The 131,418-nt window shown below is 48.4% G+C and overlaps 3 protein-coding genes across 14 annotated transcripts; 1 reads left to right on the forward strand and 2 right to left on the reverse strand.

Moving 5' to 3' along the window:
• Nucleotides 1–12,923: 12,923 nt before the first annotated feature.
• THAP12 (THAP domain containing 12) lies at nt 12,924–36,794 on the reverse strand. 2 transcript variants are annotated; one of them, XM_084842433.1, is made up of 5 exons: nt 36,549–36,794; nt 25,411–25,531; nt 23,360–23,467; nt 19,117–19,153; nt 12,924–16,622 (listed from the first exon to the last, which is right to left on the reverse strand). In XM_084842433.1, the coding sequence occupies exons 1-5, from the start codon at nt 36,635–36,637 to the stop codon at nt 14,677–14,679; spliced, it is 2,301 nt and encodes a 766-aa protein (XP_084698559.1). In that variant the 5' UTR covers nt 36,638–36,794; the 3' UTR covers nt 12,924–14,676. The 2 variants fall into 2 exon arrangements, with proteins under 2 accessions (XP_084698559.1, XP_084698560.1); XM_084842434.1 differs by having other exon boundaries at nt 25,334–25,531.
• Nucleotides 21,117–22,535, reverse strand: LOC146349315 (uncharacterized). The gene is made up of 2 exons (XM_084841903.1): nt 22,494–22,535; nt 21,117–22,415 (listed from the first exon to the last, which is right to left on the reverse strand). Exons 1-2 carry the CDS (start codon nt 22,533–22,535, stop codon nt 21,207–21,209), a joined length of 1,251 nt encoding a protein of 416 aa, XP_084698029.1. The 3' UTR covers nt 21,117–21,206.
• A 21,697-nt stretch (nt 36,795–58,491) lies between the features above and the next one.
• EMSY (EMSY transcriptional repressor, BRCA2 interacting) lies at nt 58,492–110,791 on the forward strand. 11 transcript variants are annotated; one of them, XM_084842438.1, is made up of 23 exons: nt 58,492–58,583; nt 60,019–60,059; nt 68,213–68,321; nt 70,500–70,599; nt 71,486–71,560; nt 71,995–72,176; nt 73,008–73,160; nt 74,188–74,447; nt 75,665–75,947; nt 76,662–76,946; nt 78,157–78,306; nt 78,805–78,978; nt 81,353–81,388; nt 81,995–82,131; nt 83,748–83,921; nt 86,019–86,217; nt 88,337–88,501; nt 90,206–90,361; nt 94,432–94,491; nt 96,102–96,256; nt 99,313–99,873; nt 104,808–105,323; nt 109,151–110,791. In XM_084842438.1, the coding sequence occupies exons 3-23, from the start codon at nt 68,252–68,254 to the stop codon at nt 109,340–109,342; spliced, it is 4,083 nt and encodes a 1,360-aa protein (XP_084698564.1). In that variant the 5' UTR covers nt 58,492–58,583; nt 60,019–60,059; nt 68,213–68,251; the 3' UTR covers nt 109,343–110,791. The 11 variants fall into 11 exon arrangements, 8 of the variants coding, with proteins under 8 accessions (XP_084698564.1, XP_084698561.1, XP_084698563.1 ...); XR_014788935.1 differs by lacking the exon at nt 60,019–60,059 and adding an exon at nt 104,191–104,286 and having other exon boundaries at nt 58,494–58,583; nt 83,724–83,921; XR_014788937.1 differs by lacking the exon at nt 60,019–60,059 and adding an exon at nt 104,191–104,286 and having other exon boundaries at nt 58,494–58,583.
• Nucleotides 110,792–131,418: the final 20,627 nt, after the last annotated feature.

Consider the following 131,418-nt stretch of genomic DNA (forward strand, 5'->3'; position numbering starts at 1 on the left):
CTCCGTCTTGGAGACCGAGTTTATAACACCAAGAGGTGTCTCTCTGGAGATGCTTGGCTGAGTGCAGCCCGGCGGGAGAGCTTGCAAACCCATCCAGCTCCGCATGGCAAGCCAGGGCGGCTCCCAACAGAGAAGCAGCTCATGGCAGAGGCAAACATAAAAATGAGTGGGGGATGATGAGAGGCAGAAAGCAGATCCTCGAATGCCCAAAAAGCTCGCAAGATCCCTAGAGATGGAAAAGAAACGGTTATTGTTGGGACTGACGACACCTTGTGGCCCCGGGCAGGGAACCTGCAGCTCTCCAGACATCGCTGGACTCTGGCTGTCATCAGCTGCAGCCAGCATTGGTCAGTGGCTTAGGGAGCAATCCTATGGCCACTAGACAGTGGCTAGATGGCCAAAGGATATGCCATTTCCTGGGAACTGACCTCCCCCCACTTCCGTGCTGCCTTGGAGGCAGCGTGGAACAGCCCCATCCTCTGTGCTCGCAAGAGGAGCGTAGAGGGGCCAAAAAGGGGCGTGGCTGGGGGCGTTCTGGGGTGGGGGGACATAGCTGCATGAACGACACATCCAATGTGTCATACAGCAGCCTCCTTCCCCCCTCCATGCTCCTGTGTCTAGACAGCCACAATTGGCTGTCTAGGCGAAAAAGCAGGGCAGGGGAAGCACAGAGGGCATGATCCCCTCCGTGCTTCTCCTGCCCCGCTTACGATAGGCAGTCGCCTCCGAGTTCAGAGGCGGCCACCTATCTCAATAGGATTGCACCCTTAGTGGCCAATTTGGAAGTGCAGGGGCTCATCATGACAGTCCCCACAGACACGCCCCCAAGGAGAGTCCCCAAATTCAGGCAGCTCCACATCAACAAACCAGTTCCAGCACTTCTCATCTCCACTACGAGCAGGCCTTTTGTAAAATGGCTGAGGCTTACTTGCCCATTCAAACCAAGCCACCCCAAAAATCGTCCATCACAACAGGGAATAATACATTGTTGCTGGGAAAATCCATTTCCTCCCAGCTACTGCAAGAATTGCAGCTAATCTCAGGGAGAACGGGGAAGTCTGAGGGGGGTGGGGTGGCGGATGACGTCAGCATCCCTGCAGTCTGGGCACTGCGTGCCTGTGAGCCCAGGCTCCACTACGCCATTGGGGTTCGTGGAAGTTGGAGCCCAGTGACGTCTGGAAGTCCACATTTCCTTCCCCTTAGAACATTTTCGCCCTTCACCACCCCGCCACCCCTATTCCCTCGAAGAAGTCAGGGAGGTACACATAATCCCCACTTTCAGGGGGCAATCCTATCCAGATGCCCATCGGCCTCATAACTCGGAGGCTGATGGGCATCCTATGCAGAGCAGGAGGAGTGTGGAGGACATAGACATAGAATCACAGAGTTGGAAGGGGCGTACAAGACCATCGAGTCCAACCCCCTGCTCAGTGCATCTTCACCTCCTGCTCCTCCCACTCTGCATTTTTGCTAGGCGGGCTTTTTCACCTGTCTAGCTGGGGATCTGTGGAGTGGGAGGGAAGGAGGCTGGGGAGGCCAGCAGATACTTTGTAAGCCAGCCCCCCCAGTCCCCACCCCACCCACAGAACCACCCCCTTTCCCTCATCGCCAAGGTTGCCTTGTGACCATGGAGAGATAGCTGACAGGATTCTTTCCACACCAGCTGTCAGGGGGAGGAAGAGGGGGCAGGGAAGTCAGAATCCTGGTTCCAACATTGGAGTGCCATCCCCGACCTCAGATCCAGGAATCTGAACTATCTTACTGCCCCCCAGACACTGTCTAAGGGCCATAGGATTGCTCTCTTATCCTCACTGTGGAGTTCTCCAATAAAAATGCATATATTCGGGGAAATCACTTTCAAAAATGCATAACACTAGGAAAATAGCTTGCAAAAAATGTACACATTAGGCAAAAATGCATTGTTGTTGTTGTTGTTTATTCGGTCAGTCGCTTCCGACTCTTCGTGACTTCATGGACCAGCCCACACCAGAGCTTCCTGTTGGCTGTCACCACCCCCAGCTCCCCCAAGGTCGAGTCCGTCACCTCCAGAATATCATCCATCCACCTTGCCCTTGGTCGGCCCCTCTTCCTTTTGCCTTCCACTTTCCCTAGCATCAGCATCTTCTCCAGGGTATCCTGTCTTCTCATGATGTGGCCAAAGTACTTCAGTTTTGCCTTTAATATCATTCCCTCAAGTCAGCAGTCTGGCTTTATTTCCTGGAGTATAGACTGGTTTGATCTTCTTGCAGTCCAAGGCACTCTCAGAATTTTCCTCCAGCACCACAGTTCAAAAGCATCTATCTTCCTTCGCTCAGCCTTCCTTATGGTCCAGCTCTCGCAGCCATAGGTTACTACGGGGAATACCATGCTTGAACTATGCGGACCTTTGTTGTCAGTGTGATGTCTCTGCTCTTAACTATTTTATCAAGATTTGTCATTGCTGTCCTCCCAAGAAGTAAACGTCTTCTGATTTCCTGGCTGCAGTCAGCGTCTGCAGTAATCTTTGCACCTAGAAAGACAAAATCTGTCACTGCCTCCACGTTTTCTCCCTCTATTTGCCAGTTATCAATCAAGCTGGTTGCCATAATCTTGGTTTTTTTGAGATTTAACTGCAACCCAGCTTTTGCACTTTCTTCTTTCACCTTCGTCATGAGGTTCCTCAGCTCCTCCTCGCTTTCAGCCATCAAAGTGGTGTCATCTGCATATCTGAGATTGTTAATGTTTCTTCCAGTGATTTTAACTCCAGCCTTGGCTTCATCAAGCCCAGCACATCGCATGATGTGTTCTGCGTACAGGTTGAATAGGTAGGGTGAGAGTATACAACCCTGCCGTACTCCTTTCCCAATCTTAAACCAGTCCGTTGTACCGTGGTCTGTTCTTACCATTGCTACTTGGTCGTTATACAGATTCCTCAGGATGCAGACAAGATGACTTGGTATCCCCATACCACCAAGAACTTGCCACAGTTTGTTGTGATCCACACAGTCAAAGGCTTTAGAACAGTCAATAAAACAGAAATAGATGTTTTTCTGAAACTCCCTGGCTTTCTCCATTATCCTGCGGATATTGGCAATTTGGTCTCTAGTTCCTCTGCCTTTTCGAAACCCAGCTTGTACATCTGGCAATTCTCGTTGCATGAATTGCTGGAGTCTACCTTGCAAGATCTTGAGCATTACCTTACTGGCATGTGAAATAAGTGCCACTGTTCGATAGTTTGAACATTCTTTGGTGCTTCCCTTTTTTGGTATGGGGATATAAGTTGATTTTTTCCAATCTGTTGGCCATTCTTGTGTTTTCCAAATTTGCTGGCATATGGCATGCATCACCTTGACAGCATCATCTTGCAAGAGTTTAAACAGTTCAGCTGGGATACCGTCGTCTCCTGCTGCCTTGTTATTAGCAACGCTTCTTAAGGCCCATTCAACTTCGCTCTTCAGGATGTCTGGCTCTAGCTCACTGACCACACCATCAAATCTATCCCCGATATTATCCTTCCTATACAGATCTTCCGTATATTCTCGCCACCTTTTCTTGATCTCTTCTGCTTCTGTTAGGTCTTGCCATCTTTGTTTTTGATCATACCCATTTTTGCCTGGAATTTACCTCCGATGTTCCTAATTTTCTGGAAGAGGTCTCTTGTCCTTCCTATTCTATTATCTTCTTCCACTTCCGCGCATTGCTTGTTTAAAAATAATTCCTTATCTCTTCTGGCTAACCTCTGGGTTTTTGCACTTAATTGGGCATATCTCCCCCTATCACTGTTGCCTTGTGCTTTCCTTCTTTCTTGGGCTGCTTCCAGTGTTTCAGCAGACAGCCACCTTGCCTTCTTGGCTTTCTTTTTCTTTGGGACATTTTTTGTTGCTGCCTCCTGAACAATGTTGCAAACTTCTGTCCGTAGTTCTTCCAGGACCCTATCTACTAAATCTAGTCCCTTAAATCTATTCTTCACCTCCACTGCATATTCATGAGGAATATTAGTGAGCTCATATCTGACTGATCTGTGGATCTTCCCTATTCTCTTGAGTCTGATTCTAAATTGTGCAATAAGAAGTTCGTGATCTGAACTACAGTCAGCTCCAGGTCTTGTTTTTACCGACTGCATAGATGTCCGCCACCTTTGGCTACAAAGGATGTAGTCAATCTGATTTCGTTGTCGACCGTCTGGTGAAGTCCATGTATAAAGTCGTCTCTTAGGTTGTTGGAAGAAAGTGTTTGTTATGCACAGTGAGTTGTCTTGGCAAAATTCTATCAGCCTATGTCCTGCTTCATTTTGTTCTCCCAGACCATGCTTGCCTGTAATTCCAGGTGTCGTTTGACTACCCACCTTAGCATTCCAGTCTCCCGTAATGAAAATAACATCTTTTTTTGGCGTACTATCCAGTAGGTGCTGCAGATCCTCATAGAACTGATCTACTTCTGCTTCTTCAGCATCTGTGGTTGGGGCGTATATTTGGATCACTGTGATGTTAAATGGCTTACCCTGAATTTGAATTGAGATCATTCTGTCATTTTTGGATTGTATCCAAGCACTGCTTTAGCCACTTTATTATTAATTATGAAGGCTACTCCATTTCTTCTGTGGTCCTCTTGTCCACAGTAGTAGATCTGGTGGCCATTTGCTGTGAAGTGGCCCATTCCAGTCCATTTCAGTTCACTGACACCCAAAATGTCTATATTTAATCTTGACATCTCCCCAATAACCACATCCAATTTGCCCTGGCTCATACAGCTTACATTCCAGGTTCCTATGGTGTGTTGATCTTTAGAACATCGGATTCGTCGTTCACCACCAGCACCATCGGCTGCTAGCCATCCTTTCGGCTTTGAGCTAGCTGCGTCATCACATCTGGAGCTAGTTGAACTTATCCTCTGTTCCTCCCCAGTAGCATTTTGACCATCTTCCGACCTGGGAGTCCCACCTTCCGATGGTATACCGACATATCTCTGGTTGTACTGATCCATTTAGTTTTCATGGCAAGAATACTGGGGTGGGTTACCGTTATGCTTCTGAATGTTCATGCATACAGGCTGCTTTTTTTTTTTGTAATTATCAACATTTGGGATGAGATGGACTTAAGACTGGAGAAATTCTGAAAGCTCGAGACACACCAAACTTCATTTCATTTAATATATTTCCATACCGCCCCAAAGCTGAAGCTCTCTGGGCGATTCACAAAAATTAACATGACTGGAAAAATGAGAAACGGGGAGAAGCTGGAACTGACAGCTCAGTCCTGGGCCCAGTGCTCTTCAACTTTTTTATTAATGACTTGGAGGAGGAGGAGGTGCAGGGAATGATCAGATTTGCAGATGACACCAAATTGGGTGGGATAGCTAATAGTTTGGAAGACAGAAACAACATTCAAAGTGACCTTGATAGACTGGAGCGTTGGGCAGAAAACAACAGAATGACATTTAATAGGGATAAATGCCAAGTTCTGCACCTAGGAAAAAGAAACCAAATGCACACTTACAAGATGGGGGATACGTGGCTCAACAACACTACAAGCGAGAAGGATCTTGGAGTTGTTGTAGATCACAAGCTGAATGTGTGCCAACAATGTGATGTGGCTGCAAAAGGCCAATGCCCTTTTGGGCTGTATTAATAGAAGCATAGCTCCCAAAACCCAGGAAGTACTAGTTCCCCTCTACTTGGCACTGGTTAGGCCTCATCTGGAGTACTGTGTCCAGTTCTGGGCACAACATTTTAAGAAGGATGCAGACAAACTGGAGAGGGTTCAGAGGTGGGCAACAAAGATGATCAGGGGACTGGAAACGAAGCCGTATGAAGAGAGACTGAAAGAACTGGGCATGTTTAGCCTGGAGAAAAGAAGACTGAGGGGAGATAGGATAGCACTCTTCAAGTACTTGAAAGGTTGTCCCAGAGAGGAAGGCCAGGATCTCTTCTTGATCATCCCAGAGTGCAGGACACGGAATCATGGGCTCAAGTGACAGGAAGCCAGATTCTGGCTGGACACCAGGAGAAACCGTATTAGAGCAGTACGACAATGGAACCCATGACCTAGGGAGGTGGTGGGCTCTCCCACACTGGAGGCACTCAAGATGAGACTGGACAGCCATCTGCCAGGGATGCTCCGACTTGGATTCCTGCATTGAGCAGGGGGTTGGACTCGATGGCCTTGTAGGCCCCTTCCAACCCTACTATTCTATGATTCAATGATCCATCCCTCACCATAGTCCAACACATCTGGAGCCGGGCTGGGAAAGGGTGACTTACAGGGTGCAGGGCAGGACTGCATAGGTGGCTGCCCTTCTGCTGGCTTGCTCATCAGTCAGGGGCCTTTCCCAAAGACACCATGATGCTCTGGGAGAAGACTCCAGGGCTGGCGTCAATGACAGGCATGGACAGGCGCCAGCGGAGGGCCCACACCCCAGCAGGGGCCCCCTGACAAGAGCACCCTGGAGTTGCTCCTCCTCTTCCCCGTTGCACCCCGCTTGCTCCCTGGCCTCTCGCACCAGCTCAGACAACAGAGAAGGCGAGGAGGGGGACTTGCTCACAGGCTCTCAGCCTCTCAAGCAAGCAAGTGGTGGCAATGAGGAGAAGCAGCTGGTGGCAACGGTGGGGAGAAGGCAGACTCACTGAGGGAGGGGGCCCATGGAAGGCATCTTGCTCAAGGGGCTGCAAAAACGTGGAGCCAATGCTGGAAGGTGACTAGCTCAGGTCAGCAACAAGCACATGGGGTACCAGCTCGGGAGGATGAGATCATCAGGGAGGGGCTCAGGTTGACCGGGGGGGGGGCTGCTGCCGCTACTCTCTACTGCTCAGCATCCGCTGCCAGCGGCCATTGCCTCTCTCTGCCTAATGATAGGGCTGGCCATCTAGGCCTGTTTCTGCTTATATTTTGGCCGTGTGTCATGATTTCTCATTGCCAAGGCTGCTGTGTTGATGGATGGGATATTGCTCTTCTGCTCCAAAGAGGATTTTTCTCCTTCCTCACTGTCCTGCACCAATATGGTTTTCATTAGGAGCTCTTCAGATTTGGCTTTGATGGTGCTGAGCACTGTCTGCCAGTTTTCCTTTACCTGTTGGGCCAGCCATCTGAAAGCAGCAGGTCCACTTTGCTTTTAAGCGTGCGCCTTGCTGGATGTAAACCAACTGAGGGTGGGGTCTTTTGGTTTCTTTCAGAGACTGGTTTTGTAGCGGGGAGGGGGGAAAGCAAGTCGCTTAAGAACATAACAAAATGACGACACTTAACCTCTTGTGGAGCTGAATCTGCTGCTGCTAACACAACCCCAGCATGATGCTTTTCAAGCCAATGGAGTTCTGCTGAAGCCAAAACAACTTGTCAAGCGGGGAGATGAGAAGACGTTCCACAAATGCTATAGGCAGATTAGAATAATTCTCTATTTACAGCCTCTTTATTTTCTCCATTGATATTAACAAGAGCCAAGAAGTTACAGTCAGGGCCAGAAATATTGGAATAAGGATAACTGTTTTGGCAGTTGGCCTCTGTACACCACCACACTGAAGTTGAAAGGAAACACACCCAGATGGGAGCGAAGTCAGGACTTTCAGCTGTAATTCAAGGGGTTTGACAAAAGTGGGGCACTAACAATTCAAGAAGTACAGCCAGTGGCATACACACACACCCATCATTGGTGGCTCATAAGTAATGGAACAAACCAACATCATTCCAAACTTAAGGATCGCCTTTAATACCTGGATGAAAATCCTTTGCAATCAATGACTGCCTGAACTCTGGAACCCATGGACATGACAGAATGCCGAGTTTCCTCCCTCGAGATGCTTTGCCAGGCCTTTACTGCAGCTGCCTTCAGCTGCTGCTGGTTTGTGGGTCTTTCTGCCTTCATTCTTGTCTTCAGTAAGTGAAAAGCATGCTCTACTGGGTGGAGATCAGGTGACTGACTTGGCCATTGAAGAACACCCCACTTCTTTGCCTGGAGAAACTCTTGGGTAGCTTTTGCTGTATGTTTTGGGTCATTATCCATCTGCAATATGAAGCGTCAGCCTATCATTTTGGCAGCATTCGGTTGAATCTGAGCAGAAAGTATAGCCCTACACACTTCAGAATTCATCCTCCTGCGTTTATCAGCAGTCAGGTCATCAATAAACACCAGTGACCCGGTTCCATTGGCAGCCATACATGCCCATGCCATAACACTGCCTCCACCATGTTTGACAGATGATGTGGTATGCTTTGGATCATGAGCTGTTCCTTTCCTTCTCCATACTTCTGTCTTCCCATCATTCTGATACAAGTTCATCTTGGTTTCATCAGTCCAAAGAATCTTATTCCAGAGCTGGGCAGGCTTTTTTAAGTGTTTGCTGGCAAAGGCTAATCTGGCCTTTCTGTTCTTGAGCGTTACCTTTCTGTTCTTGAGCGTTACCTTTCTGTTCTTGAGCGTTGTTGTGAAGCCTCTGTATTTACATTCATAAAGCCATCTCTTGACTGTAGATGTTGACAATGACATGCCTACCTCCACAAGAGCGTTCTTGACCTGGCTAGATGTGAAAGGGTTCCTCTTCAACATGAGCAGAATTCTGCAGTCATCCACTGTAGTTGTCTTCCGTGATCTGCCAGGCCTTTTGCTGTTGCTGAGCTTGCCAGTTAATTCCTTCTTTTCCAGGATGTTCCAAACTGTTGTGCTGGCCACTCCCACTGTTTCTGCTATCTCTCTGATGGGTTTATTTTGTTTCCTCAGCCTAATGATGGCCTCCTTCACTCGCATGGACACCTCTTTGGACCTCATGTTGGGAGTTGCAGTGAACAGCTACCAAATGCAAATGTAACACTCCAAACCACCTCCAGGCCTTTTATCTGCTTGATTGGTCATGGGGCACCCAGGAAACAGGCCACACCTGGCCATGCAGCTGCTTGTCAGCCATTCCTTCCATTACTTATGAGCCAGTAGCGATGTGTGTGTGTGTATGCCACTGGCTGTCCTTCCTGAATGGTTAGTGCCCCACTTTTGTCAAGCCCCTTGAATTACAGCTGAAAGTCCTGACTTCGCTCCCATCTGGGTGTGTTTCCTTTCAACTTCAATGTGGTGGTGTACAGAGGCCAACTACCAAAACAAGTTATCCTTGTTCCAATATTTCTGGCCCTGACTGTATATGGGAAAACCTGAAGACAGACTGATGAGAGTTGGAGTCATGGGAGCTACTAGTTATGATGGTTATATATTGCCTCCAGGATCAGGGGCAGATACAGGCATATGTATATCAGGTGCTGGGGAATATGGATGGTAGGGTGCTGTTGCACTCATGTCCTGCTTCTGGGCTTCCCATAGTCACCTGGTTGGCCACTGTGGGAACAGAATGCTGGACTAGACAGACCTTTGGGCTGTTATGAATCCAACATCTGGAGCACCAGAGGTTTTATAGAATCATAGGGTTGGAAGGATCCTACAAGACCATCCAGTCCAACCCCCTGCTCAGTGCAGGAAGCCTGATTCCCAGGCGGTCTCCCATCCAAGTACTAACCAGGGCTGACCCTGCTTAGCTTCCAAGATCAGACAAGAGTAAAGTATTTGCTACATCTATGGATCAAACCAAGGCTCAGACCCAAGCCTTTATTTTCTAAACTAGGGATGCATGAGGATCACACCTCAACCTTCTATATACAATTTATATGGTCTGGCCTGTATATTTCTGAAAATCTGTGTCCAAGCTGGGTAGAAATACCTGTGGCAGTATTTCTGAACTTGAAGAGATGGGAAAGGGACAACTTCCCAGTCTTCTCCTGCTTGAAAATGAACCAGATGTGAAGCTTCGCATCATCAAACTGCAGCAGCAGTGACATCCCTCTTTTGGTGCTGGCTCAGACCAAAGGTCCATCTAGTCCAGCAGCTGAATTCCCAGTGTAGTCAACTACCAGATGCCTTCAGGAAGCCCCAAAGCAGGACATGTAGACAGGGGCACCACCAGCTTTGTGGGACTCCAAGGCAAGTTGTTTTCCGGGGGAGGTGGAAATGCGCCCTGCCACCACCCTGCCTGCCAGCCATAGAAGTTGCTACCACAAGATGTAGCATTGGGCACCAATTTGGATGGCTTTAAAATGGGACTGGACAAATCCATGGAGGAGAAGGCTATCACTGGCTACTACTCCTGGTGGCTGTGTATTATTTCCAGTATCGGAGGCAGTATGGCTATGTACATCTGTAGCTGGGGAACATGGGCACTCATGTCCTACTTGTGGCCTTCCCACAGGCAGCTGGGTAGCCACTCTGTGAACAGCATGTTGGACTAGATGGACCCTTGGTCTGATCCAGCTTGACTCTCCTTATGTTAACCTTGTGAGAGGTACTAACTGCAGCATCTGGCAAATCTGTTACAAGACTCACTTAAGCTCAGGAACAGCAGGAAATTAGCACACAAAGAACATTAGAAACTAATCCTTAGATTTACAATAAGCGCTTGCAAAACAAAACTGCACCTGCACTACTGGTATCAACTCTTCCAAATTCTTTGGGGGGACGTGAAGGGATATCATTGCCCTTATTAAAAGTTTGATGATGCAAAACTTCACATCTGGCTCGTTTTCAAGAGAGAAAAGATCTGGAAAGTTAGAACTTTTCCCCATCTCAACTTAGAAATATTACAGCAAGTATTCGTGCCCATCCAATGTAGACCACACACTTTCAAAAACATTGGGCTGGACCCAACGTTAAGTTCCATTCATTTCAATGGGGCTACGCTAAGTAGGACTAACACTGGATACAACCCATTGGTTGCAGGAAGAAGGCCCGTGATAACCCCCAAACATGCCCAGTTGTTTTTTAAATGGATGCGCGGCAGCAGAGCTGGGGAGCTCCTATACAATAGGGCTGAGAGAGCCTCCACCAGTCACAGAGGACGTATTGGGCTAGAGGTGAACCGACAGCCTGACTCGATAGAAGGCAGCTTTGTAAGTTCATGTTACTAAAACTGGTTAGGGCAGCTTTGGCAGCTACAAGGCAGCAGCAAGAGTCATGTCCTCTTTGAACTTTAGATTATCTCAAGAACTGAGGAAGAGTCCGGCGCTCTTCACCCCAAGACTTGCACTGCAGCTGTTCTACCTAGCTGCATCAGAGGGAAGAAAGAGAAGCCTCTTCCATCAGCCTGGCATATTGCCTCTGGTAAGGGACCGCGGTGGCTTAGGGACCGGGGTGGCTTAGTGGTTAAGATGCTGAACTGCAGACTGGAAGGTCGGCAGGTCGAGACCCGAGTGCCGCATGACGGAGTGAGCTCCCGTCTTCAGTCCCAACTCCTGCCAACCTAGCAGTTTGAAAGCAAGAAATTGCAAGTAGATAAATAGGTACCGCCTCGGCAGGAAAGGTAACAGCGTTCCGTGCACCTGGGTGTTCAGTCATGCCGGCCACATGACCACGGAAGCGTCTTCGGACAGCGCTGGCTCTTCAGCTTAGAAACGGGGATGAGCACCGCACCCTAGAGTCGGACACGACTGGTTGGGGACACCTTTACCTTTTTAGCAGCCTTCTACCTGGCTGCCATCAGAGAGGCAAGACAAGAGACCCCTTCCATTGGCTTGGCTGGGACCAAGTGCCATTTGGCCCTTCCCTGCCCAGAACTGTCTCATGCAGTGGCCACTCCACTTGTCCATGATGGAATTTCACGCTGTGACACTGGAAGAAGTGGTCACTGAACTTGGCTTATTCTTTCTTCCCCATTCTTTTGCATCTACTGTAACCCATTATAAAATATAAGGCACATTTAAAAAACAAGGTTTTTTTTAGTGCGTGACAGGCGGGAGGGATGCTTGGCACAAGCAAAAATGTATTGTCACTCTAAAGTATTTTGAGCTCCAGAAAGCTTTCAGTGAGGAAAAGCCACTGCATCAAACAGCAACATGTCTTATACAGAAGCTCCAAACCAGGAACATGGGAAATGTCTGCGCATATACCTCTGATTGTCAGGATGCAACATACCTCTCACATTTTAATTCCATACTTGATGTAGATGGAGAGATGAAAAGACAGGGAGCTTCACAACTCAATGTCACTTGCCACAGATCACCAATACAAATTTACCAAGTGCCAACTGTGCGGGATGCCTTAGCATTTCATGAAGACCCCAAAACTTTAGCAACCGTCAGAACAGGCGTCAGGAAAAAAAAATCACACACAGCCGTTTAGGGAAAGGCCAGAGCTTAGTGAAAGCATATGCACTTTGCCTACAAAAGGCCACAGGTTCAATCCCCAGCATCTCCAGGTCAGGCTGGGAAAGTCTGTTAACTCTAGAAAGCCACTGCTGACAATACCAGTGTGGTGTAGTGGTTAGAGTGTTGGACTGGGAGCCGGGAGATCCAGGTTCTAGTCCCCACTCGGCCATGGGAGGATGGCTTTGGGCCAATCACAAACTCTCAGCCCAACCTACCTCACAGGGTTGTTGCTGAGGATAAAATGGAGAGGAGGAGGATAATGAATGCCACCTTGGGTTCGTTAAAAGAGGAAAAAAGGCGGGATATAAATGAAATAAATAAATAAATACTCAACTAATCCTATATAAGGCACTTCCTTATCCTTACATGAATACACACAACTGTAGAATCCCTTCCCTAATGGTAAGTTGGTCTGCATTCCTTCACCCAATTTCTTGTGGCTGCACATTACATGGCAACATTACAGGCAGTGATCAAATTAACTTTCAGGAAAGCATGACTACCATTGTTAATCTTCTAATTGGGAGGGGGACCTGCGGTAAAGATTTACGTAGACTACAGCGACCAAATAAGGAACGCGAATGGTGGCTCCCTATGGGGGCCGCCATTTGCGTACGCGCTTTTTTTAAAAAAAAAATTTAAGTCATCCGTGATAGGCTACGTGACGATTAACGTAGCCTATCACGGCTGACTTTGCAGATCTAGCCGTGATAGGCTACATAAATCGTCACATAGCCTATCACGGGGGCGTTTTTTTTTTTTAACTTTTTATTTCGCGGCCGGGCGAGGCGAGGCGCCTCCTCCCCGGCCTGAATTTCGGCCGGGCGAGGCGGGAAGCCTCCCCCCCGGCCTGAATTTCGGCCGGGCGAGGAGGGAAGCCTCCCCCCCCCGGCCTGAACTTCGGGGGGAGCAGCAAAGCGCCTCCCCCCCACCGCGAAGCAAGCTGCGAGACCAGGTAAGTGGCTTTCGTGCACCCCTAGCTCGAACACGATAATAGTGAAGACCAAGAGGCCTTGCTAGTACCCCAAATAAACTCAATGTACACTCTCAAACACTTCCCAATACGTCCTTTGTGCAAGAGGTCTGTAACAGACATGCACGGGTCCCTTGGCAGACAAACCAATGAGAGAAGATTTCCTGGAGGGCAGGAAGTTTGGAAACCACTGTTTTAGCAGTATGATTTCTTTTCTGGCTCCCATAGAACCGGCTATATATACACAGACCAATCATTTACACACACAGGGAAGGTTCCATGGCCACAGCTAACTGATAATACTAAAATAGCAAATTCACTTTTTATTCTGCATGGAAATAAACTATACAAAAATGTTTTTTTTTTGCCAAAAAAATACCAGCAGAAAAATCTCCATATGACATCTACATAAAAAAACAAAACAAAAAAACACCCTCTTATTTGCTCATTTTTAAGTTTACAATTCATATCCTGGAGGAAAAGCTAGTTAAAAAAACAACAACTTACATACAAGTCTGGCTGAACATCATGTTAGATGCCCATGGAATATAGTTTTTACAAAATGGATTCATTCCTGAAAGCAGCTCTCTTCCATTCATAAAAGCACGAGACGTTTAAGTGGGCCACCATGCAGGGAATCCAACAGAAGGTGAACAGGGGCAACCAGCTCAAGCGAGCTGAAATTATTAAAACTCACCTCTGTACTCACAAACACATTCCTTGGGCAGAGCAACACAAGCATCACTGAAATGAGAAGGGGGGTGTTGTGCTTACTGGGTCGCCCCCCTTGTCTAGAATCCTCCATGCAGCGGCTTGGGAAAGTCCTAGAGGTCTCCGTGGAATTTAATTCCAGACACAGAAAGGATTCCAAACTTTGACAATAGCACCGCCCAGTGCATGCACTAGGCCAGCCTTCCCCAACCTGGCACCCTCCAGCTGTGTTGGGAATACAACTCCCAGCATCCCCCAGCCAGTTGTGGTCCAACACATCTGGAGGGCACCAGGTTGGAAAAGGCTGTATTAGGCCAAACTTTAAAAAATCCTAATAGTTCATTTCAATTCATACCATTTACAGTGCTGTTGGGGGGGGGGGGTAACCAAGAAGCCAAAATAGCAATGGATACATTTTGTCCGTGCTCTTTTAAAATGGGTCCCTCTCAGTTATCTGAACACAAGTACGGCAGAGCCTGAGAGGACCCACAGTCATCATTAATTGGGATGACTCAAAGTGACAAAACACAACTGTATTGCAATATAACGGCAGGAGGGAGAGAGAGCGGACACATGGTCATGCCAATAAGGTGGTGACGTCTCTGCAACCCCGGACATTCCGTATTCTTTTTAATGTTTACAAAGTAATTAATCAGAACATATCAACAAGTGAAACAAAAACTGCGCAGGGTTAATTGCTCAGGGCTTGTTTGAAGAGACACACCTAAAACAGAAGGATGCTCACAGCAATTAATTACTCCACTCTGTTTCTGAAACCCCCTCCCACTTTAAAAAGGAAAAAAACAAAATAAAAGCAGACAAGTGTTCATTTCCCCCTCCCCTGTTCTGTTAAGTCTCTTCTGTTGCTTCCGAACTGTTAGATGGAAGGAATTCCTCTTGGAATTCCACTTTGTCTGGATACAATTTGATGTAGGTGTCGACCATTAAATCCAAGTCATGTTTAATATCAAAGTTTATGTTAAGCAAGGCAAGGTTACTTGACCTCTGCTCAGTCAACGTGTTCTTTAGGTAGGCCTTCAAGCGTCTCCTGCCAATTTCAAATTTCTCATTCTCCACCTTCATTACTGGGAGGATGCACAGAACCTTAAGCAGGGCATACACATTCGGGAAAAACTTGATGTCAGGCAAATGAAGTGTTTCATAAATGGTTGTGGGGAGTTCTATATCCTTCCCTCTGTGTTTCCATTTGATTCGCCAGCAGTGGAGTTCTGCAGACAGTGTATCTGGATTGGTGAGATCGTTTTTGTACATATCGGCATGATGTTCCTCAGATGTATTAAATTTGAGCTGCCCCATGACCGAGGGCACTAAAGACAAACACTTCAGCGCTCTCAGGTGCTGCTCCGAGAAGATGTCTTTCAGTTCCTGAATTATGTGCTCCACAGTCGGAATGCTAAGTGCTTCTTTGTAGTAGTTTTCCGGGGTTATTTCAGAGTCCAGGTTGCCTTGCTGGGCTCGGCAAAATTTCCCAGGGAGCTTAATGGGCAGGTCCAGCTTGGCGGCCAAGTTTGTGGCTTCCTCAAACCAGAATTCGTGGTAAACCTCTATGTTCTCCATCACCTCATTCAGGGAATGCAACACAGCCGTTAAGCTGCTGGCTGCAAAAAAGACATCAGACGTTTGACCCTGGAGATTCTTGCCAAAGGCCCGTGTGAAGGAGAGGATGTTCTTGATAATCACAACTGTGACAACAAAGTCAAAATCTGCGAGGGCAGTGGAAAGTATATAAGCTTGTCCAGCAACTGAGCTGCTCCACCTGACAGAAGCATCATTGATGCCATCCAAGCACAGTACCAGAGCCTGCATGAGGTCTACAACTATCTCAAAGGTATCGTGCCGGCCTGTCCAATGGGAACGGACAATGTCCTTCAGCTCGTTCCCCCTTTCTTCGCTGTTCTGAAAGAGGAGAGAGATCACATTGTCCAAACCAGCTAGTAACTGGGGCGACTGGTGGAAGAACAGGCAAACTTCCTCTATTGTTCCAAGCGCGATGGAAATGCCCAAAACGGGAACTGATTTGGCTAACCATATGTTCAAGGCACAGGAGGACGAGAGTGTGTATACAGCTTGTGGGTATTTTTCTAAGATCCTTGTAGCCACGGTCTTCATTTTTGAAGCAAAGCCACTGGAGACAATATAGGCCTGGCCCCGACAATATTCCATGTTTAAGCCCCATTTCTCAGTAATAGTCGTATGGAACTTGACAGCTAAGATTTCAGGGTCGGCCTCGTATGGCAAGAACCCAATGAATTCTTCCCTCAGGTTGTGGGAATCGTCGACAAATCGCACCAGTACTGGCAAGTGCTCTTCACTGGCTAGGTCCACGACTTCGTCCGTGACGATGGAGAAGAAGTGAGAGTCCCTGACTTCCCTGAGCGTCTCTTCCCGCACACAGCTTTCACAGATCTCCAGCATTTGCTTCTGCTGGGCTTTAGAGCAATAAGCCAAGTTCACGGCCGTCGTCTCAAACCGCTTCCTCAAAACCTCATCTCCAGAATTTATCCGAAATTCCAAGAGGGCTTGGAAATTGTCCGGAGTGAAGATGCCTTCAGGGAGTTCATCAGCATTGTGACCGTCCAACGGGATGTTTTGTCTCCCCATCAGGATTAAAATCTCAAATAAAGATTTAAGGTAATCTTTGTTTTCCCTCTCCTCTTGTGTTAAAGGGATATCATCTTCTACAGGCTCATCGGCTCCTTCGTCAGAGGCCGGGTTCTGGATGTCATTGTCAACAGACTCTTGATTCGTCTTTTCCTGTTCAAAAGCTTCATCAACTAGGAGAGGAAATATATAAATCCATGTTTAATGCAGAAATGCCAGCAATATCAACTCACCATCTTTAAATTTCCAAAGCTACCAAACACTTCAACAATCGACACATTCACATGTAACTAGGGATAGGTAAGAATTTTGTTTCTTTTTCTTTTTTTAATCAGAATTTACCAAAATTCACAAACTTCATTGTAAATGCAACAAAAAGAACATGACACTGAAAACATTCAAATGTGGGAGAAAGTGAAACTGAGTTTTGTCTATCCCTATGTGTAACAATACTAAAGCATAATTTGCAAGCATAATTGCCAATTAAGAGCACACAGATGCAGTGGCTTAAGCAAATGAACACACAAAGTACTGTCTTGGATGGGTCACAGAAATAAAACTGCATGCTCTGAATCGGGGCAAAATTGTTTGATGCATTTGGACTCTGCGCTATAGGAGCTTATGATAACATAAGTGACAATAAAGGCTTACGCCATAAGATTCCTCATTAAAAGTAACATAACTTTTTAAAAGAAGATTCCCCTGCCCCCATAATTCTATTTATCTCATAAATAGAGATTTGCTACCAGCTTCATATTGCAGATGGATAATGACCCAAAACATACAGCAAAAGCTACCCAAGAGTTTCTCCAGGCAAAGAAGTGGGATGTTCTTCAATGGCCAAGTCAGTCACCTGATCTCGTTGGTAGCATATAAAGCCCTAAACAACTTTGGACCTGGTTACCTGGGAAACCACCTTCTTCCCTATAGACCTATGCAATGATTAAGGCCATCTGGTGAGGCCCTTCTGGTGGTGTCACACACTGCCGGGGTCCACTCTGCAGTTGCTTGGAGCACGGCATTTAGCACAGTGGTGCCCACCATGTGACATTATCTCCCCCCCCCCCCCCCCATATTAGACATGCAGCGACAATTCTTAACTCTAGATATATTTCTGCAAGCCTTCTCAGTGTACTTTAACCTGTTGGGTATTTTTTTCTTATGGATACGTAGAGACAGTTTACTGATTCTATGTACTATTTTATATTGTTATGATTTGTGAACACCACTTATCATCATCATCACCACCACCACCACCACCACATTTCTATACCACCCAATAGCCAGAGCTCTCTGGGCGGTTTACAAAGATTACAAAAATGTATCATGTAGTTCAATAGTTGCCAGCACTCCAAATCAGAACAAGCCAAGTAACATATATGGGAATTCCCCCTTCAAACACACTAGAACCAGCCTCTGATTGGGTAAGGATTTCCAATTAGCCAAGAAAATATCTATAATTATAGAGTGAACACTGCATTTAATAATATTTGTATATTTAGCATTTAAAATTCACAAACCATGGCATAAGGTTCTCTCTCTTAAAAACAAGTGCACTTTTTCAATTAGAAGCTAAAGTAAAATTCAGGTACAATTAAGAAAAGTGATCAATATTGGAATTAAAAACAACTATCCCATCATAAGTAATGCACAGTTTGTTATAGAAGTATTTCTTGCCAATGCAAGCAGCTTGGCTGACATTTAATCAATATAGGAGGTACTTAAAATTTTGCCAAAACCACCCAGGTAATATTTAACTCTTTGCAGAAGACTAGATGATGCTACAGCCAAGTAACTTAGGCAGCTGTGTAGGGCAATTAAATACATCTTGCACTCCCCTCCAACCTCAGTTGGGTTGCAGAAGGCAAAAAGCATGCGAACTCATAAATAGCATCAAATGGAATACTTTTATCTAGTTAAAAAACAACACCCTTTAGATCAATTTGATCACTGAATACAAAATGTTCTAAATATACTTAGAAAATTGTAATGGCTTATAAATACTCGGAAATAAATAGATGAAGCTGACTGGATGACCCTGAGCCAGTCACTCAGCCTAGCACCTGCCTGAGTGCCATCTTTGGGTAGAAAACAGGGATATTAATCGAATAAATAAATAAATAAATAAATAAATATAAGCAGTATACCTCACAGGGTTGTTGAGAGGAGAAAGAACATGTAAATCACCCCGAGCTTTGTAGGAAGTGTAAGACATCAATGTAAAAATAAATTCGGTTTAAATCTGAAAGAACTATTAATTCAAGGCCATTTCACACCTTAAAACAGGGAAACTGGGGTTTCCCCCAAGTGTATATAGCCAGCCTTGGCTCCCTGATTAGCGTTCTCCTATGTTATATGGGTTTGCAAATACATGGTTTTCAAAGCAACGTCTTTGGTATAGACTTAAAAACATAGCATAGGAAAGTTTTTGGCTTCTTCTCACAACAAACAACTCTCCCACTGAAACCAACAGGCTGTGTCCGGCATATGTGGTTCAGGCTCCAGGAGTAATTAAAGCCTTTAATACCATTCTACAAAGGTATTTATTTGGTATGTTTGCCTTTCCTCCAGGAAGGAAGTGGCTTCAGGAAGGAGACGTGACACATGCTCCTCATGATAAGATAGCCATCTTTAAGGTACTAGAGCTTCAACAGGCAGATCACTTACTCTTTTGCTGCTTTAGTGTTCTTATTTCTTCTTCACTCTGGGGATAAAAAAAACAAGATGTTTTACAACCCATCCAAGAATTTTGCCCTCCAAAAGCCAGCCAACAGCAATAGAAATGTACTAATTTTTATAAACACAAGTCTTTCAAATCTAGACATATATTCAACCAAGCAGGGTTAAACATTCAAAGCAATGACACTGTCTTTGGCCATGCAGCCTTGCTGAAAATAGGCCATGATGGGCGGGTTGTTCACTTGCTAACCCACATTACTCCCGACAGATGACCAGGCACTCCGCAGCTTGCCAGGGCTTCTTACCCGCTCAGTCCTCTAACCCCACCCGGCATGTATCCCTGTGGCCTTTGCAGCACAACTCTGTCCCGAGAGTCTTTGCGGGGATGACAGGTGACAATGCAGCAAAGGCCTTTCTGCCACTGGTCCACTGAGTGTGTCTGGCATGTTTGGTTTTGCAAGCCTTTGCCAGCTGTAGATGGACGTTTGTCGGCATCAGTGTAAACAGTTTTCCTTTGATGCTTCTGTCCCTACTTCCAGCTGTTCCTTTCTCTCTGCTCGCTGCCCCTGCGCAGTCGAAAAGTGGCGACCCTTCCGCCTCCCTATGCAACCTCTGAACCGCCTCCAGTTGCTGCCCGCCATTCCATCACTGGTGATCCTTCACAATCCTTCCCTGCTTGCCCTAGAGGGGGAATTTTATTGCCAAGTATCAAACCCCATCCCCCTTGGCTTGCATGGACGCTGCTCACCTTACTAAGTGAATTTTACTCCCCTGTAACTCTTCAACCACTGCCCCATCCCGTGAAGCCTCCCCCCGCACCCCGCCCCAGCTTGCAAAGACACTACTTGCAGGTGAATTTCACTTCCAAGCACCCCACCCCTCAGCTTTCATGTACTTTTACTCCTGTTACTCTTCAACCACTGACTCAATTAGATGCAGTACATTACAGCAACCCAAACACATATGCAGGAACATTTCCAATAAAAAAAACTTTGTCTTTGTTACTTCCAAAAGCGCACTACTAAGGGGCAAGGTGGCAGTTTGCTGATTGCTGCTACCGGGAGTGGGCATGCTACACTGTCCTATGGGTACTGGGGGTTGGAGGGGATTAGCAATGATTACCATTACAGCAGGGTTGGTGTGGTTCGTAAAAACTGGTTGGGGTGGAATGCTTATGCTAAGAAGCTACTTTGCAGGGGAGGCATGGTACATGGTACAAGAGAGGCTCCGATGCAGGAGCAAGCGTGGGAAAGCCATAGGGAAGTGCGGGGGGGACTAATCTGAGACTGGCCCTCTGCCCTGGTTCATTCCCTCTTCCTGGGAACGCCGGGCTGTGGCTTGGGTGCGCAATCTGCTTGGCATCTGAGCTTCACGGTATGCCCTTGGATCGACAGGATCCATGACTGGAATGACAGGCTGAGGAGGAAATAGGTGCTGCAGAGCCCCCACTGGTGAGTGGTGCATCAGAGGCACATGGGCGTGATGCTGGGCATGCACAGGGGTGGCAGGACCAGCTGGGGTGCTGCAGACTGGGACAGATGGAGTGCGGGTTGGGGCGGAGGACCTGGCAGAACCCCTCGAAGAGCTACCGCTAACATAGGGAGAACTTCGGTCTGCCGGTCCAGGACGGCGTTCCGTTCCCCCACGACCCGCTCAGAAGTGCCATCAGAAGCTTCCATCCCATCAGGGATCAAGTGTTCCAAACTGCGGATGCTGTCAGCAATGCTCCGTGTTGACCAAACTGTCAGGAGTCGTTCACTGGCTCTCCTCCGCTTCTCCTCCGCATCGAAGTCCTTGAAAAGTCGGAAGACCCTTTCGCCTGATGCTTCAGCGGCTCACACCAAGTCCTGCGCAAGCTGCACACAGTCCGTTTTCCGCTGGTTGCGAAGTCGGGCCACCCTCTGGGCATTCGTGAGCAGACCCTCGGGCTCCTCCAGCCTTTCCTCGGCGGACTCCACTGCTCCTGGAGCCGGCTCCTCCGCCGGCTGCTGGGGCTGCTCTTCCACAGGTGCATCTTCCAGCTCAGCCAATGCCGGCCCCCTCAGGTGGGAAGCTGGCGAAGGCTGGGCCGTGCGATTCTACAAACTGGTGGCAGAGCTCACATTCAAGGGGAATTGATCTGTCAGGATGGATCTCTGTTGGGGAGGGGGAGCCCCAGTACAAGCGGGAGACTGCACCGCCATCTCGTCTAGATCCACTGAGGTATGCTGCGTGCGCCGCTCTTCCTCTGCCTGGGAAAGGGGCGGCGGAGGTAGAGGTAGGAGAAGCACATCCTCTTCACTGCCAGCATCCATCTCTTCTTTGGGGTGACAGAGCTCAGGAGGAATTTCCCTTGGTAATGTACTCTGCGCCGCCTGCTGCATGGCAGCGCCTATGTCCTCTGCAGCCATGGGAGCATCTGTGACATTGCCTTGCGTCATGGAGGGTGGTTGTGAAGTCAAGGAGACGTTTCTCAGTCTGACGGGAAAACCTGTGGGGCCTGAGTAGTAGGTAGCCAGGGAACACGTCCCAGATGTGGGACGGGCAGCTTGCAGTGGCAAGAGAGAAGGATGCTCAGGGTATACTGTGGTGCAGATCAGCTCCATACAGAGCACCTTTTGGGTTGGTGCAGCTTTGGTGGGACGGGAGACATCAGCAGATTGGGCCCTGTGCTGCTCTGGAGTACCTGAAACCGGTGGGTGCGCCAGGTGGGGTTCAACTGCGTTGACACCCTCTCTCCCAGCAGACAGCTGTTTTGATGTCCCTGGGGTCGGACTTCCACTTTCCAGAGGCTTCATGGGACAATGCCTAGCTCCCAGGGGGTGCTGCAAAGGAATCCCGCCTCCACATGTGTAACCAGGAGTAACGTTTCTCCTCTCAAGCAGGATAGACACCAGCTTGTCATAAAATGCCATTGTGCGCAACTGTGCCCCAGAGCACGTGTTGTGCGTCGTGATTTCCTTAAACTTCTTCAAGCCGTGCAGCTTTTCCTTGCACTGCGCGGGTGTGCGAGCAAAGCCCCTGCATGTCATCTGCTCAGAAAACCATGGGAACAAGGTCTCATGTCTGCAGGTTTCAAAGTGTTCCCGTGCCTCTGGACTGCCCCACAGATCGATAAACATGCCAACTTCCTCATCCAACCAGAACTTAGCACATATTCTCTGACTCGGGGTTTGCCTTCCTTGGGCAGCAGGTGCCTCAGAGAGTGTCACGAGTGGTGGTGCTTCCGTCTCCTGTGATGCCTGCGTGAGGGGAGCAGGAGCAGGAGAGAATAGTGAAGCAGAGTAACCCTTCTCCAGTCCGGCGATCTAATTGGGTCAGTGGTAACAGGGGAGTAAAAGTACGTGAAAGCCAAGGGGGGCAGGATGCTTGGAAGCAAAATTCACCTGCTCAGGCAAGCAACGTCCGTGCAAGCCAAGGGTGGACATGCATGAGGGTCTTGTCTGATGTTAAGCTAAGCTTTGGGAAAGTCTGAAGTTGCAAGAGAGACTTGCTTGCAGTTTGCTGGAAATCACAATAATGACTGGATACTAAGTAAAGCCATGTGGACCCCTGCTTCGGGTCCTTTATGAGTACCAGCCCTCAAGGTAGTGAAGGATTTGAATACTATCCGTAATGAGCTTCATATAATCCAAGGAGAGAAATATTTGACACCCATTTTAGAAGATATTCTTTAAAAACTGGTGATGGATCGGTGCCTGGCTGCAACAATGAACAGGATGAGGGCTAGTTAACTGACACTCAATCCAGGCAAGACTGAAATGCTGTTAGTGGGCAGTTCTACTGACCAGATGGAGGGTGTTCGGCCTGTTCTGGATGGGGCTGCGCTCCCCCTGAAGGAGCAGGTTCATAGCTTTGGTGTTCTCCTGGAGGCATCATTGTCGCTTGAGGCTCAGGTGGCCTCAGTGGCACAGAGTGCTTTCTACCAGCTTTGGCTGGTGGCCCAGCTACACCCCTACCTGGACAAGAATAATTTGGCTTCAGTAGCGGGCAATTCAACAGTTGTCATCAGCACCAGGTTTCACATAAGAATGAGCACAGGTTAAAATGAGCTGAGGAACCAATATAAAACATTCATATATTGCAGCTGGAACTTGGGAAAATGCTGTGGAAGGCCTCTGGGATGCCATATAGGAGATCGTGTGTTGATATTCCACTGAACTGAACCTTTGGGGTAATTATAATATTAGTCTGCTCTTTGGACCTCACAGCCCACATTATCAATCTGTACCTCAATCCAAGACAGACCTACCAGCTCCTTAATCCTTTTTCTGTGCCTGCTGTGTGGATTGTTCAAATGGCTTGTGAGGTCGAATATCGTTGGCACAGCGTTGTCTCGTAAAACGGTCCTGTAGGGGCTCTGCAAAAGAAAAGGAAAGCCTTCCTTTAACTGACACCTTCAGCACTGTACAGCAAGTTTCTTTAAATGGGGTGGGGAGCTACAAGAGAAGGCAGATTGGTGCAGAAGGATTTCTCACACTGTCTAACTAACCTGCACTCAGAAGCAGGATGGAGCCCTCAAACCAACGGCAAACCATCAACAGTGTTCACATCACATTTCTGGCAATCCCCATGACATCAATGTGGAGACGGCTGGGGAAGAAGGTGCCACAAATATTGGCTTGGCCTACTAGCCAGCCTCTAGCTGTGATTGTCACCAACACCTCCCGCCATTTCCAAACTTCTGGTAGGCCCAGGGGGCTTGGGCATAAAGGAAGAGGTCTCTCTCATTTGTGCAAGGGGATGGAGAAGGCAAGAAATAATGGAAGAGCTTCCCTTAAGTGGGAGGGACTGTAGCTCAGTGGTGCAGCACATGCCTTGCATGCAGAAGGTCCCAGGTTTGATTCCCGCCATCTCCAGGTAGGGCTGGGAAAACTCCTGCCTGAAACCCTGGAGAGCCGCTGCCAGTCAGTGTCAACAATAGTGGGCTAGATGGACCCAGGGTCTGACTCAGTATAAGGCAGCTTTCCTATGTTCCACTGTTTCTTATCTTTTCCAAGCTTCAGCACCCAGTAGATAAGATCCTGTCAGTCCACTGAGCCTTTTAACACAGAGAGAGGTAAGGCAGGGATTTCTGTCCCTCGCCCCAAGGGATTCCTACTGTTTCTTACCTTCTCCAAACCACAATGCAAATGAGAGCTTGAAGGAGGGGACATGTGCTGCTGTGAGGCACTTTCTTCTAGCAATTTTATTTCTTAATTTAAAGTATTTTTTATTTATTTAAAGTATTTTTTTTAATCCTGCTCCTCAGCCAAAAAAAAAAAAGGGCTCCAGAGTGGCTTACAAGATTGTAAACTTGAGGGCAGTGACTATCTAAAAAACACACAACACACAAGGAAAAAGGGATGGGGAGGGAAGAGGGAAATAATGAATTAGACTTTCCACAGGGCTGGCAGAACAGTCCTGCTTACCCTCTCATCTCCTGGGGGAGCAGGGACAGTCCCACTGGAGCAGGCCCTGATCTTCCCTTTTTCTGCTCCAGTCTCCCTTACTCCATCTTCTTTCCCACAGGGCCGTTGATGTCAGTTGGCCCTGTGGAGGGTGGGGCAGTTCAACTGGAGCTGCAAACAGTCAAGGCTTCTGGCCATCGGAGCTCTTAGAAGAGCGATGCTGGTGCCTGGCAAATTTTGTGCAATATTTGTACTCTGTGTGTATGATTCTTGTACAAGCCATTTCTCAAAGGGCTGTATGGAGGCACCCAATGCTTTAAAATATCATCAAATTCTAGACAAATGTAGCAAAATGAAAGCCATCTGCCTCTATATTCCTTACGCAAGTTAATTCCCTTGGCCATTTAAAACATTAAAAAAAAAAAAAACATTTTAGGGCCATAAAATGCAATTCAATTTTAAACATGGAATGTCCCCCAGGAGTTTCAGACGAGACTCTTGATTGAAATCTAATATTTCCAATGGGAAGGCTCCACCATCACTTTCGTCCAGCACGTGGTGCAGCGATTCCCAGAATGCCAATTTACCCCTGCATGTTTTTGCATTTAAGTAACCCAGTGAGGCTTAAAAGCACTGAAACAAAGAGGCTAGGCACGCACAGGAGACGGCAGAACATAACCCACACATTCCAGTTTGCTGCAGAAATCCAAGCTTAAACGTCTTGCTGTCACAGGCAGAGCCAGTCAATTAGCTACAGGCAATAAATCAAGTCATGAAAAAGCATTCTGTTTGATGAGACGCTCCCGTTAAGAATTTATCTCCTACTTTTGACATACCATGAAGCGGAAAAAGAGAATCCAGTTGCACGTTATATAGTAAACAGAGGTGATTACTGCTACTTCCTTTCACTTACGCTTCGACATATCATTGACGTCTCAAAGTGTTTTGCGCACAGTCTGTAATGCTTGTTCAGTTGGTCTGGCGTCTTATCTTCCAGATCAGCCCTTCGGCAGTTCTCCACCCACCGCTGACATCTGCGAGAAAGACAGATTTTTAGCTACTTGAATGCTTTGCAAAACAGTTCTCAAACTGTGTGCTGGGAAAGGAAACTGAAGATTAAAAGGAGTCCATGAGCTTAACGTTTTTACCCACAGAGGAGAGTGCCCACTGCATCTCTGCATGACTGCTCTGGAAAGAGAAAAGCCCAACCCAGCTCCATGGGAAGTGCATAATTCTGCCACATCTCTGCACTGGACACATTCAGACCGCTCAACAGACATGCAGTGGAATTAGTCTGGGCCCAGTCAGGAGGTAAGGCCAGGTCAGTGACCCATCCAGAAACCTAGAGGGAGAACTCCTCATGGGGTGGGCAGTTCTTATTATCACGCACCCTAAAAGTCAACCTTTGAAGAATGAAGTGGAATTCCAATTTTATGCAGAAAAAAATGCCTCGGCTATCAGAAAAAAAATTAAAACTCAGCAATAAAGTGTTGGGATAAATGAATTCGCTGAAGTCAATGCCTGATATTAGCTCCAATGTTCATATTCAGCTTTAATCATTGGCATTAAAGAGAAAGAATGAAGAACAAACAGAACTTTAGTTAAAAACTTTATTCCAGCTTTCCCCAACCTGGTGTCCTCCAGATGCTTTGGACCGCAACGCCCATAATTTCCAGCCAGCATGGCAATTGGCTGGGAATGATGGGAGTTGCAGTCCAACACATTGAGAGGGCACTAGGCTGGGGAAGGCTGCCTGACCCTACTAGGGAAAAAATGCTTTAGTTTCATTATTCATTGCCTCATGTAATAGTTCAGCCTCCTGTGAGAAAAACAAAGAAAAAGAAATACACCTCAAGAGAGCTTCCTTCTGACTTGCAATGAATGATGGCCTGAAGACAGGAAGTTATCCCAGCAAACTATGACACTGACATTGTTGCAGAAATCATTTTCTATTATTTCCTTGTTGCCATATGGCCCCCTAAGGGCAAATTCATACATCCTAATTAGAAGATCACATAACAAGAATCATCAATATGTGTTTTTTCTAGAAATAAATCATAAGAGATCCAGCTGTATCCATGTGTACTAAGTCTTCAAAATCCTGTTTGCACATAATGAAGTCACATTTATTGTGGGTCTACTTCCAGGTTGGCAGATTCTGATATTCTTCAACAAGAACACTTAAAAACCATGCATAAGATGTTTTAGGGTGCAATCCTATGCATGTTTAGACAGAAAAACGTCCCACAACATGCTGGCTGGGGAATGCTGGGAGTTTTAGGACTTTTTTCCTATCTAAAGTTGCAAAGGATTAAGAACATAAGAGCCATGCTGGATCAGACCAAGGGTCCATCTAGACCAACATTCTGTTCACACAGTAGCTGTCAACCAGGAACCTACAAGTGCAACAGCACCCTCACACCCATGTTCCCCAGCAACTGGTGTACATAGGCATCCTGGCTCTGATAATGGAGGTAGCACATAGCCATCAGGACTGATTGCCATTGATAGCCTTCTCCTCCAGAAATTTGTTTTACCCCCCTTTAAAGCCATCAAAATTGGTGGCCATCACTACATCCTGTGGTAGTGCATTCCATTGTTTAACTCTGTGCTGTGTGAAGAAGTCCTTCCTTTTATCTGTCCTGAATCTCCAACCAATCAGCTTCATGGGATGACCCCACTGGGTTCCACTGGGTATTGCAAGAGAGAGAGAAAAAATCTCCACACCATGCATAATTTTGTAACACCTCTATCATGTCTCCCCTCACTCGCCTTTTTCCAAGTTAAACAATCCCAGCTGTTGTAGCCTTCTCTCACAGGGGAGATGTTCCAGCCCCTTGATCATTTTAGTTGCCCCTTTCTGCACCTTTTCCAGCTCTACAATATCTTTTTTTAGTTGTGGTGACCAGAACTGGACACAATATTCCAAGTGTGGCCGCACCATAGATTTGTATGAAGGCAGTATGATATTGGCAATTTTATTCCCAATCCCTTTTCTAATTATGCCTAACATGGAGTTTGCCTTTTTTACAGCGGCCACACACTGGATTGACATTTTCATCGAGCTCTCTGCCACAACCCCCAGATCTTTTTCTTGGTTGGTCACCACTAGCTCAGGTCCCATCAGGTTATACTTGAAGTTGGGCTTCTTTGCCCGAATGTGCGTCACTTTATACTTGCTTACATTGAATTGCATTTGCCATTTGGATGCCCATTCCCCCAGTTTGGAGAGATCCTTTTGGAGTTCCTCACAATCCCTTTTTGTTTTAACCACTCTAAATAATTTGGTGTCATCAGCAAACCTGGTCACTTCACTGCTCACTCCTCATTCCACACCATTTATGAATAAGTTGGAAAGCACTGGTCCCAATACAGATCCCTGTGGGACCCCACTATTTACTTCCCTTCATTAGGAGAATTTACCATTTATTCCTACTCTCTGCTTTCTGTTCTTTAACCAGTTACTGATCCATACGAGGACCTCTCCTCTTATTCCATGACTGCAAAGGATGCTCAGGAGTCCTTGATGAGAGACTGTCAAAAGCCCTTTGGAAGTCCAAGTAAACAATGTCTACTAGGTCACCCCTGTCTACATGTTTACTGACAGTCTCAAAGAACTCTAAAAGGTTAGTGAGACAGGACTAACCTTTGCGAAAGCCATGTTGATTCTTTTTCAGCAGGGCCTGTCCTTCTATACGCTTACTAATTTTATCTTTAATAATGCCTTCAACCAATTTAGCCAGAACAGTCATTAAGCTAACCAGCCTGTAATTTCCTGGATCCCATTTTAAAAAGGATTGCGCCGTTAAGGAGCAAATCAATATGAATGCTTCAGAAGACCAGCTAAGTCTTCCAAAGGATCAACTGAAACCAGTCTGTAAAAAACATTTAGCAGCAGCATGTAAGCCTGATGTTTTCTGTACTAAGCCATGCCCGCTATTTTGTATAGCTGTGCAAATGGGGAAAAAAAGGATGATGAATCAAGTACTGGCAGCTTTTGATACTGTAATTAACTTATAAATTACCTGACCTATAATTAATGACTCTGAAGTGTCCCCTGAAAAATGTGTACATGGTTTCAGAATATTATTATCAGGAAAGAGGACAGAAATTATTGCTTTTTGTTAGAAAACACATAGTATGCATTACAGAGACAGTTGCCAGCCGGTTACTTAGCACCTGGGTGACAGCCATCAGCAATCCTTAAGTATTTTACTACAGCCTTGCTCTCACCCAAGCAACATAAACAAACCTGAGCAGGGCACTCCCCCTGCTGCTGACAGTGAGCAGAGTTATGTCAAGAGAGATGGTTCAGGCAATTTAAGGACATGCTGCATGATGGGATGTCACCATTCATTACAGTTGGGTGTGTATCCCCCACCTCCAGCTGCCATTGTGTGAGAAGAACAGGGAAATTTTGGGACCTTGGTGCCTTCAACACTAGCCAGTTGACTTTTGGGGAAGGCTGATTACCACAGCCATTTAAGCCTAGTTCTCAGATGCAGTAAACTCATGCACGGGCTGAAACCCTTCATACTGGTGATAGAGGTTCACATAACATTTCCCTGAACTCAGAGGTCCAGCCTAGTCTTCTCCCTGAAATGATAGCTTTCTATATGTAGGAATATATATTTTCATCAGAGTGCATTCCATCACTGAGAGCCAGTGTGGTGTAGTGGTTAGAGTGTTGGACCAGGACTGCAGAGAACTGGGTTCTAGTCCCCACTTAGCCATGAAGCTCACTGGGTGACTTTGGCCAGTCACTGACTCAGCATAACCTATCTCACAGGGTTGTTGTGAAGATAAAAGGGAGAGGTAAGCCACCTTGGATTCCTTGCAAGAGGGGAAAAGGCTCTTGTACGGTATATTTACTGTATAGTAAATGTAACAGCAAATAAATAAATAAAATCATGTGAGCCCCCCACCTGCAGAGTGAAGTGGTACAGTTCAGACAAAGGCTTATTGCCTCAGAGATAACTAGACATTCATATCACAAACTAAGGCCACACTTACACCCCTGTCTCTCACAGATGCTCCTTCATATTCTTCACCTCTTTCCTTCAAGCGTCTCCCATAAATCTCAGGTGCACAACAGCATGCAGCCCACATCTCTCATTCACACCTACTGTGCCCTCGCCCCTCAGCACACACCCTTCCACAAAACACCTGATACTCTCAGACCCAGGTTTCATGTAGACTCATCACCTACATTAGTAAAACTAGACTTGTATTTGCTTCTCACACATGCATGTGCAAACACAGCAGGTCTCCTAAATCCCTTTATGACTGCGGGCATCAAAGAAAGAAATGGAAGTATAAAGCTTGCAGATATATGTGCAAATGAAAGATATGTGCAACAGGCACACAAAGGGACCGCCAGGGCCCAGCTCCAGCACTGCAGTGGGCCTTGTAGGTTACAGGTAAGATTTGATTAGAAGTAGCCTGGGAGGGCTTGGGCCTATTCAGTCTCTGGAATGTCAAGAGTCTGTGTGAGCTTCTCTCTGTCAGAGTTATCAGAGCAGAGCCAGGGGGAGTCACCTAACTCCTTGTCTACCTGCTGGTCTGGCCTTGGCAGGCAGGGAGGCTGGAAGCTGCCCGTGAGAACTTCACAGAGGTGGGGTGGAGTTTGCAGAAGGGTCACCCAGGTTGAAGCGTCAATGCTGGAGGGCTGAGCAGTGATGCCCTGTTTAGACAGGGGCCTTTCTGAAAGGCTAAAGGCCCTTGTCTGTCCTACAGTCACGCCTTCCCTTTTAAGCTGATGCAAAGGCAAAGAGCCTTTGCTAGAACATCTTATCCTCATTGCCCGAAGCCTTCTCTGTTTGGATCCATCATCATCTGGGCCTTTGGAGGCACCCTGCACATGGACTCTCCCCTTAACTGGAACTTTGGATTGCTAAAGACTTGCCATGAAAAGTACTGTGAGGCTTTTCACAGACTTGAAGTCTCGTTGCTGTAGATTGTGTGTGTCTTTGTCGTCAGCTCAGCGTACTGGCAGGCTGGGTTTGATCTACGACTTTTGAACTTTCCTCGGTTTAGATGCATGCAGTGTGGAGTTACCAATGCAAAAGCAGTGGCACGGAACACCTTGCATGTCTGGGTTTACCCTTCTCTTGATCTTGATAGCCCTCAACCATGTGGCCTAGAGTTATCAACAAAAGATTCAGACCTGGACTATCTATGGGTGTGGTTTTGTTTAGACCTTTCGAGAATTTATCCCTTATTGCCTGAGGGGTCATTCCAAAAACCATTCCCATTCCTTGTCTGGGGTTTGGAACCCCTTGTAAAGATCGCCTGGGTTAGGTACGCCAGGAATCCAGAGTCCCTTCCCTTGTGTTCAGAACCATGGAGATGGCAACGGTGAAACCACGTTGAGGAGGATCTCGGTCATGGTAGTAGTGTTTAGCTTTGAATTTTTGTGAAATTACATAGAGCCTATAGCTACTGACCATCAGCTATGTGATTTCTGAAGAGTGTAACCATTATGCGTTTGCTGTGGAATTTCCTCAAACAAAGCAATCTCAGTGATTTGGGTGTCTGGTATGCACTGGGAGGATTGGGAAACCTGACAGGGACACAGAATACATGTATATTTGGGAGCATCATGGCCATGTGTGTATATGCAACAGAGCTACAAGGATGCATATGTAAGGAAAGGGAAGAGAGGAAGATGTACGTATACAGACACCTCCCCTCTTTTTGCTCTTGGACTCACACAGCTTCCCCAACTTACATTTGCTAGTATCTCCATACCTCCCATCCAAATATACTCCCGCAGAGCCTTCTCACCAACACATACAGATCAAACACACCTCTCCCTTGCAGACTACCCCTCACACACCCACATCAACCTACTTCCTGTCTTCATCTCTCTACGCATGGTTCTCTTCCTTTCACTGCAACACACCTCCTTCCCTTCGTGTCACATACCATATGTGTCATCCCCGCACTTCTCTCAGACAGAGCCTTATATGACTATATTCATACATGTGCATACATATGCACACACGCACACACACACACCCCTCTCACTCTGTGTGCATAAATATCCGCCTCGCCAACCTTGCTTACAGACTCTGGTGGACCTATTCATTTTGACACCCACAACCAACTTTGTGCTATCTTTACTTGACACACCCACCCCTTGTACAAAAGCTCACTATATAGAACTTCTCTGATTATCAGATGCTGGGGTCAAAACAGGGGTCATTGCCAGCATGCCATATGCATGAGCTAACCCGTGAGGGATACTGGGTGTGGGACTCGACGGAGCTCATTCAGCAAGCCCATTCTTGTAGATTTCTATCAGACTCAAGGTGCAGAACAGCCTCTGTATGCCTGCAAATAATACAGATACTTTGGGAAAGGCATATATAGGTGAGGCTGGGTGAGGGGATCAAGGCGGTGGTGAACGCCTCCCTTGAGGAGGGAGTGATGCCATCACCCCTCAAGGAGGCAGTGATAAGTAAAAAAGCTCTCCTTGGATCCCCAAGTTCTGAACAACTTTCGCCCAGTCTCGAATCTGCCTTTTTGGGGCAAAGTAATTGAGCAGGTTGTGGCGATGCAGTTGAAGGCACACTTGGAAGAAGCCGATTACCTAGATCCATTTCAGTCGGGCTTCAGGCCTGGGCATGGGACAGAAACGGCCTTGGTCGCTTTGGTGGATGATATGAGGAGGGCTCTGGATAGGGGTGAATGCTCCTTCCTTTTTCTCCTCAATCTCCCAGCAGCTTTTGATACCGTTGACCACAGTATCCTCCTGGACCGCCTGGAGGGGTTGGGCATTGGGGACACCGTATTGCGGTGGTTCCGGTCCTTCCTCTCCGGCAGGTACCAGAGGGTAGCACTGGGAGAGGAGGTTTCGGACCTGTGGCCGCTCACTTGTGGGGTGCCATAGGGTTCCATCCTCTCCCCGATGCTATTTAACATCTATGTGAAGCCGCTGGGGGCTATCATCAGGAGGTTTGGGTTGCGGTGTCATCAATATGCGGATGACACGCAGCTCTACCTCTCGTTCAAATCTTCACCAAGGTTGGCCATAGAATCCCTGTCCAAATGTCTGGAGACAGTGAGTGGCTGGATGGGGAGGAATAAGCTGAAGCTGAACCCTGACAAGACCGAGGTACTTTTGGTGGGAGACAAGAGGAGGCTGGGGGATGTTGACCTGGTGTTGAATGGGGTACGGTTACCCTTGAAAGACCAGGTCCACAGCCTGGGGGTCATTTTGGACTCCCAGCTGTCCATGGAGGCTCAGGTGTCAGCTGTGAGCAGGACAGCGCTGTACCAACTCCCTCTGATACGGTGGCTGCGCCCCTACCTTCCTGACCATCTGCTCCCATCGGTAGTACATGCCCTGGTCTCCTCTCGTTTAGACTACTGTAATGCGCTCTATATGGGGTTACCCTTGAAACCGGTTCAGAAGCTGCAGCTGGTACAGAACACGGCGGCTCACCTGATTAAAGGCAGCTGCCGGCGAGATCACATCACTCCAGTACTGAAGGAGCTGCACTGGCTACCAGTTGTTTTCCGGGCCAAATTCAAGGTGTTGATTTTGACCTTTAAAACCCTATACGGCTCCAGCCCAACCTATCTCAAGGAGCGCCTCCAGCAACACCAGATAGGCCGCTCAACAAGATCAGCCTCGGATGGCCTTCTCTCTGTCCCATCAGCCAGGACAGCTAGGCTGGTGAGGACGAGGGAGAGGGCCTTCTCTTTGGTGGCCCCCACTCTGTGGAACTCCCTCCCTAGGGAACTCTGCCATGCCCCCTCTTTAATGAGCTTCTGCCATGCATTAAAAACATGGTTGTTCAGGCAGGCATTTGGGGTGGGCTAGGGTAATTTTAGAAATGTGATGTTTTTAATGTTGAATTTTATTGTGTAAACTGTTTTTATTGTTGTACATCGTCCAGAGTGGCTGGGTGACCAGCCAGATGGGCGATTAATAAATTTAAATAGATAGACAGACAGACAGACAGGAGAGCTTCGGCTATTGGGCGGTATAGAAATGAAATAAATAAAATAAAAATAAATAAAACACAGGTACATATGAATGCCTATATTTATAACACTACCTCTTACCAGTTCTCCTGATCACCACCATCACATTTCAAGCTTCTCACATCCAAGCCACTGATTTTTTTAATTAAGCGTACACATATTGTTCCAACATACTTAGACACACGGAGACAGACTCATAAAGAGCCACTCAACCTGGTGGACTGGGGTAAAAGCCACCTCCAAGGATCCAGACAGAACATGTTTCTGTAAACTGAAGGAGAAATCATTCTCTTTGCCTTTCTAAAACCACACAGTGACTAGATGTACGTACGTGTGGGCAGGTAAGAACTTTTGTGGACTTCTTTGCAAGGCTGTATACTTGCCTTCTCCATTATTATTACCCATCTAATACACACACACACATACACACCATGCATGCTGCAAAATGGAGATAATACTAACCTACCTTACAGGACTGTTGTTACCATTACTAGGCTATTTGTGGCAGACTTTGAGCACTCTAAAGCAGCGTAAGTATTATCACCAGCATAAAATGTCTTCGCATCATCCCATGGGCCCAGGGAGAGGGCACAGAACCATGGGCACTCAGAGATGCTGGGGACTGAACCCAGGCCTCATGTGTAAAAGCCTGCACTCTACTATTGAACTAACCTTCTAAGGGCCTCCTTCACCCATTGTGATTTTTAACTTCTAGAAGGGTAGACATGTTAGTCTGTTGCAGCAAAACAACAAAGAGTCTTGTGGCACCTTAAACGCCGCAATTAACCTCACCAGTTGTCTTCCACAAGACTTTGTTGGATGATACCACAGAAATCATTGCAATACCAACCTGAAATTGTTGAGATACGATTCATTAAGAGATCCAACTCTATTTCCTGTGATTTGAATAAGGAGAAAGACGATAAAAAAAAAATCAGGCTACCATTGCAATGATGTGAATAGCAAACTGTTATACACATGCTAGGTGGGTGGGTAAGATGTAAACTGTGTTGTCAGAGAGAATTCAAATGCAAAAAAGTACAGACAGCGATGAAAACCTAAACAGTTTAGGTTGGGGTTAGGCCAGTCCTCAACCTTGCTAGCTGTTTCTGCTCTGGAGCAAGAAAGGGAACACTCAGGAAAGACCACACAGGAGCAAGGAAAGTGCAACAGAGCTCACTCTGCCTTTCCATTAGGAAAGATGGCCCCGGAGGGTGCCTTGGGCTCCGCTGTCTAAAAAGTCCATTTCTTCCCAAGTGAAAACCTGGGGGGGCTTAATGGAGAGGCTGGCCAGGCAGAAACTGTGGGTCCCTGGAAAATATTCACAACAAGCCAGGCAACATCAGCACATGCAAACAGCTGTCTCAAACTGAACCATAGTAGAATCCTGGAGCCTGAGGGGGCCTTGCAGGACATCCACAACTTGCAATTCCCTGCTTCATGCAGAACATCCACAACTAGAGCATACTCAGCAAGTGGCTAACCAGCCTCTGCTTGACACAAAGGAAAGCCCACCACCCCTCCAGGTCCCTGGGCCCATTGCTGAACCGATTTTAACATTCATTCATTCATTCATTGCATTTATACCCCGCCTTTTTTCCTCTTGCAAGATGTCAAGATGTTTCTTCTAACATTTACCCCAAATCTACCCTCCTGTAACTTAAACCATTCCAGGGTTCCCCCCTTCTATGAGACAGCCTTTCAGGTATTTGGAAAGTGCCATCATGTCCCCCTTGGTCTTCTCTTCTCCAGGCTAAATATATGCAGTTCCTTCAGCCAATGCTCACAGGATTCATCTTCCATACCCATGGCAATCTTTGTTGCCCTCCTCGGAACAGGTTTGCCTATGTCCTTCTTTATAGCAGAGCGGGAGATTATAGTGGGAGATTCAGGACTGATAAAAGGAAGTTGCTCTTCACATAGCGCAGAGTTAAACTGTGACATTTGCTACCACAAGATAAAGCGATGGCCATCAATTTGGATGACTTTAAAAGGGGGTTAGACAAATTCATGGGGAATAAGGCTATCCATGGCTACTAGTCCTGATAATTCCAACATCAGAGGCAGCATGCCTTTGTTCACCAGTTGCTGGGGAGCATGGGCGAGAGGTGCTGTTGCACTCTTGTCCTGCTTGTGGGTTTCCCATGGGCAGCTGGTTGGCCACTGTGTGAACAGAATGCTCTATGAGATGGACTTTTGGTCTGTTCCAGCATGGCTCGTATGTTCTTATGCAATGTCTGAAGATGTTCTTTCTCTGCTCTGTTCTGAATCTACTGCCGATCATTTGCTCCTGGAGCAACTCCCTTCTGAAGAAAGGTTAAAATGTCTGGGACCGTTTAGCTTAGAGAAAAAGCAAGTAAGGGGAGACATGATAAAGGTATACAAACTTATGCACGGTGTGGAGAGAGGGGATAGGGAGAGATTTCTCTCTCTCTCTTGTAATGCTGGAACCCAGAGGGGTCATCCCACGAGGCTGACGGGTGGGAGATCCAGGACAGATAAAAGGAAGGACTTCGTGCAAAAGCGCATAGTTAAACTATGGGACTCACTACCACAGGATGCAGTGATGGCCACTCATTTGGATGGCTGCAAAAGGGGGTTGGACACATTCCCGGAGGAAAAGGCTATCAGTGGCTACTAGTCCTGATGGCTCTGTGCTCCCTCCAGTACCAGAGGCAGTGAGCCTGTGTGCCCTAGTTGCTGGGGGTCATGGGCGGGAGGCGCTGTCCCGCTCGCGGGTTTCCCACGGGCCCCCGGCCGGCCCCTGCGTGCGCAGAGCGCTGGACTAGGAGGAACCTCGCCCTGACCCAGCAGGGCTCTCCGCAGCTCGCAGCACCCAAGACGCGGCACAGGGCCCCCGATGGGGCCGACCAGCGCGCTCACGCGGGAGCCGGGGCTCGCCGCGCCTCCCCCCCCGCCCCGCGCGCCTCACGCGTCACGTGCGGGCCCGCCACCTCGTTCGCCCCTCCGGCCACCCGCGCGCGCGGGCCCCGCCCGCCCGCCCGCCCGCCGCCGCCGCCGCCGCCGCCGCCGCCGCCTCCTCCCCGCCCCACTGACCGGGCGGGGTCCCGCGGGAAGCGGAAGAAGGCCAAGTCGCTCTGGGTGCTCTTGCGGGTGCAGTTCGGGGCGGCGCAGAAGTTCGGCATCCTCGAGGGCGGCCGCGGCCGCGGCTCCTTCAAACGCCCCGCGCGCCGCTGAGGGGAAGCGGCGAGGCTCGGCGGGAGGGGAGGGGAGGGGAGGGGAGGGGGAGGGCTCGCCGCCGCCGCCTTCCCACCATGCACCGCGCCGCGCCCCGCCCTCTCCGCCAACCACCGTCGGGGCGGCTGCGCAAGCGCGGAGACGCGCCTGCGCCCAAGCGAGAGCTCGCCCCTCCCTCCCGCGGCCTTCCCCTCTCCAGAGAGGACGCGGGGCAGCTTCGCGGATGAGGCTTCCGGTGTCCGCTGGGCCGCCGCCGCGCTGCGGAGCCGGCCGGGCGCGAGGCGAGCTGCCGCCGTCCGCGGCGCGCCGGCGCCTCCCCCTCCCTCCCTCCCTTCCTTCCTTCCTTCTGCAAAGTTTAAGGAGTTGTTGTTTAAAGGTAGCAATGCAATAAGGAGGGCAGATTTTAAAACAATATCCTGTTCCTCCTACTAATCAGCCGGTCTTTCGCTCATCTTAACCTGATATTATGATTATTATGATTATTATTTTTAAGGAGTTGTTGTTTAAAGGTGGCAATGCAATAAGGAGGGCAATTTTTTTAAAAAAAATCCTATTTCTACTACTAATCAGCCGACCGCCTTTCGCTCATCTTAACCTGATATGATTATTATTGTTATTATTATTATTGTTGTTATTGTTAAGGAGTTGTTGTTTAAAGGTAGCAATGCAATAAAGAGGGCAGATTTTAAAACAATATCCTATTCCTCCTACTAATCAGCCGGTCTTTTGCTCATCTTAACCTGATATTATGATTATTATGATTATTATTTTTAAGGAGTTGTTGTTTAAAGGTGGCAATGCAATAAGGAGGGCAATTTTTTTAAAAAAAATCCTATTTCTACTACTAATCAGCCGACCGCCTTTCGCTCATCTTAACCTGATATGATTATTATTGTTATTATTATTGTTGTTGTTATTTTTAAGGAGTTGTTGTTTAAAGGTAGCAATGCAATAAAGACGGCAGATTTTTAAAACAATATCCTATTCCTCCTACTAAAAGACGAATCAGCCGGTCTTTTGCTCATCTTAACCTGATATTATGATTATGATTATTGTTATTGTTAAGGAGTTGTTGTTTAAAGGTAGCAATGCAATAAGGAGGGCAATTTTTTTAAAAAAAATCCTATTTCTACTACTAATCAGCCGACCGCCTTTTGCTCATCTTAACCTGATATGATTATTATGATTATTGTTATTTTTAAGGAGTTGTTGTTTAAAGGTAGCAATGCAATAAAGAGAGCAAATTTTTAAAACAATATCCTATTCCTCCTACTAATCAGCCGGTCTTTTGCTCATCTTAACCAGATATTATGATTATTAAGATTATGATTATTATTATTTTTAAGGAGTTGTTGTTTAAAGGTAGCAATGCAATAAGGAGGGCAGATTTTTAAAAATATATATACTGTTCCTCCTGCTAATCAGCCAGCCGTCTTTTGTTCATCATAACCTGATATGATGATGATGATTTTTTAACGAGTTGTTGTTTAAAGATAGCAATGCAATAAAGAGGGCAAATTTTTAAAACAATATCCTATTCCTCCTACTAATCAGCCGATCTTTTGCTCATCTTAACCTGATATTATGATTATGATTATTTTTAAGGAGTTGTTGTTTAAAGGTAGCAATGCAATAAGGAGGACAAAATTTTAAAAATATATATACTGTTCCTCCTGCTGATCAGCCAGCTGTCTTTTGTTCATCATAACCTGGTATTATTATTATTTTTTTAAAGGAAAGGAAAGCAAGGAGGTGGGGAAGTGAAGGTGAAGGTTGCACGCGCTGCCTTGCACCCCAGCACGGTCAGTTAACAACTGGAAGTGTCTCTATGGTTCTCGGCATAGTCTCCAGGACTCCTTCACACAGAGTTTTTCGCTCTGCTTGTTCAGGTCTGGCGAGGGATACCCGGATGCAGCTCAAGTACGCCTGCACACTTCCTACTAGGCGGCGCATATGAAAAAGAACAGGAGGTGCTTCTCTTCTGTTCCACTCCCCATTGGGAGGTTCTAAAGCGCCTGCGCCTCGGAGGCTGGCAGCTGAAGCGGGAAGGGTGTATGCACATGAGGGCAAGGAGGAAGAGATGCAGAAAGAGCAAAGCTCTCGTTTTCTATGCCAGTGGCCTCCAAAGTGGGGTGCACGCAAGACCATTGGGGTGTGCGAGCCGCCTGATAATTGAGCAGCCTCCCGCTGCCCCAACTAGCTACCGCCATGTGCAGTGATGGTGTGAGAAGTGGGATGGGAGCTGAGAGGGAAGCTCCATGGCACTTCTCTCTCGGCTCCAGTCCTATCCTGCCTTTGCCGTGGCTGAGAGCAACCGCTCCAGTCTCTGCATGGCACAGCAGAGGAAGGCTCAGTTGCTTGCTTGGCCTGGCACGGGAGCAGCTGCCATCCTGCTGCAGGCGAGCAAATTTGTTCCAAATTTGCTGACCTTTTCTGTGATGACAAGTGGCTGTTAGCAGTATGCTACCTAGCAGGTATTTTTGTAAAAAACAAACAAACCCCACAATCTGTCCCTTCATGGTAAAGGTGGCACTTTAACAATGAGTGAGAAAGTAACTGCTTTTTGAAAGAAACCCATGGTATGGAGAGAGCATTTTGAAAACGGATGTTTGGAAATGTTTCCATTGGTATGTGATTTTGTTGCTGAAACGATATAAGTGTGTCACCTATAAAAACTCTCATATCTGCACACTTTAAAAACTTGGAAAAGGAATTTTCTAACCTGTTTAAAAGTCTTCCAAACAAAGAGTTTCAGTGGGTTTTGAACCCATTTGTTAAAAATATAAAACGGCAATATCTTCCGATTAGTTTGCAAGAACAACTGATTGACATCAGGGAAGATGGAAGTTTGCTAGCTGAATTTCGACAAAAGCCATTGCATAATTGGTGGATGGATGGGATTGAAAAATGGGTAACATGATTTATTAAGCACAGCCAAAAATGCACTTCTTCCACTTGGATCTACGTATCTTTATAAGGTGTCTTTTTCAGCTATGTCAGCCATTAAAAGCAAGTATTGAAATAAACTGACCATAGAACCAAACCTTCGAATCGCTGTATCACAAAGTGTTAAACCAAGATTTTAAAAAATAATGAAGCATCTTCAATCACATTGCTCTCACTAAAAAATATCAATAATATTTTTAATGAGCGAAAGGGGTTTTATACCATTAATAAATAAAATAAATTATATGAAAAATATTGTTTGTTTCATCTTTATCTCATCCTCTTAATTTTTATTTTTTGTATGTTTTATAATGTACATAATATATTAGTACAGTAGAACATCCAAATCATTTATAAATAAAGATACATATATTTGGGGGGTGCTCAAAAAATTCTTAGTGATGGGGTGTGCGATCAAAAAAGTTTGGATACCACTGTTCTATGCAAGCAAAATAAATGGATAATTTGCGGGGCAAGAACAATAGCAGCACGCTACATTACTGCACAAAGTGAAATGTGTAAAAACTGCAACAGGCTCTCGCCGAATAAGTTGAGTAGTGCAGAGCTAACCCTGGACACTTTGGGGATTTGGCACACAAATTCCTATGTTGAAAAGCATATTTGTGAGTTGTTGTTTTAGGGTGGGATGCAGGAAAGTCCAAGGGAAACTTGCAGCAGGTTAGGGTGCAATCCTATGAGGACAGGCGGCCGCCTATCCAATGCAGGGCAGGAGAAGCACGGAGGGGATCATTCCCTCCGTGCTTCTCCTGACCCTCATTTTCTGTCTAGCCGTGAGAGGGCAGACTGCGAGAGGGGGCTGCTGTACAACACATTGGATGTGTCATACCAGCGTTTCCGCCCCGTTTTGGCTGCTCCGCACTCGTCTTGCGAACAAGGAGCGCGGGGCTTTTCCGCGCTGCCTGCGAGGCAGCACGGAAGGGGGGAAGGTCAGTTCCCGGAAAACAGGATATCCTATGGCCATCTAGCTACTGACTAGCGGCCATAGGATTGCTCCCTTAGCAACTATTTGCAAGTTTGTTGTGTTCCTTGCCAGTGCCCTACATTTCTCTTGGGAGCAATCGGAGTTTGAGAGTCCAGGGGACCCATTTGTCAGTTTGCGGCACGTAATTTGGGGTTCGTATGTTTTATAAAAGAAAGACACTGTGCTAGGTCGTCTCTGGCCTGTGCCTGTCAAGAACACGCTGGTTTCCCATGGGTGAGCCTGATTTTCCTGTTCAACATAAGTCTTCACAGCTAGGAAGGCGGTGACCGTACCAGGAACTGCTGAGAAAGCTCAGTTGAAATGAACCGAAACTGGATGAGCAAAAATCAACACAAAGCATGGGGACGCTGCAGTGACACTGCGTGCGTGCGTGTGCGCGCATAAGGGTGGACACACCCACTTTGGCTTGGATGCCACCCATTTTTTGCAGGTGCCACATGCATTGTGGTGGGGGCCGTCTACCTCCAACATGTGGCCTCCAGAAGGCAATGTGGCTGTCAGACCAAAAAAGGTTTCCCCACCTGTTTACTAGGATCAGAGCAATACAGCTGCAGAAATCTTGGGAAGCAGTTCAGGCCTCTACCAGGAACAATTCCTCCCTCCCTTTTGGATGGTGCCCATCCTCCCCAGCGAGCTGTTATTCGATTCTAAAATCAGAACTGGTCAGGGACAACTACAGAAAAACTAGTTTGGCAGGAGCAAAAGGGTGCAAAGCCTAGACTACTATTAGGGGAGCAAGGATATAAACCATGCTTTATGGCAGAAGTGGGGAATATGTGGCCCTGTCCAGATGCTGCTGGACTCCAACTCCCATCAGCCCCTGCCAGCATGGCCAATGGCCATGGATGACTGGAATGGTAGTCCAGCAACATGTAGATGGATGCGCATTTGCCACTGCTGCTCTATGTAGCGGTGTACGAAACCCCACTTACCTGGCTCTGCTGGGGTCCGTGGGGGTGGGGGAGGCGATCCGGTCCTCCCCCCCCCCGGAATCCTCGACGGGGGGAGGCGATCCGGTCCTCCCCCACAGAATCCTGCCTGGCTGGCTCCGCAGCCAGTCTGCGGAGCCGCTGGCCGGGCCAATCCGCAGCGGGGCCTCCATCCACAGCTGGGCTGCTGTGGACACAAACGGCGTCCTGCGTAGGGGACGCCATTTGCATCCCTACGTTACACCGTGATAGGCTACGTAAATATATACGTAGCCTATCACGGCTAAATATTTACATAGCCTATCACAGCTAAAGCAGGGATGCAAATGGCGGCTGCTATGACGGCCGCCATTTGCGGCCGCAGCAGCCTGGAAGACGACCTGGAGCCGCCGCTGCCACCTGGTAGGTCTGTTCCAGGGATTTTGGGGGGTGGCAGGGGGGTAGTCTGTTCCACCACAGACTCCGGGGGGCTGGATTCTAAAGAATCCAGCCTCACTGGAGTCCATGGCGGAATTCTCCTACATCCCTAGCTCTACGGGATCAGAAGTCTGCAATCCTATACCCACTTACCTGGGACAAAGCCCATTGGACCCTATGCAATTTACTTTTGAGGAGACATGGATTGTGCTGTAATACACCATAATGCAGGTTTCCCAGATGGCCCTGCCCCCCTTTCTCCCAAATGCAGATCGCTGGGTGGCTCCCTGGCTTTTGTACATCCCCCTTGCCCCCATTCTGAAACACTGAAATGCCTCTCCTAAGGCGGCTCAGTTACTGGCCACAGGAGCTTGAAGCTAGAATACGCTGGTATTTTGGCCACGCTCCTTTGGCCCCGCCTGCCACTGGAACGCTCCACCCCCAGAGCTTCTCCAAAAATTTAATTTGTCGTGGAAGGCTGAGAGATCACATGTGTAGCGGGAAATATTTCGGGGAAGCGCCTGCCACCACTGGCTATCCCTTGGACTCATCCCTGGAACAACTGGAAGAGCGGCATTTGTAGCACTTTTCTTCAGGGTCTCTGAAGGGACTCACAGCAAAGGCCTTGCACAGGGACAATTAACATATATCATTTTAATTTCTTAATTAAAAACAATAATGATGCCCATGTAATAATTTTGCATGCATAACAATTCACTTATTACCAAAAACAATAAAACAGAGCACAGCCCTCCCAAAGTTCTGTCTTTAGCTTCAGTCCACAACAAAAATATAAGTAAAACTTCTCTCTCTTGATTTTTCTGCTGGCCGAAGAAAGAAAACAGTCTCTTCTGAGTTCACTCCAGCTTCGTAACAGTCTTCTCAAAATGGACCAGGATCCAGCAACACAGGAACAACTTTGTAAACAGCCCTTTATATAACATAAAACATAAACAAACAAGGAACTCATAGTGGTTTTTGTGAGAAAAAATCATGACTCTTAAACAAAATAAAAATAAATAAGGACCCCTCCCTACTAACCTGTCTCAACAGTTGAGGGTCTTACAGAGAGGAGAAAGCAAGCTTCTACCACACTGCATTTGGGTGACTGCCTAAAACAGTGGCCACTCCCTGTCTCTCTCCTTTACTGAGCATGAGCAGGAGTATTCCCACTCAGAATTCTTACAGGAAAATATACCAGTGAGGTACACACTCATTCATCAGCACCCTTTCGCTTTGTGTTTCTTCCTCGTGGCTTATTTTTCCAGAAGCTTTCAATACACCTTGTTTTCTAAGCAGTGCAAGTACCTGCTTAGAGCATAGTCATCTCCATTACAGATTTAAACTGGCTTAAAGCACGATCCTATGCATGTTGAGAGTTGAGACAGAAAAAAGTCCTACAACTCCCAGGATTCCGCAGCCAGCATAGCTTGCTGGGAGTTGCAGGACATTTTTCTGCCTAAACATGCATAGGATTGTGCCATTATTAGCCGGTCCCTCTCCCCCAGGGACTCCTGGGAAATGTAGTTAATGGATGGGGAGGAGGTAGCATTCTCTCTCAGCACCTTTCCCAAACTATAATTCCCAGGACTCCATGGGGGAAGTCATGCCAGGTAACCTGATGGAAAGCTGGTACGGTTTCTTAGGGCAGTAAGCTCCGGGGAGTTCAGTGAGGCCTACACAGCACTCACTGGGTTAGGATGCCATCCATGTGCTCCATCCTTCAAATACATCCCAGCGGGTGTAACTGCTTAGAGGACTGCAAGTTTTAAAATCCTGATTCTATTATTGAGAGTGAGGTGAGGTTCCTCCTTAAGAAGTCTGCTCTGGAGTTTATTATGCTCTTATTTATTTCTATTTGAATTTCTAAAAGAATTGGTACCATTTCAGCTTCCATCCATTGTTTTAGCAAAGAGACCAAAGCAAAACTGTACTTTCTTTCTTTTTCTTTTAAACATATTCCTTTGTGTTAAAGCTTCCAGATCTAAGTGTCCTGGAAATGGCTCATGTATAATAGGATATCCAGAGCCAATCCATTAAAAAGATTTTTCCTGTTTGGTAATGGGTTTTTAAGTATCTATGCGCTTTATATTATCTGAGAGAAACCCCCTTTACATTTTATAAAATCCCTCTACGTAGTATTGTTATTACTCCTCTTTCTATGTGAAGCAGTCGGCATTCAAATATGCATTTTCTGTATGTTTTCTTGAAGATCTTTCCAGATGTGTGCACACATTACTTTTATGTTTTTAGTGTGTTGGAAGGTTGAGAGACACATTGTAGCACACTACGAGGAACAGTTATTGGTTTTCTCTTTTCTCTGGGGTGGGTGGGGAGGGGAGGAATTCTGTTAGAGTGGTTTGTGTAGATTAATTGTAGAATTTTTATGCCATACATAGCCTGCAGACGGAGCTATATAAAAGTGATATACCAGCAGCCATGGTTCAGCTGGTGCCAGAGCCCTCACAGATGGGAGATCTCAAAGGCTGCATCCTGTTTTCAGCGGAGACTTTTTTGTTTGTTTTTTAAATCAAGTTTACATGATTTGAGGGGAAAGGGATAAATGGGCATAAAAGCTTGGGGGCGGCGGGGGGAGAGCGAGATTCATTTGTTCCTGATTTAATGTTTCTATTCCATTTTGACTCCAAAAAGCTCAAGGCAGAGTACTTGGTTCTTCCCGTTGTTGTTTTTTCTCAAAACAACCCTGTGAGGTAGGTAAAGCTGTGTGTATCTGAGGGGGGGGGGAGAGAGAGAGAGTGGGTGTGTGACTGGACCAAGGTCACCCAGTGAGTAGCTGAGTGGGGATTTTACAAGTCTGTGAGGCAGGTAAGGCTGTGTGAGTGAGTGTGTGTGTGTGTGTGAGTGAGAGAGAGAGAGAGAGAGAGAATGTGTGTGTGTGACTGGGCCAAGGTCCCCCAGTGAGTTACATAGCTGAGTGGGGATTTGACCTTGCATCTCCCCAGACCTTCAGCTCAACACATAACCATTACACCCCACTGCCAATCCTCTCTCTGCCACCGTAGCAAGTGCCTCCGAAGATGATCTAAAGCTAGCTTCACAGGCTGGGTTTGGACGTTTCTGGAGCTGAAGTCTTGACCACAGACTACTACGGCCATACCACTTTGAACATGCCTGATTTCTGAAGCTAAGCAGGGTTGGACCTGGTTAATGTATGGATGGGAAACCACTTAGGAATGTACCAGGTGCTGTAGACCAGGAGTGGATAGAAGGAAGGCCTCCAGATGTTTGGGACTTCAACTCCCAGAAACTCCTGCCAGTGTGGCCAATGGTCAGGAATGCTGAGAGTTGAAGTCCAAAACATCTGGAGAGCTACTTTCTGCTCACCACTGTTGTAGATGACTCAGCAGACTCAAAAATGCTACTTCTGTAAATCGGAGATGTGGCAGTCTACTCCACCTGCTCATTGCTCTTCCCATAGCATGTGGCACATACAACTTCTGTAGAAGTACAGTAGTTACATAGCAGATGGGCAAGCATGGTTGGGCTTAGGTACCCAGGGCAGCCTGGCAATTGACGCTTCTCACCCAGAGGTCTGGAGGGGGAGCCCAGCTAATTTTATTTCCATCTCTCATGATCAGATTAGACAGCACAGAGGGACTAACAGCTTTTAGCAGGCTTGTATCGCTTAAACCATCAACAACCTGGGAAGCCAGGTATGATCTTTGGCGCATCATCCGCATGGCCGCTGCTGCGATGTTCTCTCGGTCAAAGTGTATATTTGTTTTGTTCTTTGAGTCCAGGCAAGGTACATCCATTTCACTGCCTAGGAAGCAGCATGGAGCCTTGATAAATTATGCCTATTCTAGGCCAAACTGTTCCCCCTGGATGAAGCAGTTGGAGTCAACAGCCAGAACCGAAGATTAAGAATGTCATTTTACCTGACCAGTGGGACCGCTGTGTTAGCTGGCAAAAGCACGGCGCAAATTATGTAGCGAGAATGGCTGTGTCTGACTTCTGTTTTTGCGCAACAGATGTTTTCGAGAATGCTAGGAAAAGGGACAGTGAGGTGAATGGTGGTTTGTAATAGAGGACAAGATTCATTGGAAACCACCCACCCACAAGCGTGACACCATACTGGACATTGCCCCAACTCCACCGAGGAGCATGACATCATATAATTCAGAACTCGGTTCGGGGCTAATCAGTGGTGCACCTAGCTAATTTTAGACCATGGACTTAATGATCTTCTGGGGATCCCCTTTAGACAGCCATGTATATTATTACTTCAGTTGTGAAACACTCCCATTTCTCTTCTCTCTCCAACCACCATTCCATGCTTCACACCTGGTTCTACGTTCCTGACATGTTAGAGCTTCTGATGCTAAACATGTTGGGAAGAAGTACCATTCTGTTGTAGAAAAGGATAATGGGTTGGATCCAGATTTTAGCTGCATCAACTGCACTGGTGGAAGCAGACTTCCCCATCCCCTCCTTCCCATGGCAGCCCCTCCACCACCACCCCTGAAAATACTACACAGAGAGTTGGGAGACCAAACTGAATGGGGTGAGCTGTGGTGTGTGAGGGAGATCCCCAAAATTCAGGTGGCAGGACCTTCTGTGAGTGGAGCCCTTCCTCTCTGGAAAGATCCCTTCCTCTTGATGAAGGCAGATCCCGGATCGAAACATAGACAGATTAGATAGATAGATAGATAGATAGATAGATAGATAGGCCAACAACAGAGGAATTTCAAAACATATTTAGAGCTAAAAATTTCGGCTTCTGCCCTCGCCAGTAGCTGTGATGTGAAATGGATACCAAGAATGGCATTTTGGAACACTGGAAGGTGAAGGGTAGTATTCAATGTTAGCCCTTTGTCAGTCAGAACTAACTCAGGTATCATTCGTTTCAATGGGTCTACCTTATGTAGGACCAACATTAGATACTACCTGAAAATTCCTAAGGGGGAAAAAAACAGAGGTGTGAGTGGTATAAAGCTTGTCAATTGTGCTCCAGGTGAAGTCCATATGGACAAAATCTGTAGATCCAGATGCTTTCCTTTCTGTGAAGCATATCAGTGTCCTTTGTTTGCTCAACTGAATAAATATATTTTGAAATTACTCTGTTGTCACTCTATCTTCCTTATATGTTTTAACTTAAGGCCGACTGCATCCATAGTGGATCCAGAGACTCCTTGTTGCTTTGCTGTTGGGGGGCTTTACAGCTACCAAAAAAAAAAATGCACTGAGCATCTGTAACCCTGCATGCAACTGGCCAGCTGCCCCCCAACTATGAAATGCTTGCTGTGGCAAATAATCGGCTCCAGCTCGCCTTTGTTGACACAAGGGATGTTTGCCAATGCCCTCCCCCATAATATGCTGCTCTCTGGATGGTTATTTGGGGGACCCCTAGGCTGCAGGGGCCCAGTGTTTGGGCCCGAAAATCCAGCCCTAGCTGGATTTTTATTTTACCTTCCTGATTCATGGCTTTCCATTGGAAATAGCAAAGAGAATGATTTCAACCTGCTGTTGGAACTGGGAGGGAAGGGTCCCCCCCCACACACACACACAGATTTTGGGTGGGATGACGAAAACCTTGCCCCAAATTCAGGAGAGGTGTACAAACATTTGGGGAGGCAAATGGGTTTTTTTGGGAGGGTACTACATACAATTATGAGGTAACAAGGGCTTCTTTTGTGCCTCCCCCTCCCTTTTTAGGCTTTAAAAATAAGTCATGCCTCAGCCTGCCTACCAAGTGCTTTGAATTGGGGCCAAGAAGGCATGCCAGAGGGGGAGATGGCTGGACCCATAGGGCGGCTGGGCTTTTATAAAGTCCCACCCCCCAAGGAAATAAAACTTTGCTGCCTTGTAATTGTAAATTGCACCCCTCAAAGTTATACAACTTTGGTCCAATCCCCACCGAAGTCCCTGAAATTCTCCACCCCCCTTACCTGAGGGTAGCGGTCAGCCCACTGGGGAGATGGGGAAAATGGATTCTCCACTGTCTTTCCAGAAAACAAAAGTGGACTTGGCTGACCTGTCTGAACCGAACGCTCCCACTCTGGCAAGGACAAGAAACGGGGCGCCAGGGGACTCCCAAATTCTGACAGATGCTTCCTTCTTTTATTGCTTCTTCCTCCAGGCCCCATTAGTCCCGAGCTCCCTGCAGCGTTTGCAGGGGATTCCCAAGTCAGTCATTTCCATAGAAAAATTGGCCTGAGTCAAACTCAGGACCAAGGGGCTGTCAGCAAGAATCCTTCCCCCACTCCTGCTTTCAATGAGCAACTTGCATGGCTCTCTAATCTTAGGCCTTCCATGGCTAATGTCTAGTCAGCCATGGCTGATGTCAGCACTTTGGACTCTGGGAGAGCGAGAAAGAAGCACATCTGGAATACAATGATGCGGGAAATCTTGGTGTTTTTTCATGGGGTACCTCCCAGACTGTCTACTGTAGAGGAATGGCTGCACCAATCGTGTACAGGATGGGCAAAGCTCTGCAGTGTTGGGGCTCCTTCACACTGAGCTTTTATCCTGCGATTGAGATGGCTCCTTCGTGGATGTTTGCGGGCTCTTTACATGATACCATGAACCTCCAGGGTGTCTCCTGCACTAAATGCCCTTTGTTCCATTTTAAAATAGATCGCAGATAAAGAGCTATCAAATTACCCCGTTGTGTTCGGCTTGAGTTCCCTCCGTGAAAAGCGGAAAAGCAGCAAGGAGAGGAGCGAGGACAGTGAAAGATAATGGAAGACTCGGATACGGGGAGGAGGAGGGGGAAAGGGCCAGGGGGAAAGGAAGCAGGTGAAAAAGGGAGTCATGATCCTGCATTTAAAACGGAAGCAAAAAGCCCCATTTTAAATGCAGGATTTGGGGCTGGTGTAGAGATGCCCCTGTTGGTCTCTTGCAGCCCAAAGAGCCACAGATCCACTTTGTGGCAGAACCTTTATAGCCTGGAAGCAGGGGAGGCTGGTGGCTCCGATGTCAGTGGGGCAGCAAATCCCCTCCAGGCTCCAACCAGTACTCTAAAGGAGCTCTCCAAGGTGCTGAACCCAATCCCCCAAATGGGTTCAGCACCCTGGATAGCTCCTTTAGGGTTCTGACTCATTCTGACCGAAACCCGGAGGGGATTCCCCGCGCCTGTGACCTCGGAGCCACCTGCCTCCGCTGCCTGGAAGCTCCAGGCATCCGGTGCTCAAAGAGCTGCCTGTGCGAGTTCTGCCTGCTCAGCCCTGGGGCAAATCCCATTGAGCAAAGTCGACAGGCAAGCAAAAGGCCAAAGTGCGATATTACGGGGGGGGGGGGCAGTCCAAAAGCAGTGTCTTCTCAGGAGTCAGCAGTATGAGAGAGCAGTCCAAGGAGAAGCAAGGAACTAGGAGCTGAAATAACGTGTTGTTGCAGTAGTCCTCTCTTCTTCTTTGGGGATTTCATGGCTGATCAATTATTATTATTATTATTATTATTATTATTATTATTTATTGCATTTATACCCCGCCTTTTTTCCCTTGCAAGGAACCCAAGGCGGCTTACATTATCCTCCTCCCCTCCATTTTATCCTCACAACAACAACCCTGTGAGGTGGGTTGGGCTGAGAGTCTGTGACTGGCCCAAAGTCACCCAGGGAGCTTCCATGGCCGAGTGGGGACTAGAACCCGGATCTCCCAGCTCCCAGTCCAACACTCTAGCCACTACGCCACACTGGCTCTAGACACCAAGGCCACAAAAATCCCCATGACTGCCACAGCGGTTGTCCCTGCCTAGGAGTAAGGCTTGTAAGTTGGAACTTCCACCCAGGACTCAGCTGCAGCATTTCAGAGGCTTCTGGAAGAACTCCTAGAGAGGAGAGTCCAACTCACAAGGACTCCTCTACTCACGAGGAGACTTCCTTTGCAAACAGGCACTCCTTCTCCTAGGGGTTGTCCTGGTCCTTCTCTTGAGACGCCGATGCTCCTGGGGACTAGGCGGCCGCCCAGCCGCCGTCTCAGGGTCAGAGTACCCCTCTTCTTGCAGGGAGTGTCCCACATCCATCTCCTCTAAGGGCCAAGGTTCCTCCTGGTCTTCTGCCATGCTCTTTGATGCTGTTCATCTCTGGAAGCTCTAGCTCCTCCTGGAAAGAGGATGCCTCCAGCTGGGGCATGACAGTGGAAGGAACATATAGATCTCTTAGCATAAGGAGCGGAGCCTTTCTCGGTGGTGACACCATACCTTTGGAAATCTATGTCTAAGAGGATCTACCGAGGGTCAACTCTTTATCGTAGGGCTGGGCAGAAGGTGGATCTGGTTCTACTGATAGACATCAGGGATTTGCCCTAGATTGGCAAGAGTTTCCCACTCCCAGTTGTCTAACGATAGCAGCAAGTGAAAGTCTTTCTCTCCCCTAAATTAGGCTGTTTCAAAAAGAAATGCTTGGGGGAAACCAGGAGTAGAGCACCTGTTCTTTCATTCTTACCATATGCCCTCCCACCTGAGCCACAATTGTACATCTGGCACCAACCGGTGCATTTCAGGGGCCTAGTAAAAACCCAAGTAGATCCTGGAAGCTGAAAGCCTGCCCACCACATCTTGTGGGACACTCTACAGTAGGGATAGGGAACTGGGGAGCTGGGCCCCTGATCCAGCCCCGCACACCTTCCACTTGGCCAATCACGATTCCAAAGGAGCTCCTTCTCCTGTTTTCTGCACCTTTGCCATGATATTTAACTTGTTCTTTCCCTGTGTGAACAGCAATGGAGGGTTTGAGAAGAGCGGATCCACTCTTCCACGTGTGTAGGAAGAGACGGGCAAGTCGGGGGTGGCAATTGAGGGGAATAATAAGAGAATACTGCTGAGGCATCTATTGTCCTTCATCCTGGGAAAGGATGAGTGGTTTAAGAGCCCTTTGCCAGTGCAGGGCTAGGGTCAGTGGGTGGCGGTTAAATCAACATACCTGTTTCTTTAAAGCAGCCTTCTCCAGCCAGGCCCCTCCAGATGTGCTGGACTACAACTCCCATCAACCACAGCCTGGTGGGAGTTGTGAGCCAACACATCTGGAGAAGGCTGCACCACACCAACGCTAACTCCCTTCAGCAGGAGTGACGGTGGGAGTGCAGCAGCACTGATCTTTGGCACATTGAAAGGACGCAAATGGCTCCATCCTATGCTGGTTTACTTGGAAGCAAGTCCCAGAAGGTAGAATCCAAGTAAAGTCCCACTTAGAGTAGACCCATTGAAATGAGTGGGACAAGTTAGTCAAGATTAACTTAACTCCGGGTCATTTTAATGGGTCCAAGTAGGACTTTAGTTGGATTCTGCCCTTAGTGTTCACTGGGGCTTACTGACAGGTCAGCATAATTAATAAATTTATTATTTATTTATTAAATTCCTTAATCTCCCATCTGGCCAGTCACCCAGCCACTCTGGGCGATGAACAGCAGTAAAAACAATCTAAAACAGTACAATTAAGCATTAAACATCATGTTCTAAAAATACCCTAGCCCACCCAAAACACCTGCCTGAACAGCCACGTTTTCAACGCGTGACAGAAGCTCATTAAAGACGGGGCATGGCGGAGTTCCCTAGGGAGGGAGTTCCACAAAGTGGGGGCCACCACAGAGAAGGCCCTCTCCCTCATCCTCACCAGCCTAGCTGTCCTGGCTGATGGGGCAGAGGGGAGGCCATCAGAGGCTGATCTTGTTAAGCAGCCTGTCTGGTGCTCCTGGAGGCGCTCCTTGAGATAGGCTGGGCCGGAACCATATAGAGTTTTAAAGGTCAAAACCAACACCTTGAATTTGGCCTGGGAAACAATGGGTAGCCAGTGCAACTCCTTCAGCACCAGAGTGATGTGATCACACCAGCGGCCGCCTTTAATCTGGCGGGCTGCTGTGTCCTGCACGGTGAGTGGGATCACAGTCAAACGGGCCCACTTCTTTTCCTTCAGGAAACACTGGAGGGTTTGCAAACAAAAACGGTACAGAAATGATTGCGAAAATGATCAGGATACCCTCATTATTACATTTAGGGTGCATCCCTGTGCATGTTCAGACAGAAAAAATCCCTACAACTCCCAGCATTCCCAAAGACCTTTTTCTGTCTAAACAGGCATAGGATTGCACCCTTAGTCATACTTCTGCAACCCCATGACGTGGCTCCACCGCTTTGCCAAAGTCTTAGGAAGTTGCTAAAATGACTGAACCAGCACATGACTACACATGACAGTGTTGACTTTGCAGCTCCGGGCAAAACATTTTTTATTTGCCTGGGCATGCCAGTGTGTCTTGTAGCAGATTTTAACTTAATGGTGTTTTTTTTTATTAGACTTTGCCTGGATTTCAGTGGTTTTTGCCGCAGCTTCAGTGCATCATTTTTCATCTTCATTCTTTACTCTTCTTTTCCCTATTGGGAACAATATCATCAGTGATACATTATTCCTCCACCTCCTGAAATATTGGCTGACTGTATAAATAAGAGAAATATATATTTTCATGCCTGTGTTCTTGACAGTTGTTGTGTTTAATGAACAGTTTAATTCTTAAAGGCTCATGATAAAAAAAGAAGAAACAAATCTCAGGATTTTGTGTCCTCTGATGTAAAGTGACTTTGTTTTTTTGATGATTTTATTGTATGCCTTTTTAAATTCTGTGCCATCCTGCAAGCTCTGTTACTGAAGGGCGGCTTATTCAGTTATCCTGTGCACACTTTTCTGGGACAAACCCCCACTGAACATAATGGGACTTACTTCTGTGTAAACATGATTGCATTACTAGAGCCAACCGTGAAGATATGTTAAATGTGTGATTGCATTTCAATATATATAGTTCCCCCCCCCCTTCTTTTAAAGAACAGCAGCAGTGGTGGAGAGATGCTCCGGATCAAGTTTGTGCTAGAGAGGAGGGATGTTAACCCTTTCTTCCAGACAAAAATTGCCTCTCCAAAGTTCCTACTTGCTCTGACATGGAAGCTTTTCATTGGCACCAATGGAAGCTTCCCTCCTTGGGGCAAAAAGCAGTTTCAGGAGTGTGGATTTTAGTTGGAACCATGGCAAAAGGAGAAAAGGTTAGTTCCTCTCCAGTCCGGTCCTAATCCTGATTGGGGGACTGGGGGCATTCCTGATACTTAAAAGCAGCTAGAACCCTTGAACTCAACATTCCATTTATATTACTCCTACTCTGTATCATTTACATGGATTCATCTTGAGGCCCAGTTCCAGGTGCTGGTTTGGCCTTTAAAGCCCTACATGGGTTGGGACTGCTTTATCTAAAGGACCACCTATGCATGCATGAGTATGCCCAAGCATTAAGATCAGCATCAGAGACCCTACTCTCTGAGCCGCCAGCAGGAGACTTTAGGCTGGCAGGTTCTAGGGACAGGGGTTTCTCAGTGGTGGCCCCACACTTTTGAAACTCCCTTGGCAGGGAGATACTCATCACTGGGCTCATCACTGCTAGCTTCAAAACAAAAAACCCGAAGATGCATCCCAATCTGCATTTAATGCTTATAAATCATTAGCGGCTCCTCCTGTTTGTGTTTAATTCCAATTTGTATGTTTATGTTTTTGTAATATTGCAAGCCACTTGTGAGGGTAGTGCACCCTGAACGGCAGGCTAAAAAAAATTCTTTTAAATAAATAAATAAAATGGGGTGGTGCGGTGAGGGGAGAGGAACCCTAGAATCTTAAATGCAATCACACAATTAACATAGTATCTGTTCAACTCATCTTCATTCTATTTCTTTCTTTCTCTGTTAGGAAGAATATTGTTGGTGGAATTTTTTTCCTGCACTCCCTGAAACACTGGCTTACTGTATAAATAAGAGAAATCCAATATATCTTTTCATGCCTGCGTTGCTTTCATAGAATCATAGAATAGTAGGGCTGGAAGGGGCCTACAAGGCCATCCAGTCCAACCCCCTGCTCAATGCAGGAATCCAAGTCAGAGCATCCCTGACAGATGGCTGTCCAGCCTCGTCTTGAATGCCTCCGGTGTGGGAGAGCCCACCTCCTCCCTAGGGAATTGGTTCCATTGTCACATTGCTCTAACAGTCAGGAAGGTTTTCCTGATGTTCAGCCGGAATCTGGCTTCCTGGAACTTGAGCCCATTATTCCGTGTCCTGCACTCTGAGATGATCAAGAAGAGATCCTGGCCTTCCTCTCTGTGACAACCTTTCAGGTACTTGAAGAGTGCTATCATACTTCCCCTCAGTCTTCTCTTCTCAAGGCTAAACATGCCCAGTTCTTTCCGTCTCTCCTCATAGGGCTTTGTTTCCAGTCCCCTGATCGTCTTTGTTGCCCTCCTCTGAACCCTCTCCAGTTTGTCTGCATCCTTCTTAAAACGTGGTGCCCAGAACTGGACACAGTACTCCAGATGAAGCCTAAACAGGGCTGAGTAGAGGGGAACTAGTACTTCCCGGGATTTGGAAGCTATGCTTCTATTAATGCAGTCCAAAATAGCATTGGCCTTTTTTGCAGCCACATCATGTTGTTGGCTCATATTCAGCTTGTGGTCTACAACAATTCCAAAACCCTTCTCGCTTGTAGTGTTGTTTTGACAGTTGTCATTCCCTATTCTGTTGAATGAACGGTTTAAATGTTAAAATGCAATTTAAAAAAAAGAGAGATTTTGTGTTTTGCTGAGAAAGGGGGGAAAGCCGGGGTTGGTTTCCAAATACTGCTCTTAAAACAAACCAACAAACAACCCCCCCTCCAAATCAGCCTTCCCCGTGTTCCCCAACCTGGTGCCTTCCAGATGTGTAGGACTACAACTCCCAGCGTGCCCCTACCAGCCATGCTGGGGGGCGCTGGGAGTTGTAGTCCAACACATTTGGAGGGCACAAGTTGGGGAAGGCGGCTCTAAAAAGTCAAGGCCATTTATAGAATAAAAGCAACGCAGTCCGTCTGGGAAGTCAACCCCACTGAGCTCTGAGCTCCGCCTGCTTTCCCCGTTGTCTAAAAGAACCTGGGCATTACTTAGGCTCACCCAGAATACGAAGTGCCCCCAAGACCCTAGTGTCCCACTTCGCAATCCGTATCCTGCTTCCTCAAAAGGGGATACAGTCTTAGTAGTTCTCCATGAAGATTTCCAGTTTCCAATTTCAGCCGGCAGAGCCCTCTACCTTGCCGGGCAAGAACCGCGGAAGCGCATATAAGAAAATGAAAATGCAAGGAGAAGAGGCAGAGTTGGACGCCGCCTTTCGCTGCAGCTGCTTGGGAACAGCCACGTCCTCCACCCCCCCAAAGCCGCAAAGAGGCGACATCGTCCATCCTTCATATGGTTTGACCACTCAAACCACTTGCAGAAGAAAAGAAGCCTGCCTCGTTCAAGCGAGCGATGCGCTGAACACCGCAGACATCTAGCACATTATGCTCAGGGGAATATGCCCCAAATTGGAGAGATTGCCGGGAGAATTATCAACAACCTCATGTACGCAGACGATACCACCCTAATGGCAGGAAGCGAAGAGGATCTAAAGAGCCTCTTGTTGAGGGTGAAAGAGGAGAGTGCAAAAGCTGGTTTGAAACTCAACATTAAAAAAACTAAGATCGTGGCATCTGGCCCCATCACTTCCTGGCATATAGAAGGGGAAGAAATGGAAGCAGTGTCAGATTTTACTTTCTTGGGCTCCAAGATCACCGCAGACGGTGACTGTAGCCATGAAATTAAAAGACGCTTGCTCCTTGGGAGGAAAGCTATGGCCAACCTAGACAGCCTAGTCAGAAGCAGAGACATCACCTTGCCGACAAAGGTCCGTCTAATCAAAGCTATGGTTTTCCCAGTAGTAACGTATGGTTGTGAGAGCTGCTGAGCGCGAAGAATTGATGCTTTCAAGCTGTGGTGCTGGAGAAGACTCTCACGAGTCCCCTGGACTGCAAGGAGGTCCAATCAGTCCATCCTAAAGGAAATCAACCCTGAGTGCTCATTGGAAGGACAGATACTGAAGCTGAAGCTCCAATATTTTGGCCACCTAATGCGAAGAGAAAAGTCACTGGAAAAGACCCTGATGCTGGGAAAGACTGAGGGCAAAAGGAGAAGGGGACGGCAGAGGATGAGATGGCTGGATAGCATCACCGATGCAATGAATATGGACTTGGGCACGCTCCGGGAGAGAGCGCAGGACAGGAAGGCCTGGCATGCTATGGTCCATGGGGTCACGAAGAGTCGGACACGACTGAACGACTGAACAACAACAACAACAAGGATGGCTGCCACACTCACGCCGCAGCGTCGAGCCTTCAGCCTGTGGCCTGAATTCAACTTCGGAGAAGTTAGAGAAGGAGGGCGCTTTCCAGTGCTGGGTGTGGCCAAAGGCAAAGCGGGCGGAGCCAAAAATACTAGCACATTTTTGCGTAAAGCTCTCACTGCCACTAATTACGCCGTAGGGGAGAGATGGCAACTTTTAGAATGGGGAAAGGTAGAAAAGCTGTGAAACCACCAAAAGATCAGTGGTCCGGTGTGGGTGGCTAGGTGGGTGGCCAGAGGGCGGGGGGAGGTGTGTGGCTAGAGGGAAGGGGCATGGCCATTTGGCAAACCCCCGGAAAATCGGATTTAGCACCTGAGAGCCTCAAGTTCAACACCCCCTCGCTCTAGTGCGATCTGTTTTCTATAGCTACATGGACCACTCTTCCAGTTTGTTCAGACGCTTGCACCTAAATGCGTTTAGCTGTGGAGGGGCTCATGCCACGACCTCTGTTGTTACAGGGCATAGTCGTTTTCAGAAGTCACGCATCCTTAATCTTCAACACTGGAACCATCTGCATGCCCCATCCAGCACTGTATTTGATAGCACCCCTGTAGACTGTGGTCGTGGTACTTGGCAGCTGCTGTGGCTGGAGAAAGCGTGTGAATTTGTACAAATGTACTCCCAGAAACATCCCCCCCCACAAAAAAAATAGCAAAGAGCATTGTGTTACATTTATTATGGCATGCACTTTTGTGGACTGGAGTCCACTTCATCAGATGCAGAAGCTAGAAATGGTGATAATTACCTTATTAACAGTGGCCTTTCACGAAACAATCATTGGATGGTAAGGCAGGCATCCCTCCAACAGTGAGCTGATTAACACACGTAGTGTGATTAAACAAACAGAACACCTTTGTCCATACTGGAGCCATAAGGAGATAAAGTTGACTCTTTTAATGAATTCCATTTCAGCTGTTTCCTGTTGCAATCTGCCTTTCAAGTTCTTCAGTTCAGGAATGGCCACTTTAAGGGCAGTGACAGAGACCCTGTTTGCATGTAACGGTGGCAATTCCTGGGTTGTTTAATCCGGGAATTGCCAGGGGCGAGCAGAGGGCACAAGCGATTTCCACTTTTAAACAGCAACCCAGTAGTCTTGGGTTGCGATCCTGGAAACGCTGGGTTGTTCATTGGTTAAACAACCCAGAGTTAACCCAACCACAAACCATGGGTAATTGTTGGATTTAGTCTGGGTTGTTTAACCCATAGTTTCCGAGTTTGCATGTCATGAAGGGTGTTACGGGGTTGTTGATTACAACTGGAAAAGGCTTGCACACTCCGCTCATTGCTGGAAATTCTTGGGGTAAACAACCCAGGAATTTCTGCTGTTCCATGTGAACCAGCTTGGAGTGTCCTGGGGGGCTGAAGTTTCCCCCCAGTGTTTTTTGCACATTGCCATTTCTGATGTCAGATTTGTGCCCATTTCCTCTTTGGTATAGAGACTGGCCGGTCTGTCCCATGTAGAATGCAGAAGGGCCTTGCTGGCAAATGATGGCATGGATCACATTGGAAAGTGAGGAGGTGTATGAACCCCGGATGTTGTGGATATCATGATTAGATCCTGCAATAAAGTTGCCAGGCTAGACATGGGGAAAGAGCTAGATCCGGGTGGCATCTGGCTTTACCACAGGGTCTGGCTCCTGTGTCTGTACCCACACAGGGCAAGCAGGCTTGTGCCATAATAAATTTGGTAGTCTTTAAAGGTGCCACAAAGACCCTTTGCGGTTTCTGCCTCAGTGGGGTTCTTCGTCCTCTATACCTCTGTAATCCGTAATCCCACTCCATAGACTCCACTAAGGGAGGGGAGAAGAAGGGTTGAAGGCAATGGAGGCTGGTGGTTCTGAATTCAGTGGGGCTGTAAATCCATTCTGGGTTTCGGTCCGAACCACCCAGACCTCTATAGGAGCTATCCAAGGTGCTGAAACTATTTAGGGGAGGGTTTAAGGCTCAGCACCTTGGATAGCTCCGTTAGCGTTCTGTCTGGTTCGGACTGAAACCCAGAATGGATTTGTCGCCCCACCGAAATCGGAGCCACCAGCCTCCACTGCCTTCAACCCTTCTTCTCCCCTCCCTTAGAGGAGTCTACAGATTGCGATTGCAAGCCGGAAGTGCGTTGCGCGCGCCTGTTTCCGTACCTCTTTGGCCTCAACCCCCCCCCCCCCCGCTAACCACAATGCCGCGGGCGGGAGCGGAGGTGGCGCGTGCGAGCGAGAGCGGGAGGCAGCGGGAGGGAGGGGGGAACTACATCCCCCAGAGTGCCGCGGGCGCCCCCCGCGCATGCGTGCGGCGCGCTTTTCCCCTCTCCTGGCTGCCATCTTGGCTCCCTTCAGCTGGCGCCACCGCCGCCAAACAAACCCGAAGGTGCCCGCCGCGCTCGGCCTGTGCGTCGGCGACGGCGCCGGGGCATCGATGGTGACTCCGGGGGCGGATTGGCAGGTGGGTCCCGGGTCGGTCGGGGGGCCCAGAGCCACCGGGGAGGGGGAGGGGGAGGGGGAGGGGGAGGGGGAAGAAGACCATCCTCCTCATCTTCCTCATCCTCCCTTGATGGGGCGGGGGGGATCCCCCACCCCACCCCACTCAGTGAGAAGGTCGGGGGGGCCTCTGTGGGGGGGGAGAAATAATTACCTCCCCCCTGTTATCCTTGCTTGCTGCTGCTTCCCCTGCCTGCTCTTTCTTTCTTTCTTTCTCCCCCTCCCCATCTTTTAACCCGACTCGACTTTACTTGGGGAGGGGGAAGCAGAGGAGAGAAATCATTGCCCTGGGCCTCCCTCTCCCCCCAAAACATGGCTGATGGGCTGCTCCTTCGCCCGCCCGCCTTCCCCTTTCCTTCCCCTTTGATTTAGTTATTTCCCTCCCCCCCCGGGGGGGGGGAGAGAGAGAGAAATAACTGCGCTTTTCTTTCTCTTCCTGCCCCCCCCCCCCATGGGGTTTATGACCGGTGGCTGCTGTGCTTCACGAGCCAGCCTGCCTCTTTATCATCTTATGCATTTGGGGTGTGTGTGTGTGTGGGGGGGTTGAGAAATAATTGGTACTGTCTCAGCCCCCCCACACACACACATCCACACAGAGATTGGCCGCTGTTGCTTCTTTATATGCCTGTCTTTAACCTCTTGTCTTTTTCTTTCCCCTTCCTCTTATTTGGGGTGGGGGAGAGAAGAGACACAGAGAAGAGAGGGCTTCCCTTTTCTTCACCCCCCCCCCCATGATTGGTAGCCTGCTGCTACATTGCATGCTTGCCATTAACTCCCCCCCCCCCGGATTTGTGGCTATTGCTTCTTTACCTGCCTCTTTTCCTCCCCCCCCCATTTCGAGATGGGGTGGGGGATGGAGAGAGGAATAACTGTAGCTTTCTCTTCATTCTACCTCCCCAATGATTAGTTGGTTGCTGCTACTTTATATGCTTGTCTTTCCCAATCTCTTCATGTTTCTGATTTTCTTCCCCCCCCCCCCAAAATGGAAGTGTTAGGAAAACAAAACTACTGTTCTTCTCATTCTGCGGCCCCTCCTCAATCATTGACTGATGTGCTGCTTTTTCTCTTCATGCCCCCCCCCCGCATCCCCTCATTCGCCATGTACATGCATTGCCAGGTGGGAGCCATTTCTATCCTCCTTTCCTTCCGACCAGAGATTCCTGCATGCCCCCCCTCCTCCCCCGACCCCTTTTCCGGCCTTCCTTGCTGCTCTGCTTTTGTTGGCCTTAGAATTGCATCTCTTCTTGGACATCCTCTTCCTGGTCACATCAATCCCTTCTGCCGTCACCATCCTGAATAAAGCGGGGTGGGAAGACGGTCCTCTATTTTTGTCTCTTCTTGAGCCATTGTGAGATATTTCAGTCTTGTAAGACAGCCCACTTTGAATCTTCTTGTCCCAGGTACAGTCTGTGGCTGCAGTCCTGCGCTTGTTTACTCAAGAGTAAGTCCTGTTGAACTTGGTGTGAAGCATACATAGGATCAGGCTGCCCAAGGATCAGGAGCAACCCCCTTCTCTTCTCCCCACCCACCTGCACAGATCAGTGTTGCTGGACCAGGATGGAGGTGCCACCTGTAATCTAGGTTTGGATGGACATAAAAACTCAGATTATAATCTTGTCCCTGCAACCAGTCCTTCTGTAGCATGATGGACCCACCAGGTTATACTTCCACCAAAGGCACTGAGCACACCATTTCCACATGCGTCTCTTCATGGGTGGGAGTTGCAAGGAAGCAGATCTTGGTTAAACTTCCTAACTATGAGGGCTGTTTAACCGTGGAACAGCCAGCCTCTGGAGGTGGTGGCTTCCCCTTCACTGGGGGTATTTAAGCAGAGGGCCATCTGTCTGCGGTGCTGTAGCTGCATCCTACATCACAGAGCTTTCATTAAGCAGGGAGTTGGACTGAAATGATCTCTAAGGACCTTTCCAACTCTATGGTGCATTCTCTTCTTATCAAGTTCATTCGTGTTCCTTGGATCCATTCAGAATGGATTTGTGAATTTGTGGTGAACCCTCAATCCAGCAGAAGATTTAGTCTCAAATCCTATGCTCCTATGTAGGAGTATGGCCTGTTAACATATACAGTGGACTAATGTTAGCTGAATAGGGGTGCAATCCTCTGCATGTTTAGGCAGAAAAAAGTTCATAGCTGGCTGCAGAATGCTGGGAGCTGTCGGACTTTTTTCTCTTTAAATATGCAGAGGATTGTGCCTCAGTTGGTGCATGGAGAGGGCAGACTCAAATCTGTGAGGCTCAGAATTAAGGGCACGTGCTTGTTTAATTTTTGGCACTCTTTTTGACTCTGGCTTGTTAATGTAATAGGACGCTGAAAAAGCAAATAGTAAAGATGAACTTTCCTTTTGTGCGTGAATAGTCTTTTGTCTCTCCCTTCCGCATGTCAAAAGGAAGGTTTTGGCGATGGGCAAATATGTTTGTTTAAATGCTTAGTTGGTTAAAATGCAGCCGATCATTTAAAACAACAAAACGAAGTCTGTAATTGGTTGACAAGCTAGTTTGGTGCCTAACATTTCCTGGACCTTTGGTTTTCTGCAATTACTGTTTTGCAGAGCCAAATCCGAGATGCTTATTCATGCCCTCTGGGCCTTGTGCTTGCAATTCCAGACTGAGCAGCGTTGCAAGAGTGTGCCCTCGCCCAGAGTCATCTTTTGACTGATACTGTATGGGATGTGTGTTTGTGTGTGTTTGTATGTGTGTGTATGCTGGCAATGGGAAAAACGAAAATGTCAGTGGTGCTATACATCTTAATTCTGATAAGGCTGGGCAAGTTGGCCCTTTACACTACAGAGCATGTGGAACTTCATGATTTTACTGTTAGCTTACAAAAGGAGACCTGTTTGTGTGGGGGTGTGGTTTCGCTGTTTTCGTTACTCTCGGGCAGCTGCTGGATGGAGGGTTGTCCTAACCACTGAGCTGATGACTCTGTGGATGAGGGCACTAGCCAGATTTGCTATGGGGTTATGAGGACTGCATATTATATATTCGGGGGGGGGGGAGCAAACTGCATAAATTATGCAGATAAATTACATTTGCATATATTTGCATGCCTGTTATGGGGTGGGTCAAAGAGGTGCTCAGAACACTGAAGCCATGCCCTCTGGATATCATATTTAAAGACACACGCACAAGTCTTCAAGATGAGGCTGGACAGCCATCTGTCAGGGATGCTCTGGCCTGGATTCCTTCATTGAGCAGGGGGTTGGACTCGATGGCCTTGTAGGCCCCTTCCAGTCCTACTATTCTATGATTCTGCAGTCTGCTACTGTGATTCAAACTTGCTTTGCCCCCACACTTTCAAGTCTTAATTGGCATCAAAGGGGCTAGAAACTTCTTTTTAACTGAGGTTCTCAAGATGCTGAATTCTGCACACAGTATCAGTTTCTGCAATTATGTGAATACACCCAGCCCTGAATGTTTCCTAGTGTGAAAAGGTAATGCAGGGCTGGGTTTCTTTCAAATTCCCTGCAGCTCACTTCGAGTGTATCTCTGGATTTGTTTTCTATCAATCAGGGCATGAGCTGCCCCATGTGGAGTGCGGGGGTTGAAGAAAAGGGATTCTGACTGGCGTCAGGAGCAAAGCAGTCTCAGCAAAACAGACACGGCCAGAGAGGTTGAAAAGGGAAGAGGGGAGGTGACGAAAGTTTGTCTGTGCCCTGTTACTGCATGGCATACCAGCAACTGCGCTGACTGGTGGTGCGACCTTTCTATGAGGTCTAGCCCTGCTGGGTTGCTTGGCAGAGCAGCCCCAAAGTGGTTACATCTGAAAACAAATCAAATGCCACTCAGCAATTTTAGGTTTGGAGTCTTCTATTTCAAACACTCACCCCTGTCAAGGGACTTGGGAGTGTCTGCGCAGCTCTAATTTAAAGGGTCAGTTGTGTTGCCACGTGCTTCCAGTCTCCATGATGCAGAAGAAAGGCGTAGGCAGGGGTGAGGATGATCACTTCAGCCTGGCTTGAACCCTAGGCACAAACTCAGTTCATGCAGATACCAAGGAGGTCTGTTGGGCCTCCCTGTTCCCCTCGGTGCCACCAAGAAAAAGGCAGTTTGCTCTGTCAGTGAGGATTCATTCAAGCCTTTGGCATATAAACTGCTCAGTCACTCAGTTTAGGTGCTGTTTATTTCTTTTGTTTTTAATTTATTAGTTTTTATGTCATGCCTTAAGATTTTGTTTTTAATCTGCAGTTTATTGTTCCACATAGGCCTGCCTGCCAAGGAACCCCTGAGGAAGGCCGAGCTAAGAGTTCTGTGCTGGCTTGAAACTGGGGAGGAATTGTCCCCAAACTGCCCTCCCATTCACTTTTTTCCCTTATAGCCATTTCCGTGGTGACATGCTTCTGAGCAGCTTTTATTTTCCACAAATCTCATAGAAATGATACTCCCATTCTATCATAGTGTCATTCCCAGGAGACCTCTGGTAAGTAAATGGTGGTCACACAGAGGAGTGCTGCCGCCTGTAAAGCCTGCATTTTCTGCCTTTTTGTCACCTTTTGGAAAATACTGAATCCCCCCCCCCCCGCATTTTTCTCTGCTCGCAAATAGGGGAGGGACTATCTAGCTCAGTGGTGTTGAACCTATTTCAGCCCAAGGGCCAAATTCCATTTCGGAGAAGCTCTCGGGGGCTGCATTCCAGTGGCAGCGGGGCCAAAGGAAAAAGGGGGCAGGGCCAAACTACCAGCATATTGTAGCTTCAGGCTCTTGTTGCCAGGAGCTATGCCTTAGGAGGAGGGATGTCAGAGAAATCCTCAATAGAACCAAATGAGTTCAGATTTTCATGAATCCGCCCCACAGATTCCTCAGTGGACCGACTTTCCCCCGTTGGGTGGATTATGCAGATGTGTGAACCAATTTTCTAGCTTTCCTGAATTTGTGCCAATTTTAGCATAGGAAAATATGTAAAATGTTTTTAAAAAACTGGCCAAAAATGCACATTTCCCCCATAGGCTAAAGTATGAAAATGCGCATTTCAGGGGGGATTTGCGAATTTTCACATGTGCAAAATATCCCAGTTATGCCATTTTGCACATGGAAATGTGCGCAAATGTGAATTTTCACAAATTTGGAAACAAAAAAATCTGATTCTGTCACTGGGCTGATGAGAGAACGGAAGGTGCCTGACAATCTGCGAAACGGACGGAAAGGATTTTATGCCATCCGTACATCCCTTAGGAGAGGCATTTCAACGTTTAGGAAGGGGGAAGAACTGCACAAAAGCTGAGAAACTACCCAGTGATTGGTGGTCAGAGGAAAGGCGGTGGGGTATAGCCTTCTGGGGAATTCTGTAGGGCAGGATGTTTGGAAGCACAACACAAATGTTAAGTATTATTTGATCAAATTCTAGCTGGCATCTGCATCCAGATTGGCAAACTATGGCTTTTACCTGCCCTCCAAAGCAGAATTGTTGGACTAGGATGGGGTTGGAGAAAGTGTGGCCCTTCAGAGGTTGTTCAACTGCAGCTTCCATCAGCCCTAGCCAGTATAGCCAAGGGTGAGGGATGATGGGTGTTGTAGTCCAACAAGACCTGGAAGGCTTGACATTCCCCATTGCTGAATTAGGGTGAGGGAGACCCGGGCTCAACCACGTGCTTAGCTGTTAAGCTCACTGGTGGCCTTGGACCAGTTGCTATCTCAGCTTAACCCACCTCACAGGCTTGTTGTGAGGGTAGAATGGGAGGTGGGGAACCAGCCGTGCTGTCCTGAGCTTGAAGGAAAAGTGGGATAATACGTCTAATAGTAATTCTTGTTTTGGAGAGCTGGTGCAAGCCACGGTTTACAAATGTGGACATTACAGCAAGTTTATGGTTTGGTCAAACCAGGAAGCAGGTACACTTGAGGGGAGGAGGGACACTGCAAACCCCAGGCTCCCTTATGTAGACTAACCCTGGGCTGGTGTTACATGTGAACCAAGTCTGCATCAATCCATGTTCCCCATAATCTCAACTACGGCTTAGGTTTGGGATACTGATGTGAATGAATTGATTCACGGAATAATGGGCTCAAGTTACAGGAAGCCAGATTCCAGCTGAACATCAGGAAAAACGTCCTGACTGTAAGAGCAATACGACAATGGAACCAATTACCTGGGGAGGTGGTGGGCTCTCCCACACTGGAGGCCTTCAAGATGAGGCTGGACAGCCATTTGTCAGGGATGCTCTGACTTGGATTCCTGCATTGAGCAGGGGGTTGGACTCGATGGCCTTGTAGGCCCCTTCCAACCCTACTATTCTATGATTTGTACTTATTTGGCCAGCTTGTGGTTTGTTGTTTTTGCACAAAGCTTAGCAATAGTGCCTGTGTTAATGCTAAGCTCCTCTGACTTATCCAGATGTCACTTCGGTGTTGGCGTACTAATTCTGAAATGTGGCAACAGCAGATGTCCACTGTTCCAAATGTGCATCAACTATTATGGAACAGTGGCTAAGTGTGCAATCCTACACACGTTTAGACAGAAAAAAAGGCCTACAAATGCTGGGGATTGTAGGACATTTTGTCTGTCTAAACATGCATAGGATTGAACCTTAAGAGGCTGAGCTACGAAACAGGACCTCTGCAGTTTATATGTCATCTCTGACATGAATAAACTAGGTGGCCTTAGGCAAAATTCTCTCATACTGTTGTCCTCATGTCCTGCACATGGTTGGCCTCTGTGGGAAGCAGGTTACTGTCTGACATAGTCTGATCCAGCGTGTGATGTGGGGCGGAAATTTTTCTGTTTCTTGAGCTCATTTGTAACAATGGATGGTCACCCAAGGCAAATACAATATTAGGCAAACTTGACAGTTTCAAAGTTGTAATTAATGTTTTTCAGGTGATTATCCGTAGCATACGTATATGTCATTGAAATATAGATATTTATCAGCGTGAAATGAAAATAAGTAGCAAAATCGAAGGTGTCCCAACAACATTAGTGGAAGAGAATTGAACTCTGTTGAAATAGATGTGTGGTTGTCAGCATTTCATACTCAGTCCTTTGGGTTGCTAAAATTAATTGGTGCACCTTTCCCCAACCTTGTGCTCTCCAGATGTGTTGGACTACAACTCCCAACATCCCCAGCCAACTATGCTGACTGCTGGGTGCTGTAGTCCAAGACATCCGGAGGGCACCAGGTTGGCAAAGACTGAATTAGTGCATCAACAGTTTTTCAGTATCTTTGTTTTTTCTTACATTAAACAATGTAAGGGAAGTACATGCTATTGTCTTTACATTTTTACAAGTATTCCAATAAAACATTCTGTATAATATAATGTTTAAATCACATTAAGTGTGCCTTAATTTCTCCCCTCAAATATTTCAGGTCAAATACTTGTATGGGGACAAAAAATTAACATGGGGTACTTCTTCACGTTTGTTACTAAATACAAGTAAAATACTCATGCTACATTAGAGCACAGTCTAGCAGAGGGGTGGGCAGCTTGTGGCTATCCTGATGTTTTGGCCTACAGCTCCCATCATCCCTCACCATAGACTTTGCTGGCTACAGCTGATGGGAGTTGTAGGCAGAACATCTGGAGGGCCACGAGTTGCCCACCCCTGCTCTAGGGGGCTCAGAAAATTTTCCAGTACAAACTGAAGGTTATTTTTTAAATGCAAATTAGCCTATTTTTGCATTGAAAAATTTTCCAGAAAAATTGCTGGAAAAATTCCCAATTTTCTGTAAAACCCACACCACTGGATCCAGCATAGCAGATATGCCTTTCCTGTGGAAGGTAGATCTTATGTATTTATTACTTATTACTTTACAATATTTGTATACCGCTCCACATCCAAAGATTTCGGAGCAGTGAACAGACAGGATAAAAGAATAAAGAACCCACGCGAAAATAATTACTATTTTTTAAAAGAAACAGAGTTCTGATAAAACCGAGTTCTGATAAAACTGTGGCGGGTCACTTAAGAAAGGCTTCCTGAAATAGCAATGATTTCAAGAGGCACCAGAAGCAACACAGTGTTGGCACCTGCTTGACCTCCAAAGGCAGGGAATTCCACAGGAAGGGGGCCACCACACTGACGGCTCTTTCCCTGGTGGACTCCAGTCAGGCCATGGGTCCATGTGAAACCACCAGGAGCACGCCCTCTGATGACCTCAGTGACTGGGCAGGTCGGTAAGGGAGAAGGTATCCTGGTCCCAAGTTGTTTAGGGCTTTGTACACTAGTGCTAGAACCTTAAACCTGGCCCAGTAGCAAATAGGCAGGCAGTGCAGTTCCCTCAGCAAAAGAGTTGCATGCTGATCAGTCAAGCCACCACGATGTGCTCTGTGTGTTTTGGAAACTTCAGTTGGTGAAAAATGCAGCAGCTGGACTACTGATGGGAGCCTGACCGGTTTGGTCACCTCACACCAGTGTGACACCGGCTTCTCTGGAACCTGGTTTGTTCCAGGCTCACTTCAAAGTGTTGGTTTTAACTTTATCAGAGCCCTAAGCCAGGGGTGTTGAACGTCTTTCAGTGCAAGGGCCGAATTCCATTTTGGAGAAGCGGGCGGGAGGGGGGTGCGTTCCAGTGGTGGGAGGGGCCAATGGCAAAAGGGGCAGGGCCAAAAATACCAGTGTATTTTAGCTTAAAGCTCCAACTGCCGGTAACTAAGCCTCAGGAGAGACGTTTTCATAATGGCAGAAAAGCCAGGAAACCACCAAACAGTGGCGGGAAAGGGTGTGTGACCATTTTGGGATTCCAGGCAAGCTGGATTGAGACCCCAGGTGAGCTGGGTTTAGCTTCCTGTACTGAGATTCTGCCCCCCTGCCCTAAGCAGTTTGGGACCTGGGTCGGTAAAGGACCACCTCTGCGCCGCCCCCCCCCCCCCCCGCACTCTCACACTCCAATCTTCAGAGGGCCTCCTCTGTTCTCTGCTGCTTTGTGAGCTATAGTTGATGGGCGCACGGGCCAGCCCTGCTGTCCCTGGGGAATTCTCTGCCCTTTGTTTAGATGTCCCTTTTAGGAGGGACATCTAAACAGGGACATATTGCAGGGATATATTGTAATGTTTGCTGTGCTGTTGCTGCTTTTTTGTTTGTATTGTTTTATTGATTTTTTTTTATGGTTAGCCACCGTTAAGGGCTCTCATTTGGCATGGTTAGGTGGAATAGAAACAAAATAAAAATACTGTCCTTTCTTACAGTTTTGTTTGTAAGTATAACATATCTACAATGCTTAAAACATGCAATGGCTATGATTACTCAAACATATTGACAGGTGAGAGACATCAGGCATGAAGCCTCTTTCCCTCCTTCGGTTACCATCATGACGCCACCTCCAATTCCTTAACTCCAGGTCTTGTCTAGATAGATAGCTTCTCCACAGGTGATCCCACAGAGTGTACAGAGATCAGATGTCTGCAGCCCACTTCCTTCTGCTCCCAGCATGTTGGTGGCGGAAGCAAGGTGGGTAGAAGGATCTCCTTTCTCCGCATACACCAGGGCCTTCGTCAACTGCTGCTTTTAATCCTTTGAGCTCCCTGGAGCTCTGACTTGGCCGCAGAAGCGGTGGAGGTGCTGGCGTTGCTTTGCGGGCTCAGCATCCGGATGCATCTGCCATGGGAGGTGTCTTTCTTGATGCTTTCAGTGCTTGTGTTGTGGTTGCAGGGAGGCTGAGCTCTGTGGAAGCAGACCAATTGAGAAACGATGCCTGTGGTGTGGCCGACCCTCCTGGACCTCAGCAGGGATGAATGCAAAAGGATTCTTCGCAAACTGGGTATGCTGCTCTTTTGCTCAGAGTCTGGTTGTCTTTGCATGAACTGTCTCTGGCATGTATATGTACAAGATCTGGGGTCCTCAAGATGGATGACAGGTGTTAAGTAACCTGTCAGAGTAATGCTAGAGGGCCAGAAAAGCATGTCACATTAACAGATGTGATCCAAAGGCTTGATACTTACCAGTCACCTGGGGATTTTTTCCACGGCTGGTTGAGGTTCTGTTGATCAGCGATTCCCCCCCCCCCCCTTCAGTTATTATGTTGTGTTAAAGACGGTTGGTTGTATCTAGCGGTGTCCTTCTGCTGGCAGAACAGTTGCTTCTGGCAGATTGAATTCCCTTCCCCCCATGCGCCCCCAAATCTCCTCTGGAGAGTTGGGGGACCCTCCGGAGCATATTTAAGGAGTTGCAGAGGGGAGGAGGGGAAGGGGAAGCTCCCTTTGCATGAGCAGATGTCATTTTGGCAGTAGAATGCCAAAGCGTGCACTGCTGCGTAGCGCTTAATTGTGCATCACTCAATTTCTGATGTTCAGAGGTGAGTGCTGTTGGTTCTATAGCCGAAATGCCGCCACCCACACACAGGAGGGAGGTATTGACAAGCCACGGGGAACCCTGAGGACTGCAGAACTACAATAATGTTTTAGGGGACCCCCCCCCCCATTGGTCCAGTGGGGGCTCAGTGGCCATGGAATACTGACTGACTTAGTGTGTGGGGAGTGAGGATTGCGGGGAGAGAATGGAAAACCAGCTGGGAGGGGGAATGGAATGTAGTCTCCTGAAAGAGACTACATTCCGGCTGGCTGGAACACTAAACTGCAGCTTTCCACACTACAACATTTTGTTGCAGTTCCCACTTGTGTGCAATACAGTGTTGATTTCATGTGAGGTCTGACTCTGGGTTTAGAACTCCATTCAGTCAGGAGATTGCTTTGGGGGCCAATTATTATGTCATAGCTTCTGTTCCTTATCTGAAAATGTTTTTAAAAAAAAAAAGTGGATTCTGGTGCAAAGGAGTGGTCTTGGACGAATCCGTCTATATACGGTCCGTGTTAGTTTCACATGCATTCAGTCCTCTATCTGTTCTATTGAATTGCCACATTAGTCTGCAATAAAAAGAAAATGCATGAAAATTTCCATTTATTTTTGTGTGCTGCATCTTTCCCTAATATACACATTTTTGTCCACAATTCTTGAGCCGAGAACTGCACCACAAAATTTGGGGTAGTGTGCAATCCAAAGGAGAACTGTGTCCTGATCCGCATATTAGTCTGGGCAGTGCATTTTGCTTAAATGTAGTTTGGGCAGTTTGCTTAAAAATGTGGACCGAACAAAGTTCTCCATCGACATCTGAGGCATCCGTTCTTCATGAAAAATGAAGATCTGCCTCATTCTTATTCCCGAAAAGATGTAGGGCAGGAGTGGGGCGCCTCTGGATGTTGTTGGGCTCCCAACTCCCATCACCCCCAAACAGCATGGCCAGTGTTCAGGGATGCTGGGAGCTGTAGTCAAACAGTCTCTGGAGAGCCATGGAATCCCCATCCCTGGGATGAACTACCCTTTGAGGAGCTGGCCCCTAATTGGAAGGCGGCAAGCTTAGAGAAGCAACTCATGCGGATATGCCACGGGTAGCCTCCCATGAGGGCAGGTAGTTCTGCTACATCAGGAGTGACCAATACAGTCATGCCAAGTGCCATGTCACAGCTGCATTATCCGCTCCCTGCCAAGGCTGATTGGAAGGAGGACAGGCCAGACCTGTGAATCATAAAGAGGAACACTGGGCTGCCTCCTCTTTGGATAGGTATGTTGGGCTCGCAGGAGCCTTTAACCGTCGTTTATCACTAGGGGACTGCTGTAGCTCTGTGATAGACCACATGGTGTCTTGCAAGGCGAAGGTCCTGGGTTCAAACCCCAGCATCTCTAGTTAAAAGGATCCGGTGATGGGAAAAGGCCCCTCGCTGCCTGAGACTCTAGAGAGTGCCGGGCTCGGTGGACCTATGGTCTGACAGTTGGGGTATTATACAGGAGTAAGTCCTATTGCTCTGGGGATGATGGGAGTTGCAGTCCAACACATCTGGAGAGTGCCAGGTTGAGAAAGGTTTTTTTCTAGTCTCTCTTTTTTTTCCCCTCTGAGATGTATTCTTGATTTCAATCTGTTTCTCTCCCCCATCCCCCTTTACAGAACTGGAGGCATACGCTGGCGTTATCAGTGCTTTGCGAGCACAGGGGGATCTCACGAAGGAGAAGAAAGACCTCCTGGGAGAACTCTCCAAAGTGCTTAGGTGAATCAAACTTAATTGTATTGCTCAGACTGATGCCCTGTCAACTCCACCACAAAAAGGCAGTTTGCAATAAAATGAAATCATACAAAATCATAAGTGCTTAAAACCTAGTGACAGGTAAAGTAATCATTTAAGTAACACTTAAAGCAATTTACACAATGATACATGCTGCAACAACCAGCAGCAAAAACAAGCAAATACCCAATAGCAAAAGGCTTGGCAGATTTTTTTTCATTAATTTATGGAGCTAATGGAAGGTGGCTGATGGGAATTTGACTGAATCGGTACCACCACCAAAAAGGCCCTGTACTTCTTTACTTTCCCCGCCTCCTGTTTATTGGAACAGTGCCTAAATTTGCTATGTGCAATGTCAACATTTTTTAATTAGATTAATTTATATCCCATCCTTCAAGTAAAACATATTTAGGAGAGCTTATCCTACATTCAGTTAAAACAACGTCATAAAAATATTTTTAAAAATCCAGTCCTGCAATAAAAAAAAATGAAACCGCAGACAATGCCGCACAAAACCAATGCAAATTCAGGGACCAGGAAAATCAAAAAGATGACAAAATAGGTGCCAGGCAAGGTTCCCTAGGGAAGGCATTTAAAAGATGGGGAGTGAGCACTGCTAAGGTCTCCCAGTTGCCACCCACTCGACCTCATATAGCAGGAGCGCCAAGAGAAGAGCCTCTGAAGATGACCGTAGTGTACAAGGAGGTTGTGAATGTCTTTAAGGGCAAGCACAGCTGTTTAAGTACCGGCGAGAGATGTCTGCCAGCATTGCTTCTGGTAGACATCCATTTCACTTTGAGTGAATTCAAAGCTGAGCCATGCTTCTAGACACCCTGCCTTCTCTGTCTAATGCTCTGGCATCTTCCAACAGCATTTCCACCGAAAGACATCGGGCTGAAGTTCGGAGGGCAGTCAACGATGAGCGACTGACAACTATCGCGCATAAGTAAGATGGGGGCCCTGTTAAAATCTTTGAGCCATGCCTCTCACATAGGCACGTCACTGGCTGGGGATGATGGGGCCTGTAGTCCAACACCTTTGCAGGGCACCAGGTTGGGAGAGGCTGGTCTGCTTTGAGAAGCAGTGGCTGTCTGAGATTTGTCGGAAACATCGTTCCTAAAGATCCTTCTCAACGGGAGATGCTGGGAATTGAACCTGGGCCATGAACATGAAGCGCAAGCTCTACCCAGTGAGCTGTGGCTCACCTCCCCAATAGTTACACGTATTCATTGGTTTGAAATTTTAGTCCACTCTACCTGGCTGCTTCAGGCAGGTAAAAGCCATTGCCTGGAAATGCTTTGTGAGTTGTGAAGACAGATTTAGCTTGGGGCGTGACTGAACAGAACGCTTCCCCTTACAGGACTGTGTGTTTCTCTTTAGCATGTCTGGGCCCAACAGCTCTTCTGAATGGTCTATCGAAGGCCGCCGGCTGGTCCCTCTCATGCCGCGGCTGGTTCCCCAAACGGCTTTTACCGTCACAGCCAACGCTGTTGCCAATGCAGCCCTTCAGCATAACGCCTCCCTCCCTTCCCCAGCTGAAACGGGAAGCAAAGAAGGTGAGGGTATGTTGCCTTTTTCTCTTTGGGATACAGGGAGTGGACAAAAGATGGTTGTAATGTCTGAAAGGGTTAGGGTCCCCAAAAAGGCCAGTTCTGAGCTTCATATTTGGCAACATCAGTCAAAAATGCTGAGGTGAAAGGGGCTCCTTTTCATTCAAGCAGTCCCCCCCTCCCACCCAGAACTGGCCAAGGGCCAGTTTCAAGAGACCCCCTCTGTTTTGGCCAGCAGCACTGGACCCAGCTGCCACCACCATTTTAATTTCCCACAATGCCCCCAGCATAGCGTCATTCCAAGGCATTGTGGGGAAACACAATGGCAGCACCCAGACACTTCCTTAAAGGGGGGCCCAGGGCAGGCGTGAGCTGTGGGCTGTGCCAAGGAACCTCACCGGCTGCCACGGGCTGAAGCCCTTCGCAGACGGCTCTTTCTGGCCAGCATTTCATGCCACACCTCCTTCCCCTCAGCCAGCGTAGAACTCCCGGGTTTGCCTCAGAGGAAGGCGACAATTTTGGCTGCTCATGGTCTGGAGAAAGAGCATGAACACCAGCTGGGAAAGCGTATGTGGAATTCGTAGCAGAGCTCACTAAGATTTCCACAGGAGCATCCCACGTTGCGCTTCTAATTCCATGGAAGTATGTTTGACGCCCTGGTTTTGAATGAACAGAAGGGACCATTCATTCTGATGGGTCTCGATGTGTTCAGAGCAATGTGTGCTTTAGGCTTGGGCGGGTAAAGAGTAAACCTGTGACTCGTAAGCAGTCCCAGCAGTCTTGAGGCTATAAGATGCCATCCTTCAGTTTACCCAGTGAGGGTGGCCTTCTCTTCCTCTCCAGTGGTGGTTTGCTATTCCTTCACAAGTACGACCTCGACCCCAACGTCCACCCCGGTACCGAGTGGCAGTGTTGCCACCGTGAAATCCCCCAGACCCGCCAGTCCGGCTTCCAACGTTGTCGTCCTGCCGAGCGGAAGTGCTGTTTATGTCAAAAGTAAGTGATGTTTCCGGGAAAGGGGGAAGTCCTGAGGCTTTGCTCCAAAGAGCTGCTTCAAAGGCTTTGGGCACAGCCGGCGGGGCTTTTGGTATTGAACAGCAGACTCCTCCTCCACCGCCACCACCTGCCACTGTATAGCAAGCTGGTTTTGAAAGTCCCCTTACAGTCCCCGCCAGTTGGGCTATACAAAAATAAATGAATTAAGGGCACAATCCTATGCATGTGTAGACAGAAAAAAAAATCCTACAACTCCCAGCATTCCCCAGCCAGCATGGCTAGCTGGAGAATGCTGGGAGTTGTAGGACTTTTTCTCTGTATATGCATAGGATTGCACCTTAAAGGGAATGATTTATTCAATATGGATGGGAGAATTTGGGCAGAAAGTAAAGCAATCCACTAGAAAGTGGGTAGAGCTGAGATCACCAACATGGTGCCCGTGGACACCAGCATGCCCACGGATTCCTCTCTTGGTGCCTGCCAGGCTCTCTGCCGCTCCTGATTTTTTATTTTATTCCTTAACAAGCATTTTTGGAAACTGGGAAGCTGGCATGCTGCAAAGAGAAGTGCTGCCCTTCCCCACCATCTTTATTTGTGTTCAAAAGAGTGATTTTATGTTTTGGAGTTCCAAGCCCACCTCTGCATTGTATTTGGGTTCACAGGCAAGTTACTTTGGGTTCACAGGCAAGTTACTTTTCTGTGGTAGAAGAAGGTCAGCACCTGCTGACCTTCTTCTACCACAGCAACCATTTTGTGAGAGTGCCTACAACACTCAAAACTTCAAATGTGCCCACCAACCCAAAACGTTTGTGGACCCCTCCCCCCCCCCCCCGAGGTAGAGCAATTTCTTTCTCTTGGGTATTTCAAGTGAAACAGGGTAAACTTGAGCCACTATCCTCATTCATCCTGCTAGTGGTGGGAGGTGATGTAGTAGTGCGTTTGAGTAGCACTGCTACATTCTCCTCAGGTGTAATAGGGTGTTGGCAGGGCAGAGCTACAGAATGGAGTCCTGTGTGTCTCGTTGCAGGTGTGAGCTGCTCAGATGACGATGAGAAGCCCCGCAAAAGGCGCCGTACCAACTCCTCAAGCTCCTCCCCTGTCCTCCTGAAGGAAGTCCCAAAGGCAGCGACACCGGTCACCAAGACCATCACGGTGCCTGTCAGCGGCAGCCCCAAGATGAGCACCATCATGCAGAGTATCGCCAACTCCTTGCCACCCCACATGTCCCCTGTGAAGATCACCTTTACCAAGCCGTCAACGCAGACAACCAACACGACAACCCAGAAGGTAGGGGTGTGTGTGTATGTGTGTGTGTGTGTGTGTAGGTTAGCTTTTCTTCGACCACAGTAGAACTGGGCCAGATTCCTGCCTCTTTTTGCAGGTGTGAAGGGGAGGGAGGGGGGAGTTAGGTGACTGCTGGGGGTAACTTTCCTGAGCTACCTGCAGCTCCAATTGGCTGGCAGCTTCCATTTTGATTTTCCAAGCTGCGAGGCGCTCTGGTCAATTTGCCTCCCCCCCATGTTGTGCACTCACACTCTGGAAATACGAAAGAGGGGTGACTTTGCCCCTGGATGGCCCAAACATTTGACCCAGCCACTTTTGACCTCAACCTACAATACAGATTTTGTTAAACTGTTTTCCATTTCCTGCTTTTTTCATCCGAATATGAATAGAATATGTATAGAAATGAAATAAAGAAATAAAATAAGTGAACATGTCTTTCTGCTTCTGTCATCTCTCCTCCTCAACAACAAAAGCCTTTTAAAAAAAGATGATTATGGTGTTTATGGTATGACCCATCTCTTGAGTCGTGACCCAAAATGTGAAGACCAATGCTTGCCCAGCCTCAGGAATACACACTGTCATGCAGCCAAATTTCCCAGCAGCCTGTGCCCTCCTCCTTCAGGTAGTCTCATTCACTAGCAGGCCGAGGAGCACACTGCCTTGGGACCCTTTGTTTCATATTTGCAAACAAGGAAGCAACACAGACATCTCTCTTCCTGCTTAGTTGCCCTAGACTGAGGGTGCAGTGGTGCTAGAGTGCGGGACGTGGGCTGCAGAGAGCTGGGAGCTCACTGCATGTCATCATTGGGTCAATCATATACTCCAGCCTTTCCCAACCCAATAGCTTCCAGATTTTTGGACTAAAACTCCCGTCATTCTCTGCCTGCACAGCCATTTTGGAGGTCATCTTCTAGGGAATGGGCCACCCCAGCCAATCATGTATTGGCAGAGAATGTGATGACATCATGATGCTGCTTAGCCACTCAGATTGGGCTGAATGTTGATGTCACAAGCCAGTTCAGAATGAGGGCGATGGTTCCTACATCAGCATTGTCCTCCTTTTGGATGAGTGACCATGTTTAGTCTGTTTTGGAGCAGTCCTCTGGAAACCATGGCAATGGGTGTGAGCATTTTTGGCAACTGGCAAGAGCTGTTACAAAAATCAACCTATGGTGTTGAGACCAAAGGCTGAAACCTTTCTTGTTGTGGTTTCTTTTCAGGTGATCATAGTAACCACATCTCCCAGCTCCACCTTTGTCCCCAACATCCTCTCAAAGTCTCACAACTACGCAGCCGTCACCAAACTTGTCCCAACGTCCGTCATCGCCTCGACCACCCAGAAGCAGCCAGTGGTTATAACTGCTTCCCAGTCCTCTCTGCTTAGCAGCAGCACCAGCACTGCCACCGTGGGCTGTTCCACTCCATCCTCGGCTCCCAGCACAGTTGCTGTGACCACCGTGGTATCCTCAACGCCGTCTGTGGTGATGTCAACAGTAGCCCAGGGTGAGACGTTGGCTGCCCTTAGAGTTAGGGGAGGACTGTAGCTCAGTGTAGAGCGCAAGGGTTGCATGCAGAAGGCCAAACGTTCATTCTCTGGCATCTCCATTTAAAAGGATAATGTAAGAACATAAGCAGAGCCCTGCTGGATCAGGCCAAGGGTCTGTCTAGTCTAGTCCAGCATTCTGTTCACACAGTGGCCAACCAGCTGCTCAGGGGAAGCCCACAAGCAGGACATGAGTGCAACAGCACCTTCCTGCCCATGTTCCCCAGCAACTGGTATGCACAGGCATACCGCCTCTGATACTGGAGGTATCGTAGAATCATAGGGTTGGAAGGGGCCTACAAGACCATCGAGTCCAACCGCCTGCTCAATGCAGGAAGCCTGATTGCCAGGCGGTCTCCCATCCAAGTACTAACCAGGGCTGACCCTGCTTAGCTTCCGAGATCAGGCACATATAGTCATCAGGACTAGTAGCCATTGATAGCCTCCTCCTCCAGGAATTTGTCAACCCCCCTTTGAAAGCCATCCAGATTGGTGGCCGTCACCACATCCTGTGGTAGCGAGTTCCATAGTTTGACTCTGCTGCGTGAAGAAGTCCCTCCTTTGATCTGTCCTGAATCTCCCACTCCTGCGCAACTGGACGTCTCCGATTAGAGCGAGGCGATACTTTCATCCCGCTTCATACGCTAAGCCTCTGCCTGCCTTCTCTCTCCCAGGTGTCTGTACGTCGGCCATCAAGGTTGCGTCAGCCAGGCTGCCTTCGCCCAAGAGCCTGGTGGGGACGCCAGCCCAGATCTTGGCGCAGTTCCCCAAGCAGCAAGCCCAGCAGCAGCCGTCCCCCAAGCTGCAACTGCAGCAAGCCCAGCAGCAGGTGCCGCAGCAGCTTGCCCAGGCTTCGCCCGCCGCCCCGCCGCTGCCCCAGCCGCCACCCCCGGCCCCCTCGCAGCCTTCTCCCCTGCCACCGGGCATCAAGCCCACCATCCAGATCAAACAGGAATCAGGTATGACGACGACGATGATGTATTACATTTCTGTACAGCCCAATAGCCAGAGCTCTCTGGGCGGCTTACAAAGATAGAACATTAAAAATGCAATATACAGAGATTAAAAACCATTTACATAAAAAGCACATGAACAGACAATATACACAAAAGAAACATGTATCTAAAACAACGACAGACAATCTCAGAAACAAACAACCATAGCTGTAAGACATTCCAGGATCAATTAAACACTGATCATATACTGTTGAATGCCTGGGAGAAGAGAAAGGTCTGAACCGGGTGCTGAAAAGATAACAATGTTGGCGCCAGGCGGCCCTCGTCGGGGAGATAATTCCATAATTTGGGGGCCACCGGTAGCGCGAAACAGATTGCGCCCGCCATTCGCTACATGCTGCACTCGGCCATGGGGGGTGGGAGCAGTAGCGTGTCACTCAGTGCCAAGGACAGCTGGCAGATTTAGGACAGACTGAAGACAGAGGTTCTTCCACCTCCGATGTGTCGCTTACGCGCTTCGCTGCCATGGGCTGCAGTGCTGGCCAGCAGCTTTGATGGCTTTCAAAGGGGGTTAGCCCTCCACCCTGTCCTTCCTTGATGGCTGTTAGCCATGACAGCAAAAGGGGACCTCCATGTTCCAAGGCAATGGCCTCCCGAATACCAGTTGCTGGGAGACAGACACAGAGGAATGCCTGTTTTTCTTCATTCCCAGCAGGGCTGAGTTTATGATTTCAGGATGGCGCCCAGAGGGTGGATCTTTTTAGAACCATATACGCACACAGGTGCCCAATTTGGGATGTGCATGTTGGGGCGTACCTCCTGGTGGTGGCAGATGTCTGCAGGGCGTTTGTTTCATGGCCGAAGCTCTGCGGGGCTTGGTTTAGGGACACAAGAAGCTGCCTTATACTGGGTCAGACCATTGGTCCATCTAGTCCAGTTTTCCTGACACTGACGGGCAGCGCTTCCCCAGGATTTCAGGCGGGATTCTTTCCTGACCCTATCTGGAAATGCTGGAGGATCAGCTTATCTCGCAATGAAACTTTAGTTTTATTGTACTGAGCTACTCCCAGGCCCTTCCCAAGAGCCACACCTGTCCCCTGACCTGTGCTTTAGGATGTTGTTTTGCATGTGTGTGTGTCTATCCCACAGCCCTTTCCTTTCCGTCCTTGCTTCGCATGTCCATCTCCCAGCCATGGTTCTGCCTCTTTCCTAGGTGTCAAAATAATCACTCAGCAAGTTCAGCCCAGCAAAATCCTGCCTAAGCCGGTCACGGCCACGTTGCCCAGCAGCAGCAATTCCCCCATCATGGTGGTGAGCAGTAACGGGACCATCATGACAACCAAGCTGGTCACGGCCCCCGCTGGTAAGTAAGGTTTCTTTTTCTTCCAAGCCTGGGTGGGAGGGGCATGTTACTTGCCTAGGAAACAAGCCTTCATGGCACGTAGTGAAGGTCATGGAATGCAGACTAGGTAGCCCTCGATCCTCTGGAACCATTCTCTAACCAACCGAAAACACAAGAGTATGTGGGAAAGGGTGGATTTTCTCAGTACCCTGCAAAATTAGCATGTTGGAGAGAAGGGTTCGCACTTAACCTTTTCCCTGACATGCTAATTTTCTACGGGCAGGGATTTGGGGTGTGCACGTGGGACCATTCAGCTGTGTGGATTCTTGCCTGCAGTCTGATGTGGTGCAGCCCAGATGCTAGGCTTACCACCTCTCAGCATTTGCAGGTACTAGCTTCGGAATGTAAGGCTGCCCAAACTGCTCATTATGTGCCTCTCCCATTGGTGTGTAATGCTTTGTTCCACCGACGTTTGACTTCTCTCTCTTCCGCTCTCTGTTGCCCTCTCCCCCAAATCAGGGACTCAGGCGACGTACACGCGTCCAGCGGTAAGCCCGTCCATAGGGACACGCATGACTGGCACTCCCGGCGCTGCCACCTACGTGAAAACCACCAGTGGCAGCATCATCACCGTTGTCCCCAAATCGCTCGCCACGCTTGGGGGCAAGATCATCAGCAGCAACATTGTGTCCGGTACGTAGGTGTGACTTGCCGCCTTCATTCTCAAAGAACATGGTTGCTAAGAGGGGCAGTAGGGTTCCTGGGGCCTCAACTTGGGCTGTTTCTCCTGTTGCCTTCACTGTACGGATGAGGTCTTCCCTTGGCTCCAGCAGTAAGTTGGAAAAGGAATGCATGTGCATCCAAGGAGTACAGCAACAGCTCAAAAACATGTTGGGAAAATTATGCTGGTGTATTACAGTGGCTAAGGGTGCAATCCTGTGCATGTTTAGACAGAAAAAGTGCTGGCTGGGGAATGCTGGGACTTGTAGGATGTTTTTCTGTCTAAACGTGCATAGGATTGTGCCCTAAGAGAAACCCCTGGTTCACATCTTAAATAAACCTCTTAGTGCCAACTCCCCATCTGCAGTGTGGTAGATGATCATGCTGGCCTGCCTCACAGGGTTGTTCTAAAGACTGCAACCTGAAAGTATTATTAATTCCTGGCCCAGTAATAGGAAGCAAGATGTTGCTTCCGAAGACTCAGGGTATGTTCACGTAGCACAAATGTGTCCTTTTACATGTTCCTGGAATCCCTTTCTGCAACCTCTGAGCATGAAAACCTGGGGACATTTGTGCATTGCTGAACAGAAGATGAGAGGAAACCCCTGGAATAGGGCTTCTCAGAATTACTTGCACCTTACCTACATGTCCACCCTGCCCTATAGCTTAAGTTTGGGGTGAGTTACAATTCAGAAATAAAGTCGAACAATAGAAATAAGGCAGACAATTCTAAAATCCCAAATTCTTTACAGGGATGGGCAAGTTGTGGCTTTCCAGTGTTTTGGTCTACAATTCTCATCAGCCCTAGCCAGCATAGCCAATGTTGAAGGATCATGGGAGCTGTAGGACAGAACATCTGAAGGGCCACAAGTTGCTCATCCCTGCTTTAAAAGCTCCAGTCTTGGCTGTTGGAAATCTGTTCAAATCAGAAAGTGCTGTGGTGCTTCTAGAAGTAATTTCTCCTTGAGGACAGTTGACAGGCTCCAAATTGCCTTTGCGCTATGGCTGCATTCAGACTTAATGGCAAAAGCAGCTGGGAGCCTCAGATTTTTGCTCTTCCTGCCCACAAGGGGAGGGCAGTAGGAGTTCTCCTTAGGAGCAAACCAGGAGCAAACTGTGCTTAGGGATCCTGGTTTGCAGGCAAACGATGGCTTGTGCAAGCCATTGTTTGCCACTAACCAGAAGTGGAAGCTTCTGATCTCCTCCTCTTGTGTATGGAGAAAGGAGGGTTTGCAGCTGCTTGTGAATGTCACAGCAAATCATGCTGTGCCGTTGCACCCAGATGCACCTGTGATGGGCAAAGCCTTCCTTTAGTCGTCACATTGCCTGCAAGGAGGAGAAAACATGTGCCCCAGTTTGTCTGCTGATACAGCCTCTGCACTCTTTTCCACCACTGGGACAGCCCTCCAGGCGGCTGCAATGGATTGCCTGCCGCCTTGCCTAGTTGTGCTGTGAAGCTGGGATCTAGAAAGCCAGAGGCGAGGTGCCATGAGTATACACCTTCTCCCCAGCCCTGGTTCCATGGCAGCCTCTCTTGTGCTCAGGAAAGCCACCCTGGAAGGTCAGGGATTGTTTGGAGGGGCATCCATCGTAGCCAGAAAGGAAAACAGACATAGACGCCATTTCAGGCGCATTACGCATACACAGGACTTCCTGGCTCGCAAGCCACATGTTCACGGGAGACTTTTTAACTGTTGCCAGCTTTTAAGAAGGGGAAGTTTCATTTAAGGGTACATATAATAGAATTTGCCTCTCCGAGGCAATTTGTTTTTTGACATAGCTGGCCGGAGGATTATGGGAGTTCTGCTCCCAACACACCTGGAAGGCCAAAGGCTGAGGAAGGCTGTTTCACAAGATGCCACCCTGTGAGCCTCTGGTAACCCCTAGGTGGTGCGCAGTGGCTTCACGGATCGCCCTCTCACTCTTTGCTACGGCTCCCAGCCATGACTGGCTCCCCAAATGCCTGGTCAGCAACAGCCAGCAAGCGGCAGCTGCTTAGCCTTTGGTTACAGTAGCAAAGCGGTGCCAGGTTGGAAGTACAGCTCAAAGTAGGGAACATGGTGGTTGGTGGTCCTGGGATGGCAAGCGAGGACACTAAGCAGTGGAGAACAGTGGACCTGAAGGGGAAGTAAGCCTCATGCTAAAGTGTCTTCGCTGTGATGGAATATTAACATATGCACCAAAGGCGCATTAGAGCCATTCTTCTTTACGGTCAAAAAAGGAGATGAACCCTGATCTGTGATGTGCCGCATCTCTGTGCTTGGTAAAACCGTCCCCTCCTGGCAATTTAATGAGCCAGTACCACTATTCGTAGACCAAGCTATTTTATTTTCTTTCTTTTTTTAAGGTAACTCTTTGATGAAGACCTATTTCCAACAAAAAGGTATCCAAAACTTGCACTGCTCTCACAACTTTTGTGTGAATGCTCCCATGAGTGTCACAGTGCCCCACCCCCCACCCCCGGCTGCAATTTTGCCAGTGTTTCTCTGATGCCTTGTCCCAAGCCACCTAGGGCTTTGGCTTTTAACTTGGATCTTGCCCGACAGGAGAGAAAGGGATCAGCTTTGGCTGAAAGTTATTTCATTTAGTCAGTTTTCTCTGGTTAAAGTTAACCCTGACTGTCTCAGTAATTTGAGACTGCACCCAGAATCTAGCAGAATTCCCCAACACCAAGATGTTGATGCACTGTGATGCATGCACTGTGGCCTCCTTGTGCAAAGGACTTCTCATGCAGCTTGGCTCCCTCCATTGCAGTGAATAGGGACATGGCTCTAGGCTCCCAGTTGAACACTGTCACTCCCACGCCAGGAAAAGAGAGCGCCAGCGGGGGGGGGGGGGGGGGCTCAGTGTTCTCTTAGACATGGTGCCCCCTAGATTGTGCCAGTAAATAACCAGTGGAAAGTGGAAACGCCACGGGGGAGCCATAGCTGCAGCTGTGCATTGTCACTCGTTCTAAGTAAAGTTCCTTTCCATTTCCCCCTCCCCCTAGGAACTACGACCAAAATCACTACAATCCCCGTGACGTCCAAGCCCAATGTGATAGTCGTGCAAAAGACGACAGGGAAAGGCACCACCATTCAAGGACTTCCGGGCAAAAACGTGGTCACGACGTTGCTGAATGCAGGGGTAAGTGAGTGTACGCGATGGTAGTTCTGTGAACCTTAAAAGTGAGAGTCATACATCTTTGAGTAGGGGTGTAGAACCTCAGCCCCGGGGGCCAAATCCAGCCCACTTGGGGGCCAAATCCAGCCCTCGGGTGTTCCCCATTTGGCGTTCCCCCCTGTGGTAACCCAGCTTCTGTGCATTCCTTCCCCATTCAAAAAGGTTGAAATGCCTCTCCTAAGGCTTAGTTACTGGCAGGAAGGGCCTGATTGTGTTTTTGTCCCACCGACCAGTGGAATGCGGCCCCCGAGAGCTTGTCCAAAATGGAATTTGGCCCTTGGGCTGAAGGTTCAACACCCCTGATCTAGAGCAAACAGCTGGTTCCGATGTTGACGCAGAGGGACAGGCAGCAGAACTGTGGGGGGAAGGTGTGATGGCTGCCACATGAGGGCCGACCACCTGTTTGGCGTGCAGAAAGTCCCAGGTTCCATCTGGGGCGTCGCCATTGAAATGGGTCTGGTAGCAAGTGGCGGCAACGGCCCCTCTCTGCCAGAGACCCTGGGAGGGGCCACAGACCGTCAGCCTGGACAACGGTGGGCTAGCTGGGTAATAGTCCTGGTGTAACTCAGGCAGCTTGGTATGTTATAAAAGCCGCCACTTTAAATCCACTCGGTGGTCTGTGCACAGCTGGCTTCCCACACCAGGCATGTGATCTTAGGGTTCTTGGGTGGGTTGTGTGGAGAAGGCTGCCTGATGACTGCGAGCCAAACACGTCGCTGCGGAGTCACAGTCCCTCCACGGGGCCATCCCGAGTTGTCTTCACGTGGTCGTCATACGCGCACCAGCTTATCTGGCGATGCTATAGGAAGGGGCCTTCGGCCGGGCCTGACTATTTTGACCTTCTAGTCCAGGACTGTCGGCTTGGGCAGCAGCTTTCCAGGGTCCTTCTCCTCCTCCTCCTCCTCCTCATTATTATTATTATTATTATTACATTTATTAATCGCCCATCTGGCTGGTCACCCGGCCACTCTGGGCGATGTACAACATACAATAAAACAGTTTAAAACAATAAAATTCTACAGTAAAAACATTTTCTAAAATACCCTAACCCACCCCAAATGCCTGCCTGAACAACCACGTTTTTAATGCACGGCGGAAGCTCATTAAAGCAAGTTGTTTCCTCGGACACCCTTATGGTGGCGGTTGGGGTGGGTGGGCATGTGTGTTATCCCAGGACTGGGGAAGACCGAGTCAAAAGCAAAGGGCCATGCAGGCCAACTACAAGAATGAACTCGCAAATTAGTAGCCCAAGAACATCTCTACAAGTCCACCTTTCCACTCGTTCCTGTTACTCATTTGGGGCTAAGCTAGACAATTGCTTTTAATAATTAACTTTAAAAATGTGGACAGTATTTTACTCTCCTCTTTTGAAGTAATCTGAGTGGTATAATCCTCATTGCTTAGTGGAAGGTAGTTCATACTTCTGCTGGTGAACATCAGATATCTGCAGAGGAGATAGTTTCAGATAACTCAAGCAAGTGAGCCACCCCACATGATGCATAAATTTTGTGTGTTTTACTGATTTTGGATTTGAGACTGAGGCTTGTCATTAAAAGGTACTCTACAAACCTTGTCCTCAGGGAGAGAAAACTATCCAAGCAGTGCCAGCTGGAGCAAAACCGGCCATCATCACTGCCACCAGGCCCATTACCAAAATGATCGTCACACAGCCAAAAGGGATTGGATCTGCCGTCCAGCCAGCCACCAAAATCATCCCGACCAAAATTGTGTATGGGCAGCAAGGAAAAACACAGGTATCTTTACAATATATATTCCTGCATTGAGCAGGGGGTTGGACTCGATGGCCTTGTAGGCCCCTTCCAACCCTACTATTCTGTGATTCTACACACACACACACACACACACACACACTCCTTCCCTCCTTCCTTCCTTCCTTCCTTCCTTCCTTCCTTCCTTCCTTCTCTTTCTTTCTTTCTTTCTTTCTCAAAAGGATTACACATACAGAAGTTGCAATAAAATCACAAGTATAAATACAATGCATTTCTGTATTTCTATAAATGCACCGGTCACTTCATCTCTACTTTATGAACAAAAAAGGGAACCACAGTTTTTTTTCTCAAAATTTTGAAATTTACTCCTTTAACTTCTTTTTGAACTACAATTCGAGGTGTGTGTGGGGCGGGGGGTTATATGCCCCCCTCAAACATTCCCAGGTATAATACAGTTTGACTTTGAAACCCCTAAGTGGTCTTAATCCTGGTTATTTCGGGCTCTGGGACTCCCTGCTGAGGGAAGCTAGGTTGGCTCCCTGTCTCCTGTCCCTCTGTCTGCAGGCAAAGACCTTTTCATTCAGGCAGGCCTTTGGTATATAAGCTTGTCAGTTGCTGAAGGGTTTTTTTTTAATTGGCTGGGTGCTGTTTATTTCATTGTATTTTTAGTTTATTTGTTTTTATTTTATGTTTGAATTCAGTCTGTATTTCTTCATTAGCTGCCTTGAGCACAATTATTTGGTAGAAAGGGTGGATAGAAATAAATAATAAATAAATGTTTGAAGGAATGCCTCCCAATCATTGCGATGGGCTTGAGGGGTGCTTTTGCTGGTGCCAGTGGTGGGTGTCACCTCCCCCTCACCCCACCGCCTTCTCTCTCTGGAACTCCCTACGCTTTCTGAATTTTGTCTTTTAAGACATCTTTTTTTACACCCTCTACCCCTAACCCTGCCCCGGGTCATATTATACATTGGTGATTGTAGAGCTGTACAGTTCTATCCTGCCGCAAGGTTTCTCTGAAGTGGTTTTTATTGCATCAGTTTTATGAATTTGTGCTGCTGGGGAGGGAAGGGTGTGTTCGGCTGGGAAGTAGGCATAAAAATGCTTCTGCTTTCTGAAGCGTGAAGCCCTGTGCAGGTTTACTGAGAAGTAAGTCCCCTTGTGTTTGGTGGGGCTTACGCCAATGTAAGTATGTTCAGGATTGCAGCCTCAGTTTGCTAGGTGCTGTACAAAAGCTAAGTCTGCGCTCTAAAGCAGTCTTGCTCTACCTTGTGGCCTCCAGAAGTTTTGAACTCTAGTTCCCAGCACTCTGGACCTTTGGCCATGCTGCCTGGGGCTGATGGGGGTTGGAGGCCAACAACATCTGGAGGGAACCAGGCTGGGGAAGGCTGCTCTCAAGGAAGACGGGAGCACTATAGCGAGAAAAGGGGAGGAGAATCCAGCTGGGGAGCCAGAGTGAATCACTGCCCAAACAGGGTATCTTTCCCCCTCTAGTCCAAGGGTAGGCAACTTGGTGCCATACAAAACATCTGGAGGGCAGCTCCCTTCAGCCCCATCCAGCATGGCCAGTGGTCAGGGATTATGGGAGTTGTAGTCCCAAACATCTGAAGGGTGTCAGGTTCCCTACCTCTGCTCCAGTCTATCCCACAGTGGTTGATTGTAGGTGTGGAGAGGCCGGGTGGCAGTTGGGCCAGGCAGGCTGATGGAAAGGACTTTGCACCCTGCCCCCCATGCCATAGAGCGGCTGGCTGCTGTCACACAGTCTTCAGTGCCGGAAGATCTTCTGATGGCCAGTAGCTCAGGTGGCTTTAAAAGGGGGCTAAACAACTTCACAAGGCTATCAGCTGTGATGGCTGCAGGTTCAGAGGCAGTATGCCTCCCAGTGTACCAGCTGTCAGAGAGCAAGAGCAGGCTGTTATGGCTTCCAAGAGGCATCTGGTTGGCCACTGCAGGGGCAGGATGCTGGACCGAATGAGCTCTTCTGACAGAGTCTGTGAAGGGAGGAGTCAGGATAACAGTGTTTCTAAATGTGAAACTTTTGCAGCAGGAATAATCCATATGTGTAAACTCTCAAGCTGAACTTCTAACGTGAGATTCCTTTCTCCTTTTCCTTTTTCTTAGGTCCTTATCAAGCCAAAGCCGGTGACCTTCCAGGCAACAGTTGTGAGCGAGCAGACAAGGCAGCTGGTGACAGAGACGTTGCAGCAGGCATCCCGAGTGGTGGAGACCGGGAACGCTTTGCTGCCGGAGGTGAAAGAGGAGCCCCAGGCGTACACAGAGAGCAGCTCCTCTTCGACGGAATCCTCCCAGGGCTCCCAAGGTGAAACCCGCCTAGATTTCCCTCAAGGGAGGTGCCGTGGGTTGGCGCTTCCCAGAGAGGCATGGTGGCTGGCAGGACTTCGGGGGCTGATACGAAGCTGGGCTCTGGCTCCCTCTGGGAGGATGTTGAGCTGGGCCACACATGTCTTGCTCTGGGCTCCTGTGCTTGTCTGCCTGATGGCGCCATTAGGCCGCATTTGCCCAGGGGGTGGTTGCGTTGTCTTCTGTGTTTACTGGCAATGCAAGGAAAGAAATTAACACTGGGTGGCTGCAGTTTGTTTCCATTATTGCAGTTAAGCAAAAGTATCAAGCGGTGCGTCTTTTTGTCTGTTTGCTTTTAAACACTTTACTTCCTCTATCCAGGTGTGGGCAACCTGTGGTCCTCCAGAAGTTGGATGCCAGCCCCATTGGGCCCAGCCAACAGGGCCATTGGTTTGGAGGCGATAGGCATTGTAGTCCAGGACTACCCGGGCGGGTCACAGGTTCCTCACACCTGCCAGCACTTTCCTCCTGGCACACTCCAGTAGGAGCTTCCACATCAATTCCATGCAGCTCGTCCATTCAGCCACGCTGTGTCAGGCAGCTCTCGGCTGGGGGACAATGAATAGAATTCAGTGCCTTGGGATTAAAGGGTCTATGCAAGTGATCAACACCGTCAAGGTGAAGTAGTGGCACTGGCAGTTGACACCCAGTGCATGTGCAGTCAGTCTCTAATGGCTCAGCCTGGGGATGTATGAGAATTCCATTCCGGTTGGCAAATCATGCAGACTTCTCCTATTCTCAACCCCGATCGTGGACAGGAATGCAGTTCTTGGGAAACTTTCGCAGGTTCCCAAACTTGCTTTTGTGTTCAAAACTGTGCAGATGCACATTTGTGCAAATCCCCCCAAATTTAGCATTTTCGCTTTTAGCCTATTGCAGGGGTGGGTGGGGGTGGAATGCACATTTTTTCCCGGGGAAAAATGCACATCTTTTTACAATTGGAAAAAATGGGCACTTTTAAAAATGCATTTTTTTCTGATTAAAAAAAAAGATGCTCATGTTCAGGAATGCAAATGAGGCAAAACGAGTTTCAAAGAAGACTTCGGAGAACCTTAGCAAACTCGAACATTGCATGGTCGCCTAACTCAAGTTTCCTCTCTGAAGCCAGAGCCTGTCATGCCCACCAGTAGTTGTTCCCAGCAATCACCAGCCCATGAGTGCCAGTTATTTCCTTCATGATATTCTGCAGTGGTTTTTAAAAGTACATTCAACATTGTGCACACATGACATCAGGCATGGGGCACACGTTTGCTTATGGTACTCATGCAAAACCTCCACCCCATGGGTCGAATACATCCAGTGGGAGTTTCCCCTCCAGCCCATCAAGCTTCTTCCTGAGGCCCCGGCTCTTTCTTTTTCCTGCTCCAGCACTGAGAGAGGGGAAAAGGGCTCATCTCTGAACTGCTGCAGATTGGAGATATGCCCTTTCCCCTGCCCCAGCACTGAGAAAGGGAGCCTGTCTCAGTGCAGGGAAGGAAAAACACCCCTCTTCAGCTGACCCATATGGATCAGCTTGAGGAGATGGGGTTGGGAAGGGTGTGTGCTTATCTATGTTTGTGTGTGTATGAAGATGGGGTGTTCATTTGAAAATATGGGGATGGAGGGGGTGCATGCCAGCAGTGACTCCACCCACTGCTGGGAAGGGGCCCCCAAAGCCCTGGCCCAGGGGCAATTTGGCTGAAAATGGTTCTCCATCATTGGCTTATGTGAGAGGCCTGGCTTCCTTCTGCCCCCAGTCATGGTCACGGTCATGGTCATAAGAAAATGTGGGGAGCAGGGAGAGGCAGAGGCTTTGACATCATGTGTCACATGGGGTCCTTATTGGAGAGCAGGGATCTAACGTGCATGATGTTGTATGCCAGTGATTTTTATATTATGTTATAATACTGTATTTTAAAGGTTTTTTATCTGTGTAAACCGCTCAGAGAACTTTTGAGGTTGGGTGGTGTAGGAATGCAATAAATGCAATGAAATGAAACATGAATAGTTTCCAAGTTGCACGATGAGCCTGTGGTTTGGGAGAGAGAGAGTCACCGACATAGATTGACTGGAGATCTCATCATCTCCTGTGTCTTCAGATTCCCAGCCAGTGGTTCACGTCATTGCCTCCCGCAGCCAGGACTGGTCAGAACATGAGATTGCCGTGGACTCCAGCCCGACCATAATCTACCAGGATGTCTCCAGTGAATCCCAGTCGGCGACTTCGACAATCAAAGCATTATTAGAGCTCCAGCAGACGACAGGTGGGCAGTTTCGATCCTCAGGCTTCAGCGTAGTAGCTCTCGTCTGCCTCGTGTAAACTGACATGTGTTTTTCTTTATATCTTGGTAGCAGAAAATGTCCAGATGGGCTTTGAATGCTGTTGGGCATTCTACCTCCAAATTAAGTTCTCTTTAAGGTTTGAAGCAAGCAAATCAGAGCTTTTTATCAACCTGTCTAACGAGAATCCTCTTTCATTATCAGTCATTTAGTAGGGAGGAAAAGGCATGGATGGGGACCAGTGTATTCTTTCTTCAAGCAGATCTTAATACTGGTGCCCTTATCTGTGTCCGCCTTGCTTGATGCTCTGCCATAACTAGACTCGTCAGCCCTTGGGTTCTGTCCACATGTGCTGCCAACGCCCCCTTGTCTTTGTTGCATATGGTGCTGCCATGCTGCATGCTTAAATTTAATCCTGAGTCAAAGTTGGGTATGTTTAGCCTGGAGAAGAGATTATGAAGAGGCGGTATGATAGCCATCTTTAAATATGTGAAGGCCTGTGGAATATAGATCGAGGAAACCTGTTCTCCAGAGGGTAGGACCCGAAACAAGTTCAAATTACAAGAAAGGGGATTTCGATTGAACATTAGGAAGAACTTCCTGATGGTGTGAACAGGGGTGTTGTGGAGCCAGGCTCGCAATGCTGGGAGAATGACCTCATCTGCCACTAGGGATGTGCGGATTGCGTAAAATCCTTTCCATCTGTGTTTCACAGATCATGAGGCACTTTTGATTCTCTCATCCACCCATCAACGGGATCGGATTTTTTTAGTTTCTGAATTTGTGCATTTGCATAAATGCAAATTTGTGCAGATTTGCACGTGCAGAAATGTGTGAATTCCCCCCAAATACGCAAAGTCCCCTAAAATATGCATTTTCATGTTATAGCCTATGTCGGAAATGTGCATTTTTTGCTGGGTTTTTAAATTTTTGCATATTTTTCTGCGTTGAAATTTGCACAAAATTCCCAAAGGTTAGAAAAACAGTCTGCAAGTCTGTGGAATCTGCCTGATAGGAGAAAAGCCGGTCTGCTGAGGAATCCGCAGGTTGGGTTCATAAAAAATCTGAACTCATTTGGTTCTGTTGCAGATTTCTCTGACATCCCTATCTACCACCTCTCTTGAAATTCTCTGTTCCCTCTGAGTTTAGCTGCCATCTGCCCAGTAGCTAGGGGTGGGGGTGGGGGAATGAATTTCCCCATTAACAATATATTATTCCGTGTTGCAATGCAAAGTCTTTGGGGGCGGCTTGGTCTTGAATGGGCAACTAAGCATTAGCTTTACAAAAGACCTGCTCCTGGTGGAGATGAAAACCAGTAGAACAGGTTTGTTGATACGGATCAACACAGCTGCCTGCAGTTTTGGACTCTCCTTGGGAATGTAGGTATAGGGGCTGTTACGATGAGCACCTGCATTTCCAAATTTACCACTACACCGCTGAGTGTGAGCTGTTTGACAGTGGAACAGATTACATTGGAAGGTGATAGACTCTCCTTCTTTTGAGGTTTTTAAGCAGAGGCCGGCTGATCACCCAACGGAATGCTGTCGTGCTGGGTTTCCTGCATCAGCAGTGGCTTGGACTAGATGACTTTCGAGGTTCCTTCCAGTTGTGTGATTCCGAGTCCTTTTTAAAAAACAAACAAAACCCATCTCCTTCGTTATCTGTTCTCTTCCCCTTTGCTGGAACAGTGAAGGAGAAATTGGAATCCAAGCCAAGGCAACCAACGATAGACCTGAGCCAAATGGCCGTCCCAATCCAAATGGCCCAGGAGAAACGGCATTCTCCAGAAAGCCCTTCAATTGCCGTGGTGGAGTCAGAGCTAGTCGCGGAATATATCACCACTGGTAAGTCTCGTGGGACGTATGCAGGCAAGGGCTTAGCAGGGGAGGCCCTCTTGAGATTTAGGTGCCAAGCAAATGGAAGAGGAAAAGAGCCTACACACCTTGATCTGCTTAGACTCCTAATTCATCTAATCTCCAGCCATCCAGAATATTGACAGCTTCTCTTCCAACTTAATTTGGAAGAGAAGAAATCCCCGTTCATTTCTAGTCCTCCTATGTTGGCCTAACAAAGAGGGTTTGGGTTAGCTCCTGAAGATAATCCAGAGGGCAGGGGGGACAGATGGCAAAGAGGGTGGAGGCCATTATTGCCCCGAGCTGCCTTGGGAGGACTTCTGCCCTGAAAGGCGGCCAAGAATTTTTTTTAATAAATAAATAAGAGGTTGATAAAACTGTGAATGAGACAGAGAGTAGATTTTTTTCATTGCACAACACAGAATGAAATGATAGCATTTGCTGCCACAGGATGTCGTGATGGCCCTCTGGTTTAAATGGCTTTGAAGCATCTCGGACAAAATTCCTGAAGCAAAGAACTGCCAGTGGCGGATAGCCATGATGGCTAAGTGGAACCTGCAGGCGCAGCATGCCCCTGAAAGACCCTTTTCTGGGGGGCAACAACAGTGGCAGGGCTGTTGTGCTCATGCCCTGCTTGTAGGCTTCCTGGAGGCATCTGGCTTCCTACTTTTGGGAACAGAAGGCAGGCTAGATGGACCTTGTGGTCCGATCCAACAAGGCTCCTCTGATAGTCTTACATTTGAGCCCTGTTGGCTCTTGGGAGGAAGCAAGTGCCAACTCTGGAACATGACCAGAGTGAACAGTCTGGCCTTGATGCGAACTGGGGCTCCCTCCCGGAACCTGCCCCTGCCCATATAAGCATTAACAGTGCCTCTAAGCAAGTGCAGAGTGCCTCTTTCACTACCCACACTTTGTCCCCTCCATCCATATCTAGGAAAAAGGGGGCAGGGCTTCTGTTGCCAGAGAGTGCAGCTTTTCAGTAGTCTTGAACCCCAGCTCCTCTCCTCCTTTTGAAACATTTGAGTACTGTGAGGGCTCCTCTGTTCCTCCTACTTCAAGCCTAGTGGTTACTGCCCTCGCTTGGCTGTAAAGATGGCAGTTGAGATGTTCAGAAGGAGGCGGTCTCCAAGGTACGTTGAGTCCATGTTCTAGGAAGGCAGTGAGTGGCTGCTTTTCCCAGCTCCTGTGTGTTGTCATGTTCCCCCCGCCCCAATAATAATAATAATAATAATAACGGGACACATGGAACAGCTTGCCACAAGTTCATGTTGGAAACCAGCATAGCTCATGATGTCAGCTTTAATGCTTGGGAAATTCCGTTATGTGTAGTCCGTTTACAATGGCTGTGAGGCTTCACTTCCTCCCTGCCTTGGGGTTCTTCTCCTGCTAAACTCATGATGAAAGAGGCGACAACTGGTGTTGGATATGGGATTGGGTGTAGATGGACCAGCCGGTGCATTAGTTTCATTCAGGGAAAAGGTGTTGCTCGGTGGTTAGAGTACATGCTTTGCTTGCAAGCGGTCCCAGGTTCAATCTCTACCATCTCCACTTAGGGCTGGGGGAAACTCCTACCTGAAACCCTGGAGAGCCCTTACTAGTCAGTGTAGACCACTAGTTCCCATCCTTGAGTCCCCAGACTGTAGCTCCTGTCATCCCTAGCCAGCAGTGGTTAGGGATGATGGGAGCTGTAGTCCAGCAAGATGTGAGGATCCAAGATAGGATGGAGACCTGCCGCTCTGTAGATGTTTTGGATTTCAATTCCCATCAGCCCCAGCCAGGGTAGAATTCTGGAAATTGCCGTCCAAAACATCCGGAGGGCACCAGGCTAGGGAAGGCTGGTGTAGACCGTGCTGAGCTAGGTGGACCAATGTTCTGACTCGTGTTAATTTTGTCTTGTTTAGCCTCAGAGACTACACCAACTGGGTTCTAGACATCCCAGGGGTGTCTAGAACCTAGACAACTCGACATAAGGCAGTTTTCTGTGGTGCTATTCATAAAAGCTTTCAGGAAAGACTGAATGATTGTTCTTTGTGCTGATGGTTTGTAAAAGTTACAAAGGCACGGAACTACCTTCTGCTAAGTCAGACCACAGGTCCACCTGGTCATGTATAGTCCCCAGAGTCTTGGGCAGAGGTTCTTCCGCGCATCATTATCTTTTTATCTGGGGACGGTGGGGATTGAACCAGGAACCTTCTGGATGCACGCGATGTGCTACAGGGCCCCTCCAGAGCGCTCCTCCTCAATTTACCCTTTCAGCAGAATTGTTTATAGTGATTCTAAAACCAGGATGAGGCTTGTTTTCATTTTAAAATCCGTTTCATTCTTTGTCCAAACATGTCTTGTGTTTTTCTCTCCAGCCCTTTCCTCTGGAGCTTCATTTGTGGGTCATCTTTTTGTTTTGCTCTGTGTCTGGCTTCAGTGTTGAGAGCCTGATGGTACTGCTGCGATGGAAATGTGGTAACAACTTGGCCTGTTGCCATTCCTTTATCGCGTGGGTGGCTGGGCTCGCCCGCTCTCTGATGTGTTCGCAGATCGCGGTTTTCCCTCTGGAAAACTGCCAAAACATGGGTGGTACCAGGAAGCAGCGAGCCGCAACCTTTGTGCATGCCCAAGACCGTGCCAGAAAGGCGCGCAGGAGGCAGCATGCTTTGGGGAACACAGGCCTTGTGTATTCATCCATTGCACCCTTTAAATGTAGAGCTGCTATTATGAATAGCATGGAAGTAATGGACCGAGACTGGGATTTTCTCATAATACTAGGGCTCGTACATTCAGGGCCAACAAAAGAAAATGTTTCATTGCATACTACATGCCTAACTTAAGAGAGATCAGGATGCTACTCTTATATGGCAGATCTCTGTGTGGAACAGAATGATGCGGGTACAGCCCAGGGATGGAAGGAGAGACTGTACCACTTCAGATTGCAGGTGGGGAACCACATTTTTACATTGGCTCTCCTATGTAGAAACAACTCCCTGCAAGTAGTAGGATTCTTCAGCGTTCCTTCCAAGAAACAACTCCCCACTGTGCTCGTTTTCTATCTTGGCTGAAACCTTGAGGTGCTAGTCTTCTACTTGCAGGTAGTTGTTTCTACATAGGAGAGCCAATGTACAAACTGTGGTCACACCCCCACCCCCAGCTGCCATCCGAACTGGTGCAGTCCATTCCACCACCACCAGACACTGCCACCTTGTTCTGTTGCAGGTGTAGAGTAGAAGAGGCCAATGTGGTTTTAAAGGGGAGGTAAGACACATTTCATCAAGGACAGGCCTGTCAATGACTATTAGCCACAGTGGCTAAGAACGGAACCTCCAGTCTCTGAGGGAAGGTATTTCTGGGTATGAGAGCCCCACAGTTACAGTGTAGGAGATCTGTGACTGGATCTTCCAATTTGATTTTTTTGTTAAATTTAATGCAGCTGGAGATACTTAACCTCATGCTCTTTTTCTAATTTAACATGCACACCTGTTAACCTCATGAGGGTGAATACAGGAACCTGTACCATGCCTGTTCTTGTGCACCCCCCTCCCCCCATCCAAAAGCAGGGCTGATAGTAACTTGAAGAGGGTGATAAAGAGAACAGTAAGGGTTCAACGCCCTCTCCCCTGCACCACTGCTCCAAGCACAATCTGAGATCCCCAAGTCTGCTTTACAGTTGTTGTTCTGCAGCCTGGAGATCTGATCACAGATGCACCATATCCCAAGTGCTTGAGCCTTAAGATGCTGGGGAGAAACAGCAGCGGATCTTCTGTCCTATTGTGCTCTCTTTGAGCTTCCCAGGGTACCTCGCTGGTGGCTGTGAAGGAAACACGCTGAGCTAGGCCTCACCTAGCGAGGCAAATCTTAAAACGTTTACAGTTTTTCTCTCCTGTATGAAGTTCAAGTCATATGTCTCTTTTTCTTCTCTGAGTTTTTGCACGTGCGTGGGGAACAAGAAAGTTTGAGGGCCTGGCTAGGGGATCGAAGGGAATGCTTGGTTTTGCTTTAGAGCGAACACCGGCTGGAGATGAGCAGAGCGACTTGCCTCTTCTCTTAGCTCTAACATTTTTGTCTATCTGCAGACTCAGGAAGACAGCACTGTATTCCTTCACATTCGGAAGAATATCTCCAAAACCACATAGGTTAGATGTTTTATTTCTAAAAGGCATTTTTTTAAATTCGTCAAGCATATTGGAGGTGCCCAGGATGACCTGGTGGAACGTTTTTCCCCGGAAGGGCTAACGCAGGCCCATTCCGGAATGAAACATGTTACCTGGGGTCAACACACGGTTACCGTTTCTGCATTGGAAAAGTTCACTCATGAGCACATGGACGAACCTCTTTGTGATCTGAAGGTTCTGGCTGATTGTATTGGCTGTTGGTTCTGGCAGCTGCTACTGTTACCCCTGAGAACTTCATTTCAGCCTTCCTGGGGTAGCAGAGAGAGCTAGGAAGTTACTGTCACTACTTGCTTCTCTGTGCTTGTGGGCAAGCAAGTGAGCCTTGGCAGCAAGACACGTTTGGAAGGAGGCATTCTGCAGGTGGCTATAGCAGCTGTCAGACCTGATAGCCTCAATAGTCATCCGGAGGCTCCTGGCCCCATGAAGGCCTGTTCAAAAGCTCCTGTGTGAACCTGCCCATAACCTTGGGGTGTTCTTTGGAGCTTTGCCAGAGAAAGTGAATTCGTAGACCTAATTCCTGCCAGATTTTGATGAGCCTGTTGGGTTTCCCAGATTTTCTTGAAGATTCAGGACTACTTGCAATGTTACCTTTTTTCCCCTGTTTTTTTTTTGCTCAGTGGTACCTGTCAGCAAATTACAGTCCGATGAAGGATCTGCTGGGCCTGTATGCTCACAATTAACACCGGGGTTCTTTTGAGTTTCTTGGTGCCCAGAACATTGTGCATGGGCTGTGAGCACACTTGAGTGCTGCTCAGTTAACTATAATGAACCTTGAAAGCGGTTTGTCTTATAACTGAGAACAAATTTTCACTCATGTAATGACTGTAGTGTGGATGATTATTGAGGCAAACCAAAATAAGGCCGCTCTCCCCAGAGTGAGAATTTGCTAAGCATGTGTTTACGGGAGGCGATCAGAATACTTTTTTGTTCCTAACCTTCTCAAATGACCTCCAACTGCTGAATATGGCCGAGGCCACAGGCAGTATGGAGAATGGGCATTTTTGACGTCCGGGAGTCTTTGAAAATGGAGCTACTTTGATTTGGAAGGCCGACTGGCAAAGTGCAGCCCTTGACTAGTTTTGCCCAAAGGAGCGAAGGGCAGCCTAGAGATAACGGCCCCTGATTTCTACAGGATGAAATCAAAGCACTGAACTTGGGGTTGCTCTTGTGGCAAGGGCAAAGCCTGCCTTCTCCCCCACCCCTGCCCCTACCATCCCTGAAACTCACTGATGGGAATCTCATTGGCAGGGTAGAGGGTGGTGTATGCAGTGCTTATCTGCGCATGCAGGGAAAGACGTGGGGTATTGCTGGATACAGATCCTCTCTCCACACCATAACGCCAGGCATGTTGCAGACACAAAGTAAGTTCTAGAACATGTCACTTTATATGGCGCTCTTCTCCCCCTGCAACCCCCCCCCATATTTACGCTCTGTTGAAACTAGTATGTAGTGATGTCTCATTGCTTTTATTTCGTCACCCCCACGTTGACTTTGCTTCATGGGAGCTCCACCAAGCAGGCGGGCTTAGTGCTTCCGCTGACCACTGCCTTCCTCCCACTTCCCTCTTGCAGTGAGCCATCGGTCGCAGCCCCACCAGCAGTCGTCCCAGCCCCAGCGCACTCTGCTGCAGCACGTGGCCCAGTCGCAGACAGCGACGCAGACATCTGTCGTGGTGAAGTCCATCCCAGCGTCCTCCACGGGCGCCATCACCCACATCATGCAGCAGGTTGGCCCTCCCTTTTCTCCAAACAGCCGTGGGCTTCCAGGAGGGCTGGGTGACTGGTTCTCCCCCGCTGCCACTCTGGGGAGGCCATGCTAGAGCAGTGGTCCCTAACACGGCGCCCAGGGGCACCTACAAAGCTTAGAGAAAAACCCTGTTTTTTAATATACATGCATGGATTTGTAGATATCCATAGCAATGAATATGTATGAAATGCCTATATATGAAAAGACAACTTTCTAGCAATTATACACAGCCTCACTGGTTCTCTCTCCCAAGCCCTTTCCTCTCTGTTTCTCTCCCTTCCCCATCTCTAGCCTCCTTCTTTCTTTCTCTCCCTAGCCCCTAGCCTTGCTCTTTCTCTCCCACCCTTATTTTGCTGTTTCTCTCCACACCAAGCCTCTAGCCTTGCTATTTCTCTTCCCGCACCTCTTTACCTCATGGTTTATCTCCCTTCCTAGCTTCTAGCCTCGCTCTTTCTCATCCCTCTACCCCTTTGCTGTGCTATTTCCCCCTCCCTCCCAGCCTCTACCCTTGTTCTTTCTCTCTCCCCACCTCTTTTAACTAGCCAGGCCCCCACCACATCCATTATGTGACTAGCCACAACCTCCATGGGAGCCATTTTGTAGTAGTGCCCACAGCAGTTTCTCAAATTCCCAAGTGTGCCTGCATGTCCAAAAAGGTTGGGGAGCCCTGTGCTAGAATTTCGGGAGAGGCTCTTCTTTCAAGACCACATTTGATGGCAACGTGAGATAGGGCCTTCTCAGTGGCCACTCCTAGGCTCTGGAACTCCCTGCCAAGGGAAGCTAAGTTCACTCCCTCTCTGCTGTCGGCAGGCAAAGTAGGCCTTTGGCTCTGTTGGGTCGGATGCTGTTTTCATTCTGTTATTGTGATTTTAATTGTTTTAAACAGTGGAGTCCAGTGGCTCCAGGGTCAGTGGGGTGGTGAATTTTCTCCAGGTTTCAGTCAGAACTCTAAAGGAGTTATCCTTGGATAGCTCCTTTAGAATTCTGACTGACACCCGGAGCGGATTCACCGCCCCATTGACATCGGAGGCACAAGCCACCATTGATTTCAGTGCATTTGTTTTATTATTGTTTTAATCGAGTTTTATTTATGATTGGAAGCTGCCTCAAGTGCCATTTTTCTTGGTAGAGAGGCGGGCTACAAGTCAAATAAATAAACAAGTCAAATAAATAAACAAGTCAAATAAATAAACTTGGGTTCGCCCAGTGAAATTGAAGAGCAATTGATTTCCAGGGGCTAGGTAATTTTAGACCCTGGACTTACTGGTCTTATGGGGGACCACTTTAGATGGCCATGGGTATATTCAGATTTCTCGCCTTCCCTGACCACTCCAGTGGCATGCTTTGCAGTTGTTCCTACATTCCTGATACGTTAGAGCACAAAGAAACCATGATTTTAAAAAAGAAGCAATGCTCTTGAGCATGTGCAGTTTTGCATTTTAAACTCACTTTTGTCATAGCACAGTCACGACTGTGGGAATAAAATGGGGTTTGCTTCTGCTGCCCTGATGCCAGACCCATTGACTTAGGAATAAGCACCATGTTCTTGTAGAAAAGGAGAATATCTTGTAAAAGTAAACATAATAACATGAGCATCTGCAACCACGTGCCTGCCCAGCTGGCCTCCCCCTGAGTATAACATGTTCTTAAAAATAAGGCCACCAGTGTCAGCCCTCATGAGTGCTAGTCCATGTGCTGACTCCAGGCATGTTGGCCGCTGCCCCACCGTCTGCCTCCCTCTGGCAAGCCATTTGGGGCTTGGTAGGCTGAGCTGTGGGGCCCTGCACTTCAGCCCCGAGGTTGGGCCCTAGCTGTGCTGCTCAGATACACGGATATCTTCCTTACTGGTGGAATGTATCCAGCCATCTCCCCTTATCCGTGCAGTACCCGAACCCCACAGCCCTTGGGGACAAATCTTAGTGCCGGAAGTATCGACAGGGGCAGACTCAGGGGTTGTGTGTATGGTGTGTGTGTTTCTTTAATCCCATGCCAAGCTGAATCCTTCCACCTCCGTTGTACGAACTGGATCAGCCAGCATAGCATCTCTTATTTTGCCCAATGTGATTCTGCACCTTTTACTATTTTCTGTAATTCTGACTTTGAGAAGGGTAAGAGCACCAATGCCTGCTGCCTTCCAAAAATCTTATTTAGCCGCCTTTCTGGCTTCTGAGATTTCAGCACACATTGCCCACACTTTCAAAGCATATCCTTGTATTCCTGAGGGCTAGAAAATTGCTTTGGCTTCTCAAGAAGCTAAATTGTAGGACCACTTCCACATTCTATGCTTTTCCTAGTATAAATAAATAAAATACTAGCATATACATACCCCTGAGCATGCTTGCCTTTTCACAGAGGTTCTGATTCCTTCTCGCTGGGGCTTTCAAGCTAACTGGAAAGATCACGTGAATGTTCTTGTGGGCACACACACAGAGCGTCTCTTCTGGGATAACGCTTATGCCAGGCAGCTGGGATAATGCTTTCATGCTCCTTTTGTACTGGAGGAAAGAATATTGTGGCAAAAGGTCCGACTTCCGTACTGCTGCCATATGGGCTCCCAGGTCTGATATAGTACTGTAGAAAAAGTGCTAATGGTCCACCTGGAAGCTTTCCTTGATGTTTTTCAGAAAAGGCTGTCCAGTCTGCCAGTAGAACTCTCCTTCTCGACACTCTAACTCGGGCTTCCCCAACCTGGTGCCTGACAGTTGTGTAGGATTATGACTCCCATCAGCCCCAGCGAGTGTGGCCCATGGTCAGGGGTTATGGGAATTGCAGGAGGGCACCTGGCTGGGGGAGGCTGCTCTGACTGCTGCACCAGCCTCCCCCATCTTGGTGCCCTCCAGAGGTGCGGGACTGCAACTCCCATCATCTCCTGCCAGTGGGAATGCTGGGAGTCGCCGTCCAAGACCTCAGGAGGGCACCAGGTTGGGGAAGGCCGCCCTGCACCCTGTTGGCTCTCGGCTGTGCTTCGGAACGTCCGGTTTTGCCATTGCCGACACGCATCTCTCTCTCTGTCTCCCCTCTCTGCGTCTCGTCCAGGCGCTGAGCAGCCACACGGCCTTCACCAAGCACAGCGAGCCGCTCGGCACGGAGGAAGGCGAAGTGGAAGAGATGGACACGCTGGACCCCCAGACAGGGCTCTTCTACCGCTCCGCCTTGACGCAGGTGCAGAAGCAGCAGAAGCTGAGCCAGCCCCACCCGGAGCAAGCCCAGCTGCAGGTCAAGACCCTGCAGTGCTTCCAGGCCAAGCAGAAGCAGACTGTCCACCTCCAGGCAGAGCAGTTGCCCCACAAGCTGCCGCAGATGCCACAGCTCTCCATCCGGCACCAGAAGCTTGCCCCGCTGCAGCCGCCGGCGGACCCAGCACAGCCCAAGTTGGACGCCCAGCAGGCTGCCCACCATGCTGCTGCCATTGCCCGTGAGAGGCAGCTCCCCACCTTGGTGGCCCAGCCTCAGCAGACGGTGGTCCAGGTGCTGGCGGTCAAGACCACGCAGCAGCTGCCCAAACTGCAGCAGGCGCCCACAGCCCAGAAAGTCTACGTCCAGCCCCAGGGCCACATGCCGCTCCCTGCTGCTTCCGAGAAGCCACCGACGAGCCAGGTAGTGGACTCTTGGGGGGCAGGTGGTGAACGGCCCACGCTGTGGCAGCTGCGAGGAAGGGGAAGGCTGACGTTTGTGAGCGGGCTGGTTGTGTCTTCTCCTGTTGCCATTTTGACCTGTCACTACACTTGTGTGTCTGCCCGTTAAGATGTTGGCAGAGGCAAAGTTGAGGGGGTAGAACCACTGCCCACCTTTGGGGGCTTTACCTCTGACCTCCACTCTGCCTCCGGTTCCCAAAGGCTCTCCCTTTCGCCCTTCAGTACTTCAGCTGCTTCTTTGTGGCCTGAGATGTTGGCCAAGAGCTCTTCAACCCCCTACCCTTGATGGGAGCGGCCACAGGGGTTCCGTTCTCCAGCCTCAGCTGTTCTTCGTTCTAAGCAAACCAGAAGCCGCACGGGTACCCATGGGGGAGAGCTGCGTCAGAGCCTCTGTTGCTGGAGTCTGGAGAAGAAGGGGTTACAGGAGCCCTTTGCATGGCAGAGATTCAATGGGCGAAGCCAATATTGGTGGCCCATCTGTCCTTGCTCAGTTCAAATATATGTTGTCATTGGGCTCAGCAAAAAATCCCCCTCCCCTTTCACAGGGCATAAAAGTGTGGGCTGTTTTGGCCCAAGGTGGGACGGGGGAGTCTTCCACGCATGCACGCGCTTGTCTATTGAACCCGCTGTCACAAAACCCCTTGGGCCCCTTTTTCCTTAAGCACTCACACACACACAAAAGGAGAGGCTTCAGTCTCACGCCTTTAATTCATTATTCACAGGTTCATTACAGATGCAGATCCTCGAAGACACTCTGGCTACAAAGGAATGCCTCCAGGGGATTCAAACGGGGTCACTGAAAGTTGCCCGCATTTTGAAAGGGAGGCTATCTGGCTAGGCTAACTTAGGGGGGGAGGTCCCACCCCTCATGTGATGCTTCCCTGCGTAGCCTCTCACGCGTCACTAACCGCGTCGACCGTCTGAGCTCTGCCCCGACGTTTCCCTCTTCGCTGTGCGCCGCCACCTTGCGTCTCTTAGGTCACAGTCCTCAAGCCCCTCCTCCTCCTGCTCGCCGCTTCTCACAGAGGGGGGTGAGGGGGAAGCGTCAGGCCCGGCCATCTGGGAGCTGGTAACCTGAGAAGCGCACCTACCTGTATCTGAACTGGCCTGTGAAAATGCCTCCCCCAGTTCTGGCTGCTCCTCTTCTGAATCTGAGCTGCTTAACTATCTCCCTGCGCTCAGAATCAATCCTGACATCCCCCCCCCCCATTTCATTGATTGGTATGTTCTGAAAAAATGGGAGAAAGCCGCCATTTTGTCCCTCTGACTGCGTCAGTTCTTGTGTTCACAAGTGTGGGTGCTGCAGCACCCAGGGTTTTATTTTATTTTAAGGTCGTGTATCCTGCTTTTTAATGTGAAGGTTGCCCGGGAGGCTAAAAGCAACATATAGTGAAAAGCTTTTAAACTGTTTGGTTCCCTCAGAGTGTATTACAGAACGTCACATTATCAAAACCATAACAGCAGAAGTAGAAGAGACAATCCAGGAAAAACCGTCACCCATTGAAAGCTCAAACAGAAAATGGGCTTCTTTTGAATCGGTGACTAAAGGCAAGCAAAGTAGGGGCCAGCCGAGGGTCTTTGCAGGGAAAATTCCACATGAGAGGGAGCCCCATGTTTGGTTGCTCAAACCTCTGAAGGCAGGAACACCTGGACTGCTTGACCTTTGAAAAATACCTTCGCACAACTGGTAGGGTCATTGGGAAGTGGCTGCTTTCCCAGTCAGGTCTGAACCCGGGCAGTCGCACCACAAGGACTTCTGGCCTGCTTGCTTTCCCAGGGCTACCCCTGCTGGCAGATGAGACTGGTGGCTCTGATGTCAGTGGGCGGTGAATCCGCTCCGGGTTTCAGTCAGAACCGGTCAGAACTCTAAAGGAACTATCTAAGGCGCGCTGCAAAACCTTGGAGAACTCCTTTAGAGTTCTGACTGAAACCTGGAGCAGATATACCACCCCGCTGACATCAGAGCCACCAGCCTCCCCGGTCTGCTGTGTAGCATTGACCCAGGATCAACAGCTGACACAGGATCGCCTAGATTCAAATGTCACCAGTCTGATGGGGCACGCAGCAACTGCACTGCTCCTGTAACTCAAAAGTACTGTCTGTTTGGAAAAGGGGATTGAAGTCGAGTAATGGTTGAGCGCTGATCCTCCCTCCCCGCTGATCCTCCCTCCCCGCTCATTCCCCAGCCACGCTTCTTCTCCTGGCCACGCCCCTGTGCTTTTCTCTCAGGGGCTTTGTGTCCATTGTCAGTGGGTTCAGATGCACATGTCCTGCTGAAGGGTGGAAGAATCTTTCCGTTTTCGGTTTCTGTTTTTCCAATCTTAAATTCAGTTCATCTTGAAATTTGAAAATCTCCCCAGTCTTGAGTTCGGTTCATCGTGAACTTCGCGATTTTTTTTTTTAAGTTCACCTAAAAATTCATAAGCAGTTTTGTGTAGCTCTCTCCTAATGTGTGCATTTTGTATGCATTTTGCCCAATATGCACATTTTTTGGTGGCAACCAATTTCCCTCCTTGAATGCGTTTTTGACTGTTATTTCCCCTAATGTACACATTTTCTGATTGGAGAACTCCATTACAAAGTGTGGAGAAGTGTGAATTTCAAAAGGTAACTGAGTTTTGGTTCACATAGGGATTCAAAAGTGGACAATTAAGTTTACATTTAAGTGTGAACTGAGTGGATTTCTCTCCCATCCCTCGTCCTGCCCTTGGCTCTGTGATTGTTCGTTTGAAGGTTCAGAACCAAGGACAGCCTTGGCACACAGCACCCTCAGCATAGGGATGAGGCCCAGCCCAAGGAGACTTCAGAACCTATTTGGAGTCAGACGGGGTGGGCAAGGTGCTGTCAGAAGTTCCAAGTGGGCAGGAGCAGGAGATCACGGAGAATAACAGCGACAGAAGGGAGGTTGTCCAGGTGCAAGTTGATCAGTTGGATAATAGCCTGCCAGGGGCCTGTGAAAGCATAGGAATGCAGGATCCCAGCACGGAGGAGGGTCTGGCAGTGAAAGACCCAAAAGTGAGACGTCTTGTGAGAAGGGAGGGCTCTGAGTTGTGAGGCGTTCGGAGAGGCTGGCAGCCAAAGAGAGAACACTTTAGAAAAACCCACCCTGAGGGTGGGACTTGGTTAGACTCCTCAGGTTGGAAAGGCCTGGCCATGGGGGTCCACACTCTCCTCTATAGTGCTGTAACCTGAGAGAGTTCACAGCAGCATATATAAGCCTTTATTACACAGAACCGCTGGGAGAGGCTGCTCCTGATTTCAGCAGGTGGATGCCATCTGTGGCCTGAGGCAATCCTCATCTGTCTTTAGTCCTCATAATAGAGGTATTGTCTAGCAACACTGCTCCTGTGGCAACAAAAGAAGCCAAGAGCTAGGCACTTGTGTCCCAGTGCCTACCGCTGAAGCCTGCCCTTAAAACCTGGGGTGGGGGAGCCACCCTTTAAATTCCCTACAACACGTCCCCAATATAGTCTTCCTCCAGGGCACTGCTGGAAATTAAAATGGCGTCCAGTTCCTAGAACCAGCCCGCCTGGCACTGATCCAGGTGCTGCTGCCATCACATGGGGCATCAGAAGGCATTTTAGCACCCCCCCCAAAAGAAACCCTAGAGCTGGCCCTGCTCAGCGCAGCATTCTCCCCTCCTCCCCACCAGCAACATCTAGGTTTATTCCTCATCAGCATGAAGTGTTTCTGGCCGTGTGCTTCCCCCTACAACTTAGATTTCAGCATGGGGATCTACTGACAGGTGGAAGAGTGGGGTGTGTCTCTGGAAGAATCGGCATTTCTTGCCTCGCATTCATCTGGTGCTTTCAGCTGTTCAAAGTGCTTTGTGGGCGTTCTCTAGTTGTCATCCTTGCAACAACCCTGTAAGGTAGATCAGTATCCATACCACCGCTTAGCAGTATTTTAAAATGTGGTCAGCGGTGTAGGAATCGATTGGATAAACAAAAATAAATATTGCAGGGAGCAGCTCGCTTAAGGCTGTTGTGGAGTGAATTCGTAGCAGAGACAGAATTTGAACCAGGTACTTGGTCATTTGTCGCCTCAATCATTTAGGCACTAAGCTGTGCCAGCTGTATTGCAATGACAGAGCTGCCACTGGATGCAAAAAAGGAATGCCACCTGTCATCCCTGGGGCAGTGGGGAAAGAAGCCCCATCACACTTGAACCTCTGTTCGGGCGCCTTCTTAATACAGATCTTTGCGACTGCCGTGGCATGGACTGATTCCTAACTTTTTTCTTTTTTCTTTCTTTTTTGTTTTGTTTGTTCTTTTTTTAGGTATAAAGTTATTGATTTCCGTCCCCGTAAATATCTTTTTTTAATTTCTATGGAAAATAAAGACCAGCGCCCGGCGGCAGTCTAAGGATCTCCATTGTACGTCTTCCTTTGTAGTTTACATCACCCTTGGCTTAGTAACTCTTTGTCCTAGAAGAGCAATCTCATTTTCTTGGGAGGGCCCAAACCACGAGGGAGTGAAGGAAAATGAAATAGCAAAAGAAAAGGAAAAAAGTACAGATTGACCACCTTACACACTTTTAAAAGCTCTTGTCCTTAGACACTGTGAACCTTTTGTGAGGGGGAATCAACTGGGCAATGCTTCGGGGGGTGTAAATCCCAAAGGAAAACGGGACTGCTGTGACATAATTGCCAAAACGGACATCTAGCAGTCTGGAAAACCTATCTTGGCCTGTCTGTATTAGTTGTCCACATTTGGCTGCTGATCTGTGTTTAAAAACCCTGAGTTTCCAAATCTCTTCCCCCATAGAAAGTGTTGCTGGTGTATATTTTTCTGTTGTTTAGATCGAAGTAGCGATACCTATTTATATTTTTTTAACCAACAAAACTAAACCAAACCAACCTGCCTGTAACATGCACAACCTAAATTTGATTTTCAGGTGCACCAGCCCATAATAACCCAAGGATCTTCTGTTACAAAGATAACTTTTGAAGGGCATCAGCCACCCACCGTGTCCAAGGTGGCCAGTGTCAGTGCAGTGCCCAAACTGGCACCGCCACTCCCGAACCTATTTCCTGCCCAGGGGTGTGCGAAGACAGCGGTAGCGGACATTTTGAAAATGTCCATGATGGAAGCTCAGATTGACCCGGGTGTGGACCGTATGTTAGTGGACCTTCCAACCAGCAAGGCTTCTCCTCCTGGTCACCTGCCGAGCGAAGCGGAATCGTCACCCGCCTCCGTACGGAGGGTTGCCACAGTCGGGTCGGCCGTGGCGGCTTCCGTCCTCCAGCAGCCAAAGCGCTTGGACGTGGCGTCTAGCCCTCCAGGCGTCGGGCCACCATTGCAGGAGCGGAAGCCGGCCGTGGCAGCTCCCCCCGCAGCCAGCCAGTTCATTCGCATCCAGAACATTGCCCCAAAGAAATCGGAGGAGATTCCTGCAGAGATCTTGATCCAGGTAAGTCGTGCAAAAAGGCCCTTTGGCCATCATTCGAGATGGCGGAGGGAGGCGGGACAAGAATCTCCGTTTTGGCTGGCCCCTGTGCTTGCCTCTGGTCCATCTTTCCTTCTCCTGCTCCCATCCATGGAAGAGCTCCGAAGGCCCTTGGAAAGCAAATCCGTATGAAAAGGTCTGTTTCACATGCACGCACGCACACCCCTTTCTCCAGGCTCAGGATGTCCTTGGTGCCTGTACTGGCATACCCAGGTCCCTGGCCCACACCTTGTCACCCGGAGTTGAGGTTATGTTGAGCTACAGCACTAGTCCCCAACCTTGTGCCCTCCAGATGTGCCATGCTGGCTGAGGATGGTAGGAGAGGTAGACCAGCACATCTGGAGGGCACCAGGTAGGTGCAGGTTGGCTGATCTGCAAGCTTGACTCGGGTTTCTGAGCTCTACCAGCGAGCTCTTCTTCTTTTAAAGGAAGGAAAAGGGTGAAAACGATCGGGGGCAGACAGAAGGTAGAGCTCTAGATGTTTCAGACTTCAATTCCCAGAAGCCCCTGCCAGCATTGCCAGTGGTCAGGAATGCTGGGTGTTGAAGTCCAAAACATCTGGTCCAGGCAACCTGGAAAGAGTTAATAAGTCCCACATGTTTCAGAATAAACACTCTATTGGAGCCTGTTTTTGTGGCTCACAGACCAGTCTGACAGTTGCTGTTCAAGAGTGCCCTCAAAGAAGGTTTTATTCCAGAACACACTGGGCTTAAGAAACCTTTCCCTGTGCTCCTGGAGGTCTCCTCTCTTTTTCTTACTGCTCTTTTTTTTTTTTAATAAAAGTTCAAATTATGGGAACAAGTTGTTGATTGACAAATCCTCCTTCATTTACACCCAGATGAGTGGCTCCATGCAGTGAGGCCTAGCCCCTACAGTCCCAGTATGATCCCCAGTATGGGTGAGCTCCACTCTGGGTCGTGCCGTAGGCATCAATAGACCCATCTACCCATCCCTGCCAGCAAACACATTTCTGGACCTTTGTTTGGATTCCTTTAACACTGGCTTGTAAGTTGCTCCTTGCCTGTGAGGCACGTGAGAATCTCTTCCAGGAGGCCAGTTGTAATCGAGAGGAAGTGTTTGGTTCTTTCTTCAAACTGTCAGCTTGCTACAAATGACAAACTTTAGGGAACGTGTGGCAAGGTGCAAGCTTGTGGAAACGTAGGACAGCCAGGAAATTCCAGTATTGGAGCCTGCCTGGGAGAAAGGATGCTGAAACAACACAGGCCTTAAGGTGAGGGAAGGACCGGTTCCCCCTCACCTGTGTATCCTTCATCCAAACAAACATTAGAAATAGGACACATCCATAAACAAAAGCAGCTGCCCTGGACACTCGGAGTTTGGCCTGCATCGTGGATGTGCCCTGTAGCTCAACAGCATTGGACCTCCTTTCAGGCCAAGGGCTGAATTCCATTCTGGAGAACGCTTTCCAGAGGTTGGGCAGAACTAAAAAAGCCAGCCTATTTTAGCCTCAAGCGCTTCCTGCCAGTAACTGAGCCTCAGCAGAGGCATTTCAACCTTTTAAAATGGGGGGAAACGGCACAAAGGCCAGGAAGCCACCGGACAATCTGTGGAAAGGGGGCGTGGCCAGGGGAGAGGGGTGTGGCCATCTGGGGAACCCACATGGACCAGTCTGAGACCCCAGGTGGCTGAGATTTGGCCTGCAGATCTGAGGTTCTTCACCTCACCTGTAGTAGCTTAAGTCTTGGCCACGTAGAAATCATTGCCCCAGGAATGGTCTAGATCTGTGGTCTTCAACTGGTCGAGAGCTGGGATCACCTTGAACCTCTGCCCGCAACACTGGGGCCTCTTCCCAAGAGCCGTGTGCACCCGGGAGAGCAGAGCCCATCCCACCCACAAATAAAATGGCAGCGGCAGCACTGTGGTGACCCACCTGCGGGTCCCGATTCACCTGTTGAAGATCTTACAAGCGCGTGGCGCAGTTCTTCTAAAGCTGAGCACGTTTGGGCTAGTAAGCAGCTCAGATGGGAGGCTACCTAGGGACCATGGAACAAGCACCAAAGCCCCTGATGCCCACCACCACTGGGAGCCCTGTTCAATCTCCCCCCCCCCCGCTCCTCATAACCTTCAAGATTAGGCAGATGCTGTCCTTGGGCTTTGGGGCACCACCACAGCTGTAAGGGCTGAGAAATGGTTGTTTTAAAGTAATAGAAAGCCAAGGCTCACAGGAAGCTGAATCCCGTTAACTACCTCAGAAGGGACCTGGCGTTCTGATGGGTGTCCGAAAAGGAAAGAGAGTGATTCGCAGCCTGGCTTTGTATCTTCCACAGGAGTCTCTCCCCCACTGCTTTGCCCTAGGCCAGGGGGGTGGCAGTTCTGTGAGCCTCCAGATTATTGTGGACTCCAACTCCCATCTGCCCCAGCCAGCATGGCCAGTGGTGAGGGATGATGGGAGTTGTTGTCGAACAGCACCAGGGGATCCCCTAAGCAAAGGCCCATCCCTGTCGTTTTCAGACAGGCTTCCCCAAACTTCAGCATTGCTCAGTGGGAAAAGTGAAATAATAATTCAGTGTGCTTCATGTTAGCTTGTTGTAAGCCTTACACCAGTCCTGTAAGGTAGATCAGTAATATTCCAATATTGCAGATGGAGGCCAAGAGGCCTCCTGGTAATTTTGTGTCAGCGGCGACATTTCGAGCCGGGACACGTCTTCTATGGGGCCGCGGTGGCTTAGTGGTTAAGACGCTGAACTGCAGACTGGAAGGTCGGCAGGACAGCAGTTGGAGACCCGAGTGCCGCGTGACGGAGTGAGCTCCCGTCTTCAGTCCCAGCTTCTGCAAACCTAGCAGTTCGAAAGCAAGAAATTGCAAGTAGATAAATAGGTACCGCCTCGGCGGGAAAGGTAACAGCGTTCCGTGCACCTGGGTGTTCAGTCCTGCCAGCCACATGACCACGGAAGCGTCTTCGGACAGCGCTGGCTCTTCGGCTTAGAAATGGGGATGAGCACCGCACCCTAGAGTCGGACACGACTGGTTGGGGACACCTTTACCTTTTTTTATATATATATACACACACACTCACACTCAGGCACAGATACTGGAGATCTGTGTTTGGATTTCCTGTATCTTTAATTGTTTTTTAAAAATAGAAATGCTTCCATGGGGGGCGAGGGTGGAATTGTGGCACTGGAGAAGAGGAATGTTAAGCTGGCATGTTTTTCCCTATAAGGGCAATGGGGGGGGGCAGCGAAGGAAAGCTGGCTTTCCTTGGGAAAGCAGTGCAAGAGGAAAGGTTTAAGCTCCCCTGCCCATGCCTGACATCATGATCCAAATTTTCCTCCCACCATAGCTGCTTTATGGATCTCCGTTATCTCATCTACTTTATCCCTCAGTCTTGTAGCTGTTTGGCTACACCAGCTTTCTCCTTTCAGCCCTGGGGTGATGCTGTCTTTAATACAGGAGTGGGCAACTTCTGGACACCCCCTCCCCCGTGTCAATATTGCTGGTTCACTCCATAGCACTACAGTGGTTAAATTTAGCTTGTTTGCAAGCTAAACGTAACCCTTTTGGCACTCCATCGATGCTACGGAGCACTGAAAGAGCTAAATTTAGCTTGCAAACAAGCAAAATTTGGCTGCTTGGGAGCCCCATTGCCACTACGGACACCTTTTCTTTTTTTGCGGGGTGGCAGGGGCCACCCGTGGCTCATAGCTCACATGTTGCCCACCCTTGGTTTAGCAGAAGGCTGCAGTTCTGTCAGGGAAAACCTCTCCCCTGTGCCTGTGCCCGGGCTCCAATCACTCACGGTGCTCTTCCTCCTCTTCCTCCTCCTCCAGACGATCCCACAGTACTCCGTTGCGTGCCACTCCACCTCCAACGTGGTCGTGGAGCCCAGCGGCCTCCTGGAGCTCAACAACTTCACCAGCCAGCGCCTCGATGACGAGGAGACGGTGATGGAGCAGGACATAGACAGCAGCAATGAGGAAGGGATGGAGCCCAGCCCAACGCAGAGCTCCGAACAGTCGTAGCGCGTCTGGGATGCCAGAGTGCACTTTAAACACAGCGGCAGCAGAGTCTTGGCTGTGCGGATCCAAGAGGCCCTTGTATTATTCCTTAGCAGCACTTTGCCTGTCAGAGGTGTTTGGATGCGCCGAGCGTCAGCGCATTAACAGGACAGTATTGGTGAGGCAGGATTGCAGAACGGTTCCCAAGGGAGGTGGTGGCAGCGTTGCCGTGCTGGAGTAAGCTTACGACGGCAGAATGTATTTTCTTCAAGCAAAGAAAACTAAGAACACGCGGCAAGTGTGGGGTTTTTTTTTTAGGTGTATTGAAGTTTTGTTTGCTATGACATTCTGGACTGGCTGCTGCACCTTTCTCGGTGTAAAAATACGAAACAACCATCCCAAATCGCAAACCCAAATCTCTTTTGTGTTTGCGGTTGAACAAATCTCCCTTGTAAGGAGGTGTTTGTAATTTTTAAGAAGAGCATCTTAAGTCTCTTTGGGGAAAAAAAACCCTGTCTTTTCAGTACTAGGAAAGCACCTAAGAAATTCTGTGTTGGGCGGGGTGTTATGGAGCTTTCCTGCACTGATAAACCATTTTTGGTTTTAAGCAAGTTTAAAAATATTGGCCTTTAAAAAAAAATCCCACACAAAACCAAAATGGTATTGTCCAGCAATATTCAGAATGATGAGGAAAAGCACTGTGAGGAGAAGCTCTTATCCATCCCTCAAGAAATAGTTCTCTCGCTCTCTATTGTACACACAAGAAAATGACTACGCAGTCCTGCATTGACTGATATTTTTTTATTTATTTAAATATAAAGACCTAAAGGAAGAGGTTCAGCTCACACTCCTGGTCCTGTTAAACAGGCCCAGTAATCTTAGACTCAACTTACCTAAACAAAATGGTTTAACCTTTAAGCTGCAGGATGGGAGAAACGAATCTCAGCTGAAAAGAAATGGTTCAAATTGAGGGCATTGAAAGTCTGAGTTTACGAACTCTGATGTGGGTTGTGACATTCAGAAATTTCTTTCCTTCTTACATGCTTTTGTTTTGTTTTTAAAGCAACTTTAATTATGACTGAGGGACTTTAAAAACTTAAATTGCTGCCCTTTTTATAGTTTTGCTTTGTTTTTTGAGGTGACCCTTCTCAAACCCTTTTGGTTTGCACAAGTTAATATGTCGGGGTTTTGCGATGGCGAACATAACCAGATTAAAAAAGAAACAGCCTCTTGTACATCTTGGTAATAAAGACATGCTTTTTTATATAAAAAAAGAAAGAAAACTGTATATAGGAACAAGTTTTTAACTTTTTTGTATAGATTTCATTATAAATAAGCATTTTAAGAGTTTTGATGTATCCTGTATATACACATATCGGTTGAACTGCCCAGGGCTGTTGTTTTTTTTGGTGCTGAAATACTACTTTAAGTAGAAATTCTCCGAAAGCTCTAATACAATTTGTGTCAATATTTTCTAAATTGTGATTTTAGTGTTTTGTAATGAAATGACCACTAGAGAGAACACGCCAGGGGCTGAAGTATGAAACCAAAAATACTCGGTTGTCCTTTTAAGTATCATGTGTGTAACACTTGGCTCTCCTACAGATGGTGCTGTTGGCCATTCTTTAGCTTCTGCTGGTTGTTAACTTCTTTATAAAAGTCTTACAGACTTTTCCCCCTCCTTCTGTTTTTCTTTTCCTGTTGTGATAATCCTCATTTGCTCCAAGCCAAAGAGGGGCTCTTCAGCCGCCCTTGTGTGTTGTTATCATGAGAAATTGCAGTTCCTCTTCAGACGCCAGGAAAACCTGTTGCCTGCTATATGGATGTCTTATAATTCCCTGTAAAATCCCCTTTGCATTGGCAGAGGCGTGCAAATGCAATGTTCTCTTCCATGGTAACAGTCCCAGTCCAACTCCAGCTTTGGAGGCGTAGGATCCAGATGGCTATTACCAGCTGCCTCCGTTCCATCAGGGCTAGGCTGAAGATACCTTGGGATCTACTGGTAGATGTCTGGGTGATTTGCAGTAGATGGGCAAAGTCTCCAACTCCCAGTTGTTTAAAAATAGCAGTGGTAAGGTGTGTATTTGACTGTTAGAATCCCTGAGCTGGAGTGACTCAGATGTAGATTTGTGTGTGCAGATCATCCCAGTGGTGCGGGTCGTGGCGTGCAGCAGGTACTGGACTCCTCTGCCCCCTGAGCCTTCTATTTTGCCTCGGACTCCAGTTGGTGGGTCTCGAGGTTCTAGGAAACAATGGATAGTACCGAATCTTGGTCCTATGTTGAGTAGACCCATTGAAATGAAGGTGACATCAGTTAGTCATGACATGCTTGAGTCCCATTCATTTCAATGGGTCTACTCTACATGAAACTAACATCTGATACTACCCAAAGTAGATCACTCAAGCCTGAAGCAAACCTCTGCCCGCAGAGCCGTACGCTTGGATGACATTAGGAGCTGCCTTGTACTAAGTCAGGCCATCGTTCCATCTAATCCAGCATTGTGTACTCTGGTTGGCAAGCGGTTCCCCAGGGTCCCCAGCAGAGGTCTTGAAGCTCTAGGACCTTCTGAATGTAATGAAGCTATCTTAGGCAGAGCTGGACCATTTGTCTATCTGGTCGCATCTCTCCAGGGTTTCAGCCAGGGTCTTTCCCAGCCCTACCTGCAGAGCCCAGCGATTGAACCGGGATCTTTTTGCGTGCAAAGCAGGGGCTCTACACAACGCACGGTTCCTCTTTCCACCTCGGGGCGTGGGCATGTCTGAGAATTGAATGCAGGACCTCTTGCACCCAAAGCAAGACTCGTGCGCCAGCGCCACACTGCCAGAACTCGGCGGTGGCAAAAACATTGCCAGTTTGCAACCAAATTTTACTGTTCCCTAGCAGCTGCTGTTTTTGCCCCACCAAATTCAGCAGTGGCAGCAGGACTGCAGCCTTTAGAGGGGTGTCTGGGGGATCAGAAGTGGTACACACACACACACACACACACAAAATTGCCTACTCCTTCCCTAGATTAACAACCCCAATCTCCTTTGCTGGGTCAAGGTGGCTGCGTTTTAACAGAGGTTTCCAAGCTCCCTGGTCCTGGAGTGAGATTGATGCATCTTCTGGGACAGCCTTCCCCAACCTGGTGCCCAGCAGATATTTTATGGATTCATAAAGCGGGCCGCCAGCGCTTGATGGAAGAACAGAAGAGGGTAGCCCTGTTGCTCCATTTGAATACATTTCAAAGAGTATAAAAAGAATGCCATACGTCGCAATCCTATGCATGTTTAAACAGAAAAAAAAGTCCTACAACTCCCAGCATTTCTCATGCACCTATACTGGCTGGGGAATGCTGGGAGTTGTAGGACATTTTTTTGTCTAAGCATGCATAGGGTTGCGCCCTTAGTGTGCAAGCTTTTAAACTGCACAGAACCGCTCCTCAGGTTGCATAGTATGTAGTAGTTGTTTTTAAACTAAAACAGGAGAAAAAGATGTAGCAGGCATGGTGTAAAATGTCCACAGGAATACTTTGAGAAAGTTCATAATTGCAATATTTTCCTAGACAATGTCATATGTTTATCTTTCCTGTTTTGGCTTTCCAGTAGCAAATGATGTCTTTTCTCTATTAGCTGGGAATTGGGTGGGGGTGGGGTTCAAGCCAAAGGGTTTTAGTTCCCAGGAAATGGAGTACCAAGACAAAGATTCACCAACCATGGGCTGCTTTGGAGGATAATGCCAGCAGAGACTGGAAACAAGTGTGAAGCAACTTAATAGCATCCATAACGCTTTCATAGAATCATAGAGTTGGATGGGTTCTTGTAGGCAATCTAGTCCAACCCCTGCTCAGGCCTGGAAATCTTTCAGTCTTGTCTTCTCCAGGCAAAGTTTGCCTGTTCCTTCAGCCTTTCAGTTGTAGGACTTGTCTTCCATATCCACGACCATCTTTTTTGCTGTCCTCTGAATCTGTTCTGATTTGTTTGTAGCAGGGGTACAGAACCTCAGGGCTGCGGTCCCAATCTGGCTCTGCCCCTTCTGGCCCTGCCCCCTTTTCCCCAACCACGGGTGGTTTGGTGGGTTCCTGGCTCTTGTGCAGTTTTTCCCCCATTCCAAAAGGTTGGACTTCCTCTCTCCTAAGGCTTAGTTAGTGGCAGGAAGGGCTTTAAGACAGAATATTCTGGTATTTTGGCCTCACCCCATTTGCCTTTGGCTCCGCCCACTACTGGGATGTGGCCCTCGAGAGCTGCTCTGAAACTGGATTCAGCTCTTGGGCTGAAAGAGGTTCCACACCACTGGTCAATAGCCCCGTTCAACTGTTATGCCTGATTAGGATATATAAATGTGGGTAAGGAGCTGTATGCACCATCCTCTTCCCTCCATGTCCCTGTGTGTGTTCCCCATTGCACCCCCTCAGTCTCTGATCTTCCTGCGTTCTAGCAGGGAGGTCTGGAGTGGGGTTCTGCTTGCGGTCACTTGAACACCTTTGGAACCCCCGCACGATCGGGAACCCTGATAGAGTGTGGTGCCTGATTGTGCAGAGATTTCTGCTAGCGTCCAAGTGAACATGACTAGAACTGCCCTTCAGGCCTTGCCGCTCAACCCAGCAAGGTCAGGAACTGGGAGGGTGGGGCCAGCATGTGCGGCTATGTGTCCCACATACATGTTTATATACTAGACTTCTGTCCTCAAATGTGTGATACCCAGAAGTGAGTATTAGTTCTCCAGACGAGGCCTGACTAGTGCAGAATGGAGTGCTCTGTAGTGTGTTATTTAGCCTGGGCCCAAACAGCTCTATCATAAGAAGGGGGCTCTGTGGGAAAGCACATTTTTGCATACACGCATGGCCCCAGCTTCAGTCTTGGGTTGAAAGGATCTTGGATTGCAGGAACATTATCTTTTGGTTTGTGGGGAGGAGAGCTTTTAACCTTCTGGCATGCATTGCCCCAACCCTAAAAACCTGCCCAGGGTTTATTTATGTAATTATATATTTAATACATTTCTATACTGCCATGCTGTATGCCCATAGATTTCTAAGTGGTTTACGAAGTTGCACATGGGTGCACGCACACACAGAGGAAAGATGTCCCCGTTCCTCTCTGGATAATGTAGGTATGGGAGTGTGCCCTTTCATGAAGATTTCAAATGTTAGATTTAGTGGCTGGTTTTATATGTCTTCCATTGTACACCCCCCGCCCCGCTGCCACGTTTGCTGTATTATTGTAAATTGCTGCATCTCGCCCGCTCTTCTTTCCTCTGATGAATTGCTGCCCAAGGTTTTGGAATGAGATTTCAAGATGATCCTTTAGCTTTGTATGATGTTTCTTTATACAAAGCCGGTGCTCTGCCACTGAGCTGCAGCCCTTCTCTGAGAACAGAGGGGTCCAAAGGGCCCTGGAATGTAGAGGATTGTCGGCTCCGACATATGTCTACACTGAATCAAATGTGTACCGAATAAGAACAGAGGAACATGTATCTTGTACACATTTTGGCTCTGCATAGAAATATGGCAGACCAACTGTTGTGGTGTGAATCCCTTTGTACCCCTGCCCCCCCCAATTATGTGCACCCATATTTGTCAAGGGGTGATAATACTTCCTACGTCTAATACTGTTATAAATCTTATGCTATAACAGCCTTTCCCAACCTGGTGCCTTCCAGATGTGTTGGATCCCAACTCCCATCATTCCTCAGCCAGCATGGCTGGCTACTGATGATGGGAGTTGCAGTCCCAAGACATCTGGAGGGTGCCAGGCTGGGGAGGGCTGTGTTATAATAATAATAGGTCTTAAGGTTGTGCTTTCAGCTCTCTTATTGATTGGGAAAGTCCTTTGTTATCCTCTAGGGCAAGGGTGGGGAGCAGTCTTTGCATGGTGGGGTTGCATGACCCCCCGGTCTTTTGCAGTGCTTTGTCTGGGGTGCATGGGCTTGACCTGGTCAAGACCCCCACCCCCTGCAGTAATCCAAGGAAACTTTCTGGGCCAAATGGGGGAAACTCCACGGGCCAAATTAGGCCCAAAGACTAGAGGTTCCCCACCCCTGCTCTAGGCTCAACCAATGAGAGATTTTACCTCCAAGCTCCCTATCAGATTTTGAATCAAAACAAACAGTGAATTATCTTGTCAACCGGGACATTTATGGCAAGGCCCCTTGCAGTGAGTGGGTGGGTAGACTGTTGTATTTGGTCTTTCCCCAATTGCAACATTTTCCCAGAAAATCTGAATATGTATGGTCAAAAAAACCCATCCACTCTTGCAAAGGATAGACCTGAATTGTGTGTAGAGAGCAACAGGGATGAAAAGAGGCAGTCTTATCTTAAGGAATAGCAGCTGTGTTGGCTGTAAAACGGTATTATGAAATGTTGAGTGTGTGTGTGTGTGTGTGTGTACACACATCTCTCTCTATATATACATGTGTGTCCTGTTTAAGCAATGCTTTGGTACGCCGCAAGAGATAGTTGTATTGCCCTCCTGCTGAGAATTTGAGAGGTTTACAGCTTTACAGCACAGGGAAGAAAAGACTTTTATATCTGCAGTTTTCAAACTGTGTTCCAGGATTGGATTCCTCCATCAGAAGCTTATGGGTTTGTTCAATGAGATGATCAATAATGGCAGATAAGCACCCCTGAAGGAGAGGGTGTCCATCGCAAACTCAGTTTTCCCCTGCAACATGCATTTGTCTACTGTTTCTAAGCCAAGTTGGTGGCCATTGCTACATCTTGTGGGAGCCTATTCCATAGTTCACCTATGCACCGTTGTGTGCCTGCGTGCCACATCTTTTTTTTTTCTGGGCCTGTTGGTGTGTCTTTAACAGCAGCTTCCTCCAAAGAAACAAAGCAGAATTATCTTTTCCAAAAAGTGATGTGAGGAAAGCTTTGCCAGCGGTTACATTTCTGGGTGTCAGGCAACTGTTACCGGCGGAGGGACCAGGGTCAGAAACGCAGCCATGACTGACCAAGAAAGAGAGATGGGAGTTGTGGTGGACAGCTCGATGAAAATGTCAACCCAGTGTATGGCTGCTGTGAAAAAGGTAAATTCCATGTTAGGCATAATTAGGAAAGGATTGAGAACAAAACTGCCAAGATCATACTCCCCCTATACACATCTCTGGTGCGAGCACACTTGGAATACTGTGTACAGTTCCGGTCACTGCACCTAAAGAAGGATATTGTAGAGTTGGGAAAAATGAAGAAAAACGCAACTAAAATGATCAAGGGGCTGGTGCAACTCCCCTCGGAGGAAAGGTTTACAATTTAGCTTGGAGAAAAGATGAGTGAGGGGAGACATACACACCCGTTGCTGGGGAACAGGGGCGGGAGGGTGCTGTTGCGCTCTTGTCCTGCTTGTGGGCTTCCCCTGAGCAGCTGGGTGGCCACTGTATGAACAGAATGCTGGACTAGATGGGTCCTTGGTCTGTTCCAGTAGGGCTCTTCTGATGTTCTTAAGGTGGCTACCCCAGCCGTAGAAGTTTTGTTCTACGAAGTGGAACTGTTAGACCCTTTGGAGGGGAAACCCAACGTTGTTTTCGCTAGAAGTACTTCAATCGCATGTTGCTCTTTTAAGATGCGTATCCAGTCTGCAGTGTCTAATTATAACAGGCAGTGTGACTTCCTCTGCATGCGCTGTAACGTTGTTTCACGGTGGTGGCAATTTCTGGCTCACCGCGTGGGTTGATTCCACTTCCCCCACTGGCTTTTCCTGAACCACCTCAGCAGGTAACGTGCAAGTTCACCAGACTTTCATTTCCACTCTGCATCTTACGCTTTGTGTATCACTGATTTTTATCACCATTTGGACACCTCGCGATACAAACGTCAAGGTGTCGTTCTCATATCGGACAATATTTGAATATAGAAATGTTCTGAAACCACCGGCCTTTGGTCAATAATGTGATAGTTTTCCATACAGTTACACAAGGCAAACCATGTCCCTTACGATGTCCCTAAGAAAACAACTTCAACATTAAACTCTACATTTGCTGCTCCTCTCTTGGCTTCCCATTCCCCCTCATTCTTGTACACAGGGCCAGCCCTACCATGAGGCAGAGTGAGGCGGCCACCTCAGCCAGCAGGTGCTGGGGGCAGGGAACTGCAGCAACGGGTTGGAGAAGAGAGCTATGTGTGTACCATAAGGCCTACCGTGTGCCCCCAAGCTGGCCTGCTGCCCCCAGGTGCTGTGGAAAATGCGGTTATAGAAGCATAGAAGAGTAGGGTTGGAAGGGGCCTTCAAGGCCATTGAGTCCAACCCCTGCTCAATGCAGGAATCCAAGTCGGAGCATCCCTGGCAGATGGCTGTCCAGCCTCGTCTTGAGTGCCAGTGTTGAAGTAAGATTCAACTCTCAGTCTGGTTGGCTTTTGTGGATGGAATTAGGGGAGGCATCTTGTCCTTTGCTTCAGGCATCAAAATCTCTTCAGCTGGCCCTGCTTTTCCACACATAAAAAAGCATCCTATCTTTTAAACCAGGGGTGAGCAACCATTTTTTTTTTGTTGAGGGCCACATTACCTTGTGGGTAATCTATTTATTTATTCATTTCATTTCTATACCACCCAATAGCCGAAGCTCTCTGGGCGGTTCACAAAAACTAAAACCAAACAACACACAATAAAACAATTTAAAATATATAGAACATTAAAACCACAATATAACAATACAACCACAATAAAACCTAGCAGCAATACAGGAGTTTAAAATACAGATTTAAAACAGCAAAGATAAAAATTTAGAAAGCTAAAATGCCTGGGAAAACAAAAAGGTCTTCACCTGGCGCCGAAAGGAGTACAATGTAGGTGCCAGGCGAACCTCACTAGGGAGCTCATTCCAGAGCCGAGGTGCCACAACAGAAAAAGCCCTCCTCCTAGTAGCCACCCGCCTCACTTCCTTTGGCAGGGGCTCATGGAGAAGGGCCGCTGATGATGATCTTAAGGTCCGGGCAGGCACATATGGGAGGAGGCAATCCTTCAGGTAACCTGGCCCCAAGCCGTTAAGGGCTTTGAATGTTAACACCAGCACTTTGAATCGGGCCCAGAAATGGACTGGCAGCCAGTGCAGCTGGAAAAGTACTGGCATAATATGAGCTCGCAGGCCAGTCCCTGTTAACAATCTTGCTGCCCTATTTTGGACCAGCTGAAGTTTCCGGACCGTTTTCAAAGGCAGCCCCACGTATAACGCATTGCAGTAATCCAGACGAGAAGTTAACAGAGCATGGATAACTGTAGCTAGGCTATCTCTGTCCAGATAAGGGCGTAGTTGGTATACCAGCCTAAGCTGATAAAAAGTGCTCCGTGCCACTGAGTTCACCTGTGCCTCAAGTGACAGTTCTGGATCCAAGAGCACCCCCAAACTACGAACCTGATCCTTTAGGGGGAGTGCAACCCCCTCCAGAACAGGTTGAATATCACCTAGCCGGGCAGACGAACCACCCACTAACAGTACCTCCGTCTTGTCTGGATTGAGTTTCAGTTTATTAGCCCTCATCCAGTCCATTACCGTGCCCAGGCACTGGTTCAGAACAGCCACTGCCTCACCTGGTTTTGATGAGAAAGAGAGGTAGAGCTGGGTGTCATCCGCATATTGATGGCACCTCAGCCCACACCTCCGGATAACCTCCCCCAGCGGTTTCATGTAGATGTTAAACAGCATGGGGGATAGAATAGAGCCCTGTGGAACCCCATGGCACAATTGCCATGGCACAGAGCAATAATCCCCCAGCACCACCTTCTGGAATCGGCCATCCAAGTAGGAGTGGAACCACTGTAGTGCAGTGCCTCCAACTCCCAACCCAGACAACCTATCCAGAAGGATACCATGGTCGATGGTATCGAAAGCCGCTGAGAGGTCCAGGAGAATCAACAGGGTCGCACTCCCCCTGTCCCTCTCCCGGCAGAGGTCATCCCACAGGGCGACCAAGGCAGTTTCCGTTCCAAAACCAGGCCTGAAGCCCGATTGAAATGGATCTAGATAATCCGTTTCATTCAAGAGTGCCTGGAGCTGTCCTGCAACCACCCGCTCAAGCACCTTGCCCAGGAAGGGGATGTTGGCCACTGGCCTATAATTGTTAACATCCTCTGGGTCCAGGTTAGGCTTTTTCAGGAGTGGTCTAATTACTGCCTCTTTTAAAGCAGCAGGCACCACTCCCTCTCTCAAGGAGGAATTTACAACCTCCTGGACCCAGCCGGACAACCCCTCCTTGTTTGATTTAATAAGCCATGAAGGGCAAGGGTCAAGCACACAAGTGGTCGATCGGACTTGGCCAAGCACCTTGTCTGCATCCTCAGGCCTCAGTAACTGAAACCCATCCAATAAAACTGGACCAGACGGTGCTCTGGACGCCTCTACCAATGGAACTGCATAAATGGTGGTGTCCAATTCATGACGAATCTGAGAGACTTTATCCTCAAAGTGCCGCGCAAACTCGTCACAGCATGCTACCGAGGGTTCCACCGTCTCTCTCCCTGGCCCAGAATGTAACAGGCCGCGAACCACTCGGAAAAGCTCCGTTGGACGACACTGAGAAGATGCAATGCTGGTGGAAAAGAACTGCCTCTTTGCCACCCTCACCGCCACAGAGTAGGCTCGATAGTGGGCTCTTACCTGTGTTCGGTCAGACTCAGCACAAGTTTTCCTCCACCTGCGTTCTAGCCGTCTCCCCTCTTGCTTCATTGCCCTCAGCTCAGGAGTATACCAAGGAGCTGGCCGGGCTCTGCTCAGAGGGAGAGGGCGCTTGGGCGCGATTGTGTCAACCGCCCGAGTCATCTCTGCATTCCACAGAGCGACCTGGGCTTCGACAGGAGCACCAGCCATACCAGCAGGAAAATCCCCCAGAGCCCTCTGGAATCCATCGGAATCCATTAATCTCCGGGGGCGGACCATTTTAATAGGTCCCCCACCCTTGCAGAGGGGAAAGGCCGCCAGAAGTCTAAACCTCAGCAGGAAGTGATCTGACCATGACAAAGGGACAGATGTTAATTCCTCCACTTTCAGATCACCATCCACCTGCCCAGTCGAGAAAACCAGATCAAGCGTGTGTCCTTTTATATGCGTTGGGCCGATGACATGTTGGGACAGCCCCATGGTTGTCATGGCGGCCATGAAGTCCTGAGCCGCCCCGGATACAGCGGCCTCGGCATGGAAGTTGAGATCCCCCAGGACCATCATCCTGGGGGTCCTCAACACCAAGTCCGAGACCACCTCCGTCAGCTCAGGCAGGGAGTCTGATGGGCAGCGGGGTGGGCGGTACACCAACAGAATCCCTAATCTGTCCCGGGTACCCAACACAAGGTACAAACACTCAAGATCTGCACTCGAATGAGCAGGAAGCCTCGAGAGGGAGATTGAATTCCTATAGACCATGGCAAATCCCCTCCCCGACCCTCGAGTCGGTGTTGGTGCTGCACCGAGTACCCAGGAGGGCACAGCTGGGAGAGAGTGACCCCTCTGTTGGGGGCCACATGGCGGTGGTGAGCAGGGCCGAAGCCAAACGTGAGTTACCCCTTCTCTCTCTCTCTCTCCCCCTCCCCCTCCCTCTTTTCTTTCTGTTTCCCACCCCGTTTTCCTCTCTCTCCCACTCCCTTCTCTATCTCCCACTCCCTTTTTCTCTCTTGCTCCCACCCCCTGTTTCTCTCTGTCTCTCTCTCCATCCCCTTTTCCCTCATTCGCTTTCACCCCTTTTCTCTCTCCCACCCTTCTCTCTTCTTCTCCCTCCCCCCCCCCGCCCTTTTCTCTCTCTGCTAGGGAAGGGACACATCCAGAGGTCCAAACCAATCACATGCAGAGGGCTTTTGAAATGAGGCCGTAGGCCACATGAAATGAGGCCAAGGGGCACATACGGCCCTAGGGCTGCAGGATGCTCACCCTTGCTTTAAACAAAGCAATAAATGGCAAGGAGGTGAGAAAAAGGAAGAACGCTGTTCTGGGTGCTGCATCTCAAAAAGGATATTCTAGGATGGGAAAAGGTACGGGCTTGCTTGCTTGCTTGCTTGCTTGCTTGCTTGCTTGCTTATTTATTTATTTATTTATTTATTTATTTATTTATTTATTTATTTATTTTATTAATTGCCCATCTGGCCAGTCACCCAGCCACTCTGGGCAATGTGTATCAATACAAACAGTTCATACAATAAAATTTAACATTAAAAATATCACATTTCTAAAATTACCCTAGCCCACCCCAAATGCCTGCCTGAACAACCAGGCTTTTGATGCGTGGCGGAAGCTCATTAAAGAGGGGGCATGGTGGGGTTCCCTTGGGAGGGAGTTCCACAGAGTGGGGGCCACCACAGAGAAGGCCCTCTCCCTCGTCCTCACCAGCCTAGCTGTCCTGGCTGATGGGACAGAGAGAAGGCCATCCGAGGCTGATCTTGTTGAGCGGCCTAACTGGTGTTGCTGGAGGTGCTCCTTGAGATAGGCTGGGCCGGAGCCGTAAAGGTCAAAAACAACACCTTGAATTTGGCCCAGAAAACAACTAGTAGCCAGTGCAGCTCCTTCAGCACCGGAGTGATGTGATCTCGCCAGCGGCTGCCTTTAATCAGGCGAGCCGCCGCATTCTGTACCAGCTGCAGCTTCTGAACCGTCTTCAAGGGTAACCCCACGTAGAGCGCATTACAGTAGTACACTACAGTGCTATAGTGATGGCCATCAACTTGGATGGCTTTAAAAGGGGATTAGACAAATTCACAGAAGATAATGGCTACTAGTCCTGATGGCTCTGTGCTACCTCTGGTATCAGTGGCAGTATGCCTATGTGCACCAGTTGCTGGGGAACATGGGCCGGAGGGCGCTGTTACACTCATGCCCTGCTTGTGGGCTCCTGGTTGGCAGCTGGTTGGCCACTGTGTGAACAGAATGCTGGACTAGGTGGACCCTTGGTCTGACCCAGCAGGGCTCTTCTGATGTTTAAGAAGGAAAGCTATTTAAAAACGGAAGAAAAAATCAGAGAGAGAGAGATGCCAGCGCTGTAGTTTTGACTGTAACAGCAATTTGGTCTGCAGACAAAGGATGGTGTTTGTCGAGCTGCACCTCTTCAGTGCACACACAGAGCTCCTCCATATGCAGAGGGACTCTGGCCCAGTCAGGGTCTCAGCTCACGTGCAGGCATGCTAAACGCAGACATCCGTGTGCACGGACAGCCCGTTCCCCGGCCATCCAAATGCGCCAATGGGGGTGGGGGGAGCATTTCTGCCATGGGTGTCGTAGGGGACAGACATGGTCACACAGGCCTGTGGACCTCGCCATGTGTTCTTTCAGCCAGGGTGGCCATTTGCACTTTGCCAAAGAGAAAAGGGGACACCTACATGCATGTTTCGAAAGAATTACCCTAATTTAAATAGAAATAAAGTACATCTCACCCTAGTGGGGAAGCCTTGGCCAGGTGACTTGCGTGCCTGCCCAGTTGGCTGTCCAGGTGCAACTGCAGGTGGGCAACTTCAAGGCCCCTCTGCTCTCCCTTCGTGGAGGAGAATCAGTGGCTACTAGTCCTGATGGCTATAGGCTATCTCCAATATCAGAGGCAGTCTGCCTGTATACACCAGTTGCTGGGGAACATGGGTGGGAAGGTGCTGTTGCACTCTTGTCCTGCTCATGGGCCTCCTACTGGGGCATGTGGTTGGCCACTTTGTGAACAAAATGCTGGACTAGATGGGCCTTTGGTCTTATCCTGCATGGCTCTTCTTATGCTGTTATGCTTATGGACTGGTATTCAGTCTAAGTTAGCTGAACTTAGTTTCCATTGACATCAATGGGACTTTGGACATGACTAACAACTTCCCTTGGTTTCAATGGGACCTAAGTTCAATTAGCTAAGTCTGGATCCAACCCTTTCACTTTACAATGGACTTGGACCAGACAAGCACTGTCCTCTTTAAAGTAGGGCCACCCTACTTCCAGTGTGTGTGTGTGTGGGGGTTGGGGGGACCACTCTGGGTAAGGCCGGGTCATGTGTTAGTGCGAGCTTAGAACGGGTGGGGAACCCGTGGCCCTCCAGATGTCATTGGACTCCAAATCCCATCACTCCCAGCCAACATGGCCAGTGGTCAAGGATGAGGGGCACTGTAGTCCAACCACATCTGGAAGGCCACAGGTCCCCTACTCCTGGCCTAGAACTTGATGGAGATGTGACCTAATCCTAAGTATGTTCACTTCGAAGTCCCATTAAATTCAGTTGGTTCTAGAGCCAAACTAGACTTGGAGTGGGAGAGCCTTGATAAACCCTTCAGCGGGAGTTTTGGTTGACCAATTAGCTGTACACCCAAAAGAGACTAGTCTGAAGACCAGGGAAGTAGTGTTATGGGAGACGGTTTTTAACCCTCTCCTCCTGTTCCCTTCACCCCATGTAAATACCGCCTTCCAGTTGCTATTAGCAACACAGGGGGAAAGACTGGAACAGCATCTGGCCCGGTCTTAGGGCTCCTTCACACCGGGCTTTTATCCTGCAGTTGAGACTGCTCCATCATGGAAGTTTGCAGGCTGTTTACATGACGCTGCGGCCCTCCTGCACTAAATGCCCTTTGTTCCGTTTTTAAATAGATCCCGGATAATGAGCTATCAAATTACCCCGTTGTGTTGTGTTCTGCTTCAATTTCCTCCATGAAAAGAGTTAATGCGGCAAGAAGAGGAGCGAGATCAATGAAAGATCATGGAAGACTCTGATACGGGGAGAAGGAGCGGGGAAGGGGAGGAGGAAAGGCAGTGTGTCTAAAGGGAGTCAGTGGTGATCCTGCATTTAAAACAGAAGCAGAAAGCCCCAGTTTAAATGCAGGATTTTAGGCTGGTGTAGAAATGCCCTTAATTTTCCTAGGATGGCGGTGTATTTACATTGAATCCTAGAATAGTAGGGTTGGAAGGGGCCTATAAGACATTGAGTAAGTGCATGGGGGCAAAAGGAGAAGGGGACTGCAGAGGATGAGATGGCTAGATAGCATCACTGATGTAATGAATATGGACTTGAGCACGCTCCGGGAGAGAGCGCAGGACAGGAAGGCCTGGCGTGCTGTGGTCCATGGGGTCACGAAGAGTCGGACACGACTGAATGACTGAACAACAATAAAATGCATGGGAGGGAAAAGTTAGAAACACTTTCCCAGCGTACGGCTTCCCCAACTTCCTAGTGGCTCCGCTTGGCTGCTAATTCGTAAAACAAATCAAAGCACCACGCAGGTCCCCTACGCACCGCTGTCCTGCCTTTGGCCTTTCCTCCCACCTAACAGGATTGCAGCCTCAGCTGAAAATGCCTGTCCATTATTTCTTGCCTTCTGAAAGTCTGAATTTTCAAGCCGATTATATATCTCTGGGGGGCTCTGCTGCTTATCTGTGAAATGTTCGTCTCTGGAAGCCTTTTCCATGGGCCCCTCTGCTCGGAAAGAGTGATGGACATCATACTTGCTTGCTGTGGTGGGTTTTTAAAGGGGGCTTAAAATAACTGGCTGGGGGATGAGGAAAGCAGGCTTTTTGATACAAATATTGCGATCTCGTCTGATCTTGGAAGCTAAGCAGGGCCAGCCCTGGTTAGTACTTGGATGGGAGACCGGCTGGGAAACAGGCTTCCTGCACCGAGCAGGGGGTTGGCCTCGATGGTCTTGTAGGCCCCTTCCAACCCTAGGATTCTGTAATTCTATGCATCTGGGGCCACGCATCAAAACCGCACATAGCTAAGCTGGCAGTGAAAGCCAGAGCCGTTTGCAAGAGAGGAAGGCGAGCGCGTCACAGCGGATAGTGAAAGAGGAGGATCTCGTGCCTGAAACAAATGGTTTGCATTTATATGGAGTCTAAACAACCCTGTTGGGTGGTTTGGTTGCTTTTATAGGCTTTGAGGCCCGAAAGCTTCAGATGGGGTTTAAAGAGAAAACAGCCCCATTAACCTTGTTACAGTCAACTAATTAAGGGAAGGCGCATCGTTAGCAAAAAGCACATGCATGCAGTTCGCCAACACTGGGTATGTCACACTTTGAAGCAGCATGAACATATCACCTTGCTCTAACTGGAGGTGTGCAGATGTGCAGGAGTGGGAGATTCAGGACAGGTAAAAGGAAGGGCTTCTTCACACAGCAGAGTCAAACTGCCTGGCACTGCCTTCTCCTGCCCCTCCCTTCCTCCCAAGCCCCAATTGCTTTAGTGGTTTCCTGGCTTTTGTGCATGTCTTTCCCCATTCTAAACGGTGGGAATGCCTCTCCTAAGGCTTCGTGGCTGGGCAGGCTTTCAGCTAAACTATGCTGGCATTTAGGCCCTGCCCCATTTCCTTTTGGCCACCACTGGAATGTGGCCCCCAAGAGCTTCTCCGAAATTGAATTTGGCCCCTGGGCTGAAAAAGGTTTGACACCCCTGCTCTGTTCCATCTCCCTTCCGACCCCCTCTCTCCAGCAGCCAGCTGACCCACATTCTATGCAGAATTCTGGGCAGAAAAGGGCAACTAAGATGATCAAGGGGCTGGAGCATCTCCCCTTCGAGGGAAAGTTACGACGGCTGGGGGTTTTTAGCTTCTAAAAAAGGAGGCTAAGGGGAGACATGATAGAGGTGCACAAAATTAGGCATGGTGTGGAGAATGTGGAGAGGGAGACATTTTTCTCCCTCTCTCAAAATACTAGAACCCATGCGGTCATCGCATGAAGCTGATTGGTGGGAGATTCAGGACAGATAAAAGGAAGGACTTCTCCATGCAGCGCAGAGTCAAACTATAGAACTTGCTACCACAGGATGCAGTGAAGGCCACCAATTTGGATGGCTTTACAAGGGGGTTGGACAAATTCCTGGAGGAGAAGGCTATCGATGGCTACTAGTCTTGATGGCTCTGTGCTACCTCCAGTACCAGAGGCAGTGAGCCTATGTACACCAGTTGCTGGGGAACATGGGTAGGAGGGTGCTGATGTGCTCATGCCCTGCTTGTGGGTGTCCCGTGGGCAGCTGGTTGGCCACTGTGTGAACAGAATGCTGGACTAGGTGGACCCTTGGTCTGATCCTGCAGGGCAATCCTTACATTCTTATTCTGTAGCCACTGAGCATGCTCAGTCCTCATCAGGCTACTCCCCCCGGCCCCAGCTTTTTTCCCCTAATCATTTTTTTTTGTGTGTGTGGGGGGGGTATTTCTGCAAATCTTGGGCTTCCCCCAAGCCTGCTGAGATCTCCTCCTTGCACATGGTCGGTGCCGGTTGGGCTACCACAGGATCCACCCTCGGAGAATCAGTTTGCTGTTAGTAGGATATGTTATTTCGGTGGTTGTGAACTGTGATAACAGAGTGCTGTTATAATTGCTAGCGGCCTCACGAATCATTATGATTAAGGGGCAGGATGTAAATATATTAAATTAATCATTTTAATCATATTCATGACTATTTGCATGCAAAGGAAGGGGGAGGAGGGGTTGTGGGGCCAGCGGGGTGCTTTCCTCACAATAAACGATGGTTTCTTGTGACGTCTGGATGCCGCCTTCCGCTTTTAGGATCCCCTGTCCTGATTCTGAGCCCACAAGCTTGCTGTTTGGGTTGAATAATACATTAAAAGCAAACAAACAGGTCATATAAATAGTTTCAGGAACCCAACCATGGCCATAAATCTAAGACCAAGAATAACCGTGACTTCAAAGCGGATGACGAACATCGCAGTAGGAAGCTAAATTCTTGCTCTGATGTCCCGTTTCCCAAGCTTATTGTGTTTATTTTGAGAGATGTTTGCTTTTCGCAGATCTTGTATATTTTGTGTATGCAAAAGGGATATTTTTTGCCCTCTTCACACGCGCATATACAATTTGCAAACATGGCCATCCCTGCAACGGTAGTTGTTGCTTTAACATTGTAGTGATACATTTCATGCATAAAAGAAGAGTCCAAGAGGATCACTCACGCACTACCCTCTCTGTTTTTGCTAACTACTCACCACCTCTCAACTTTTCCCCCTGTCCATCAGTTGCACAAACATCATCAAGCCAATGGCATGATGCAGGGTGAGTCATGCGTTGTGACACACTTGCTGGCAAAACCTGGTTTCACTCCACATTATGGAAAGTTTCATTTGCTGTGCTGGGTGTTGTAGTCCAGCACACCTGGAAGGCACCAGGTTGAGGAAAGCTGCTCTAACCACTATGACACACATCCACCCCAGAAATTTGAACAGGTTTTTACACTGTAAATGTAGAGCAGGGGCGGGCAACCATAATCAGTGGGGAGGCCAGTTGACACCCCCACCCAGCCACGCCCCTTGACACCATTTGGTTCCCAGTGGCCACATCAAGAGGATCATCCCCCCAATGTGGCTGCCAGGAACCAGCTTCACTTGTCCCACATCTTCTCCCCAGGATGCTGGGCAGGCAAAGCTGCCACTCTCCCTGTTATCGCCAGTCACAGATCAGAGATAACAGCTGGATTCCTTTCCCCTGACCAAGTCCCCAGTAGCCTCAGGCCATGAGGTGGGGCTGGGCAAAGGGGAGTGGTAGCCAAGCTTCCACAGTCTGGATGAGCAAACTCCATGGGCAGGATTAGGCCTGCAGGCTGGAGGTTGTCCTTCCCTGAGGTAGAGGTTGGGTAGGTATGACCAGGTTGCAGAAGCAAGAAAGCAAGCAAGTACAGCTTTCCACCCCCACACTCGTCTGGGATAATATGCCAGCTTCACAGTCTCCTTCTGTTCTGCAAGTGCATTGGCCACTGAGGTTGCAGCCTTGATTGCCCATGAATTAGCCAATTCAAAGCTAAACAGACGCATTGTATTATAAGGCAGGCTTGTTTGCACTGCTGTTGTGTTTGTGGTGATGCAAGGAAATAAGAAAATGCTGTCTGGGGTATCTGATTAGGTTTGCCAAATCTCCTGAATATCAGAACACGAGCCTCAGGGGGCAGGGCCTATTAGACAATGGGTGGAGTTATTGGAGAAGGGATGGGCCTACGGGGAAAGGGGCAGGGCCTATTGGAAAAGGGGCGGGTCCTGGTGGCACCGGAGATTTTTAGAAGAGACCGTAGGTGGCAATGTTGAACTTTCTCATGTGTAGAATATGCCAGGGAAAAGGGAAAACAATAACTTTAGGATAAGGACAGAAAACTAGGGATTAACCCCATGGCAAATAGCTTTTCTCCAGGCTTCTGGCTTTGCATCGTGATGTTTAGCTCCTTTCCCAAGAGCCCCTGAATCTTCCCTTCCAACCCAGTGACCTGACAACCCACTGTCCAGTTGGCAATGGCTGGTTCACACAAGTGAGAGTACCCTTTCCCAACCTGGTGCCCTCCAGATGTTGTTGGACTGCAACCCCCATCATCCTTGACCGCTGGCTATGCTGGCTGAGGCTGATCGGAGTTGCGGTCCAGTGACATCTGGAGGGCCAGAAATGTCCATCCCTCCGCCCCCTGCCCCCTGTTGAAAATGAATAGAGTGACAAAAGGAGGGGAAAACAATCAATCAGTTTTGCACATCTCTGTTGCCCAGCCTTCCCAAATTTCCAGCAATGACTCCGCAGCCCCCGGATCCTGAGGCTGGGTGAGTGTGTTTCCAAGCTCTCTGAACAGCCCCGACTTTCTCACTGAGTAGGCTGCTGACTCACTCATCATGCTCCCGAGCATCATCTGTTTCCATTACTCGAACCAGATGTTGCCCCCACAGGATGTGAGCAGAGTCTCCCTCACTCTTTCCCCCTCCTCTTTCTCTCAGATGACTTTCATCAACGGGGAGAGGGGCTATTACCCATGCTGGTGGCGACAGGCAGCCACTGGAAAGTGAAAGGCTTCATGGAACATGATGGTTTGCTCTGACGGCACATCCCTGGGGGCGGGGGGGGGGCGGGAAGAAGGCTTTTTTAGAAGGGGAGGGACACAGTCTGATATCTTAGCACTCTTTTCCTACAGACCCACGCATCCCCTTGGGAAAACATGAACAAATCTGCTCTCTCTCTCTCCGGCAGTGGTTCCCGACATTACTTTATCCTTTTCCTGGGGCCTGACCTCCAGATCACGGAGCCCATGTAAGGACCCTGCTGCACAATTATTATCGCTCACCCCTGTGTGTTAAAGCAGGACAGTGGCAGAGAGGTTCTCAGCTGTTGCATGGGACTGAGGCCCAGTCGATGCTGTTAGGCATGCGGGATTTAGTTTCATTGGGATGAACAAGAACACTAGAGACATATGGTGATGCCTTTAGAACAGCGCTGCAGAACCTTCAGCTTGGGGGCCAAATTCTGGGTTCCCCAGAAGACCATGCCCCCTTCCCCTGGCCACACCCCCTTCCCCTCAACCACCAATCATTTGGTTGTTTCCTGGCTTTTCTGCAGTCACCCCACCCCCATTCTAAATGGTTGAAATGCCTCTCCTAAGGCTTAGGTACAGGGAGTAAGGGCTTTATTTATTGTATTGTATTGTATTTAACATATTTATAGGCAACCTTTCAGGGCAGGAGCCCTCCCAAGGCAGCGTACAAGATTAAAATGCATATAATAAACTTCGTAATTTAAAAAAATGATGCGATAATAAAAGCAGCAAAAGTTCCACAAAACAACAAACATCTGCATAAGCCAGAACCTGCAATCTTTAAGCTAAAATTTGCTGGCATTTGGCCCTGCCCCTTTTGCCTTTCACCCCGTCGCCTTTGATTTTGGCACTGCCCACCACTGGAATGTGGCCCCCAAGAGCTTCTTCGAAATGGAATTTGGCTCTTGGGCGGAAAGAGGTTTGACACGCCTGCATTAGAATACTTGTTAAATTTACATGGAAGCAGAGCTTAGCGGAGGCAAAATGCTTCAGACTAGAGTTGTGTGCAAATGGCCCTCTTACTTGTGGGCAGAAAAATTTGGGAGACAATTTCACTGAATTTCTCCAGGGGGAGGAGAAAATCTCAGCAGTTTCTCCCAGGTAGGACTCCCCATTGGCAGGGCTTGTAGCACAGCTCCTTTCTATTTTGGTAAGGCTTGGGGGGGGGGGGTCACGCTGCAGCAGCAACAACTGTCTTGGCAGGCTGGCCCCCAGTTTGCATCCACCTCAGTGCAGGTGGGGGCAGTGTGGTGTCCAGCTCCAGGGATGAGGTGGAATTAGTGCTCTGCCAAAATCTGTCCTCCAATTTCCTGAAAGTTTTCGCCCCCCATGAAAGAGGCTTCCGTTGTTCTGCCACATTCAGGATGCTTTAGAATTTCTTTTTGTGGAGTTTTTGAGCTTACCTAATCACAGCCAGCCTCCCAAGCTGCCCGCACGTCTTGATCTCAAAAAGCCCAATGGGAGGAATTACCTCACGGTGCCTTAAACTGGGCTTTAATTGAAGTGCAGGAAGCTGACAAGGCTACAGGCTGCCAGGGAGATGATTGTACAATGAAAAACAGGGCACGTGTGCTCACTCCTCAGCCACCTCCTAAGTAAGGTGAGTCCAAGAAACCCAACCCCAACCCATGAGAATTTCTCTGAAATTTCTTCAGCATTGAATTTCTTTTCGAAAGTAATTTCTCTTCTATCAAATTGAACGAGGGTGGTCAAATTTTCAGCACAGCACTTCTTCAGACAGCCCAGTCGCTAGTCCTGCATCAGGCCCTCAAGGAGAGACACAATACGGAACAAGGATGCTGCAGGTTCAGCCAGCTCACAGGGCCAAACCTCTCCCTCGACTTGGGCTCAAACTCGACATCACAGGGGAAATTGTTGAGTGCCTCCTGATGGCTTGTTTTAACTTTAATGCAACTGGGAGGGGATGGGTCTCCACATTTTATCAGAGCAGCAGTGGGGGAAGGAATGTTTAACTCTTTCTCTCAACACTTTGCTCAAAAGTACCTTCCCCTTTGCAGCCACTTTTCTACCTGCAGGGAAAACATATTTGGACCTGCTATCTTTTCCTTCATGGATAGAAAAACAGCTGGAGGAAGGATTCTGGTTGGGAAAATGGCCAACAGGGAAAGGGTTGAGCCCCTCATAATCACCACCCCCAAAATCAGTGCTCCAGTCAAATTGGGAGCCCCCTTGTTTAAGTTAAAGGAAGTAAAAGGAGGTCACCGCACCTAAAACAAAGATATTGTAGAGCTGGAAAAAGTGCAGAAAAAGGCAACTAAAATGATCAAAGGGCTGGAGCAACTCGCCTATGAGGGAAGGCTACAACAGCTGGAATTCTTCAGCTTGGTAAAAGGGAGGGTAAGGAGAGACATGAAAGAGGTCCACAAAATTATGCATGGTGTGGAGAACGTGGA

The sequence above is a fragment of the Heloderma suspectum genome, chromosome 3 (genome assembly GCF_057233095.1).
Source record: "Heloderma suspectum isolate Gila_16-S chromosome 3, 16-S_ref, whole genome shotgun sequence".
Classification (NCBI taxonomy): Eukaryota; Metazoa; Chordata; class Lepidosauria; order Squamata; family Helodermatidae; genus Heloderma; species Heloderma suspectum.

What these genes read in the sequence shown, in the direction of transcription:
- LOC146349315 (XM_084841903.1), bottom strand. Translation starts at nt 22,535, where the DNA reads ATGTCCACCCTTGGCTTGCACGGACGTTGCTTGCCTGAGCAG. An exon ending in GACGTTGCTTGCCTGAGCAG is followed by an intron (nt 22,416 to 22,493) that starts GTGAATTTTGCT and finishes TGACCCAATTAG; the next exon opens with ATCGCCGGACTGGAGAAGGG.
- THAP12 (XM_084842433.1), bottom strand. Translation starts at nt 36,637, where the DNA reads ATGCCGAACTTCTGCGCCGCCCCGAACTGCACCCGCAAGAGCACCCAG. An exon ending in TTCCCGCGGGACCCCGCCCG is followed by an intron (nt 25,532 to 36,548) that starts GTCAGTGGGGCG and finishes TCTTTCTCGCAG; the next exon opens with ATGTCAGCGGTGGGTGGAGA. An exon ending in CGTCAATGATATGTCGAAGC is followed by an intron (nt 23,468 to 25,410) that starts GTAAGTGAAAGG and finishes TTTCTTTTGCAG; the next exon opens with AGCCCCTACAGGACCGTTTT.
- EMSY (XM_084842435.1), top strand. Translation starts at nt 68,252, where the DNA reads ATGCCTGTGGTGTGGCCGACCCTCCTGGACCTCAGCAGGGATGAATGC. An exon ending in AAGTGCTGTTTATGTCAAAA is followed by an intron (nt 73,161 to 74,187) that starts GTAAGTGATGTT and finishes GTCTCGTTGCAG; the next exon opens with GTGTGAGCTGCTCAGATGAC. An exon ending in GATGTCAACAGTAGCCCAGG is followed by an intron (nt 75,948 to 76,661) that starts GTGAGACGTTGG and finishes TCTCTCTCCCAG; the next exon opens with GTGTCTGTACGTCGGCCATC.